The 141,753-nt window shown below is 45.4% G+C and overlaps 5 protein-coding genes, 1 long non-coding RNA gene and 1 other non-coding gene across 9 annotated transcripts; 4 read left to right on the top strand and 3 right to left on the bottom strand.

Moving 5' to 3' along the window:
- The first annotated feature begins 16,666 nt into the window (after positions 1-16,666).
- CALCOCO2 (calcium binding and coiled-coil domain 2) lies at positions 16,667-43,691 on the top strand. Of its 2 annotated transcripts, none has more exons than XM_060080794.1 (11): positions 16,667-16,729; positions 23,266-23,455; positions 27,685-27,787; positions 27,944-28,077; positions 28,887-29,012; positions 30,076-30,164; positions 30,783-30,852; positions 31,359-31,481; positions 36,235-36,361; positions 37,857-37,885; positions 38,396-43,691. In XM_060080794.1, exons 2-11 carry the CDS (start codon positions 23,276-23,278, stop codon positions 38,567-38,569), a joined length of 1,155 nt encoding a protein of 384 aa, XP_059936777.1. In that variant the 5' UTR covers positions 16,667-16,729; positions 23,266-23,275; the 3' UTR covers positions 38,570-43,691. The 2 variants fall into 2 exon arrangements, with proteins under 2 accessions (XP_059936777.1, XP_059936778.1); XM_060080795.1 differs by having other exon boundaries at positions 16,689-16,748.
- Positions 43,692-73,357: 29,666 nt separating this feature from the next.
- LOC132479398 (small nucleolar RNA U89) lies at positions 73,358-73,680 on the top strand. The gene has a single exon (XR_009530517.1). It is a non-coding gene; the product is annotated as a small nucleolar RNA U89 (small nucleolar RNA).
- A 1,756-nt stretch (positions 73,681-75,436) lies between these two features.
- Positions 75,437-78,277, top strand: ATP5MC1 (ATP synthase membrane subunit c locus 1). Of its 2 annotated transcripts, none has more exons than XM_060081158.1 (5): positions 75,437-75,540; positions 76,127-76,174; positions 77,079-77,156; positions 77,561-77,739; positions 78,060-78,277. In XM_060081158.1, exons 2-5 carry the CDS (start codon positions 76,136-76,138, stop codon positions 78,172-78,174), a joined length of 411 nt encoding a protein of 136 aa, XP_059937141.1. In that variant the 5' UTR covers positions 75,437-75,540; positions 76,127-76,135; the 3' UTR covers positions 78,175-78,277. The 2 variants fall into 2 exon arrangements, with proteins under 2 accessions (XP_059937141.1, XP_059937140.1); XM_060081157.1 differs by having other exon boundaries at positions 75,521-75,610.
- A 3,558-nt stretch (positions 78,278-81,835) lies between these two features.
- LOC132479042 (uncharacterized) lies at positions 81,836-87,230 on the bottom strand. The gene is made up of 2 exons (XR_009530447.1): positions 86,513-87,230; positions 81,836-82,555 (listed from the first exon to the last, which is right to left on the bottom strand). It is a non-coding gene; the product is annotated as an uncharacterized LOC132479042 (long non-coding RNA).
- UBE2Z (ubiquitin conjugating enzyme E2 Z) lies at positions 86,818-105,035 on the top strand. Its single transcript, XM_060082574.1, has 7 exons — positions 86,818-87,241; positions 89,222-89,294; positions 91,226-91,413; positions 93,871-93,982; positions 96,353-96,465; positions 97,255-97,345; positions 99,478-105,035. Exons 1-7 carry the CDS (start codon positions 86,928-86,930, stop codon positions 99,646-99,648), a joined length of 1,062 nt encoding a protein of 353 aa, XP_059938557.1. The 5' UTR covers positions 86,818-86,927; the 3' UTR covers positions 99,649-105,035.
- On the bottom strand, positions 102,896-110,424 carry SNF8 (SNF8 subunit of ESCRT-II). Its single transcript, XM_060082575.1, has 8 exons — positions 110,279-110,424; positions 109,868-109,918; positions 108,244-108,382; positions 107,012-107,116; positions 106,303-106,375; positions 105,203-105,344; positions 104,193-104,267; positions 102,896-103,143 (listed from the first exon to the last, which is right to left on the bottom strand). The coding sequence occupies exons 1-8, from the start codon at positions 110,330-110,332 to the stop codon at positions 103,006-103,008; spliced, it is 777 nt and encodes a 258-aa protein (XP_059938558.1). The 5' UTR covers positions 110,333-110,424; the 3' UTR covers positions 102,896-103,005.
- Positions 110,425-115,682: 5,258 nt separating this feature from the next.
- GIP (gastric inhibitory polypeptide) lies at positions 115,683-119,525 on the bottom strand. The gene is made up of 5 exons (XM_060081633.1): positions 119,485-119,525; positions 118,596-118,862; positions 117,211-117,357; positions 116,563-116,652; positions 115,683-115,818 (listed from the first exon to the last, which is right to left on the bottom strand). Exons 1-5 carry the CDS (start codon positions 119,523-119,525, stop codon positions 115,683-115,685), a joined length of 681 nt encoding a protein of 226 aa, XP_059937616.1.
- Positions 119,526-141,753: the final 22,228 nt, after the last annotated feature.

Below are 141,753 nucleotides of genomic sequence, written 5' to 3'. Positions count from 1 at the left end.
GTCTTGAGGATGAGAAAAGGGTGTGAGAAGTGAACTCAGTATGGGGCGTGGAAGACGGCGAGCGATACCTAGAACTGCTGAGAAGCGGTGGGCTATGGAGCCGAGAGGAAGCGGGTGCGGGGCGGGTGGCTTTTGCCACCTGGTGGAACGCCACCAGGGAGGGGGTAGCCCTGGGGAACTGGGCACCGTGGGGGACAAGGGGGACATGTAGAACCTGGTTTTCGGTGGGGAGGCACTAGGAAGCCGCGGCCTGGGGACAGCACCGAGCTTTGGGGCGCTCTTACCCGCGATTTTTACTCTCCCGGCTCGCCCCCGCTCTGCCGCCCGTACTGCTCGCAACCACACTTGTGGGTCCCCTGCTCGAAGGATTAAGGAGACACACTCCCATTGGCTGCCAGACAACCCGTAACCCCAACCCGCGCCCCTCCTAACTTGGGGTCCGCCCGGCCCTCCTATTTGCATATAGGGCTTTCCAGGCCTCCGACTGGCCCCTGCGGTAGGCTGACATGCGCGCCCATCCCGCTCCCCAATTAACCGCTCGGAGAAGGAAGCGTCCGAGGTCGCCCCGGGAGACGCCAAGGACGCGGGGACGCCGGGCCGCGCTCCCAGCGCGCGAGGCGCGGCTACCGCTCACCCTACGCAGGTCCCCGCCCTCCCCGGTCCGCCCCGCCCCCGCGTCCGCGTCAGTCCAGGCCCGCGCCGTCGGGGCGTCGTGCGCAGGCGCGGCTGGAACGTCCGGGCTGTCGCAGATCAGCAAGTCTACCTCCGGAGCTCCGGCGGCGCGGGTGGTGCCGGTCTAGGGGCGCCTTGCCCTTCGGGCCTCTGCGGAGGATAAAAAGCCAAAACCGGGAGCAGGAGGCGCCTTGCGGAGAGCACTGGATTGGGACCTAAGTCAAGATCTCAGGTTGCTTGTGTAACCTCAGGCAGCTGACGTGACCTGAGGCCTCGCCTCTTTAGCAGTAAAATGGGTATCGCAAACCTGTGATGAACAGCTCAGGCTTATTGAATCATGACATCTCCTCAGAGTGTGGGGGGTCCTGGCCCTTGCACTGAACTGGCCAATAAGAGAGGGCCGCCCAGGGCTCAGGGGTCTTGGCTTCTCGAAGCAACACCTTGACTGTCCTCAGGTGGAGAATCAGAGTAGTGATTGGATTTAAATAATTGTGGTTTCCTAACGTTTCCACTTGTCTAACCTCAGAGTCCTGCCTGCAAAGGATTGGCAGCCAGTAGGGCTGTTTCTGCCTGGGTTGATTCAGGATTGGTGAAAGATTGAACAAAGGATAGATGTTAAGGTCTTGAACCATAGTGATTTGGAGAAACTCCCTTATGGATTGAGCCGAGGAGTCATCCCTCTTCATTCTTGAAATTTTTCCAGATGCTTAACTTGATGCCACTGAAATGTAATTGCTCCGGTAAAAAAAAATCATTTAGTCCCAAGGAGTAAGATTTATGTAAGATTTGGATCATTACTTTCTACTGAGGGTAGAGCTCTTTTCCAGCAGTTGAGGGGAGACATGTAAAAAGGAGAAACAAGGCCATCTCAGAAAACCTGTAGTCGAAGCAACTAAGGGAAGAGGCAAAATCCACATCTCTGATGTGAAGCATGTTGGAGTTAGTCCAGGAGTGTTTCTTAGAGTATGTAAGCTTTTAGCAGATCCATTGGGAACATTCTGGTCAGTGACTTTGCCCAGGACTTCATGCTATGCTGTGATAGGATATTGGAGAAACAGCAGGTGAAGGGACTAAAAAAACCCTTCAGAATGGTTTTTACTGTAAGGTGGAAACATTTGAGCTACAGCAGATGCAGAAAGAAATCTTATCTGAACTTCCCTTATCTGAATAATGCAGAAGTTTACTAGAGCCAGCAGTTACAACCCAGCAACACCCCCACCCCTCCAGGGAGACCTCCAGTCAGGGAGGCACCATCCCGGGATACACGGATATTCCAAAAAAACTGTCTAAATAAGTCTCATCAGAGCCTTCCATCCTTTGAAGCCTTGAACACCCCCCCACACACCCTTATTAAACTGGTGTGTAAACCTTAATTCCTAGCTATTGGGAGGTTTACTCACTCTTGACTGCTCTCGTATGCATATAAACTGTTACCTTTCAGACCTAAATTGGTAGAGGAAAAGATTTCCTGCCAACACAGGACACTGCCCCTTTACTTGCTGATCTGCCCAGGCAGGAGGATAGAGGCAAAGGCATAGCTTAACCTGAAGCAGACACTGAAATCCTGCTACGTGGTACTTAAATTCACACTGTAGGGCCCGAGGTGGAACCAGCAGCCCATCTGCTGCTCTTCCAGAGAACTCGCTGCCGTCCTGTCCTCTTCCCTCTTCCCTTTTCCCTCTTCCCTCCAGGTGGCCCTAGGCCATCTTGCCCTTCCCCCTCTCCAGGGCCTTGAGGACCCAGGTGACCATCGTCCACTGGTCACTCAGCACATGCTTCCCTAAGACCAACTGTCCCAGCTTGGTTCCCCTCCCCCATCCTGCCTCTTTCTTTCCCCAGTGTCCTACCAATCTGCTCTGGCAAGCTCACACTTTGGTCTCTGGTTCCTGTGGAGTGATATTGTGATGGAAATGAGGGAGAGGATGCAGGAGGGAGCTGCAAAGATTTACAGCTTCCAGAGGGCTTCCATTAAAATCCCTGACAACGGGTTATTTATGAGAGGGTTGGCTGCAGTGGGAGCTAATAGGCCAGAGCCTGGCACTGCTGTCCTTTCAGGGGTGATGACAAGAACAAACACAGGGTGAATAGTAGAGCTGCCCCCACTGTAGAACAAAGCAGGCTTCGACCCCATTGGGCATCCTCTCCAGGGCCAGAGAGTGACAGCCAGGAAATCAGAGAGCATCAACGATTTGTAGCAGACAAACCAGAAACAGAAAAATACACATGACAAATAACAGGGGTTTTCTGAGCCTGGGTGTGAAGGTTGAAGCAGTGTGTTGGAGGGTCCTTCCAGTCGTTGCAAAATGTGAACTATGTCCCCTCCTCTGAGCTCCAACTCAGAGGGAAGAGTGTGTGAAAAAGTACAGGTCTGAAACTTTTGTTTTCACTTTTTGTTCCTAAGGCACCCACCTGACTAAATAAATAGTAAGACAATAACAAAACCCTCAGAAGGTTGTTTACTCTACAGTTGACACACACTCTGTTTCTCAGTTTGAGATGCTTCCTTTAAGTAATTAATGAAAAAAGAGAGAGTCCTGCTTTTGCTCCCCTGAACCAAGGTTCCCCCAGAAGCCCTCTCTTCCTGTGCCAGTGAAAAGAAAGTCTTGGTATATGTACCAGGGATGAAGTAGGGAGTTGAAATGCTGCAGTGTACTAGGGAATGTTATAGAACTGTGTCCAATCACAGAATCAGAAGTCTCGTTAAGTCAGAAGAGATCTTAAAGACCCTGGTATTTCTCTTGTTTTCAGATGAGGAAAGTGAGGCCCAGAAAAATATGGTGGCTTGGCCAAGGCCTTGCAGGGTTTCCTAGAGAACTGCTCCTTCCTTCACACATTCTTAGTACTGTTATTGGTGAAATAGAAACAGAAGTTGCTGTCCAGCACCTCTTTTGACGTCTCCCATTTTGGTATGTATCTGGTGGGGCTGAGAGAGCCCCTGGGAATGGGGTTACTTGACGAGGGCAATGGAGCTTCCAGGCTCCTGGGTTTTCTTTGGTTTTTTTGTTTTGTTTTTAAATTTATTTATTTTATTTATTTTTGGCTGTGTTGGGCCTTTGTTGCTGCGCGGGCTTTCTCTAGTTGCCGCGAGCAGGAGCTGCTCTTCGTTGCGGTGTGCGGGCTTCTCATTGTGGTGGCTTCTCCTGTCGCAGAGCATGGGCTGTAGTTGCGTGGGCTTCAGTAGTTGTGGCTCGTGGGCTCTAGAGCGCAGGCTCAGTAGTTGTGGTGCTCAGGCTTGCTCCGCGGCATGTGGGATCTTCCTAGACCAGGGCTTGAACCTGTGTCCCCTGCATTGGCAGGCAGATTCTTAACCACTGCACCACCAGGGAAGCTCTCCAGGCTTCTTTTATCTTGTCCTTCTTCATCTTCCCTCTGCCTTCTGGGGAAAACAGCTTTCCTTGAAAGGAGCTACTCATGGTTGTTTTTAGGGCACCCTTTTCTTGGCATAGATGCTCTTAGAAACAAGTTCCATAGAAGGTGCCCTGACTGCAGCTGAAATAACAGGCACATTACTTGAACAATTTCTATGTGCAAGGCAGTTTGCTGGGTGCCATGGGAGACACCCAGACACATGCACTTATAAGTGCACTGCACGTAGCAAAGGATCCTCTGCAAAGTTGCCTTTTTATTTTTCTTCAAAGTGCTTGGAACACTCATTTCCCACCAACACTTCTTTTTGGTGGGCCAAACAATATTTATGTGTGTGACATGGGCATATAGTATGGATGCCTCTCACTTACACGTTGCTATCATTTTATAGGGTAAAAATAGTAATGATAGTTAAATTCAAGAATTACAAAGCAGTTAAATAGATGCAGAATCTTTGCTTTTTAAAAGTTGCTTAGGGAATTCCCTGGCATTCCAGTGGCTAGGACTCTGTGCTTCCACTTGTAGGGGCATGGGTTCAACCCCTGCTCAGGGAACTAAGATCCCACATGCTGCACAGCACAGCCAAAAAAGAATATAAATAAATAAATAAAGTTTGTTTAATGCATAACCTAAATATTCAATGGTTAGAGAATGGGGAAGTAAACTGTGGTAGAATCACTTATGTAACAACAACCAAAAAAAACAAAAAAACAAAACCAATCATTATGAAGTTTTACAACAGTATAAAAGAGTTTTTTACCTAATAGTAGTAAGTGAAAAATAATTTTATAAAGGCTGTGACTATAATTATGTCAAACATGTATTTGTTTGAATTAAAATTTTGAAATACTAAGAGAATGTTCACCAAAAATGGTAAAACCGGGGCTTCCCTGGTGGCACAGTGGTTAAGAATCCACCTGCCAATGCAGGGGACATGGGTTTGAGCCCTGGTCCGGGAGGATCCCACATGCCACGGAGCAACTAAGCCCGTGGGCCACAACTACTGAGCCTGCGCTCTAGAGCCCGCGAGCCACAACTCCTGAAGCCTGGGCGCCTAGAGCCAGCGCTCTGCAACAAGAGAAGCCACTGCAGTGAGAAGCCTGTGCACTGCAATGAAGAGCAGCTGCCACTCACCGCAACTAGAGAAAGCCCATGAGCAGCAACAAAGATCCAATGCAGCCCAAAATAAACAAAATAAAATTAATTAATTAAAAAACAAAAAAAACACGGTAAAACCATGACTCGTACTGGTATAAAAGTGAATGCATGTTAAAGATGTTATTTAACTTATTCACTGAAGATAGTCAGATAGATCGTTCAGCTGGTTCAAAAAAAGCAGCACAATTTGTCTGATAAAAAGAATTGCCAACACAAATAATCAATAACCAAACTATAATAGGAATATAAAAGAGTTGTATTTGAGCCAACCAGGAGACAGCCTCTCAGATAACTCTGAGGCACTGCTCTGGAGAAGCATGGTTTTCAGCACAGTTTTATATCTTGTCAGAACAAAGAACATCAAACAAGTCAGGGATACATTCCTTCAAGGTTTCCAGGAAAAAAAAAAAAACCAGATCAACACGTACACAGCAAGTCAGTATGGCCTTAGCACCTGGGAAGGGAGTCTTATCATCAGAAGAGTACCAGCACTGGTGTCCCAGGAACTTTATTTTTAACATGGATATTCTTTACTTCTGGTCAATGTCCCCTTTTCTTTGACGAGTAAAGCAGATGCATTATGTTTGATAGGCCACAAACAGTCTGTATTACTTAGCATAAAATTCAACTTAAATCATCTATAAGCCAGAATGACTTCCCCATACCTCTATGTGAGAATTTCTTCCATTATTTCCCCCTTTTGATGGTAAATCTTTTGATAGAAAGCACTGATAATCAAAATATTTGTCCCTCAATTCCAGGGCGGTTGCTGCCTGCCCTGGGTCCATCGTGTACCTCAGTGCTAGGCCTCCTTTTTTGTTTGTTTGTTTATATATGTATAGAGATTTCCCTAGTTATCTACATTGGGGAGAAACTAAGCAGACATAGCGACCAAAATAGAGGTAAATGCTGATGGGGAAACATTTTATAGGCTATCCATTTTATCAATTATATCAAATTGTCATACAAACATTGTACATGTGCTTTTAGCAGTAGGCTTAAAGAAAGCAGTGATACATGTCATGAATAGCTTGGTAGCTAGGAAAAGAATAATAATACATACTACGACAGTGATTCAGATAATTGTGTATAAAGCAAAGTGGAAAAATTATCTGTTCCTAAGGGGAGTCAACTAGATAGATCATTTAAAAGGTCAGTTTTTCTTACATCTTATAACCATTTTGCCTTTTGGGAAATCTTTTCTCGGTATGTCTCTACTTCTCCAGAGGTATCAGTATAAGTGCAACAAGTGGTATGAGCAATAAACACAAATACCTCCTTGGTCAGCCAGTAGAAAATCTAAGGCAACTCTGTTATCTCATGCTACGTGGGCTAAGGAGTTTAGGGATGTCTTTTGTGCAGCAGTGCTTTTTGCAGTCTCTGGCTATTTGATCAATGGTGGCTGATAGATTTCTGATTACATATAGTCCTGCACTAGGAATTAAGATTCCCAAAAGATTTTGCCATGTGGTATCTTGGTATCCTGCTAACGTGGATCTCTTGACTCTGTAATGGGAAGAGAAAGGAAGTTCATCTGTTTCCTTGTGTATAGACAGTGGAGTAACATAATGTCTCAATAAGCAAAAACCTCCTATCTGCCAGCTATTAAGACATTTATGTGCCCATCCTTGGGAAGGTGGGTCAATTCCAATACCACATATGAGACAAAACCTGGAGGGGCACAAGTGATCCCTCCTAGAGTGCTCTTATTGATAACCTCATTAACTGGAAGTTTTTGTTAACAGGGTATTAAACCATGGGTCATTTCTCTTGCAGGCTTTCCAAAAGCCATCAATATGGTGTTTGACATAAGGGAGTTACGGGCATAATTTACTTATTTTTTTCTCTTTAAGACATTTGTTTATTAAGTAAGGGATGGAGTGAAGGGGTCCTAGGGCAAGTTGTGTCCAGTCTCTAAGGATTGAGGACAGTATCAGACAAGGGATGGACACATTAATATGTTGAAGAATTTGAACCTGAAAGGTTAGGCCAGAGGGAGGTAGGTCTAGGTAAATGGTAATGTTAGGAACATCTTAAAAGTTGGTGACAGGAATTATGAGGGACCTGTATTGATCTTGTATTGACTGGGGAATTTGATGACAGATCCAGCAATTGGTTAGATTACCCCAGTAGCTATACTCTGGAACAACTTTACTAAAGAATTTTCTTTCCATCCTGAATATTGGGGCAAAAGTATAGCTAGAAGTAAAACAATAATTTTCAATTTTGATAGGGGACAAACATTTGGTAAACAGTACAATTGAATTAGTAGGATGAGTCTTACAAGCCTGGTTCGGATTCTTGGGTCAGCAGTCTACCACCGATGTTGTATTCTTGTCCTGGTGTGGGTGTTGTTTGAGGTCAGCAATCCTTTCTATAGACCAGTCCAGTACAGAAGCCCTTCTTAAGTGGGAAATATGAATTTAAGAGTAAATTCCCTTCATTTTCACTGCATATGAGCTACTTAAGTATACCTGATAAGGGTCCTTCCAAATAAGTTGGAGGGAGACCTTTAAATGATGTCTTTTCCAGTATGCATAACCCCCTGGTTGCAGGACATGGAGCATCTGATCTTCATCCAAAAAAAGTTTACTATGATCAGCTTCAGAAACAATCTTAGGGGCTTCCCTGGTGGTCCAGTGTTAAGAATCCGCCTTCTAGTGCAGGGGACATGGGTTCAATCCATGATCAGGGAACTAAGATCCCACATGCTGCGGGGAAAATAAGCCCTCATGCTGCAACTACTGAGCCCACACACTCTGGACCCTGCACGCCACAACCAGAGAGCCTGTGCACCACAACAACTGAGCCCATGCACTCTGGAGTCCGAATGCCACAACTAGAGAGCCTGCGCACTGCAACTACTGAGCCTGTGTGCTCTGGAGCCTGAATGCCACAACTAGAGAGCCCATGCACCGTAAGTACTGAGCCCCAGCACTATGGAGCCCGCGCCACAACTAGAGAGAAGCTCATGCGCCGCAGTGAAAGATCCCACATACCGCAAGTAAGACCCAAAGCAGCCATAAATAAATAAATAAATAAATAATTTTACAAAAAGAAAAAAAAACAATCTTAGAATATCCTTTTAATAATTTAATTAAACTTTATAATAATGTAACATAGCAACAAAGAGGTTATCTTAGATGTAGGAAGTATATACAAAACCTCAATATCCATAAAGGTATATTATTGAAACATAATTTTTCTTTCTAAATTATCCTCATTTATACCAAATGTAGTCAAGCTAAGATTAATTTGTTTGCAAAATAAGTCTGGTTTCAATAAACTTGGCATGATTATTTACATAAGTGTAATTGATCATATAGCCTCTTTTAAACTTGTCTTTGCTGGAACTTTTTAAAGGCATCTCAAGGCCAGGAAATTCATGCCAAGCACTTGGCCATCAGATTCCACCTGCAATACCTACAGGTTTAAGTGGATTCCTCCCCTCTCGGGGTCCAAAATATCTTGAAGTTCTTGCATCTGCCAGGAAGTGGCCTTCCTTATTCACTTGGAAAGGCTGCTGAGAACCTAAGAGTTTCCAAATTCTGGAGGGATCAGGTAGAAAGGAAAGATAAATGCTTCAATTCTGCTTACAAAGGTATAATTTACCAAACTGCTATAAGCCATACTTAGCTTAAGGGGGAAAGTTCCCTTATATCTAGAAAACAAAGATTAAAAGCCAGTAGTATTTCAGATAAAAAGTCACAAAAATCATAATCATATTTACCAATTAGTCAAATCCCATGTAGTTGATTTTTGTTCTGCTTGAGTTTAGTTTTTCCTTTAGTGTTGTTGACCATGCCTGGTGATTGAGGATGATAGTGACAGTAATAATTTTAAGAAGTTTGTAAGGTTTTTTTTTTTTTTTTTTTTTTTTGCGGTATGCGGGCCTCTCACTGTTGTGGCCTCCCCCGTTGCGGAGCACAGGCTCCGGACGCGCAGGCTCAGCGGCCATGGCTCACGGGCCCAGCCGCTCCGCGGCATATGGGATCCTCCCAGACCGGGGCACGAACCCGTATCCCCTGCATCGGCAGGCGGACTCTCAACCACTTGCGCCACCAGGGAGGCCCGTAAGGTTTTTTTTTAAAGATTCCTATGATTGGGAATTCCCTAGAGGTCCAGTGATTAGGGCTCTGTGCTTCCACTGCAGGGGGCACGGGTTCGATGCCCAGTTGGGGAACTAAGATCCCGCATGCCATGTGGCACGGTCAAAAAATAAAAAATAAAATAAAAAATAAAAATTTTTTATTTTAAAAAATAAAAGGTAAAAAGAAGACTCCTATGATCTGCCCAGTGAAGTGGGTGCCTTGATCACTGGAGACTGTGGAAAGCATACCCCACATGGAAAATACATTTTCTAACAGTTTCTTTGTCCTTGGGAGGATGTCAGCTTTGCAGCAAGGGAAGGCTTTAACCCATCAAACAAAAAGGGGGTTGCCAGGGAGCCAGGAAGAGCCAAGCAGCTGTATTGGGTTTCCCATAGCAGCCCCAACTGTTTAATTTACAGCTACTGTTTACCATCTTAATTTCTCTGATTTGGGAGCAGACTGTTGTCATGTTACAAAGACATCAAGATGGCAAAAGTCTGACAGCAAGGGGTTCATTTTTTCAAAAGCAGAATGGACTTTATCTACACGTGCCATAACCTTTACAGATTCTGTTGTTGTTGCCTTTGTATGAAAGTCAGCTAGAGCATTTCCCTAATACTCCGGTTCAGTCCCTTTAGCGTGAGCCTCAATTTTGATGACAAATGACATTTTTATGTGAGGACATATAAGATTTCCAGGAGGGACTTCCCTGGTGGTCCGGTGGTAAAGAATCCACCTTCCAATGCAGGGGACACAGGTTCGATCCCTGGTCAGTGTACTAAGATCCCACATGCCACAGGGCAACTAAGCCTGCCAGGCTCAACTACTGAGCTTGTGTGCCTCAACAAGAGAGCCCGCGTGCTGCAAACTACAAAGCCAATGCTCCCTGGAGCCCACATGCCACAACTAGAGAGAGAAAACCCACACACCACAACTAGAGAGAAGCCCCCGCACCACAACAAAGACCCCACATGCCACAACTAAGACCTGAAACAGCCAAGAAAAAAAAAAAGACTTCCAGGAATTTCACATAATTTCTGGAACATTTATAATATATATTTATATAGGCATAACATAAAGAAGGCTTAATGTTACCTTTTATTTGACAATGCTTCCCATGTAATTTAACATACCAAATAAGCCCAATTAGTTTAATATCTCCCTTTGAGACACTCTAGGACAAAATTACTTTCTTTTCCCTTAACAAAAGTCATTTCCATTCCTCATACCATTTTTTTCTGGCTGCATTGGGTCTTCGTTGTTGCACGCAGGCTTTCTCTGGTTGCGGCGAGCAAGGGCTACTCTTCATTGCAGTGCGTGGGCTTCTCATTGTGGTGGCTTCTCTTGTTGCAGAGCATGGGCTCTACGCACGCGGGCGTCAGTAGTTGCAGCACGTGGTCTCAGTAATTGTGGCGCACGGGCTTGGTGGCTCCATGGCATGTGGGATCTTCCCGGACCAGGGATCGAACCCATGTCCCCTGCATTGGCAGCTGGATTCTTAACCACTGCGCCACCAGGGAAGTCACTCTTCATACCTTCTTTTACTAAAAACACACACCTATTTTCCTTGTATACTGAAATGTTTCCCATATTATTTCTAGTAGCTTTAATTACATATGTATTATAATTTTTAGCCCTTAAAAAAACCTTAGTTGCTAGATTAAGAAACCAAGAAACAAGCAACTGTAAACTGTTTGTCATACCAACATTTCCTGATTGGCAAACTTATGAATATATTCCCAAACCGCTAGAAACATACATTTTCTCTTCCAATAAACCCAAACATCTAAAAAGACAAAGTAGGTAAACTTAGACTTGCTTAGCAATTAATGTTTTAGTATTTTATCTTAATTGGAAATGATCTGGATATTCAATGTGTTCCATTATTTAAATTAATTTAGCAAAACCCCCAAATCTGGAGAACCTATTTTTAAGTAGACATACCAGGGAGATCCCTGGTGGTCTAGTGGTTAGGATTCTGGGCTTTCACTGCTGTGACCTGATCGGGGAACTGAGATCCTACAGACAGCGTGGTGTGGCCAAAAAAATAAATAGACATACCATAAAACGTAATTATTCTCGGGACTTCCCTGGTGGCACAGTGGTTAAGAATCCGCCTGCCAATGCAAGGGACACGGGTTTGAGCCCTGATCCAAGAAGATCCCACATGCCATGGAGCAACTAAGCCCGTGTGCCACAACTACTGAGCTTGCATGCCACAACTACTGCAGCCTGTGTGCCTAGAGCCTGACCTCTGCAACGAGAGAAGCCACTGCAATGAGAAGCCCATCCACTGCAACAAAGAGTAGCCCCCGCTCGCCACAACTAGAGAAACCCCACGAGCAGCAACAAAGACCCAACGCAGCCAAAAATAAATAAATAAAAATTTAAAATTAATTAATTAATTTTAAAAAATGTAATTATTCTTAATCACCTAAAAACTGTTATCCTATTTGTCTCTATCTTATTACTTATGAAAATATCATCATACCAAGTTAATTTTCTTGTTGACAAGTTTTATAACAGAGATAACATAAGATTATTGACTTTCAGTAAACCCAGGCACATTAAAAGTATTATACTTAATGTTGATGACTCCAAAGACATGCCTGTATTAATAAAACCAATAACTTAAACTCGTTTTCGTTCATTAAAGATTAATCTTAGATCATGTGATCCTTTAAAAATTGGGGTTAGTTTTTCGTTACATGTAGAAATTTGATTTGTAAGTGCTTACTTTTAAGTCAATTAAATAGAGCTCTTTTACAAATTAATTTTGATAATATCATCTGGAGGTAGAAACATCATATTTATAACACAGACACAAGACACACGTATATCCAGATAGACACACACAGAGATCTCATAGTTTTCTTGCTTGGGTTTAAAAGGCCTCTCTCCTCCCTTTCCCCCCACCTGCCCTTTTGTTTTCAATTTTAGTTTCCAGTAATTGAGCCAAGGCTGTAGTCTCAGGCAATGTGGGCTGTGTTTGCATTTCAAGGACATGATAAGAGTTATAACTTCAAGTTTTCTCCTAGGAGTACTTTTGTTCTCTCAGGGTAAGAATTTTGAAAAGATGTTTTATTAAGCCAGATTTCTTTAACTGCACATGCAAAAACCAGTTCTGGAATGTCAAAAGAGCTCCATCCTGGCCATTTTAGGGTTAGATAAGTACTTGCAAGTATTGGCTCCGTAATTGTACATGAAGCCAACAGTTCCAGTGGGTCGCTGTCTGTCTGGGAGCTGATAGGCTTTAGAAGCATAGTTTCCCACTTTTTTTTTTTTTTTTTTTTTTGCGGTACGCAGGCCTCTCACTGTTGTGGCCTCTCCCGTTGTGGAGCACAGGCTCCAGATGCTCAGGCTCAGCGGCCATGGCTCACGGGCCCAGCCACTCCACGGCATGTGGGATAGTTTATTTAATGTAATTTTAAAAAACAAATATATCCCTCCCCAATTTTTTTAACATCTTTATTGCCAAATTTTTAACAGGACATTCCAAAGCACCTTTAAATATTAACACCCCCTGAAGTGCTTAGTAGGTGATTTGATTTGTCAGAACATTTTAGAAACGCATGGTTAATTTGAGGCATACCTGGTTCCTGTTTCTCTCTCTTTTTATTTTTTTAAATTTTATTTATTTATCTGTTTGCGCTGGGTCTTAGTTGCGGCACGTGGGCTCCTTAGTTGTGGCATGCAAACTCTTAGTTGCAGCATGCATGTGGGATCTAGTTCCCTGACCAGGGATCAAACCCAGGCCCCCTGCATTGGGAGCACAGAGTCTTATCCACTGCACCACCAGGGAAGTCCCTGGTTCCTCTTTCTCCTGAAGTTTATAAAATACCATACCTGACCTAATTAATAGTCTCCTTCTTCCCATTGATTGCTCATTCCTTCTCTTTCTCAAACCTGGGCATACAAGCTATCTCTGCTTTGTAAGTCATCAAATTGCAGAGTCTCTAAATGGTTACAGAGACAGCAAGCTTCAGGGATAAAAATTCCTCTCACCTTCCTTTTCCATGGAGTCGAGAGTCCAAAGGCCAGAGGAGCCATTGCTACTGTACAGGACTGGGCAGGGCTGGAGCTGAGGGCAAAGGTGAAAGTAGCAGCAGCTACTTAGGCACCTTCTCCAAGGTTGCCCTTGCTTCTCCTTCCCAAAGTCCACACCCCTGCCACCCAGATGCTGCAGATCTGCACTAGCCAGGACAATGATCACATAGACCTAGTTAAATTTACATTAAAAAAAAATCCAGTTTCCAGTTGTAATAGCCACATTTCAAGTGTTCAATACCCACACGTGGCGAGTGGCTACTGGATCAGATAGTGCAAGTAGCGAACATTTCCATCATCGGGGAGAATTCTACAGGACTGCACCACTGCAGGTGACCACTCCCTCCCTCCATCTCAGATTTCTTTCCCATCACTTTTTCTGCCTGCCACGTTTGTTATTCAAATAATCAAGCATCTGACAAAGACTCTCTCTTTGACCAAACTCCAGTTAGGCGCCTCTGAGCACTTTTCTCAACTAGGTCTCAACCTTTGGCTTCTGTGTCTAATCCTTGCCAAGTCCAGTTTTAGCAAAAATCCTAAGTCAACTTAGAGGGAATCCTCCACCCCTGATATCTGATCCATCCCTAGCTTGCCCTCAGCAAAAATCCTATTTAGTCAGTTTAGCAAGAATCCCCACTACCCTTGGTGTGTCCTCTTGGTAATTTTTCATCTACTGACCCCCTCACTCTGCTTAATGGCTATAAATTCCTACTTGTCCTTATTGTATTTGGAGCTGAGCACAATCTCTCTCCCCTGTTTTAATGTTCCTATTGCAACAGTTCTGAATAAAGTCTTCCTTACCATTTAACAGGCTTCAGAATAATTTTTTCTTTAACACCTCTTCTATGAAACCTTCCTTCTTGCCCCTAGGAAAAATTAATTCTCTTCTATCTTAGCACCATGTCAATTCCTCTTCTAAAGCCAATATCGTGGTATTAAACTCATTTATGTGTTTGTCTTCCCTTATGGATTACTGAACTCTCATGAAAAGTATAGTGAGTATAATGATTAAGAGTACACTTGAGTCAGAATGCTGGGTTCAAAGCCTTCGAATGGCACTTACTAGCTGTGTGAGCTTGGGCAAGTAACTTTATTTCTCTAAGCCTCAATTTTATCATCTGTAAAATGGGGATAATAAAAGTGCTTCTCTTGCAAGAATTAAATGAGATAACCCACCGTGTCAGGCACAGAGTAATTACCCCAATCCCCAGTCTTTGTTCGACTCCATACCTGGAAGTTGAAGATAAAAGTGGAAGGTTTTCTCTGTAGGTCTGAATATAAATTCCCATTTCTTCAATATTCAGTTATAAAGGGTTTTACTTGCAGGCTTCCCTTGACACTTCTATTGGAAATAAGTAAATCAGACTAATTAACCTTTTTTTTTTAATATTCTGTGCTGTCAAATTTAGCTCTCCAAGCTATCAACAAAACAACCTATTGATAAGACAAAAGTGAGTTTATTCTTACTGCAGTAAGGAAGACTAGTATCTTGACAGAGTTGTAATAGTGGCCGACAGGTGGCAGGACAAAGTAGTAGTATTTATTGAGAACTTGAAGATTGGTTGGAGGCGGGGCGGGGGTGGTGGTGGGAATCTTTCAATGCAGGTTGCGGGGGTGCAGGAGTTGATTAGAATTGGGCACGGGTCATGATATAATAGTTTAGGATTGGAGGACACAGCAAGGATTTTAAGGCCAGCAGTTCTAAGAGTCTTGGAGTGTACAGAATTGTCAAGTGATACTTCCTATTGAAAAGCTGATGGTTCTTTTAGGAAGTTCTTAAAATGAACAATGGATTTATTTGCATTTTTAACTTCCAGGCAAGAGTGTTAATAGTTGTCATATTAACATAGACAGTAAGCTGTGTGTGTGTAGGAGGTGTCAGTTCTCAGTGCTTTTAAGAAAGCTAATAAGTAAAATTAATGGAAATATATCCAAGATTCTAAGGTCACCCCTGTAGATAGAGTTTTAAAGGGATGAATATTATTTTGGTAACTCAGAAGGTGATCTGAACTTTCAGTAGAAATCCCACTCCCAGGTTTACTCATCATTTCCCACCATCCTTTCATCTCAATTGAGTGCCACCAGTCTTGTGAGAAGGCAGGATTAAGAATGCTCATTCTCCTGCCTGAAACCTCAAGCGGCTTCAGGAGCATAAATCCCTGGTTAGATGACATGGAAAACTTTTTCTCCAGATTTAGACAGATGCTACTCCTTGGAGAAGGGGCACTTCTGAATTTAACCTTCCATAGACAGCATGTTCAGTGTTAAGAAATAATTATCCTGGGCTTCCCTGGTGGCACAGTGGTTAAGAATACGCCTGCCAATGCAGAGGACAGAGCTTCGAGCCCTGGTCTGGGAAGATCCCACATGCCACGGAACAACTAAGCCCATGCACCACAACTACTGAGCCTGTGCCTAGAGCCCGTGCTCCACAACAAGGGAAGCCACCACAATGAGAAGCCCGCGCACTGCAACAAAGAGTAGTCCCCACTCGCTGCAACTAGAGAAAGCCCATGTGCAGCAACGAAGACCCAATGCAGCCAAAAATAAAAATAAATAAATAATTGTTTAAAAAAGAAATAATTATCCTGACACTTGATAAAACAGTAAAAGAGACTTTAAGCAGGACTACTGCAATAGGGACATTACAATAGGGGAGAGAGGTTGCACTCAACTCCAAGTACAATAAGGACAAGTGGATAGAAAATTACTAAGAGGAGACATCAAGGGTGGGGCAATTGTTGCTAAACCTACTTACAGGATTCTTGCTGAAGGCAGGCCAGGGTTTGATCAGATATCAAGGGTGGGGAATTTTCTCTAAACTGACTTAGCAGGATTCTTGCTGAGTTTATTCTTCCGTTTAGGAAGGGCACTACCTTAACAGAGTTAACACTAAAGAATACTTTCTTTCTAGAGGGGTAATGATGAAACACAAACTGGGCTACCCAGGGAGGTTGCTGGGTCTCCTTTAGGGGCAAGTGGGAGGCATGATTAAATGACAAAGAGATTCTCATCTATAAGACTCTTAGTGAAGTATTACGTGGAGCAGGAGAAAAATGAAGATGACTTCTCAATGGCCCTTCAAATGTATGGAGCTTTCACTCAGGACTAAAAGAAAAAAAATGTTTTTTTAAAGGAAGGTAAATGGCTCTTTCTAGGGAAAGAAGTAGGCTCCTTGGGATGTGATCTTTGCTCCGGACTGGGGAAAACCATACAGGGCTGCGGAGCAACCCTGGGTCCCAGTCACCTAAACACTACAAGTCCCCAAAAGCACCGCGGTGAGGGCGGGGCTTGCTGGCCGTTATGACGTAGTGGGCGGGGTCAGACGGGACCGCTCTGCCCTGGGTTTTCAGCCCCGCCCCTGTCCCGTGCGCCGCCGCTGGCTGCAGCCCCCGGTGAGTCCCTGGAGTGAAGGTGGGCAATTAGGGGCAGTTGGGCCCTCGGGTTCCCCGACTTCACACATCCAGTCCTGAGAAAGGGCCATGGGCGGGCAGTGGTGCGGCTGGTTTCGGTTTTCACCTCCTTCCATCTTTCTAGGGTGACCGTTAAGTGAGAGTGGCGTCATGGGGCCCCTGGAGCCCTTCCGCGGCCTTGGAGGGTTGAGGGCAGTTTTTTCCCCGAGGAGGGCAGGGCTTCAGTGCCCGGGGCCGGGTGGGCGGCTCCTGGGGCAGAAGGAACCCTCTGACCCGAGTGAGGGTCTTGAAGTCACGGCGTCATGCCCCCGCCTCGCCGGCCGAGGTCGTGCTGGTTCCTTAATCCCCGTGCTTGACGTCATTGGTGGCTGTGGCCGAGGGCGGACCTCGCCCTGTCACCCTAGGCAAGTTACTTGCTCTTTGGGCCTCAGTTTCCCAGTCTTGATCCCTCAAGCCCCCTTCCTTCAGTTGAGGCCGTTTGTAATTGGAGGAGATGTTCTAGACGACCGAGAAGAAAGAGCACTTGGGGGGCGGTGACCTGCTTCTTTACCGTTGATCTCCGGTAGCCACTCCCTCCCCACCATCCCCCCCATCTTCCCCCCCGCCCCAATTTAGTTTGGGGCTAATGTTCCCACTCTAATTTGTTATGATTTCAACCCCTCCTGGACATTTAAACTCTTTTCTATCACTTGGATTCTTTGCTTCTGATGTAAGCCAACAAGTGGCCATGGTTGGAGCTGAGTAGAATAATACAAAAGCAATGTATTATAACATCTCCATTACTGCAAAAACTGTTAAAAACAAAAGACTTTTAATACAGTAGGTCTTTGTAGATTATGTAGAGCACATGATTAAGGAATATCCAGGTGAGTCACTTTCACAGATACTTTCAGAGGGCCTCTATTTGAAACTCTCCCCTTTTGCAGAAATGACAGCTGTGGAGTGGAAAGGACCCTAAGAAAGGGAGTAAGAGTTACGTAACACTAACAAGTCATGTGGTCTTTGGGCTCTTTAAAATTTTTGACTGTGCTTATTAATATAATACCATGCTTCCTCATTTTCTTAGATGAAAAGACAGTTAAACTCTTTCATTTCCTTTTTCCTTCACTTGGGATCATCATTAGAGCTGGAAAGTTCCTTAGAGATTTTCTTGCCTGATCCATGTGTTTTACGGATGAGGAAACTGAGGCCTAAAAAGAGGTAGCGTGACTTGGCCAAGATCTCAGAGCTAGTTAGTGGCAGAACTAAGACAGGAACCCAGGTCCCTTGGCTCCTAGCTTGGTCCCCTTTCTACTACACTTCAAACACTGTCACTACCCAGGTCACTTCAAGGGTTAGAAGAATCACCCTTTTCACAGAAAAAGTATAAAATCTCAGTAAAGTAAAATGGAATAAAATGCAGATTTAGTCCACAGCTTGGAGCTTTTCGCAGTTTCTCCTGGTTGTTGCCCAGAACAGTTTTTCTGTTCTTCCCTATTACTGTTGGCACTGTGGTGTTGTGGTATGTGGGTTGAAGGCTGCTTACAATACGCCGGGCAGCTAATCCAAACAGTTGTTACTGAATTAGGTATTAAAAGTCTCCTGGGGGTATAAAATTTACTTAAGGCACTAGAAAGATTTTAGGTAAGGAATTGGAATGAACTCGGAAAATTTGGATTAGAGCAAGGGGCTCTCGTAATTTGAGGACCAGTGACTATGTGTCTGTGCTTTTGCTCCCCATCTCAGGGCCATCTACACATCCATAATATCTATTGTCAGTGTTCTCTAAAGGGTAGTTTTGTGGAAGCATCTATTCCAGGGCCCGGGGGAGTGGAACTCAAATCAGTTCATCCATTTTGCTAATTGCTAGTAGTTTAGAAACTTAAGTAAGCAGAAGGATGAAGGAATTAGGTTGAATGTGTGTTTAGTTTTTACTGATTTTTGTTTTTACTATTCCCAAATGAAGAACTGATTGGCATTTCTCTCTCGGCTGTGGATTCATTTGGTTTCCTTCCGTGAACTGATCCAGAGAAACTTATCTATAGTCTTCACTTCTCTTGAAACATGTGCCCACTGGTATAAAAGGCTAATGTAAAAATGTTGGGCATTCTTTGTGCTAGAATTTTAGTTTCTGTTGCTGTCGTTTTATAAGGTTATTCTTTGTGGTTCAGCATACATGAGGAAAAATCTTTAGGAAAATTGGTGAGTTGATTTGGTTGAATATTTGCACTGTTAGAACCTAAACCAGAAAGCTTAAAAAAAAAAAAAAAGACAGAAAGCCTAACAACATTTTTCAATTTTTCTGCTAAAAAGCGTATCAGCGTAGTTTACAGATTGATTCAGAAAGAGCAGGAGTAGAACTGGCTTTTTGTTCCTTCAGGAGAATAGAAGAGAATCTATGCCCTCATGGAACAGTCCTGGGAGTACTGTTTTACACTTGAGAAGCTCATTAGATGAAAATGTGTCAGGTTTTCTTAGAAGCTAGGAGCCAGTTCAGGAGACTCATTTTAAAATATATTGCCTGTTATTGCCTGCCTCCTCTGAGGACCCTAATCATTTTGGAAACTGAGCTGAAAAAAAAAAGAAAAAGGAACAACTGTGTTAGAGTCCAAGTAAAGTGCCTCTGACAGTTTGTGGAATCTCTGCCTTATTTTCCCACGTTTGATGGTTTGTTTTTAAAATTTTCTATTTGTTTTCCCTGGTCACTCTTTATATGGCCAGTCTTTGATTTGAGGGTAGGAGTAAGGAATTAAGTGGAATACCATTCCATGACTTCTAGGGAGCCTGATTCATCCCACTGCTTTTTAACGACTCCAGGTTTCTAAATTTAACATTTGCTCTTTTTGTATTTCTTCTCTCTTCCTTGTCTGTGTGGATATTGCCAGAATTAGAAGAGGATGGTGGACAGGTTCTATGGTGGGAAGAGTGGTTAAAGGACGGGAGCTGATGCTTAAATCATTCTGATTTTCCTTCCGCATCCTTACTGCCCGCCCGCCGTGAACAGTCATTTCTAGACTGCTTTGTCATAAAGGCAATTCCCCAAGCCGTTGTTGGAGCCCATTTCTCCCAGGGAATTTTATCGCTGGGAGGGAGGACAAGCTTTAAGGATCACTGACCTTAAAATTCAGTAGGTAGCTTCCTTCCAGGAAAAGTTGAATGAGATACCTGCTCACTGACCCAGTTGCGATGGACACGGTTATGCTCTAGGTTTACCCATGGCCGTTTCTAAAAGTTCTCGGCTTTGGTGAGAACCAGAAAAGCCACTATTGTTCTTCACTCTACCTCCTCAAACCCTTCTGCAGTCTTGGCAGCAGAGTTTTTTATTTCAAGAATGATTGAGTTCCGAACACCCAGAGTGCCATTGGGTGCCCCCTGAGTCCTTCTGGGAATGTGATGAGATCTCTGAAACGGGAAACTTCATGGAGTCTCTTACGTTTTTGATAAGCAAGGAGCCAAGGCTGTTGACTTTTCCAGACAGATGTTAGGTTTTCAGATGAATGACAAGAGATAAAGTTTCCACTGGCCTCAGAATATGAGCTCTTTCATGTCATTTTGTGTATGTATGCTGTCCTTTCTTCAGTGAGGTTCTTTCAGGATCTCAGTTCCCCAACCAGAGGTTGAACCCGAACCACAGCAGTGAAAGCCCAGAATCCTAACCACTAGGCCACCAGGGAACTCCCTCCTCACCCTATTGTAGAAAAGAGAAAGCTGAGACACAGCAGCTTCTCCAAAGGTACCCAACAGATTAAGAGCAGGGCTAAAGATAAGAATTAGCCCCACCATCATTCACACCATTGTTTACCTACAAAGCCCCTTCCTTTCACTTTTTGATGAATTGCATATCTATCTTATTCATTCATTTATTCAATGAGTAAGTACTATGAGTACATAGCAATAAGTGATTGCTGTGGGCTAGGTGTTTCGTTGTGTATATAGTGGTGATAGTGTTATGAAGGAAAAGAACAGGGTGTATGATGGTATTTAGGTTAATTGAGAGACAGGCCCTGAATTCACTCTTACCTGAGTGTTCTCATGATCCACAGTAAAGGACAGATTAGGTCACGTGCTCAGCTAAATGGTGCTCCAGGCTTAGGACAGAAGGGCTATGCTGGCCTCAGTGTGACTGAAGACCACTAGGAAAGACAGGGGTCTGCGAGCTGAGAAACCTCCCTGCCCAGCCTCCCACAGCATCCAACAGATCAGTAGTCAAAGGCTTATCATGAGGAACAAGTACTGGCCTAGACTGGAATGTGACCTCTTTCTTCCTTAGAAAAACTGATCTGAGGTTTGAGGTTGAGGATGTGGCCAAACTGTGTCACAGACCAGAAAGCTAGTACATTTCTCAGTTCCTTAGCTCAGTCTCGAGAACAGACAGTTCAGTGCCTCAAAGTCCTCTTACCTTCTCTGTGAAAAAATTGACTTCTGGGGGAGCTGGAAGAGGAGGCCTGTTTTGCTTAGAGCTCAAAATACAACCAGGAAATAAGTGGCGTGGGGCAGAGCTAGAAGAGCTACTGTGGTTTTTTGGTTATTGTGTGTGTGTGTGTGTGTGTGTGTGTGTCTGTGGGTACAATCTTCTAACATGTTCTAACAGCTGAATTTGTAAGATACCACGTAGTAGTGTTTGCAAATGTACAGCTCTTTCTTCATCTGCTGTGTAGAGCTGCAGTATTGTTTTCATTGCCCAGTAGAACTCTGGGTTGAGAAACATAGACTCACTAAATGCATTTAGAAGACAGGGCATGTGGCTTTTGAGGGGCAGGAAGTATCAGGTCCCGACAATTCAAAAGACTTTGTTTCTTTTGTGTATTGTTTTTATCTCCCCAATAGTTCCCATCCTTGATCACATTTTATCTGTACTATGACGTAGAAAGGTGAAATACAGCTTACTATCCCCATTTTATAGATAGGGATCCAAACTTGCTTGCTGTCCTCCAAACATGGGCTGCATTTTTCCATTTCTTTGCTTTTATGCATGCTGCTTCATTCATCTGGAATTTCCTCACCCCCAAACACATTTGTCAGAATTCTAATCTTCCTTGAGGGCTTATCTAGGATTCTGCTCACTCCTGGAAGCTTTTCTTCCTTTTCCTAACCAGTTTCATCTCTCTCTCTTTTGAACCCAAGAGCATTTTGCACTTATTCTTATTTGGCAGTCACTTAGATTCTCATCTAACCTCCATATCGGATTGGGACTCTTTTGAGGGCAAAGACTGACAGAAAAGAAAAAAAACACAAACGTAATAGTCACTAACATCTGTTAAACCCTCTCTTTATCCAGACTTTGTGCAAGTGCTTTATTCTGTCACTCAGCCTTTACTTTGTGTGAATTGCCTACTCTATGGCAGGTACTGATTTAAGGACTAGACACTGTACATTGTAGGCATACCTATCTGCTTCACAGATACTATTTTTTTTTTTACAGAATTGAAAGTTTGTGGCAACCCTACCTTGAGCAAGTCTGTTGGCGCCATTTTTCTAACTGCATTTGCACACTTCATGTCTCTGTGTCACATTTTGATAGTTCTCACAATATTTCAGACTTTTTCATTATTACTATATTTGTTATGGTGCTCTGTGATCAGTGGTCTTTGATGTTACTTTTGGAAATTTTTGGCATTTTTTAGCAATAAAGTATTTTTTAATGTATGTACATTTTTTTAGACATAATGCTACTGCACACTTAATAGACTACAGTATAGTGTAAACATAACTTTCATATGCACTGGGAAACCAAAAAAATTGTGTGACTCGCTTTATTGAGGTATGTGCTTTATTGAGATGGTCTGGAACTGAACTTGCAATGTCTCCGAGGTATGCCTGTGTTTCAATTAATGCTCACAAAAAAAAGAATGAGGTAGATGTTATTAGCCCCATTTTACAGATGAGGAACCATGCGCAGAGTCCAGTTAAGTAAACTACCCAAGGGCATGCGTTTAATAGGTGATGAAGCTGGAATTTGAACTCCCAACATTTTGATTTCTGAACCCATGCTCGTCACCACTGCATGTCAAATAATCTCCTTCTCTCATCCCTATCTTTCTTTCTGCACCCATCCCCAGCTCCTAGCAGAGTGCCTTAATATATAGAAGGACCCGATAATTACAGGATAAATGAAATTGAATAGAGAAGCTGAAATCTAGAGAAATTGACATTCCAAAAGTCACAGGGCTTGTTGGAATGAAAAATCTAGAATCTAAGTCTTAACAGTTCCCAGCTCAGGAACCTCTAGGCTGCCTTACTTAAGGCATTTAGAAGAAGGGGGGCAAACTAGCTGTGAGCAGAGAACAAGGGTATGTGAGCGTGGTGGTGCCTGTGGTGAAGAGGTCACAGAGACTCAGAAAATTCTTATAGCACAGGAGGTTATGAATGCAAAGTGGCTCATAGTGAAACCGAAAGCAAGTTGTGTGATCTCAATACTTGTCAGGCTTTTACTTTAACTGACTTGCCCCGAACTGAGTGTTCCCTGGATGAGAGCCCAGAAATTTCCAGCATTTCAGACAACCTTTCTGAGCCTTATTCTATCCCATATCTCATAACAGGACCCCTACCATGGAAGAGACAGTAGAAGATCCCGCCACATCAGCTGTCTTGCTGGACCCTTGTCATTTCTCTCAGGTCATCTTTAACAGTGTGGAGAAGTTCTACATCCCTGGAGGGGACATCACATGCTATTACACCCTCACCCAGCATTTCACTCCCCGTCGAAAGGATTGGATTGGCATCTTTAGAGTAAGTGGTTAATTTAGTACCAAGTGACTGGGAACTAGAGGTGAATCTTAGTTACCTGAGTGTGCGTCTGTCTCTGTATTATAAGCATTTTGCATATATGTGTGGCCAATGTTAAAATCCTAAAGTAAGCTCCCTAGCACTTCTCCCTACACACACCAGCATGTGCTGTAGGACTCAAATTTTAATTTCAGTCTTAAGCTAAAATAAGATAACAAATCATATAATCCACAAGTTTTATTATACTTTCAAAGACCAAATGTAAATGTTTTTTAAATTATCCTATTTTGAAATATTCACCTATGACTTGACTGGGGTAGGTGGCCCCTTATATAATTTCTGTGAATTTATTTATTTATTTATTTATTTTTTGCGGTACGCGGGCCTCTCACTGTTGTGGCCTCTCCCGTTGCGGAGCACAGGCTCAGCGGCCATGGCTCACGGGCCCAGCCGCTCCGCGGCATGTGGGATCTTCCCGGACTGGGGCACGAACCCGTGTTCCCTGCATCGGCAGGCGGACTCTCAACCACTGCGCCACCAGGGAAGCCCTACTATCTGTGAATTTAAACGTCACTTGCTTAGTTAGTACAGTGTTCAATTTGTTTTAATATAAGTGTTACAAATCTGGAAAGGATGTTGAAGATTTACCTTGTCCTATAGCTTTGCATCCGAGAAGTTTGTTCCTGAATAAGCGTGTCCTGCTTCTTTGTGAAGATTTCCAAGAATGGAAAGTTGATGAGCTCCCTCGGTTTCCTCTTCCAGTGTCGAATGCCCTGTCAGTTCAAGTACAGAAATGGTACTTTTTATTATAGTCAACTCACTCTCTAGCTCTTCTTCTCTCCCGCTCTGTATCTCTGTCTCCGACACCCCCTCACACACAGACACACACAGACATGCACACTCTCACTCATTCACTCACTCACACACCACAATGACAAATCGTCCTATTTACAGAGACAGAGATAAAGGTCAAACGTAAGTAACTTACACTGCTGAGCCCCAACATGAGTGACCTTTGTTTTGACACCTCAGTATGTCATGTGCTTGTTTACCAAGGCTGTTCATCCTAAAATCAGACATTGTTCTTGAGTGCCCTGTGTAGGAGCTGATGCTAATTCACATTTCCTCATCGAATTCCTTTTCCTTAATTGTTTGGAATTCCAAGCTAAGTGATAGCATGATGGAAGCTGGAGGTAACAAGGCTGGTGTTTAGAGGTGGGGGTAGTGGACAGCCGGAGGGACAGCCGGAGCAACTTCCAGTGGGGACTTCACTCTAAACCAGATGAGAGTCTTATGCTTTTTATTTATTTATTTTGTTTTTATAAATTTATTTTTATTTATTTATTCGGCTGCGTCGGGTCTTCGTTGCTGCGTGAGGACTTTCTCTAGTTGTGGCGAGCGGGTGCTACTTCTTGTTGCGGTGCGTGGGCTTCTCGTTGCAGTGGCTTCTCTTGTTGTGGAGCACGGGCTCTAGGCACGCAGGCTTCAGTAGTTGTGGCGCGCGGGCTTCAGTAGTTGTGGCGCACGGGCTTCAGTAGTTGGGGCACGCAGGCTCAGTAGTTGTGGCTCTCGGGCTCTAGAGTGCAGGCTCAGTAGTTGTGGTGCACGGGCTTAGTTGCCCCGCGGCATGTGGGATCTTCCCAGACCAGGGCTTGAACCCATGTGCCCTGCATTGGCAGGTGTATTCTTTTTTTTTTTTTTTTTTTTTTTTTTGCGGTACACGGGCCTCTCACTGTTGTGGCCTCTCCCGTTGCGGAGCACAGGCTCCGGACGCGCAGGCTCAGCGGCCATGGCTCACGGGCCTAGCTGCTCCGTGGCATGTGGGATCTTCCTGGACCGGGGCACGAACCTGTGTCCCCTGCATCGGCAGGTGGACTCTCAACCACTGCGCCACCAGGGAAGCCCAGTCTTATTCTTTTTAAAAACAAATGTTTAAAAGCATTGTTTTTAAATGCATCTATACTTCATTCATTTCAGAGGTATTGCGTACCACAATAAGGAAATTGTCGTTAACCCAAAGAATGGCCTCTGATGTTCATTGTCCACAAAGCTATTGATTTGAACATCTACCCTAAAGTGTGCAAGAAAAGTTTAAGACTAATAAAGAGAGAACACAAACTTTTTGAGAACATATGATGTGCTAGGTCTTTGATGAGGGGTGTGTGTGTGTGTGTGTGTGTGTGTGTGTGTGTTTGTGTTTTCTAATTTAATCCTTACAGCACAGCAGCCCCCTGAGGTAAGTAATAGTATTGCTTGTGCACAGATGAATAAAGTGAATGTACTCAAGATGATGACCTTCCCAAGGTCTCCTAGCGGTGAAGCAAGTTTGTTTGACTCCCAAACCTCTGCTTTTCTTCCTCTTTTCTGCTGAATTCCTTTGAACAGCAGATGGTCAGTTAGAGAATTAAGGGCTGACTGTAAAGCTGTGTACTTCCTAGCTCACTTCTAAAGTGCTCCTGGTGTTCTTGCAGTGTAGTCTTTTTTTTTTTTTTTTTTTTGTGGTACGCGGACCTCTCACTGTTGTGGCCTCTCCCGTTGCAGAGCGCAGGCTCCGGACGCGCAGGCTCAGCGGCCATGGCTCACGGGCCCAGCCGCTCTGCGGCATGTGGGATCTTCCCGGACCGGGGCATGAACCCGTGTCCCCTGCATCGGCAGGCGGACTCTCAACCACTGCGCCTCCAGGGAAGCCCCTTGCAGTGTAGTCTTAATCATACCCCTCAACTCCTCATCTGCCCTAACACCACTGGTTCCCAGCACCAACTAGGCACTCACAAAATGTTTCTGCACGTGCAATATGCTACATCTTCTCCATAGAGTGAAAGCTACCACCAGTGATAAAGCCTAAAGTGGATGAGAGTTAGCTTTTCTTCCTTCGACGTAGAGCCCTGTGCTCCATACTCTCCTTTACCCGGGCATTTATGCGATGTTCCAAGGTTCCAGGGAGGGGAAATGTCATACCACAAGAAGCAGGCTGAGACCAGGACTGCTCGGATGGGAGAGCCAGGGACAGAAATCGCAGGTGACTGGAAGTTGCTTCCTTGTTCCAAGGCAGCAGTAATTCTTCGGCCTTCCTAGATGATATTTTGGTTACAGTGCATTAAGAAACTCCAGGATGTGAAAGAAGACTCCATAAAATTCCTGCTTCCTGCACCTCCGCAGGTTTCAGTGGCTCAGAGGTGCTTACAGCAATGGGGTGGGTGTTAATGAGACACTAAAACATGCCCTAGTGTGTGTGATGCACTTACAGCCTTTCAACCCTGTTCTGATTCCTTAGGATATGAACATGGAATTTATTTTTAGTTCTTTTTCTTCCCACTGGGCTCAGGCAGGGTCACAATATGGCAATAAATGTAATTTTGCTTATTTGCTGAGTATTCTCCCCTTGAAGACACAATGGCTCCTTTTCTATTCTCCGGTATACTCTTATCTTCCAGATAGGATTTGAGCCGTCTTTTACCCCTCTTCACATTTAGTGAGAATATTTTCCACTTAGCCAGCTTTCTGCTCTGAGGCATATTTTACAGTATCCTTATATCTTATGACTTAACTGCGTTCCATACCTAGAAGGGGCCTTTATGACTACCGGATTATTGTTGTTACCTTTATCACCAAAAAGCCTTCATTAAACATGCATTAAGGAAAACACTGAAGAAAGAAAACTCTACAGATTGGACTCAGTTATCTGGTACCTCATAGTCTAAGACCTCTCTTGTCCATCCAACCCCAACACACACATTATTTTTAACATGCACTTTTAAACGCAGTGATATAACCGGGTTGGTATAGGTGACAAGACTGAATTGGACACAGGAGAGGACGAACCAGTGGAGAGGGCAGATCAGAAGTGCTTTCTGATTAAGAAGTTCCAAGAACACTGTTGTAGGAAAATAGCAGGATCAAGGTTCACAACCTCACAACTTTTTTCCCAATCACTCTCAGTTCTGTGTCTGACTTGGAGATACAATATTTGGAACTCTTGTCCTGGGTGTTGAATGGCCAGTTTTTGTTTCCTTCTAAGACAAGTAATTTAGACTGTGTGTGTGCATAGCAGTTTTTAATTGTATATATGGTTATCATAAGTCAAAAAACAAGATTTGATCCATTGTGGGTAGATCTTATCATAATGAACTTACTCTGTTGTAAAATCAACATAACAGAAAGTGCATTTTAAGAAGACGTGGCCCAATCCTGAGCACTTTCAGATGCTGAACAAGAGCCTCTTGTCATTGCAGGTGGGATGGAAGACAACCCGTGAGTACTACACCTTCATGTGGGTTACTCTGCCCATTGACCTAAACAGCAAATCTGCCAAACAGCAGGAGGTCCAATTCAAAGGTGAGAAAAATACTGGATCGAAGGTAGAAGACAGCTAGCAGCCAAGACTAATTAATTCCCTCGAGCCTGAGCTTTCTGGGGTAGATAAAAGACTTCCAGATTTTGAGTTTTCTGAATAGACCTTATTTTGGATTAAAAATCATGTTCTGTTTTCAGCTTATTACCTGCCCAAGGATGATGAGTATTACCAGTTCTGCTATGTGGATCAGGATGGTGTGGTCCGGGGGGCAAGTATCCCTTTCCAGTTACGTCCAGAGAATGAGGAGGACATCCTGGTTGTTACCACTCAGGTCTGTGAGCATCTCATCTCATTCCCTTCCTGCCACTAAGAGTAGCATTTCCAGGATAGGGTAGAATTTTAGTCAGTAAGCCTTTACTGAATGTCTAACAGATAACTGTTGGGAAAGCTTTATACAGTACCCATTCAAACCCGCCATTCCTAAGGGAATGACTTAGGAATGTTAACAAGGATCATAACAATAAGTGATTTCTCCTTTCTCTAAAACTTCTGTAACTCAGTTGACATTCAGTTATTTAACTTTCCCAGTTACTTAATTTTTGTCATCTGCACATCTTATCGCCATAGTAAATTTTATAAGCTCCTTTGAGGAGAGACACACCAGATATTCTTCTTTGTATCTCTCAGATTCATTTGCTTGCTCAGTTATTTAACAGGACACCTACTTCCATCCAGCACTCTGGTAGGCACTAGGGATGTAGTGAAGAATCAGTTAAAACCCCGTCCCGGCCTCAGGGAGCTAAGTCTGAGAGGAGAGACAGACAATACTAAGTGTTTGCAAGAAAAAACTATGTTCTTCTGTCATTCCGCCTTTTAACTTTTTGTGGCCTTAATTTTGTTTATCTTTCTTTCTTGGTTATGGCAGCCTCAATGCTGCAATTATACAGACACACCTCTCTTACCCCCTTCCCTACATACTGAGGGGCTGCTTCCACTTGGGGTACACAGATGTCACTACAGTGAGTGGGAATCAGCTAGACCCTAACCATCCCAGCCTATGGGAATTTTCTGCTAGAGGGACTTGAATATCCATTGAGCTGTAAAGGGCCAAATATGAGTTTATGGAACGTTCTTTCGTAGGGCGAGGTGGAAGAGATCGAGCAGCACAACAAGGAGCTCTGCGAAGAAAACAAGCAGCTGAAGGACAGCTGTGTCAGCCTCCAGAAGCAGAACTCAGACATGCAGGCTAGGCTCCAGAAGAAGCAGGTATGGCTGCGGGTTAAAGGTGAACTTGGGGCTTCCCTGGTGGCGCAGTGGTTGAGAGTCCGCCTGCCGATGCAGGGGATACGGGTTCGTGCCCCGGTCCGGGAAGATCCCACGTGCCGCGAAGCAGCTGGGCCCGTGAGCCATGGCCGCTGAGCCTGCGCATCCGGAGCCTGTGCTCCGCAACGGGAGAGGCCACAACAGTGAGAGGCCCATGTACCGGAAAAAAAAAAAAAATAGGTGAACTTGGAGGATGGAGATCAGAATCACTTTCTGTTTTTCTTGTGATCTCACACCCTTATACTAATATCTGGCACAGATTTTAATATATTAGAGATTTCCTTTTTATTGTTTACATATTGAAATGATATTTTCATTTAATGAATTAAATACATATACTATTAGTAAAATAATTTCATCTGTTTCTTTTTACTTTTGTTAATGTTGCTACTAAAATTTTTAAATTATGTATGTGGCTTTCATGAATTAATTGGACAGCACATTTCTAGGAGAAAAGCACCTTTATTTTGCCCACTGCTGTGTCTGCAGTACCAGAAGAGTGTCTGGTGTGTAATAGGCACTCATTAAATATTTGTTTAATGAATTAATGGACAAATACAAGCTCCACTAGAAGAGAAATTAGGTAGATGTATTTTTTTTCCCTTTTTTAATTGAGTTGTAGTTGATTTACAATGTTGTGTTAGTTTCAGGTGTACAGCAAAGTGATTCCGTTATATATATATATATTAGATACTTTTCCCGTATAGGTTATTACAAAATATTGAGTATAGTTCCCTGTGCTATACAGTAGGTTCATGTTGGTTATTTATATATAGTAGTGTGTATGTGTTAATCCCAAACTCCTAAGGTAGATGTATTTTTAATATGGAAAGAACATACTAAGAACATTTTAGTATAGAAATCCTTTTACTTGGATATTTCATTCACTGCTGTGTCATGCTATACGCCTCACGTATAATAATTGCTCAATAAATATTTGTTGGCTGCCTGAGATACTAAACACTGTCTTAGAAATGTTAAGTCCCTTGGATGTTTCAATCTACAGGAGGAGCTGGAAACCCTAAAGAGCATCAATAAGAAATTGGAGCAGACGATGAAGGAGCAGAAGGACTGCTGGGAGACAGAGCTTCTCCAGTGAGTGTGGCTCTTGAGTGGGAGGAGCTGCTGTGTTATAGACACCCTCAGGCAGGGTCAGATTAGATTGGAGAACAGTCTTCCTGTTATAGCAGTGGTAGGTATGATTCTCCCTCTTGGATTCATGAGCTCTTTGATTCTAGGTTAGAGAATTAGTACCAGAATTGTAAGGACAAGTGACCTGAATTCAAGTATTAATGTTAAGTATCAAACACTTGCAGTTTGAGGTCAGGAAGCCAAAATAGGACTGAAGAAGAGACTAGTGGATTTAAAAATAACTCTGCAGGGGCTTCCCTGGTGGCGCAGTGGTTGAGAGTCCGCCTGCCGATGCAGGGGACACGGGTTCGTGCCCTGGTCCGGGAAGATCCCACATGCCGCAGAGCGGCTGGGCCCGTGAGCCATGGCCACTGAGCCTGCGCGTCCGGAGCCTGTGCTCCGCCATGGGAGAGGCCACAACAGTGAGAGGCCCGCGTACCGCAAAAAATAAATAAATAAATAAATAAATAATAAAAATAACTCTGCAGGCTTAGGGCCAAGGCAGCCTTAAATCGTTTAAGGTCTGGGGGAGCTGACCTAGAATCAGTATTTTTTTTCACTTAGTCATCTCCACTTCCACAGGCTGAAAGAACAAAACCAGAAGATGTCCTCAGAAAATGAGAAGATGGGAGTCAGAGTGGATCAGCTTCAGGTAGGTAGTGCCAAACCTTTGCCAAAGTATATTTTCTTAGCCTTGGCACCGCTCCACTGTGGTGGCCCAGGAAGATGCAGCTCATTGTACTGAGTGCCTAGTGGTGGATCTCTCAGAGTATCACACTACAGTTTCAGGGTGTGTGTTTTCCATTCTTGGCCCTCCACACCCTTTTTAACTTTTCTTTTAGCTACAAAATCTTTTCAAGCAAAATCTTACTAAAAAGCCTGGAATGTAAAGCAGGTAGCAGCAGAACTGCTCTCTTTTTTAGGAAGCTGTGCCTTAAAGAGGGGCTTTAAAGGGTGGTTTGTCAGATTTTACTCAGTTGAGTCTTAGATTCTCAGGTGTAAGGTAGAGCTGAAGAGTGAAGAAGTTCTTAGGGATATTTGGCAGTTGGGAGTTGCTGGGGACGCACATCTCTTTATGTTACTGCACAGTTAAAAGCATTGTTCCTGTTTAGTTTTCCTTCTTTTTTATTTTGGTTATATTCACTATTTTTGCTTTAGGCCCAGCTGTCAATTCAAGAGAAAGAAATGGAGAAGCTTGTTCAGGGAGTTCAAGATAAAACAGAGCATTTGGAGCACCTGAAAAAGGAAAGTGACCAGCTCTTTGTCAGTTTAACTGAACAGGTAAAGTCATGGAACAAAATAGTTTTAGGCATTTGTGAAAAAATATATACATTGTTCTTTCTTTGCTCTGTCATATACCTCGGTGTCACTGGCTGCGGGAAAGGTCTCAGAGGAAGCCACCTGAAATGAGGTATCTAACGGCTTTTCTCAGAAACTAATAAGAGAAGACTTGCTTTTCTCTCTGCACCGTGCTCGCTCATTAGCTTAGCAGGCCTTTCCCCAGTGCATGCGCACATGTGCTTGTGCGTGTGCGTGTGTGTGTGTTTTCCCAGCAGTGGTACTGAAATCTGTTTTTGTGCAGAGGGAACACCAGAAGGAGCTCAGATGGACAGTGGAGGAGATGAAGCAGAAAGAAACTACTGCAGCGAAGAAACAATAGGAGTTAACGGCATGTCTGTCTTTGGATGGCTATGTGGGAGGGAGCCTAAAGAAAGGAAGGGATAGGGCCTATTTTCAGGGGATAGACAGGATAAATGACACAGATGAGAAGAGCATTTACCTCTGGACTTTCTTCTCTCTACCCAAAGGGACAGAGAATCTGCCATATACAGACTGTTTAGGAGAGGTGGGCATTTCTAATATGTGACGAGTGAAAAGGAACATTGGAAGTTAAACTTCATGAGAGGTTGTAATAAGTAGAGCCTTGGGCCAGGAATCACACAGAATAACCCCTACCCCCTTCTTAAAGAGGTTTTGTCGGGGCAGACAAATTAATGATTGTGAAATGAGCTCTACAATTAGAAGATATTATAGTAGTCAAATTTTGTTATAATTAATATAATGTTAGCAATTATCATCATTATAAATTATTCTGAGCTATGTAATATAGTAATGAAAGCCTAATTGACTAATAATTTCCTATAATATATTGTTGGAAATGAGGTCTCATGGTGATCACAGGTGCCTAGAAGCTCCATTTTCTGAACTGTTGTAAGGACATGAGAAATCCTGATGTGTGAAGAATATCCAGCTATTGGGAATGTAACTCATATCCTCTATGCATCATTCATTCATTCAATCATTATCCAATCGATTATTGAGTACCTACTGTATATAAGATACTGCGTAGTTTAGCTTATATAATAAAGAATAGATGCAACAAAGTTTGAAAATCATCAACTCACAGGTTAAGTATAGCCCACAGGAATGTTTTATTTGTTCTAGATGGTGTTTGGTGACCAACACTTAAAAATGGGAACATTTCCCGTTAAAAGAAATTTGTATTTCCAGCTTCTTGAAAAGAAGCAACATATGAGCCAACACTCCCGCCCAGTAGCGGTATCTGGAGCTGAGTAGCTGCTGACCCTTTAGATGGGTCACGCGTTCCCCATGTGGCTGCCGTCCTCACTGTTTCGTTGCATCCCACTCCTTCATTCAGTTCCATTACTTGCCAGGCCCCTATTGGCACTTTTGAATTTGTGACCTCTGATGTGACAAAGAAATCTGCTTTAAATAATCTATAGCCATTCAAAGGTTTGAAGCGCCTTGGTTTTCATGGAATACTTTTCAAGATCCAGGGGCTCCCCCGCTGTCTGCTAGCAATTCTTTATTCCTCATGCATCCAGAAGGCCCCTAACTCTGAGGACTATGTATCTTAGGCTTCAGGAGCCTAGGAACAAGAAAACAGCAGTAGAGGAGCAGTTAGTACAGGAGGTGGAACGCCTAAAGGCAGAGGTAGAGGCCGGGAAAGGCTGTTTCTTAGACAAGTACAAAGGGTGTCAACGGCTCCACAAACAGATCAGGCAACTCAGGGCTGCCGCACGGGTAGGTGACAGAGATGAGGGGCCCAGGAAGCAAAGGGTGTGAAGCTTTGTGGCTCCTGGACCAAGCCCAGAGGATTGTACACTCTCGTTAAGGAGAATACACCCTCTGCTAAAAAGAGGGATGGAGTATGGGGCCAGAAACCAGCCTGGAGGTCCCCAGAAATAGAGGCCCCAGCTCAGCCATGGGTCTCAGGGAAGGTTTTTATAACCATTGAGTGGGTTTCTGTACAGACTCAGATAGTGCTTTCTTATTTCTGCCTTTTGAGGAAGTGAACCAGGACCAGAAGAGCCAGCAGGAGCCAGTGGGGGTGGGGAGCCAGGGGCCTGCAGTCAGCACTGTCATCGGGTAGCCCCCTTTCGCGTTACCACCTCAGGGTCGGCTAGAAGCGCACAGCAGTTTGGGCACCAGCATTCAAATAAAAAATCTTGAAAAACACCCCACAACTAATAGGATTAGCTTAAAGTGTTTCTGTGAGGTATTCGCATGTGTATGTATATAGGCAGGTGTCGGGAAGCGCTGAAGCATGCCTATGAGTTTTGGCTCCATGAAACTAGTCAGGTGAACCCATCATACTGGGAAGCCCAGGACCCCAGTCTGGGTTCCTTGTAGCCTTGGATAAATGCCTTCCAGGCTTCCTTCTTCCTCAGTGTAACTTGAGTCCACATGCCTATCTTCACACTGGGAGGGAGTCACACCAGCCCAACTCAGTGCTTCATGCTGTGTTGGGTGAGATGTTATTCAAGACAAAGATGATGATTGTTTCCATGCTTGTGTGGGGTTAAAAAAAGCTCAATTTATCCCTAATTCTGTTAAGCCAGTCTTGAGGTTTCCCCCAAGCTAACTTTTTCTCTCTTTGGTCACTTACTCCCAGCTAAACCAAAAGAAACTGGCATCTTGATGCCAGCCCAAGCCTTCAGGCATTTTGTTAAGTCATTTTTCTGTAAGTCAGCATCACCTCCATGGTACCACTCCTCCCCACCCCCATTTCCTTCTCCACCACCTCAGTCCCACCACTTTGGAAAGCCAGATCCTCTATGATCTCTCCTTGTTTTACCCCACCTTGGATCCAGGCCGCAATAGGTGGTCCTAATCCTAATTTTTATTTATTTATTTATTTATTTTTGTGTGCGGTACGTGGGCCTCTCACTGCTGTGGCCTCTCCCGTTGTGGAGCACAGGCTCCGGACGCTCAGGCTCAGCGGCCATGGCTCACGGGCCCAGCCGCTCCGAGGCATGTCAGATCTTCCCAGACCGGGGCACGAACCGGTGTCCCCTGCATCGGCAGGCAGACTCTCAACCACTGCGCCACCAGGGAAGCCCCTAATTTTTTTTTTTGACAGGACCAGAACTTTGACCTGTCAAAAAGACTGAGTGAGGACAAGATTATATATAATGTTCTGCAGAAAGAGAAAGAGAATGGAAGAAGAAAATGATGTTAGTGTGTAGAAGACTTCTTAAGGGAAGGAGCAGGGTGCCCCGGAGATGTGGTGATAAATAAAAAGTTAAACAAAGGAGCCCTTTCTGCGACATTGGATGAGAGAGTTGCTCCCAAACAAAGAGTACATTTCATCTGGTTTCCTAATCTACCGCAAAACCCATTCTTTGTTCTGTAACTGAAGCTCGTTTGGCGTGGCAGTAGTGACCTTGAAAGGAACAGCCTTGATGAAGATCTAGCTTATTATTTTGGCTTTTAGCTCCACAGCTGTTGTAAGTATTGTCTTTGGGGAGTAATATCCTACATCACTTTTGTGCTAGCTGAGGGACCCTGTTCCTTCAGCACAACGTTTTTCTTTTTCTCTGCTGCCAAACCAGGAGCAGAAGTGGTGGTCTGTACCAGTGCTGGACCCATGGTAGGCCCCAAATAAATACTATGCATTCATTCATTCATCAGTATTTATTTTCTGCTGTATATGCTAAACACGTCATTATTGATTGATTGAGGATGATGCCAGCAAATAAAAAGGTTGAACCTGAAGTCCTTCTCACGTGCTCTCTGGCATCAAAGAGCAGGTGTCCATGCGTTCTGGCTGCTCCTCCGATCTACACCTCCAGCCATTCTCCATCTCTACCCTCTCCATAACCCTTCTGGGCTCTGCCTTCAAGTGATCATTTCTACCTTTGATCATATCATTTATGCCAGTGTGTTTCCATTTTGCAGAAAGACTTTGGGGTCTGTTTCTGGTCCTGTCATTCTCATCCTCTTGATTTAGTTAGCTGTGCCTCGACTTTGAAATAGTCGATGGTGTGGGCTGGGGGTGGGGGAGGGGTGTGCAGAAGATGGGGAAGGAAGAACGCACACAGCTTTGCAGCAAGAAGAAAAAGACCTGGTATTTGGAAACTTTGTTAAGAACTATAGTAAAACCCTCTTAAGGTGTTAAGAGGAGAGTTCCTGATTTTCTTCTTTCTAAGAACTTTAAGTGTTGCCTGCCCCCCCCCCCCCCCCCCCCGTGGCTTGATCGCTCACATTCTTTCTCTCGCGCTTTCCCTTCCTCTCTCTCTTCTTCCCTCTCACTCTCTGTTGGCACATCCATTTAATGGGATAAAACATGAAGAGGGAAGATTATACCAGATGAATATTCACATTATGTAAGAAAATTGTTCTAGGAAGGAGACTAAAAGAAGCATTCTGCTCTCAATAATGTGTAACAGTTTCAATCTTAATACAGCTCCCACCACCCTCACATATCCATACAACTTCTGTACCCGCTTCAGTTGGTGTTTATTTAAAGATTTAAAATTCCTTTTTGCATTCACTCTAAACAAAGTTCAATACTTATGTAAATTCAGATATTAAGAACTCAGATCTTTGGAATACTGAGGCTGCTGCTTCCCCTTTTGAAGGATTATGGTTTATCATTTCTTGGGCTTCTCCAGTGCCACATTGTTCATTGAGAACTACCTGTAATGGGCATCTCTGGCCAGTTCCTTGTGGCCATTTGTTGTTGTCTTTTAACATGTCTCTGTAAATACTCTATCCTTAACTTTTGAAGATGGAGGACAACCCACAGCTGACTTACACGGGTCTGAATTATGACTCTTCGCCGTATCAAGCGCCTACTTCGAATCAAGAAGGTGCAAGACAAAACCCAGGACTTGTCTATGGAAACCCATATTCTGGTAAGACGACTTTGCCATTCGAGCTGGAGGCCCCTGCTTGCATCCCTTTCCTCCAATAAATTTTTCTTTATCTGAAATGCTAATTAAGACCAGCCTCATTGTTAAGACGTGTTGGGCAGAAGCTGAGTACCCAACAGAAAGACTGCCAGGCAAGAAGTGTTAATTGAGAAATAAATCTGACTCTAGAAGACACAAATAAGATCATCCGCCTAGAGGCAGCAGGCACAAATTGAGTCCCGCGGCCGTATTCCAAATACATACATCAGAGAAACGTCTCTGTGTGGGAGATACATACATCTAAAGCTGAGGAAGCTAATTAAGATTCGGAAATGGAAGCATGAGAGGTGGACTGTGCCACCCAGGATGGGCTGTTAGGCAGCCACCCCCATGGCCTGACCAAGGGTAGCAGGGATGTGCTCAACAGAGACTCCTGAGTGGTTTGGAGGACAGGAAATGGGGTGACAACCAGTCTTGTCATTGAAGGACCCGGGGTCAGATGTCTTTGCCAAACAGGGAACTTTCCTCCTTTTTTGTCTCCAAAAGCGATATGAGACCTCATTTGCTTTTTTGCAACAGTTTAAAGCAGTCCTGTTCTCTTAACAGTCACAATCTGATCTTTGCAACAGGCAGGGGTACAAGTTTATTTTTCCTTAAAATTTTTTTTTTTTTTTTTTTTTTTTTGCGGTACGCGGGCCTCTCACTGTTGTGGCCTCTCCCGTTGCAGAGCACAGGCTCCGGACGTGCAGGCTCAGCGGCCATGGCTCACGGGCCCAGCCGCTCCGCGGCATGTGGGATCTTCCCGGACCGGGGCACGAACCCGTGTCCCTAGTATCGGCAGGCAGAGTCTCAACCACTGCTCCGCCAGGGAAGCCCTGTTTTTCCTTAAAAATATTTTTAAACATTTCATTTAAAAAATAACTGTGGTGGGCTTCCCTGGTTGAGAGTCCGCCTGCCGATGCAGGGGACATGGGTTCGTGCCCCGGTCTGGGAAGATCCCACATGCCGCAGAGCGGCTGGGCCCGTGAGCCATGGCCGCTGAGCCTGCACATCCGGAGCCTGTGCTCCACAACGGGAGAGGCCACAACAGTGAGAGGCCTGCGTACCGCAAAAAAAAAAATAAAATAAAATAAAATTAAATTAAATTAAAAAAAATAAAAAATAACTGTGTGGATTTGGTCTTAAAATCTATTCTCAGACTATTTCCATGTTAAATTGTTACTGTTTTCATTAAAATCTCATTTTCTCCACACTGAAAATAGGTTTATTGTTTTTTTCTGATTATATAATGGCTACTAAAAATGCCACTTCATTATTTTTTCCTCTTTTCCCGTTATCCTTGACCTCGATCCCCTCTATCAAAGTAGATGGTATAGATGAGAGCTAAAGATTCAGAAGGGGAACAATGAGGGTTACAAAAAACAGCTGCTAGAACACAGCTGGAGAATGTATTCTAGGGATGCATTTCATTGAATGGAATCTTTTTTATTACCTTCAGGTATCCAAGAAAGTTCTGCCCCCAGCCTGGTAAGTATTTGATTCATGAGATTGCCCACAGCAAATCTTTGAGAAGATTTCCCTTCCTGCTCCATCCAGTTCACGGGAGAACCGCAGGGAGACTGGTTCACTGTGATAATCCAAGTCAGCAGGGTCAATTTGGACAGTGCCGAAAGCTGAGAGAGCCTGTTAGGGCGGGGAGAAGAAAACACAGTTCATCCATCAGTGTTCCACTGAAGATTTTCACCTGTGAATTGAGTTTGGTAGCAGGACTGGGGAGGAGATATGAACCAGGCAGGTAGCCAAACAAGGTATGTCCAGTGCCCCTTCCAGGCAGTATTACATCCTTTCAATCCTGGGGTTAGAGAACGCCCCAGTGAGTATCTCCAAATGTGAATTTGTTTATTCATCCTCTTATTTCTTGATCACCTACCATCTGCCAAGCATGATGCTAGGTGCTGAGGATATAGTAGAAAGTCAGACACAGTCTCTGCCACGTATAGCTTACGTTCGGACTGACCTCTTTGCTCCTCCTCCCAGCTCTCCATCAAGAACTGCCCCACCTGCAAATCGGACTTTGCTGATGACTTGTTTTATCACACCTTGGAGCAGCACACGCAGACCCTTAGTTTGAATTGTCCAATTTGCGACAAGACCTTCCCAGGAAAAGAGAAGCAGATCTTTGAAGACGATGAGTTCTTCCACGGTCTCTAAGTGTCCCAGCCTCTTGGATCGATAGTGTACATGGATTTTATAGAGTAAAACCTATAGCTTCTACTGTGAGTTATGACCCAAGATCCTGCCTAACCTGCATTGTTAGGGATTTACTTAGTCCTGCTGCCCTATAGGTGGAGTCATGTCGATTCTCTGAAGCATAGTGCTGAGGGCTGTTACGTCCATCCTTGTGGGGTTTAGTACCTTTTAAGTCACATAACTCGAGCTGTGTCAGCCTCTCAACTAAAATGCCCATTCTTCCGAGGGTCTCCAGCATAAAGGCCCTGGGATGGGGCGGACCTGGCTATTCCCAGGAGGCCTGACTCGAGTACTAAGTGAGTAGTTTTCCAGGTTGTCCCACTGCCATTCAAGGTCAGGCCTTGAGTGTGTTTGTACTCAGTCCTCAGTCCTAACCCTGGGACTGGCGACTGATCAGAGGTTGAGAATTTCTTCCTCCTCCTCAGGCCTCCTTCTCCAGCTGATTTAGAATAGTCAAAAAAGGCATGTCAGAGAACCCAGACATCCAATTTGGATCCCAAAGTTTTCTCATCTTGGTTTCCCAGCTCCCAGTGGAAGCATTCCTGAACCATGTACATATTGTTTCACTCACAGAAAGTCTTTCTCTCTGGATACCTCTGGGTGGCATTTTCTACTCTGGTTTTTTCCTGTGCACATAACTATTATTGTTGTAAGTCCTTTCTTAATGGTTAGTGGGACTTGTTAGAAACTGTCTGGGTTTGCAACTTTCTGAGCAGGTGAGTTTGAATATGGATAAGTTAGAATGAGAACTATTGTTAATCGCTTTAGTACTAAAAATAAACTAGTTCTCTACTTCAGGGACTTTGGTAATTTAAAATAAACCTTGAGTTCATGTTTTTTTATTTTTAAGCTTGTGGGGAAAGTATAATCAAAAGGATTGTCAGAATTATAGACCCCACCAAGGATTTCTCCTCACCTGTCTTAACTAGTCAACAAAAGAGTGTCCTGGCCATTATCCTGAGGTGGAGAGGGAGGTGACGAAGCATTAGTTTGAGAAATCTGGAGCCCTGACTCTCTTGTTCTAACTTGCTGTGCATTTTTGAAAGGGTGTGGATTTGGGCACCTTTTGTGAACTAACTTCAATTCCCTCCATCCAGATCTGCCTAACTGAACTATAAGAAAGCAATTCCATTTTCTCCACCCCAGGGACTGAACAAATGGAAATGACTCCCAGGCAGTCAGCCAGCTGGTCACTGTAGAGACTTTTACAGAAACTTTTGAATGATGTGAAACATGATGCTGTGCCTCAGGCTGAGCCAGTTATAGCTCTGCATTCCTTCTGTGGTTGTCCCCGACGTGACTGAAGTTAGGCCTTAGACTAACTGTATTGTCCTAGTCACAGCTCCTCACCTTCATTTCTCCTTTGATAAAATGAAGATGAGACTATACTCCCCCTCCTCCCGTATCACCATTTCGTTATGAGGTCTCTTGGGCTCATAAGCCTTCGCCCCGTAAGAATCAGATGTGACATTAAGACAAAGTCTAGAATAGAAATATAGGACTTCCCTGGTGGCGCAGTGGTTAAGAATCCGCCTGCCAGTGCAGGGGACAAGGGCTGGATCCCTGGTCCGGGGAGTTCCCACATGCCCCGGAGCGACTAAGCCCGTGTGCCGCAACTACTGAAGCCTGCGCGCCTAGAGCCTGTGCTCCGCAACAAGAGAAGCCACCTCAATGAGAAAGAAGCCCGTGCACCTCAATGAAGAGTAGCCCCCGCTCACCACAACTAGAGAAAGCCCACGCGCAGCAAGGAAGACCCAACGCGGCCAAAAAATGAATGAATGAATAGAAATATACTGGGGAGACAGTAACCCAGGTTTCCTGGCAGGTGCCCTTCCTGCAGAATTTCTGTTGCTCCCCAGACAGTTCCAGTGAAGAATTGCAGTTGCATTTATTTTATACTAGCCAGCTCTTAATTAAGCACATGAATGGAGAGGAGCAGTGGTGCACATAACCCAAATCAGTGAATACCATTTTCTGGTGAATTACCCACCCCTTTGCCCCTGCTACCCTGAGGGTTACCGTGATTATCAACAGCAGCAGGAGCCCTTCCACAGGCTTGGTACAAAAAAACAGTTGAGGTGTTAATGAGCCTTTTTGCTGGATGTAAAACAAAGCATCTTTAACCAGCTGCTCTTACCAAGGCTTTAAAGGAGAAATTATGCTCCAGGCATCTACTAGTGGTAAAGGAAACAGTCATTCTTATATAATCCAATCATCACCCCAGCCTTTCCCCTCTACACCTCTTACACCCACAGGTTTTAAAGCTGTAAAATTCCTGCAAGAAATACCAGCTTGTGGGAGCAAAATGGTATCTACATCTAAATTGGGTTTTAGAATCTTTGTACTTATTATGGCAACAAATTTTCCTTCCTAGTTCATTTTCTCTTTTCTAATATTAAAATGTTTTTGCATTACCTTAGCACATTCACTCACTAAGCAGTGGGAAAAAAAGTCACGCTGGCATACATGAGTGTGAGTGGTGAAGGAAAGCTAACCTAAAATCAGAGAAGGGAGAGTTGGCAAGATATTTGGTAAACTTAGGCCCCTAAGAACACCTGTAGCTTCAGCCCTTTTGCCTCGTCTTGCTAAAAATTGGGATGAAATGGAACTGCCTTGATGTTTAAATATGATCCTGTGATTCGAGTGATTTTCTACAGTGGCTGTGGATTGCACTGAGCTAAGCACTCTCTAACCTGGTATCCTAGCAACAAATGCTAATGAGATGGTAGGCTGTGGCTAAAAGATGCCGTCCATTACCTAGGGAAAAAAGCGAAATGGACTCAGCATAACATAGAGATCAAGCCCGAAGAGATAGCACCTAATTCCCCTGAGTTAACCAACAATAAGCCACAAGCTCGGGGAAATCACACTGAGATCTCCTTAACTGATCTCATATAAATATTAAAATAATGGCCTTATAAGCATGTAGTGCTTTATAGTTTAGAATGCATTTCATATCGTCCATGTATACTTCCAGTAACCCTTTGAAACAGCTTTTTTTTTTTTTTTTGAAATTTATTAATTTATTTATTTTTGGCTGCATTAGGTCTTCTTTGCTACATGGACGGGCTTACTCTAGTTGCGGTGAGCGCGGGGTGGGGCTGCTCTTCGTTGCGGTGCGCAGGCTTCTCATTGCGGTGGCTTCTCTCGTTGTGGAGCACGGGCTCTAGGCATGCGGGCTTCAGTAGTTGTGGCACGTGGGCTCAGTAGCTGTGGCTCGCAGGCTTAGTTGCTCCACAACATGTGGGATCTTCCCAGACCAGGAATCAAACCCGTGTCCCCTGCATTGGTGGGCAGATTCTTAAACACTGCGCCACTGGGGAAGTCCCTGAAACAGACAGCTGTTAACTCCCATTTTTATAGATGAATAAGGTGAAACGTGGAGAAATAACCTGCTAAAAGTGGAAACAACCCACATGTCCATCAACTGATGACTGGGTAAATGTGGTTTAGCCATACAACGGGGTATTACTTGGCAATAAAAAGGAGCGAAGTACTGAGGTGTCACAACATGGACGAACCTGGAAAACATGCCGTGAAGGAAGCTAGTCACAGAAGATCACATAGTGTGTGATTCCATTTATATGAAATGTCCAAAATAAGAAAATATTCTATGGAAATAAAATAGATTAGTGTTTTCCTAGGGCTGGGTGTTGGGGGAAATGGAGAATGACTGCTAATGGGTATGGAGATTCTTTCTGGGGTAAAGAAAATGTTCTAAAATTTATTATAGAGATGGTTGCACAACTGTTTGAATATACTAAATGCCACTGGATTGTACACTTAACAGGTGAATTGTATGCTATGTGAGTTATATCTCAAGTTGGTATGTTTTTAAAAGGTTAAAAGGATGTCTTTTTTTTTGGCCATGCCATGTGGCATGCGGGATCTTAATTCCCCAACCAGGGATCAAACCTGTGCCCCCTGCATGGGGAGCATGCAGTCTTCCCCACCAGACCACCAGGGAAGTCCTTAGGATGTCTTAAATACAGATACAGAGCAGGTTCAGCACTGTTGACCTTGGTTAAATCACACTTGTCAGGACAAACCCTGCCTCAGCAGTGTTGGGTTCTCCCCGTCTTGGGCTGGAGGCAGTGCTTCAGTTGTGATTAGTAGGGTCAGGCCAGTTAATGGTAGCCTACCATCTGGCCCGCAGCATTAGTGGTCTCTGGGAATATCTGTTTTGTGGAGATGAATGGACCCAATCAAGTTGAGTCACCAGCCCACAAGTCCCAGGTAATCATATTAAGGGATCCAGCCTGCTCTGCCTTGTGTTATTACTTTCTCCCTGTGGAAAGAAAGAATATCACACTCCCGGGAGCTAAGTCTGTCGTTTACCCAGTCAGTCAGCATTTAGTGAGCACCCACAGTGGGCAGAGCTAATACAGGGCCAGGATTTTTTTTTTTTTTTAATAGGAAAGTTCTTCCCTCGAGGGATCTGCAAGATGAATGAAGACATTCTGTCTGCCCTCTGGGAGCCCTCGAACTGCTGGGGGAGAGATTCTCAGGTTTCAGTGGTCTCCTAATCTGTTGGGGAAATGAGATTAACTGCCCAATTTAAGGACACAAAGATAAGGGACATCATCTCGCAAACTGAAGACATGAGGGCTGTGGGACCTGAGTGTTAATTAAGGTGTGAGCAAAGCCCAAGTTACTGATGTCTTATGAGAGCTGCTGTGGAAGAGGTTGAGGCACAAAAAGAGCAGACCCCAGCGGGAGGGCGGGTGTCCTGAGGGTCTCCGCAAAGGGGGAGAGAGAGGCAGCTTCGGAATGCAAAGGACTTTCAAGCAAAAGTACCAGCAAGTGTCTGTCCTGAAAGACACTCCCGTCGAGTTGAATCACATCTAACAAGCTCACAGGAGCTCAAAAGGGACAGGAGGGAGGGTGGCGGAAGGGTGTCCGTTTTAAGGATGTAGGAGTGTCTCAGAGCCCCAGGCCTAAGATTCCCAGCCCTCAAGGCTAGAGCGCTAGGTGACACAGAGACATCATCCCTTGCCATTTGGCGTCTCTGCCTTTGAGTCAAACCTTCTCTTTCACTCCAGTCTGATTCTCTGCCTCCCAGGCTGCATGATGTAAAATGGTTGCTGCTTATCTGAGTTTTTAGGCTACTCTGCTTTAAAAAAAGAAGTTTTGAAAGGAAAGGATGGGAATCTCAGTCCAACTCTAGATTCCCTGAGGGAGGGACTTGTTTGGCCCCGCTAGGGTGAACCAATGCACTCACTCCTTGTTCAATCAACTGTGGCCAGAATGTGCGGTCACCCTGCACCAACCTGGCAGCTCTGAGTCACTGCAAGGATGGGAAGGGGGGTGCATGGGGAGAGGAGAGAACCAGAGAAGATGGTGTGAGCTGAGCGTGCAACAGATAATTGCAATAATTTACAACAAGTGCTGTGGGTGGGAGGATGGGATTTGAATCTGATTAAAAGATGAGTGGCCTTTAGGTGGAGAAAACCGGGGAGGATGCCATAATAAAGCACAGGATGGGGACTTCCATGGTGGTCCAGTGGTTAAGACTCTGCACTCCCAATGCAGGGGGCCCAGGTTCGATCCCTGGTCAGGGAACTAGATCCTGCATGCTGCAAGTAAAAGAGCCCGCATGCCGCAGCTAAATATCCCGCATGCCACAACGAAGGTCCCGCACACGGCAACGAAGATCCCGCATGCCACAGCTAAGAGCCCGGCACAGCCAAATAAATAAATAAATAAATAAATGTTTTTTAAAAGGCAAAGGATGGAATACTACCAAGCAATAAAAAGGAACAAACCTGGCACATGCAATAACTTGACTGAAATCTCCACAGAATTAAACTAAATTTGAAAGCATTTTAAATTACATACTATATATTCTGTTCATTTAACACTCGTGAAATTTCAAAATTATAGAAATGGAGACTAGGCTACTGACGCTAGGGGTTAGGTAGTAGGGAGGTTGGGGTGTGAGGGCTACGTGAGGAAGAGGTCCTTGTGCTGTATCTTGACTCTGGTGGTGGATCCACAAACCTACACGTGATAAAAATGCACTGAACCAACTATGTAATGAGAACCAGAAAAATGGGAAATTGAATAAGGCAGGTGGATTGCCTCAGTGTTGATATCCTGGTTGTGATATTGTACTTAGGCTTTGCAAGACGTTACCACTGAGGGAAGCTGCATTAAAAGGTGCATGCATGTGATCTCTCTATTATTTCTTACAATTGTCCGTGAATCTACAATTACCACAAAATTAAAGGTTTATTTTCTAAAAAAGAGCAGGAGCTTCAAACAGCAGGTCATGACGAGGAAATTGCAACGATCCGTGTGCGTGGGGCAGAGTGAGAAGGGAGGCTGGAAAGCAGGTCGACTCCAGCCTGGGAAGGGCCTTGTGTACCGTCCCGGGGAATAATCCGGACTTGGTCCTATTAAAGGCAATAGAGAGCCTTTGAGGTCTTTTAATAGGGGAGTGATGTAGGCGAACATATTCTAGAATGATCCCTGTGGTTCTAGGTTGTGGAAGCACTGTGGAGAATGGATGGGGTGTAGGGATAATAAATCAGGGGAAGCCGGGAGGAAGGGAGACCAGTTAGGAGACCACTGCAGTGGTGCAAGAGAGCGCAGGGGGGCCTGGACCAGACAGTGGAGATGCAGAAGGGAGGGAAAACCAGAGCTATTTAGGAGTTGAAATCAACAGGACTTTTGTGATCAATTAGGTGCCAAAGAATGAGGTTATGTTAATTTCCATAACAACGCTAACTGGGTGCCTTAAAGCAACAGAAAGTTACTCTTTCACAGTGGCAGATTCTGGAGGCTCTTAGAAGTTCAAAACCAAGGTGTTGGCAGGACCACACTCCCTCCCGAGGCTGTAGGGGACCGTCTGTTCTTTGAGTGGCTGTTGGCATCCCTTGGCTTGAGTCTCTGCCTCCGTGGTCACAATACCTCCTCTTCTCAGTGTGTCTCCTCCTCCAAGTGTCTCTTAAGGGCACTCCTCATTGGATTTAGTACCCACCTAGATAATCCAAGATAAGCTCCTCTCAGGATCCTTAATCACATCTTTCTTCTTACAAGGCAGTATACTTGATCCATATAAGGTAGTAATTATAAGACATGGACATCTCTTTTCAACCTGCTACAGAGAGGTAGGGAAGAATAGATGATAACTAGGATTCTGACCCAGACCAGCAAGATAGATGATACAGAAGGAAGAGTTGCTCTCAGGCAGAGAGTTTCAGTTTTAAGCATATTGAATCTGAGGAACTTGCAGGGATAGACAGTAGATGATTGGAGAAATGTTTCTGCAAGAAGATGGGTTGGGGGACTTCCCTGGTGGTCCAGTGGTTAAGAATCCGCCTTCCAATGCAGGGGACGTGGGTTCGATCCCTGGTGGGGGAACTAAGATCCCACATGCCACGGGACAACTAAGCTCGTGCGCCACAACTGGAGAAAAGCCCGTGTGCCACAATTAAGACCTGATGCAGCCAAATAAGAAGACGGGTTGGAGCTGCAAGTTGTTGCTGACACAGGGCGGTGTAGCTGCAGCCATGGGAATGAGTGTGCTAACCTGGAGGGTCAGTTGAGGACAGGCCCTGAATAACGTCAACTTCAGGGGCTCGGCCGCCATCCAAGAGGCAAAAGAAAGCTGCCACCTGAAAGCCAAGCGGTGAAACAGCTTCAGAAAATGAGTTCAATAGTCTCAAATACTAGCAGGTAAATTAGGTGCAAAGGAATCATTAACAAAGGAAAAGAAAAACATATGGAAAGAAGACGACGTGCAAGTGAAGTATAAGGTGATGGAGGCCTAACTAATTTAGTCAGTTTTAGCTATATCAGTAGGACTAGAAAGAAACCTTTGATTTCAGGAACTAAACGTTGACAGGCAGATGTGCTTCTTTTTTCTCTTTTTATAAACCAGTATTTGCTCATTAAAGAACATTTGAAATGCATGAAATAGAAACAAAAGAAATATAGTTCCATCAAGCAATCACTATTAACATTTCCATCCAGTTCTTTCTATGCCTAGGTGACCTTAAAAAAAAACCAAAACCATTTAATTATTTATACGTGTGTGCTCATGTGTGTGCATAGCCACCTGCCTTGATTCCAAACATAAGGATCCTTCTCTAAATCCTCCTGGAGGATCTGTCTCCAGGTAGGGAGGCTGAGTTCTGGACCTTGGTGAGGCTCCCCCGGGGCGGAGCTGCAGGAGCCTCGGCCTCCCAACCTGGGCCGCCTTCCTGCACCTCCTCCCGCAGACGCTGCTGCCCTGGTCTGGCCTGGACAAACACCAGGCACTTTTCTCTGGGTCAGTATTTCACATCCGTTGTCAGAGGCGAATCCTTTCTCAACATCTGCTCGCCGGGATGTTGTTCTCGGCCCCGCTACCTCTGATACCACCTGGTCTCTCTACAGGCCCCCAAGGCAGGGGTGCTTCCTCCACCTTTACTGCTGCTTGGTGTTGATCCTCCTCTCCTGTTTGAATCCTATACCCTTTGCCTGAGCCAGTAATCTCCCGCCAATTATAAGAAGAAGCCCCCTCCATCTGGAAGCCTTCTCTGATTACTGAACACACAGGTGCCTGGTAGATGCTTGTTGCCTCCTGTTGAATTCCATGACCCCTGCCTAGTCTTCAGCCAGCACAATCTAGTCCCTGCCATCCCCTCCGTGCTTTTGTAGTGAAATGGTCGATTCCCCAAGTCAATTCCCCAGAATCTGCCAGGGGGCCCAGAACACATTCTGACCAAATCTCCGGCTTGCCACCATGTGCTTCCTGACTGCTGCTTCCTGCTGTCAGTCTGTGGGAGCCTGGAGGACACACTTTTATTTGAACAGCGTCTCGAAATAAACAGTGTGACAAAATATACTGCAGAGAGTAACTAGACATTCTTTCCAATATTTGTGTTTTGCTCTCCACCACTGGCTGGAAAAGGCATTTTCCAATTGCATTTCTTTTGATTTACGCCTGGCTTGTTCCTCTGATCAGCTCCCAAGAAAAGGGACAGACTCTCTGCTCTGTTCCTTCCCCTCAGTGCAAATCTCTGACCTTTAAATCCTAGATACATTGAGTGTTTACTACCGGTTAAGTGCTCTTGTCATCCCCTTTTATAGAGGAGGGAGCCAGGGCTTAGTGAGGATGAGGACTTGCTGAGGGTGGCACAGCTGCAGGAGGCCAAGCTGGACCGGGGTTTAGGTTTGTAACACAGAATCCTGCTGTGGGGGAATGGGCAGGGGTGGGTGTGGCGCCTGAGGCCAGCTTCCTCTCACCCACCCATTCTGCCCTCTGCAATAAAGTTCATAGTCCAGGAAATCCCCTGCAAGTGACAATGACTCTGAAACTTTCCTGAAGATAAAAACTGCTTGGCCAGGGCCCCACTCACCACTTGCCATCCCTTCAGCTGATGCTTAGTAACTCTGCCTTTGCCAGTAGTCAGGCTTTCCAGCTACCTTCAAGTCAGGACAAATTCTCTTAAAGAAGCCCTAGTGACATCCAGGCCCGGATTCAGGCCCATCCCCCATTATGGAGGACCCATCCCTGCCACCCCACCCAACCCACTATCCCTTCCTTCCTTTCTTCCTTCCGGGAGTTTTTGCAGCTCAGCTTTCACTCAGCCAAAGGGAAGCAACTGCTAATGTTAAGCAGGAAGGAGACGTAGTTAGGGGCCCAGGAGGTACTTTTTAAACAGAAATTTACTCAGGTTCAGGAAACAGCTATAAAGGGCATCTTGGCAGTGCAGGCGCTCCATCTCCTGGTTGTAAACCCCAGGCAATGCCATACAGAGTGTCTGTTTATCAGTTGTCATGGATTCAGGAAGCCACACAGACCAGCCCATCACCAGGGCATCCCCAGGCCCTGCCTCCAGAAATGACCATCCCTGAGTTGAAATCCACTCTTGGAAAGAAACTGAGGAGGAACTTTTACAATTTTCTTAGGCTTCACACCCTTTGTTGTCAGGAAATTCTTTCTATAGCCAACTTCAGTCCCTGTTAATATATTCTGAACAATAGAATTGTTTTTGTTGTTGTCCCCCATTTAATTTGAATAAAATAATAGGCATTGAATGTTTGTATGACAAACTTTGTACTTGGTCATTTTAATTCCCACAAAAAGCCATTAATCATTACTGTATAAACAGTTAACGATTAAAGGTATCATTAATATACCCATTTTACAGATGGGGCACCAAGACTTAGGTTGAGTAAATTACCCAACATCATACAATAGCAGAGTAGGGATTTGAATTCAGATAGTCCCAACTTCAGGGCCCATGTGCTTAATTAATTATTAATGCTCTGTATCTCCCTACAATTTTCCTTTCCCCAAATGGGATTGTTCCACCCGCATATACCTGTCCACAATATTTCCCCTTGAGGCAGGCAACCTAGAACTGGTCCCAAAGACCCTGAAGAGAGTCGTATTAGGGACCAGGGCCATGGAAGCTTTCCATTCCATCTCCTAATTCAATTTCTGACCACATCCACACCAGCCTTTCCCCTGTATGACCCCATCTTGTTAATATCCTTCTTAACAAAGTGGTTCCTGAGCCTAACTGGAGGACTGTGTGAGCCATTCAGGAAAGCTCCAACAGACCAATAGCTCTGGTCACAAGTGGAAAATGAACCCCTCTTTGCAAAGCAGCTGTATTTGCTAATTTAAAATTACTTCAACAGGGCTTCCCTCGTGGCGCAGTGGTTAAGAGTCCGCCTGCTGATGCAGGGGACACGGGTTCGTGCCCCGGTCCGGGAGGATCCCACATGCCGTGGAGTGGCTGGGCCCGTGAGCCATGGCCGCCGAGCCTGTGTGTCCGGAGCCTGTGCTCCGCAGCAGGAGAGGCCACAACGGTGAGAGGCCCGTGTACCACAAAAATAATAATAATAATAAAATTAAATGAAAAAAATAAAATTACTTCAACAAAATGCCATAAGGAAAAGATACCTGGGGAGGCATTATGCTCTCAGTAGTTTTGGTAGGAAATCAGCATTGAATTCCAACTGAGGAAACAGCAGAGAAAAACACTGTGATCAGCTCCTGGGGCTGGGTTCTCCCGCACGCATCACATAGACCACTACAGCCCTCCCTCTTATTCTCTACCCCACTGGGCTTCTCACTGCCCCAGCCCCATACCTTATGACCCCATAGAGTAGGCAGGCTTGTGGTAAAGAGCCCAGATTCTGGAACCAGGCAGCCTGGCAGCAACCTCCAGCAAGTTACTTAGCCTCTCTTGGCCTTGGTTTCCCCATTTACAAATGGCAATGATGACCACATCCTCTACTTCAGCTAAGTGAGTTAAAATGTGCAAAGCATTTAGAACAGGGGCTGACACGTTGATTGGAAGCCCTCAATAAATGTTGCACTCTTCCATGTAATTCAGAGCCCTGTAAAACTGGGCAGGCTGCTTTGAAAGAGGGCAGGATGTAGTGGTTAAGAGCACTTGGTTTGAAGTCAGATAACCTTGCCCTTGAATCCTACCTTTCAACAATTTATGTAACCTCTCTGAGCCTCAGTTTCCCTATTTGTAAAATGAACCTAATAACATCTACCTCTCGTTAGGATTGTTGAGAGGATTAAATGAGACAATGTATATAAGGGGCTTAGCACAGGGTCTGGATGGAAGTAAGCATTCAATAATTGGCCTTTGTTACTTTTTTTGTGTGTGTGGTACGCGGGCCTCTCACTGTTGTGGCCTCTCCCGTTGCGGAGCACAGGCTCCGGACGCGCAGGCTCAGCGGCCATGGCTCACGGGCCCAGCCGCTCCGCGGCATGTGGGATCTTCCCGGACCGGGGCACGAACCCGTGTCCCCTGCGTCGGCAGGCGGACTCCCAACCACTGCGCCACCAGGGAAGCCCAGTTACTTTCATTATTAACTCTCTGAACTTTAGCCCCTTCATGTGTGACTTGGAGGCTCCACTACCCTATGGGTTCTGTGAAGCCTGAAGGACATGCCACCTAGTTTCCCCTCCACCCTCTCCTGCTCTTTTAGGATGTTCCAACTACTGCCTGTATGACACTCACCTGTCAAAGCCACCTCAAAATACTGCCTCTTCCCAGAAGCCTTCCTGGATCCCTACCTAGGGCTTCAGAGCCCCTGACTGGTTCTGACTTGACTTCAGAGTCACTTGGTCCCGGTCTTGTCTCCTGCCCATTCTACCTGCTAAGCCGGAAGTCCCAGGGGACAGAACCTCTTCCTATTCAACATCTTCCCAGTGGAGAAGCTTAAACCACCCCTCTGCTATCTTACCTTGAGACCAAGAAAGATGTTGGCTGAGGTCAGCCTTTGTTACTGACCAGGCCCGGGTAGGCATGGCTCCAGAGCCCCCAGCAGGAAGCGGGGAGGCAGATGTGGGTGTGCGGGCCTCCAGCCTCAGACTCACTGGGTAGCTGAGCTAAAGAGCAGGGCCCCGAGCCCTCTGGTGGGGAGTCTGGGCTTCCAAGTAGCATTCCATTCCGCTTACTCCCTCCCAGGGCCTTTTCAAGGGCACCAAGGGCACTCAGTGCTTTAGGACTGCCCACATAATGACAAAAACTAAGATGCACTCACGGGCTTCCCTTGTGGCGCAGTGGTTGAGAGTCTGCCTGCCAGTGCAGGGGACGCGGGTTCGAGCCCTGGCCTGGGAGGATCCCGCATGCTGTGGAGTAACTAGCCCCGTGAGCCACAATTACTGAGCCTGCGCATCTGGAGCCTGTGCTCCGCAACAAGAGAGGCCGCGATAGTGAGAGGCCCGCGCACCGCGATGAGGAGTGGCCCCCACTTGCCGCAACTAGAGAAAGCCCTCGCACAGAAACGAAGACCCAACACAGCCATAAATAAATAAATAAATAAATAAAATAAAAAATTAAAAAATTAAAAAAAAAAAAAGATGCACTCACATGCCACATGAAATGTCATTTATACATAAACTATGTACAAGTGGAGCTGCAGTTAATTGGTTGAAGTTTTTGTCTTATAGCCATTTGTTTAAATATGAATTTTCATTTTGCAATTTTCTTTGTTCATTTTGAAACCAAAAACTTTTTTCCATCTTTCAACCATAGTCCCTAGGCCCTAAGCCTATGTCTAAGGTATGGGCCGGCAGTGCCTGGTTAGAGTCCCAAATCCCAGTGCTTGTCAATTCCTGAGCCCATCTGGACCACCCGACCATATCTATCCACCCACCTATCTATCATCTATGTAGCATCTATCTACCTACCTATCCATCTATCCATCATCATCTATGTAGGCTGCCTAAAGTAGTAAAGGCAACTGGACAGAGGGTAGAAAAGCCGCATGTGGTGTGAGACTGCCCTCTAGAGGTTGCTCCAGGAAGATGCAGGTGGGAAGCCCCCTCTGCCATCAGGAGGAGATCAACCCCACCACTCACTCACTGACGTTTATTGAGCGCCTACCAATACCAGGCGTCCTGTACGCACTTTGGGAACTAAGGGTAATAGACAGGAATAAAGTTCATCCCCGTCATCTGGGAGGTCATCATTTTGTCGCGGTGACTACAAACACAAACACACAATTACAATTCAGTGCAATGACTACTGTAATATATGTGTGTACCAAGTTCCATGGAAGCACAGGGGGGATGTGAATAAGTCTGGGACAGTAGGGGAAGTGTCACCACAGGTTAGGTGACATTTTACTTGGACTTCGAAGGATAAGTAAGCATTTTCCAGACAGTGCTAGAGAGGGAAGACATTCTGGGCGGAGGGAACCGCATGAGCAGAGGCAAAGCACCGCAGAAGTGTGAGCTTGTTGGGGGGCAGTGAGGTGCCGTGCAGCTGGAGTGTGCATAGCACGGAACAGTGCAAGACCCGCCTAGAGAGGCAGGTGGCGCCAGATGGTGACGCAGCTCCCGTCTGAAAAACAGGGACATGCTACTCTGGCCAGGACCCTGTGCCCAACAAGAGGGAGGAATGTCTCTCCATTCCCATGGGTTTGGTTAAGGTCTTGCACTGGCCTCCTTGTTTCTCCTCTGCCCCTCACATCGCTACCTAAGGATGCTTCTAAATCACAGTCAGGTTGCTCCTGATTTCTGCCTGCTTAAACCTCTCCATTGGCACATCAACAGGCACAGGGCAAAGGCCAGACTCCCAGCCTCACATATAAGGGGGTGAGTTTGGGACTCTTTCAAGAAGAAGGTTCTTTACATAATGGGGGTTTATTACAAGGCTGCACGAGGAAGGCAGGAGGACAGGAGTCTCAGCCGCCCAACAACCAGGCCGTGCAGTGACTGGAAGGCGACTGAGCAATCCCGAAGGCTGCAATACAGCTGTGAGGAAGACAGTCCTTTACTGGCAAACGTGACGCATTCCTACAAAAGTGTATGAGAGTGATATGTCTGAAAGCGGAACAATAGATTCGTGTGTTAGAGGAAAGAAAGTTCTGGCCCCAGGGAGCAAAACAAAAAAATATCTCAAAATACCTAAACATGGTCCAGAAGCAGAATAAAATAGTGACTAAGAGTATTGGTCCTGGCACCAGGCTGCCTGGCTGCATCACTTATTACCTATGAGATTCTGGGGAAATTAATTAATTGACTGCTCTCTGCCTCAGTTTCCTTTCTATACTAGTGCCCATTTCATACATTTTTGTGCAGATTACAAGTTTCACACATGTCCTGTGTTTGAAATAGAGTGTCCACATAGGAGCCACTCAATAAACATTCTCTATTATGATTCATGCAGGTCTTGGGGCAGAGAGGCCTAATTACCCCCTGAAGTACTACTCTCCACTACCTAGTCTCCCTTTCTTCTGGTTGGTAATGGAAACCCCACCCTCAAGGATAAGTGGTGGTCCAGCCAGAGACCAGATTTCATCACCCTCCTTGCAGCCCGCTGTGGCCATGTGACCGAGTCCTGGCCAATAGGAGGCAAGCAGTACTGAGGTGCCCAACTTCTGGATCCCGTCCTTAGAAGGAGAAAAGGTGCTTGCCCTTCACGTCTCGCCTTCCTGCTGATGAGAAGTGGCTTAGACACAGAGATGGAAGCCCAGGTTGAAGATGGCAGAGGCACTCCAAAAGCCCCAGGCTGCTCCCTTCTTACTGCTACATGAGAAAGAATTGATCTTGTGTCCTACCTAAGCCACTGTATTAGGGGCCTCTTAGGTACGCAATTTAGTGCGTACCTTTAATGAATGCAGTATCTTTTTCTAAAGTAATCCTTCCCTGTTAGAATAGTGGGCAAGAGGCACAAAGAGATAGTTTACTCACATACATCAGAAAAACACATCTAAAAATGGCCTTTAAATAGATGAAAGTATGCTCAGTTTTACTCATGAAGAAGAGAAATGCAAATCAGAAGTACACTGTCACGCTATTTCTCATTTATCAGATTGACAGAAATTCAAAGGCTTGACCACATACTCCGTTGGCAAGACTGTATGGGAAACACACTTTCATAGTTTGCTGCTGTGACATAAGAAAAATATATTCGGTCTCTGCCACTGTTGCCTGACACTGAGCCCATAAAACCCTAGGAATTTCCTGAGTGTAGGGGTGATAAGCCCCTTTCAACTTTACCTGAATTTATGCTAGTGAGGTGACTCTTGGAGGATAGGGGCTGGTTCCCAGAGGAATCAACCACAGGATCAGAGGGTTGGAACTTTCAGTTCCTTCCCACGCCCACCTCTGGGGAGGGGAGAAGTTCTGAGGATCAAATTAATCACCAATGGCCAATGATTAAATTAATCATGCCTGTGTAATGGAACCTCCATTAAAATCCTAAATGAATGGGTTCACGGAGCCGCACATAGAGGTGCTGCATGGGTGGTGCACCTGGAGAGGGTGGGGGAGCTTCGCACCCCTCCCCCCATACCTTGCCCTGTGAACCTCTTCCATCTGGCTGTTCCTGAGTTACATCCTTTATAATACACCAGTAAGAGTATGCAAAGTGTTTCCCTGAGTTCTGTGAGCCATTCTAGGAAATTATTGAACCTGAGAGGGCTTCCCTGGTGGCGCAGTGGTTGGGAGTCTGCCTGCCAGTGCAGGGGACACAGGTTCGATCCCTGGCCTGGGAGGATCCCACATGCTGCAGAGCGACTAAGCCTGTGCGCCACAACTGCTGAGCCTGCGCTCTGGAGCCTGCAAGCCACAACTACTGAGCCCGCCAGCCACAACTACTGAAGCCTGCGTGCCTGGAGCCCGTGCTCTGCAACAGGAGAGACCACGACAATGAGAAGCCCGCACACAGCAGCAAAGACACAACACAGCCAAAAATAAAAACAAATAAATGTGGGAAGCCCTGATTTACAGCTGGTCGGTCAGAAGTATGTGAGGTCTGGACTTACGACTGGTGTCTGAAGTGAGGAGTAGCCTTGTGGGCCTGAGCTCTTAACCTGTGGGGTCTGCTCTGACTCTGGGTAGTTAGTGTGTGAATTGAATTCTAGGACACCCAGTTGGTGTCTGCAGAGAATTGGAGAATTGGTTGGTATAGGGAAAAAACCCACACATTTGGTGTCAGAAGTATTGTTGGTGTTTAGAGAAAAGAGTTTTCCTTTAGCTGGTGGGAGTGCAAAATGGTACAACCCCTCTGGAGGAGGATCTGGCAATATCTAACAAAATAGGCATTGACCCTTTGACCTGGCAATCCCACGTCTAGAATTTACCCTGAATATAACCCTCCAACACTATTTAAAAAAAAATACACACAGGTTTTTCAGCATTATTTGTATTAGCAAAGTATGAGAAACAAATGCCCAAACATAGGAGATTTTGGCTAAAGAAATTCTAGTACATCCCTGCAGTGGAGTACTAAGCAGCTATACAAAAGGAACAAGAGGGGGTTCCCTGGTGGTGCAGTGGTTGGGAGTCCGCCTGCCAATGCAGGGGACGAGGGTTCGTGTCCCAGTCAGGGAGGATCCCACATGCCGCGGAGCGGCTGGGTCCGTGAGCCATGGCCGCTGAGCCTGCGCGTCCGGAGCCTGTGCTCCGCAACGGGAGAGGCCACAACAGTGAGAGGCCTGTGTACCGCAAAAAAAAAAAAAAAAAAAAAAAAAAAAAGGAACAAGAAAGCTTGCTTTGACCTGATATAGAGTCACGGTCAGGATGTATCATTAAGTGGAAAAAGCAAGATGCAAAAAAGTATGCAGATATCCCCTGCTTCTCAAAAGTTCACTTCACACCACTTTGCTTTTACAGAAGACCTACATTAGTACCTGTTTTGGCTAACCAAAAGAAATCTGAAGAGGATTTTTACTTTAAGAAAAAAGTGAAAGGGGGGGACTTCCCTAGTGGTCCAGTGGTTAAGAATCCACCTTCCAATGCAGGGGACGGGGGTTCGATCCCTGGTCTGGGAACTAAGATCCCACATGGCGCAGGGCAATTAAGCCCGCGAGCTGCAACTAGAGAGAAGCCCACCCACCGCGACGAAGATCCCACATGCTGCAACTAAGACCCGAAGCAGTCAAATAAATAAAAAAATAAATATTAAAAAAAAAAAAAAGTGAAAGGGACTTCCCTGGCGATCCAGTGGTTAGTGCTCTCACTGTCAAGGGTCTGGATTCATCCCTGGTCAGGGAAATAAAATCTCACAAGCCGCCTGGAGCGGCCAGAAAAAAAGAAAGAAAGAAAAGCGCTCAGCTTTGCAGCTAGCTGGGCAGCAGGAGTGGCGCCACCAGGCTCCTTCCCTGGGAACTACACTCAGCATCTCAGCATCAAGCCACTGTAGCTTTGAACGTGTCTGGGAGCATCTGTGATTTATCTCAGTTTATTTTGTGCATCCCATTAGCAAGATGTGTCCGAAGGTAATTGTTTCTTCACTTTACGCCATTTTATTTTATGCAAGATTTCATAGGAACACTCTACTTTCAGATAGCAAGGGAAACCTGCATATGGATAGAAGACTACGTTTCGTATAAAAGAAATATTCCCAGTCACAAATGGGATTAAGGAAGGCGGAGGGAAGAATTAGTAGTAGCTACAAAGAAAACTAAACAAATGAAAGAATGAGAAAATTATTTCCAGGCAAACCAAAAAACTGCATAAAAAAGGAAATGTAATTATAGTATAATATATGGCTTAGCTGGGAGTCATAGTTATTTAGTCATAAAATGTAAACGTTGAATTAACCAAAACTTATGATATGTGAAGTGTGGAGGTGTACAAGAGGAGAAATCAGGAATTGAAGGGAGTTCTATGCTCATCTACCATAATAATAAGTAAAATGGGTAATGTCTAATGTTGAGAAGTTAGGAGTTAACGGTATAAGCATATTACTTAGAAATATGGAGGTAATACCAGAGGAAACAGCTAGAAATGTTAGATAAAAATAGTGGCCTCAGAGGAGCAGGACTGGGAGGTAGGGAGGGGTCAGGCAGGGAATTGATATTTTCCATTATAAGCCTTTTAGTACCATTTGCTTTTAAATGGTGTAAATACATTATGTTGACTTCAAAAACATGTTTTTCACTTTAAAAAAAATAAATGAAAAATTAAGAACAGGAGACTCCATACTAGCAGTAAAAGCTAGTAGAGCGTGAAGGGAACTGGGGAGCCCACTTCTGTTCTCACTTGGTCAAACCACATTCTATCCCTCTGATGTCAGCAAAGACTGCACACAGGGGAATATTACTGGCAATTATCTGACCCAATCCTGAGATGTTTGGGTTTTTAAAACAGAACAAAGGACTTAACTTGGGTTCCCCCGGAAGCAGACCCTGAGTCTGTTTTTGAGGACAAATAGTGTTATTGGGTGGTGATCCCAGGAAGCATGGGCAGAGAGGGGTGTGGGGGAGTGAGGGGAGGAATGCAACACAAGATGTGCTCCGCAGCGGATGACTGCTGTGGGAAGCTGGGGCTCAGTCCTTACAGAACCCACCTCAGAGCCGTCCCAACCACGAGTGAGAAAGCTGGGGTATTTATCCACCAACTCCTACCCACCACTGGTTGAGGGCCACCCCCAGAGCTGTTAACTCCCACCAGCTGCCCCGTTTCCGGCCTGCCCCAAGGAGGCCACCTCGCTTCAACAGCAGAGCGTGCCTCAAGTGGGAAGTTGCAGGTGCGTGATGTTGAGAATCATGTGTGTGGAAGGGAAGGTACATGAGGGGAGAGTGGACGTGGAAGGGATACGGGAGGGACACTGACGTCTGCCACAGGACTGAAAGGAACGGAACATGCTTTTCTTTTGGCCAGGGGTGAAGCTTCTCAAGAAGGGGCTGGGATGCACTGTACTGTGCGTCCTATAAGAGGGGAAAGGGGGGAGAACTGAGGGGACAGAGAAAGCTGAGCGAGAGGGACCGTCCACATTAAACACCTTCCTTTCTAAGGCTTAGGATTGGAAGACCCTTCCCTTTTATGGTACGAGGGAACACGTAACAAAGTTACCGCTTTTTTTTTTTTTTTTTTTTTGCTGTACGCGGGCCTCTCACTGCTGTGGCCTCTCCCGTTGCGGAGCACAGGCTCCGGACACACAGGCCCCGCGGCCATGGCTCGCGGGCCCAGCCGCTCCGCGGCATGTGGGATCCTCCGGGATCGGGGCACGAACCCGTGTCCCCTGCATCGGCAGGCGGACTCTCAACCACTGCGCCACCAGGGAGGCCCAAAGTTACCGCTTTTTCCCCCCATACTCTACTGGTCTTTTCAGCTCCTTTAGTCATTGTCGCCTGGTGTGTGTTTCATGAAGGGAAGACAGGACATGACTTTACAGGGGTCTTCTGTCGAGCTAGCCCAGATTTCTAGGTGGAGTAACTACTAGTCACCCCCGACGGTGTCAGCTTTGCCTAAAGACTCTTCTGTCACAGCCGGCAGGCAAGTACAGCAGTTCCAGGCATAAATCCAGACGACAACGTCCCGAGTAAGAAAAACGATTATTTATCCTTCTTGTATCTCTTTCTTAGAAATCCCCTGGCAGACTTCCCCTCATATATCATTGGCCAAACTTGGGTTTGATGTAGAGGAACCAACCGTCCTGGTTTGCCTGGGACTGAGGGTTTTCTGGGATGTGGGTCTTTCATGCTAAAACCAAGACAGTACCCTCAATATAAAAACAAAAGGAAACAAACAAACAAAAAAAAGGTTAAAAAATGGGCAGAGGACCTATTGAAAAATAGATATTTTTTCAAAAAAAGACATACAGATGACCTACAGACACATGAAAAGACATTCAACGTTGCTAATCATCAGGGAAATGCAAATTAAAACCACAATGAGAGATCACCTCACACATGTCAGAATGGCTATCATTCAAAAGACATCAAATAACAAGAGTTGGCGAGATAGAGGACAAACGTATGGACACCAAGGGGGGAAAGCGGCGGGTGTGTGTGTGTGTGTGTGTGATGAATTGGGAGATTGGAATTGACATGTATACACTGATGTGTATAAAATGGATGACTAATAAGAACCTGCTGTATAAAAAATAAAATTAAAAAAATTTTTTAAAACCCCAAACAAACAACAAAAAAAGAGTTGGCGAGGATGTGGAGAAAAGGGACCCCTCATGCACTGTTGATGAGAATGTAAATTGGTGCAATCACTATGGAAAACAATATGGCGGTTCTCCAAAAAGTTAAAAATATAATTGCCATATGATCCAGAAATTTCACTTCCAGGCATTTACCTAAAGAATACAAAACCTCTAATTTGAAAAGATATATGCACCCCTATGTTCAACCTAAGTGTCCATTGATAAATGAATGGACAAAGAAGATGTAGTATACATATATATATACACATATACATACATATATACATATATGTAATGGAATATTATTCAGCCATAAAAAATGAAATCTTGCCATTTGTGACAACATGGATGGATCTAGAGACTATTGTGCTAAGTGAAATAAATCAGACAGAGAAAGATAAATAATGTACAATCTCACTTATATGTGCAATCTAAAAAACAAAATGAAAACAGACTCATAGATACAAAGAACAAGTGGGTGGTTGCCAGAGGGGAGGGAGTGGGGGTTGAGTGAAGTAGGTGCAGGGGATTAAGAGGTATGAAATAAATAAGCCACAGGAATGTAATATGCAGTATAAGGAATATAGTCAATAATATTCCAATAACTTTGTATGGGGATATACGGTTACTAGACTAACCATGGTGATTGTTTCATAATGTCAAATCACTACGTACTACACCTGGAAACTAACATAATATTGCTTGTCAACCACATTAAAAAAAAAAAAAAAGGAAAAGAAAAAAACCCAAGACAGTCCCATGCAAACTGGGACAGTGGATCACCCTAGCTCCATGCTAGAATACATGCCTTTGGTGTCCTGCTCAAATTCCCTTTGCTGGGCTGGGGGTTCCTCTGAGGGTTGACTACTAATGACCCACAGATTGTCTCCAACTCCAAAGGATTGCCTTCAGCTGAACCAGAGCCACCTTGCTATGGAGGTTACACCATCACCACCACAGTCCCTCCTCAGGGGAGCCTGTAGCCAGTGACTAACTGACGGGGGTTACAAAAGGTTGGCCCCTGGTTCCAAGATGGGAGGAAATGTGTGGTGCAATTGACACTCCAGAACTCCCCATGGACTCAGATTGAAGCTAATCTCCAAATGAGACCATGTCCTTGCTTCCCAGATTCCCTCATTTCCCTTCTCCCGAGGGCAGTCCATCTAACAATCAAGCATCCCTGTCTTAGGCTGTGCTTTAGTGAACCCAACAGAAGACACTCAACCATTGCTAAACCAGTCAACGACAAGGGCAATGGAATTGCCATGATTCACTTCAGGTTCTGCCACTGGAGTTGGGATAGGGTCCCCTTCCACTGACACATATAACACCGTGGAGAAAAAACACCAGCACAAACTGCCCTTCAGAGGAAGGAAAGGAAGACATGGTTATTAGTCAGGCAGTCAAGCCAACAGAGGCGCCCTAGCCAGTAAAACTCTTGGGAAAGAATGGAAGTAATCTGATTACATCCGGGCTACACATTGTATAAGGAGCAAAGTTTGGAGTTTTATGAAATTTAAGTGTTTACTCCCTGTGAAACACCTCTGTATCTTTATAATAAGTCCTCTTATTTTAAAAACAAACTAACTTGCAACCAAAGAGTCCTAGGTGACATAGAAAGGAGCATCCAGAGTAGGGTTCATTTCACAAAACTTGAGAGATATTGTGGACTTGGCTGAGTTGGGCAGAGGGGTGCGAGAAAGAATATGTGACCACAGAAAGGGAAGCTGGCAGTCCTTGCTATGTGGTAGTGAAGTGGTTGGTTAAGCTCTTCCCTGGTGTCTTTTTTTTTTTTTTTTGGTAGTTTCTCTTTTTTTTATTGAAGTATAGTTAATTTACAATGCTGTGTTAATTTCAAGTGTACAGCAAAATGATTCAGATATATATATATATATATATATATATGAATATATATATATATTCTTTTTCAGATTCTTTTCCATTATAGGTTATTACAAGATATTGAGTAGTTCCCTGTGCTATACTGTAGGTCCTTGTTGGTTAACTATTTTATATATAGTAGTGTGTATACGTTAATCCCAAACTCCTAATTTATCTCCCCCACCCCTTCCCTGGTGTCTTTTGGTGCTCAGTCCATGTGTCCACTAAGACCAAGGCTTCAGATGACCTTATAGCAAGACAGTGTGTTGGCCATTGTTGGTGGACTTCAGTAAGGTGCAGCCAGAGACAAGCTGTTATCCAGCAATGGCACAGCTGACCAAAGATGGTAAAACCCCGGGCGACCTGACGTTGTTGCAGTCATGATCAAGAATTAGCCTTGGAGAATGTAAAACAGATAGCTAGTGGGAAGCAGCCACATAGCACTTGGTGCTTTGTGTCCACCTAGAGGGGTGGGATGGGGGGGGAGGGAGACGCAAGAGGGAGGGGATATGGGGATGTATGTATGCATATAGCTGATTCACTTTGTTATACAGCAGAAACTAACACAACATTGTAAAGCAATTACACTCCAATCAAGATGTTAAAAACAAACAAACAAACAAACGAATTAGCCTTGGGGGAATTCTCTGGCGGCACAGTAGTTAGGACTCTGTGCTTTCAGTGCTGAGAGCCCTGGTTTGATCCCTGGTCAGGGAACTAAGATCCCACAAGCTCCATGGCATGGCCAAAAAAAAAAAAAAAAAAAAGAATTAGCCTTGGAATGGGAGTTTGGGATTAGCAGAGGCAAACTATTATATATAGAATGGATAAACAGAAAGGTCATACTCTATAACACAGGGAACTATATTCAATATTCTGTGACAAACCATAATGGAAAAGAATATGAAAAAGAATATATATATATGTATAACTGAGTCACTTTGCTGTACAGAAGAAATTAACACAACTTTGTAAATCAACTATACTTCAATAAAAATTTTTTAAGAAATTAGCCTTGGGCTTCCCTGGTGGCGCAGTGGTTAAGAATCTGCCTGCCAATGCAGGCAACACGGGTTCGAGCCCTGGAAGATCCCACATGCCGCGGAGCAGCTAAGCCCGTGCGCCACAACTACTGGGCCTGCGCTCTAGAGCCTGCAAGCCACAACTACTGAGCCCGCGCGCCACAACTAATGAAGCCCGCACATCTAGAGCCCGTGCTCCGCAACAAGAGAAGCCACCACAATGCGAAGCCCACACACTGCAACGAAGAGCAGCCCCCGCCCCCCGCCACTTGCCGCAACTAGAGAAAGCTCGCGCACAGCAAAGAGAAGACCCAACACAGCCAAAAAAAAAAATTAAAGAAAATAAATACAGAAAATTAAAAACAAACAAACAAATTAGTCTTGAATCTTGCTGAATTGCTGTGTCAGATTTTCTGATTCTCTATACCTCCCCACACCCAGGAATGAAGTTAGAGCATTGATTAGAGAAACTGTAAGATCTTAGCTGTTGGAATGAAGGTGTTGATTGATTCATTCAGTCAACAGATATTTGTTGAGCACCTACTCTGGGCCAGGTACTATTCTAAGCACAGTGAATGAACATCCCTGCCTTCAAGGAGCTCATGTAGGAGGGAGAAAGATGATAAATAGTAAACATAACAAATACATTTGTTTGTAACAGTCAGTACAGAACAGTATGTTAGAAGGTGCTGAGTACCGTGGAGGAAATAGAGCAGGCTAAGAAATTTGGAGCGCGAATAGGGAAAATGGTGGTTGCCATTTTAAATAGAGAGGTCAGGGCAAGCCTCGCTGAAAAGGCAAGATTTGAGTGAAGACATGAAAGAAACTAGGGAGTGAGTTACCTGGACGTAAAAGGGGAAGAGCAAGAATATGCCTGGGAGTTCAAGCAACAGTCAAAAGGCTAAGGGGGCTGGAGCGCGGTATGGGGTGGGGGGACTTGTAGGACAGGTCAGACAGGTAGTGGAGGACCCAGTGGGATGGAGTTTGGGCTTTTACTCTGAGAGAAATGAGAAAGCCATTGCCGGATTTTGAGCAGAGGAGTGACACAGTACACTTATATCTTAAAGGATCTCTCTGGCTGCTGGGTCGGATGAGGATAGATGATAAGGAAGCAAGTAAAAGCAGGGCAAGTGTTCGGAGGTCTCTGCAGTAACCCAGATGAGAGAATGAAGGCGGTTCGGGCTAGAGCGGTACCATTGGAGGTGTGATTAAGTGGTCAGATCCTGGACGAATTTTGAAAGCAGAACCAGCATGGTTTCCTGGGATCGAATGTAGGGTGTAAGAGAAAACAGCTTTGTTGAAAAAAAAAAACACGAAAAACCCACCACCAAACCTCAGATCTCTCCAAACCATCTTTCACTGAGCCCCCTCTGCTGGACAAATGTGAAATTGCCTCCCTTCTTAAGAGAACTTGCCCATGGTTGTGGAACGCGCGGTTGCAGGGATGACTGACCTTCGAAGGCAGATTAGAGGAGCACGTCAGACACCTCCACCCTCATTATTCACCATCCATACCCTGAAGCTAAAGCATGAATTGGAGAATTGGTATAGCTGAGCAGAAACCCCTAGGCAGGCCCAGCTCTGAATCTTCACCGGGCCTGGATATTATCAAAGAAAGACAAGATTCTTAGTTTGGACTTTTTAGCAGAGAACTCCCAAAGGAAATGCTCAGGTCACCAAAATTTTATGGGAATTGTAGTACCAGAAAAAAAAAAAAGTAATGCTGGCAAACAGAGGCCTGAAATTTTCTTAAACCAATGTTACAGGAAGACTCGGTCCCAAACCTCATAAAAAGGATACCAGCAATAATAGGAAGCAGATGGCTCCCTAGAGGAGACCCTAACCCCTGGTCCTCTGTGAAGCAGTCCTGAAGGATGCTGGTTATATCAATATAAAGGAAGTCCTCCAAGCAGGTAGATCATAGGGACCAAGGAAGTCACTCCACTGCTCAAGAAGTGAGTTATACCATGATGCCCATGAGATTTGCTGTTGCATCATTTACCTATACAGACTTGTCCAGCAAGATACAGCACAGCCCCTGGACCAGTGGCCAAGTATGGTGCTTTCATAGAGGCTTCCCATTAAACCCTTTTCTTTTTCTTTTTTTTTTTTTTTTTTTGCTGTACGCGGGCCTCTCACTGCTGTGGCCTCTCCCGCCGCGGAGCACAGGCTCCGGACACACAGGCTCCGCGGCCATGGCTCGCGGGCCCAGCCGCTCCGCGGCACGTGGGATCCTCCGGGATCGGGGCACGAACCCGTGTCCCCTGCATCGGCAGGCGGACTCCCAACCACTGCGCCACCAGGGAAGCCCTAAACCCTTTTCTTAAGAATAACAAATGTGACTGTCCTTTTTTTTTTCCTTTCCCACTATTGCATATGAGTAGTCGTTACTGGTAGGTACTACTAATCAGAATTAAAATTGGGATTTTGTATGGTCAGTAATATGTAGGGAAATGTACCTTATAATTGATGCTAATGTGAGCATAGATGTGTAGGAATACTTTGTGTTAGAAAAAATTCAGTAAATTTAGATGAACACGTCTTGGTCAGCAAAATGCTGGGAGATGCAAAACTGATTTAAAAAATAAATTGTACCATTTGACTTTTTTTTCAATCATAAGAGAGAGGGAGGCATTGAGCTAGAAAGTGGAAGAATTTTGTGCAAAGATAATGACTGAGATCCTTAAACTGAAGGTCTAAGTTATGGACAAAATGGAATGCAATCAGTCTAGTGCTCAAAAAGGTCTTGGCACTGCACCTGCATAAATGAACCAAGTGTCCGTGAATCTGTCCTGATCCTTGCACCATCTGAGACCTCTGCTGCATGGAAGGAAGCCCAAGTGTGCACAAGGTGGGGCTCTATCTATTGTTTAGTCCGTAAATAACAGGACGATGTGGAGCCACACCAAGGTAAGATGAACCTGAACTAGAAGATTAGATAGCCCTCAGTGGGAGGTAACACACTTGGAGAATAGCTGCCTCATTATGGTGCCTCTGGCTACTAACTAGACACAGATGATTTTAGCTTTGGGAAGAAGGTGAGTAGTGGTTATTCTTGAAGTGGTTGGGTCATGCTTAGAGGGCTCATCTTAGGCTGTACTGGGAGAAGGGTGGGGGGGGATGGGGCTTAGAATGTAGTGGAGACTTTTCAAGGTATCTGCCTGGCTCATGGGGGTCTTCACTTCCTCTTCTCTAGTTACTGGCCTTCAATTCTTGATATGGACCCCAACGGTCACATTTGAAAGGTCTCTTTATGTCTAAATGCATGTTTTGTAATGTTTTGATTTCTCATTTAATTACATTGTGGTCAGAGAATGTGGTCTGTGTGACATTGATTCTTTGGTATTTATTGAAGCTTGTTTTGTTATTTAGTAAGTGGTCAATAAGTGTTCCATGTGTGCTTGAAAAGAATGTGTACTCTTTAATTGCTGAGTGCAGAGTTCTATATACGTTCACTTAACGAAGGGAGTTAATTGTGTCATTCAAATCTTCTATATCCTGGTTCATTATTCGTCTGTAGGTCTGTCAGTTACTGACAGAGATGCATTATCTCCCAACATGATGCTGAATTTCTGAATTTCCCCTTATAATTATGTCAATGTTCACTTTATATGCATGTTATTAGATGCATACACTTTATTTAATTTATTTATTTATTTTGTTTATTTTGTTTTGGCTGTGTCTTCGTTGCTGCACATGGTCTTTCTCTGGTTGCGGCACGTGGGAGCTACTCTTTGTTGTTGAGAAGTATTGCGCCAGCTTCTCACTGCGGTGGCTTCTCTTGTTAAGGAGCACAGGCTCTAGGCATGCGGGCTTCAGTAGTTGTGGCACGTGGGCTCAGTAGTTGTGGCACACAGGCTTAGGTGCTCCGCGGCATGTGGGATCTTCCTGGAGGACCAGGGCTCGAACCCGTGTCCCCTGCATTGGCAGGTGGACTCTTTTTTTTTTTTTTTTGCGTTATGCGGGCCTCTCACTGTTGTGGCCTCCCCCGTTGCGGACCACAGGCTCCGGACGCGCAGGCTCCGGACGCGCAGGCTCAGCGGCCATGGTTCACAGGCCCAGCCGCTCCGCGGCACATGGGATCCTCCCAGACCGGGGCACGAACCCGTATCCCCCGCATCGGCAGGCGGACTCTCAACCACTTGTGCCACCAGGGAGGCCCGGCAGGTGGACTCTTAACCACTGCACCACCAGGGAAGCCCTAGATGCATACACTTTAGAATTATTATGTTCTCTTCATGAACTGAACCCTTTATTTGTGTGTGTGATACGCGGGCCTCTCACTGTTGTGGCCTCTCCCATTGAGGACGGAGCACAGGCTCTGGATGCGCAGGCTCAGCGACCATGGCTCACGGGCCCAGCCACTCCGTGGCACGGGGGATCTTCCCGGACCGGGGTACGAACCTGTGTCCCCTGCATCGGCAGGCGGACTCTCGACCACTGCGTCACCAGGGAAGCCCTGAACCCTTTATTAATGTACATATGATCCTCTTTTCTGCAGTAGTGCTTTTTGCTTTAAAGGATATTGTGCTTGACATCAATATATAGTTATCTAAGGCCAGCTCCTTTTGGCTACTTAAGAGCATTGTTTCAGAAGTCCTCACTTTTCTCTCTTTTATCATCAGTTTTTTCCATCTTTGTTGGTTTGTTCCAATCAGCATAAAATTATATTACTATTTTTTCTATTTAAAAAAAAATTCACAGGACTTCCCTGGCGGTCCAGTGGTTAAGACTCCACACTTCCAGTGCAAGGGACATGGGTTCGATCCTTGATCAGGGAACTAAGCTCCCACGTGCTGTGTGGCCAGAAAAAAAAAGAGTAAGATTAAAAAAAAAAATTCACTTGATCCCACTTCCTCCTCTAGCTACAGCCTGATTTCTCTGTTTTCCTTTACAGCAAAATTCCTCAAAAGAATGATATTTAGTCCTCTCCTCCCATTCTCTTATTTTTTCTCATTTTCAGTTTTTTCTATTATGTTTTAAAATAACCTATCATTTTAGAAGAAATACACAAACATTGTAGAAAATTAGAAAATGTAGATATGCAAAAATAATAAAATGAAAACATTATATCAACCACTGCACCACCAGGGAAGCCCTCTTCTATGGTTTTTGAAGGATATTTTTGCTATATATAGAATTCCTGGCTAACAGGGTTTGTTTGTTTGTTTGTTTTGGCCATGCCACGCAGCTTGTGAGATCTTAGTTCCCCGACCAGGGACTGAATCTACACCTTGGCAATGAAAGCACAGAATCCTAACCACTGGATCTCTCTTTCAGCACTTTGAAAATGTCATCCCACTACCTTCTGGTCTCCATACTTTATGGTAAGAAATCAGCTGTTGATCTCATTGAGGAGTCCTTGTCCATGATCAGTCATTTTTCTCTTGCTGCTTTGAAGTTTCTCTGTCTTTGTCTTTTTTTTTTTTTTTTTTTTTTTTTTTTTTTTTTTTTTTTTTTGCGGTATGCGGGCCTCTCACTGTTGTGGCCTCCCCCGTTGCGGAGCACAGGCTCCGGACGCGCAGGCTCCGGACGCGCAGGCTCAGCGGCCATGGCTCACGGGCCCAGCCGCTCCGCGGCATATGGGATCCTCCCAGACCGGGGCACGAACCCGTATCCCCTGCATCGGCAGGCGGACTCTCAACCACTTGCGCCACCAGGGAGGCCCTGTCTTTGTCTTTTGACAGTTTGGCTCTGATGTGTCTAGGTGTGATAAATTCTAACTACATACTGATGACTTCCAAATACATATTTCAAGCCCAGACTTCTCCTGGACCCCAGACTCATATATTCAAATGCCTACTTTTTGTCCTCCCTTGAATGTATAACAGTCACCTCAAACTTAATATGGTAAAATTGAAATCCTAATCCCACTTTCCCAAAACAATCCTGCTCTAAACATAGTCAAACCTTATCTCAGTTAATGCCAACTCCATTATTCCAGCTCTTCAAGGTACAGACCATGGAGTCATTCTTAATTGCTCTCATTCTCTCATTCTCATCATCCATTCATAGCAATTGTTGTCTCTACTTTTAAAATAAAACCAGAATCCTACCATTTCTTACCACTTCCACTGCTACCGTCTTGGTCCAAGCCACATCATCTCTCATCTAGATTATTACAATAACCTCCAACTGGAGTCCCTGCCTATCCTGGTCAGTACTATTTTCTCAGAATTACCCTTTTAAAACAGAAGTCAGACTATGTCACTCCTGTACTCAAAACCCTCTAATGAGTCACCATTTCATTCAGAGTAAAAGTCAAAATTCTTATAAAGCTAACATTTACAAGCCCTCCTCTCCCACCACCAGTATCTCTCTGATTACATCTCCAGTGATACTCCTTCTTGCTCCCTCCTCTCTATTCAAACGTGTCTATTCCTAGAATGTGTTTATCATTCTTCTTCCACAGCACTTGCTGTTCTTTCTGCCTGGAACATGTTTCCCCCAGATAGCCTCATACCTTATTGCCCCTCCTTCAATACTTTTTCAAATATTACCTTCTCAGTGAAACTTTCTATTGTAGACAAATTGTTTTTCTTTGTGGTAACTTTTAATATCTTCTCTTTGTAGAGTGGTCTGTAGTTTGACTAAAACGGAAAATGGGATTTTTCTTTTTTTATAGCTATCCTACTTGGGATTTGTTGAGACTTCTAAACTATAGGATTCATGTTTTTTATCAGTCTGTAAACGTCTCAACCATTATATTTCAATACTTATTATTTCCCATTCTCTCTGTTCTCTCCTTCTAATATTCTAATTAGGTGGATGTTAGCTCTCATTTTACCCTCCATGGCCCTTAACCTCCTTTTCATATTTTTGATCTTTTATTTCTTTGTGCTTCAATATGAATAATTTTCTCAAACCTGTTTTCCAGTTTGCTAACTTTTCCTTCAGCTCTCATTAATCTTTTGTTTAACCTATCCATTAAGTTTTTTCTTAACTTCAAGTACTATATATATATTTTTTTTTTGGTACACGGGCCTCTCACTGTTGTGGCCTCTCCCGTTGCGGAGCACAGGCTCCGGACGCGCAGGTTCAGCAGCCATGGCTCACGGGCCCAGCCGCTCCGCAGCATGTGGGATCTTCCTGGACAGGGACACAAACCCATGTCCCCTGCATCGGCAGGCGGACTCTCAACCACTGCACCACCAGGGAAGCCCTATTTTTCATTTTTTGTTTCATTTATTTCTTTTTCTTTGTTCATTTCTTTTTTATTATTTATTTATTCATTTATTATTTACTTATTTTTTCTTTTTACTGAAGTATAGTTGATTTACAGTGTTATGTTAGTTTCAGGTGTACAGCACAGTGATTCAGTCATATGTATATATATATTCTTTTCCCTTATAGGTTATTATAAAATATTGAGTATAGCTCCCTATGCTATACAGTAGTAGATCTTTGTTGGTTACCTATTTTATATATATTGTAGTGTGTATATGTTTTTGATCACTTAACAGCACTTAATATGTTTTTGATCACTCCTAATTTATCCCTCTCACCTCCCATTTATTTCTTTTTCAAATCTGCAAGTTCTTTTTTATACCATCTTGATTTTTTCTTATGCTCCTAATCATTGTAAGCATACTTAGTTTTAAATAATGACAAATGCATCTGTGACACTATTTGCCAAGCACCGTTCTAGGTGCTTTATAAATATTAATTCATTTAATCCTCATAACAACCCTGTATAAGGAAATGGAGGCACAGAGAACTTAGTCACCTTGCCCGAGATCACCTGGATAGTAAGTAGAATACCTTGACTGGAATGCCTGGCAGTCTGGGTTTATTCTTAATCACTACACTTTACTGCCTCTTTTATAGTTGAGTTGCAATCTGAATATTGTGTTATCTGAAATTCTTGCTGTTTGTTATGTTTGCTGGTCCTCGCTCATTGTGGATTGTTTCTTTATGGAGATTACGTTTCAGTTATGGTGAGAATTCTGCATGGGTCCAGAGGAGTTTTACATTGTTTCATTCCAGGGACATCCCCTGTCTAGAACGGCTTTCAATATCAGTTCCTTAGCCTGGACATTCCTGGACCCAGGGTATAGATTTGAATCCAAAACCCAAGATATAGTCCTGTCACTATAAATTCTCAGGAAAGTTTTTGTGTGTTTGTTTGTTTTTCTTTTCCCACTGAGAGCCAGGAATAGGCACACAAGCTTCACTGTTACCTCCCTGTGGATAATAGTCCACATTTGAAGTCCACCCTTCAAAGGGTGTAGCCTTTTGAGGATCTTAGGTTTATCTGGAAATTTCAATTTTAATTCCTTATTTTATACAGACCCCAAATCCTTCTGTCCCCATGGGCGATTAAAAGTCAAGCCACTTAATTGCTGCCACTGATACCCCTTTCCCTATCCCACTATATTCCCAGTCATGGCAGCTTCAGTTTAATATTACATGTTTACTGCTCTAATTTTATGTTCTCTCTTTCTTTTGGGTCCTTAGGGACTCTTGTTACTTTCTTGTGAGCTCAGCTATGCATTTAAAAGCTAGGATTTATCACCATGAATAATCTATGCCCAAAGCTACCCCCACCCAAAAAAAAAAACCTTCCTTTATATTTGTTACTACTGTTGTTACAGAATATATCATCACCACCTGGGTCATTTGGCAGAGGAGGTATTTTTTTCAGATTGTGGGAAATTGGTAATTTGGGTATAATATAGAATATATTTTCTTTTAGCTGTCAGAAACAAGGCTATGCATTTTAAAATATGTGTGCTATATTTATATAGCATTTTTAGGTGTTGTGGCAGGATGTGGCAGGAGGATTTTCAGAATACTTAGTCTGGCCATATTGCCGGAAATGGCGTATAGCCGTCATATTTCTGCTGTCCCATGGCCATGACTGATCAGTCTAAAATTGGCCACACCAACTCTCCTGGGTTTCTACATCTCATTCACTCTGCCTGGAATATCTTCATGCATTCTCACTCTCTCCCTTGATATATCTAGCTAACATATGTTTATCCTCAAAGCTCAGCCCAGAATTTTTTTCCAAAAAGTTCTTCCTTGGTTCTCTCCACCTCCCTTCTCTGTACTTTGCAGGAAGTTTTCTTGTAGTGCTCATTAAGATACTAGTTCTTAGTATTTATTTGCCTATTTATTTTCTTGTTAACTGAGTTTCCTTAGTGTGGAAACTGGTTCTATTCATCTGTGTACCCCCAGCACCAAGTGCACTGCTTGGAGCTGTTAGGTGATCAAAAATGTTTGTTGAACTGAATTCCTAAAGGAAGAGTGAAACTGAATTCCTAAAGGAAGAGTGAAAAGGAAGAGGAAAAGCGAGACGATCTGAGATACGACTCTGGGTGGAAGAGGTAGATTTGAGGAGTCAGAAATGCCTTTGGAAAGAGGGACCTGCTGGTATTATTATCCACAAGTTTGCCCTTTGCCACCTTCATCAAAAGGTTTTTTGCCATACAAATGAACTTATTTACAAAGCATAAAGAGACCCACAGATAGAAAACAAACTTATGGTTACCAAAGGGTAAAGTAGGGAGGAGGGATAACTAGGAGTTTGGGATTAACATATACAAACCAAAATAGATAACCAACAAAGACCTACTGTATACCCAATATTTTGTAGTAATCTATAGGAGAAAAGAATCTGAAAAAGAATATATATATATATATATATATATATATATATATATATGACCAAATCACTGTGCTGTACACCTGAAACTAACACAACATTATAAGTCAACTATACCTCAATAAGAAAATATATCTCTAAGAAATCATTTTGTAACCATAAGAAAAAAGCTTTTTTGCCTACTCAGGAATCCTCTCAGAGTTCCCACAGAAGTTTTTGGGTCTCCTCCAAGCCAGCTAGTACAACCCCCAAGGTGTCAGGTCTGGGTTTGAGGTTTCCTAACCTCCTTCCACCTCCCACAGCCTCTCCTGGTTTGCCAGTACTTTGTACTTCAGTACTTAAAGGAGCACCTCTACATGTACTATCTCATTTACTCATAACAATTCTGTTGAAAAGGGGGTACCTCCTTTTTATAGGTGATGACGGAGCACTAGAGAGGTTAAGAGCCTTGCCCCAAACCACACAGCAGTAAGTGGCATTGGCAGGATGTGAATCCTGCTTACTTAACTCCAAAATTCATGTCCTAAACATGGCACTGAAACACCTGAGTTCCAGCAGGTCACAGGATAAACTTGACGATGTTGAAGTTAAGCTAGGAGAAGAGCTATGTGACAAATCTGGATGTGAAAAAGAAAATTAAAACACGTAGACAAAGTGAGGGATTTCCACACGAAAACATAACGTGTCCTAGAGTAGTAACAGACAGGGACTACTCACCAAACACCAACCTATGCCTGGCATGTAGTTTGTCTCATATTTCTATAAGGTAAGTAGTATTAACTCTGTTTTACAGGTTCCCCAGTTTTAGGGAGACTCAAGAGCTGATGGTTAAGCACTTTGGACCCAGACCGACCTGGGTCCACATACTGACTTTACCTCTTACCAAATATGCCAAACTGGAAAAAAGATGCTCTGTAACATGGGGGTAATCTGTAAAATGGGGATAATAATATCCACTTAAAAGGCTGTTGTCAAGCTTAAATCATATAACAGGTGAATGCACCTAATCCAATGTTTGCCGTATGGTGAGGCCTCAGTAAATGGTAGCTTATTACACTAAAGCCAAAAGAGATGTGGTAATCTGCTCAGAGACAGACATATCTAGTTATATGATAGAGCCATGATAGGAACTCAAGTCTGTGTGATTTCAAAACTCCACATTCTTTCCATTGTACCATTCCAGCAGGATACCTTAAACCTCGATCTTAAAATATTTTTTCTAAGAGTCCAAAGTTCAGACTTTCCAGATTAGCATAATTGTTACTATATTGCTATTATAAATATTATACAGGGACTTCCCTGGGGGCACAGTGGTTAAGAATCTGCCTGCCAGGGGACTTCCCTGGTGGCGCAGTGGTTAAGAAACTGCCTGCTAATGCAGGGGACACGGGTTCGAGCTCTGGTCCAGGAAGATCCTACATGCCACAGAGCAACTAAGCCCATGCACCACAACTACTGAGCCTGTGCTCTAGAGCCTGCGAGCCACAACTACTGAGCCTGCATGCCACAACTACTGAATCCCGCACGCCTAGAGCCCATGCTCTGCAACAAGAGAAGCCACCACAATGAGAAACCTGTGCACTGCAACAAAGAGTAGCCCCTGCTCACCGCAACTAGAGGAAGCCCACCCGTGCAGCAACGAACACCCAACACAACCAAAAAAAAAAAAAAAACTAATACATACTCATAAAAATATAAATCCTTATTATACCATACTGAATTAACTATTAATATTGTTTTATTTTCTTTTTAATCTTTTTTCCATTTTTTTCACAATGCTATACAGCTCTGCATTTAAATCTTCAAAATTTGTCTTACATCATGAAAATTTTCTCAATATAAAACATAAAACCAGGGCTTCCCTGGTGGCGCAGTGGTTGAGAGTCCGCCTGCCAATGCAGGGGATACGGGTTCCTGCCCCAGTCCGGGAAGATCCCACGTGCCGCGGAGTGGCTGGGCCCGTGAGCCATGGCCGCCAAGCCTGCGCGTCCGGAGCCTGTGCTCCGCAGCGGGAGAGGCCACAACAGTGAGGGGCCCGCGTACCGCAAAAAAAAAAACAACATAAAACCAGAAACATGGTTTTACTGGCCTTGCCTCAGTTTCTCATGCTACCTCCTGTTCCTGGCAGCTGCCTACAGGGAGGGTTCACAGGTAGGGACCAAAGTAGGGCTAAGCACGAGCCACCTTAATGCAACCTTGGATCTGAGAGCCCAGAGGATGGCTGGCGTGAGGGGGGTAGTAAGGGTGGGATCAGGGGTTGAGACTTGGTCTTGTTGAACCCACCATGCTCACCTCGAAGAAGCACTGAGCAAGAACCCAGGCTACATTAAAACTGCACAAGATCTGGGCAGCACAGAACATCTCCAAGACAATTGCCACATCACAGAATCGTATCTATCTCACTGCTGATAGCCTTGTGCTGAACCTACAGCATGAAGTGTAGGTCACTTCCCTACACCCAGGGAAGTGACAACCTCATCAAGGGTAAGAAATAAGCCTGGTGACCCAGAACTCGGCTCCCAGAGAAGAAGTGGATCTGTTTCTCCCCTGGTTTTTGAGGAGCGAGTTCGGGGTCCAGCACACACCCACCCTGCCCCCAGCAACATGTGATGGTCTCCTCAGCATCTGTCCTCCCAACACTTCTTGGAATAATGAGAACTGACCCATTTTCAGGGGAATGACTTTCCTCCCTATGTTGGCCAGGGGTGTGGGGACTCTGTGATTTCTCAGTGATTTCCTAGTGTTGGTTGTTCCTCTCTTTAGGTTGGGAAGCCACAACCACCACCCCAGGAATTCTTAATAAATTTTTATTACTTAAGCTGAAAAAAAAAGAAAGAAAGGGGAGGAAGGAAGGAAATTTACAATATCTGCTTATTTCATCAAGTGAAAATATCACAATTTATTTAACCGTTTACCATTTACTTGTTTCCAATTTCAACAAATTCTGCAATGTACATCCTTTGAAGAGAATCTTTGCATTTCTGTTTTTTTTCTTCAAGACCGATTTCTATGAGTGACATTCTGGGTCAAAGAGGATAGAGAGTTTAAAGGCTCTCAATTCCTCGAGAATTTCTGAGTCAGAGAGGATGGACCATTCAAAACCTTTCAACAAACGTTACCAAATCACTTTCAAGAAATGTTCTAATTCATACTTCTCAGCAGCAGTACCTAAGTGCCTGGCTCACATTAGTAAAAAGAACTCTGCTTTTTGATTTAGTGAGAAAAGTTGAGTTTAAACTTCTATTTCTTTGTATAATTTAGTTTAAGATTCTTCCCTTCAATTTATATTTCTTCTGCCTGTTTCCCATCCTTTGCTTGTTTCTGTATCAGGGTGTTACGTGTTTTGTCCTTGGAATGTTGTTTTTAACAATACAAGAATACTTTAAAAAAACAAGCAAACAAACTACTGGTTGCTAGCTCATGGCTGCTCAACACTGGCAGAGGCCCACAACGTTGCGCTCGCCCACTAGCGAGCTTACATGGAGGCAGGTAGCCTTTACGCTTCTTGGCGGAAGCAAACCTCCCACAAAACACTAGGGCGGGAGTTGCTGCAAAGGCATTGGCTCTCCCAGCCAGGGGAGAAACGTCTCGCGGGATCTCAGCCTCCCTTAGGGCCTCTGACCCGACTACAAATCCCAACATGCAACGCGCCTCAGGGCCCGAGCGCTCGAATGAAGGCTAAGGTCCAAGGTCATGTGTCTGTCTGCGTAAGGCGACCGGTCATCTCTCCCACGCCTTTTTCTGCTGCTTTCCACCTTGGCCGCCATTTTGTGCGGGAGGTTATAGAACCTCTGAGTCAAGCCGACTCTGTGATCGAGCCCTTCAGGGATCGGCCAATCGGAAGCCAGATCTCGGAGGAAAACCCCGCCTTTGCCCGTACGGAGGCGGGAACTGCCACGAAGCTCCTGTGGAGAGAGAGGAAGAAGCTGCGGAAGACCAATAAGAAAGGAGGACTCGAGGATGTTAACCAATGAGGGCGCGGGGGGATTGCGGCCAATGAGAGTGGGGGGACCCCCGGACACGTGGGCCAGGGAGCTGAGCGCTGAGTCCTAGAGCTAAAGCCCGGAGGTGAGTCAGTCACCTTGAGCCGGGCGAGCGCTGTGTTCCGAGCAGGGGCAGCAGGGCAGTGAGAGTGCAGGTGACCTGGGGCCGAAAGCCAGCAATCGGCAGGGATGTGGCTGGGTTGTGTGGTGGGGCATTTGCCCCTAGGGCCGGGAAAGGCAATGGCCGTCTGTAACCTTAACAATTAATGTTAACTACCAACGGTAATGAGCAATCTACTGTCCCGGCTGAGGCAGGCCGTGGACTGCTGTGTGAAATGGGCAGGACCCTAAACGGCACCTGCCTACTTTCTGCCTCCCCAGTCTTCCCGGCAGATCATCCTCTTTGGGTATCATTTCCCTGCTGGGGCTCGGGCCTCCTTCCTTTACTTCCGATCTCCGTGACCTTCCTTTGCAGACCTGTCGCGCTGAAAGTGGTGGAGAGGGAATTTGCGCTGTCCCTCTGACCTCTAATGGTCTCCTCAGCTGGGGCATGGTTCGAGGAAGAGCGTGGTCCAGGGAGGACGGGCGGGGTGAAGGGGACGCGACCGAGGGTCGCGACTGTAAGCAAACAACCAGGCTGTCAGTGGATTTTTTTTTTTTTTCCTCTGCAGACCGAAAAAATGCAGACCACCGGGGCACTACTCATTCCTCCTGCTCTGGTAAGCTGCGGCTCCCGGGTGCTCTAGCGCCAGGTGTGGGAACCATCAGTGTTTAATGAATGAACTGAGAGGAGCTTGGCATTCTGATGATGTTGCCCCTTTAGCGAAGCAGTAGGATGGATGCAGTTAACCCCTGTAAACCAAGCGATCTTGGCTTTGGAATGTGGTCAGAGTCTGGGTCTGACCTTTACCCCCAGTCTGACTTGGCCATAGTTAGCCCATTGAAACAGTGATTTTCAACATTGGCTGTACATTGGAATCATCTGGGGAGCTTTTAAAAATCCTGATGCCCAGGCTGCACCCTATGGGAGTGGAATCCATGCATTTGTATTTTGTTTTAGAACTCCCCAGGTGATTCTGATGTTCGACCAAGTTTCACAACTGCTACGTTATATTTCTTGAAATAAATAGTTCAAGAGAGCCTTGTTACAGGAGTCTCTGCTGAGGTGACTGTTTCAGGAGCCTCACCAGGCTTACTGGGTGTGTAACAGTGACTTACAGTTTTAGCAAAATAAGATTTTCCCCTTCTGATTCCTTTGGTGGTCTGGGTACAAAGCCTTCCTGTACTTGGTGTGATGTTAGTGTGTGGTGTTTTTTTTTTTTTTTTTTTTTCCCATTCTGGGATATTGATTAAGGGCTGTGCTCATAGAAGTGAACTTTGTCACCCAGTTTTAAATGGAAGGGTTGCCACTGCTGATTACACCAGGGTCTCAGGACAGCTGTCTCTGGTGTGGGCATACGTGGTAGCAACCGTAATACATTAATTGACCTTGAACCGCCTTGGACTTGTTTTATTTATAATATTTGTAGTCATTTTTGACTGAAGCTCAGCAGTTAGGGGGATTTTTTGTTTTGTTTTGATTTCTTGCCTGATTTGGAGAAGTGTGTCTTTCTGATTTTATAGATCCGCTCTTGTACCAGGGGTCTGAGCAGGCCTGTGTCTGCCTGCTTCCTGAGTAGGCCAGAGATCCCATCTGAACAGGTAAAGGAGATTGGGCCCTCTTAAGCATTTCCCCAGACTACGTTCCTTTAAGTTTGTTCAGTTGCCTTTAGGCCATAGTGGGAGGAGAGTCCGAGAATCTGTGGTGCTTTAACAGTTCTAAGTACCTCAAGGTGAGCATTGTAGGTGACAGACTTGCGAAAGTGAAATTGGGTTTTCATGAAGCCCACGAAAGTTCCCTAGTCCTGTCTGGAAACGGACCCTAAGACTCATTCCAAGCACGCTCTGCAGTCTGAGCGTTCTGTACTGGCCCAGAGCTTGCCAACCATTTCCGAGCTCAGGTGGGCGGGGTGAGGGGTGGAGTCGGCCGCCTGTCCTTGAGCCTCACTACCTCCCTTCTTCCTCTCTTTCCTTCTCTGCTTCCCTCTCTCTCCCGCCCCTTCCAGCCTTCCTGCAGCAGCGTCCCACTCCCGGTGGCCAGGCGGCAGTTCCGGACCACTGTTGTCTTCCGGGACATTGACACGGCGGCCAAGTTTATCGGTGCTGGGGCCGCTACAGTTGGTGTGGCTGGTTCAGGGGCCGGCATTGGAACAGTGTTTGGCAGTCTGATTATTGGCTATGCCAGGTAAGTGGTGGGGTGGCCTAGAGCATCTTCTACTATAAATTCCATCTTATTTGGAGGAAACCTCAGGAGGAGATCCTTCTAGCTTTGTGTTGATGTCATCTACCTCCTGTTGGCTCAGACTTTAAATATAAGTTTCCAACCTGGCTCACTTCAACTTACCGTGTTGGTACTCTGCTTGCCTGTCCAATCCCCAGGGTATATGCAAGCGAGGCCCTCTCCCAGTTTCAGCACTCTCCGTTCACCTAACCTACTCGAGTCCTCCGCCACCACCCATGACCCACACCCTCACCCCTTCCTTTCCCTGTCTCTGTCCCCGGCAGGAACCCGTCTCTGAAGCAGCAGCTCTTCTCCTACGCCATTCTGGGCTTTGCCCTGTCTGAGGCTATGGGGCTCTTCTGTTTGATGGTCGCCTTCCTCATCCTCTTTGCCATGTGAGGCTCCATGGAGGTCACCTATCCACCCCTGCTGCTTCGACTCCAGGCCGTGCCCGGTGCTAGAGTATGCTGAGCTTTACCATTAAACACAATGTTTCTCTAAACTCATAGGCCTGCGCCTCTGTCCTTTGCCCTTGGGGAGGGCCTTCATAGAAAGGTGGGACGAGGAAGTGGGATTGGGTCAGCCACTGGTGATCAGGAACTCCTCAGGGCTGAGAAGTAGCACTGCCATGACTGTAATAACATCTCCCACGGGAGGGAACATGGATTTGACTAATGATAACTGGTGCTTTTTTCCCTTCAAATTGACTGTAATAATATGTAACATTTTTGAGGGGCTTACTTTGCACCAAGCTCTTTACCAAGTGTTTTGCATTTTTTATCTCAGCAACGCTATGAATTGTAAGTGCAGTTATTATACCTGTTCTGCAAATGAGGGAACTGAGGCTTAGGGAAGCAAAATAACTTGTCCATCATCACAGAGCTGGAAAGTGGCAGCGTTGGAGATTCCCCCCCCACACACACCTCGGGCCAGCCTAAACCTTCACCTGCTGTGCTGTGCCATCTGTTTTCATTTTGGCCACACAATTAAGGTGGCACAGATAGGGAAACTTCGTCCCAAAGAAGTTGCATAGCATGTTAGAGTTGGAGGTGGGCCTCCACCTCCCTGCACTTAGCTACACCTGTAAGTTTCATTTCCTTTCTTAGAGTGCCTAAATGTTCTTGAATAAAGCAGATGAGGGACATGGTCTGTGTTCTTGGAGAATTTACAATCTTAGCTTTGCTAGGGATGAAAAGGGTGTCTGGGGGGGTACGGGGTGGTGAACCAACTACTGAATTGCTTAGAGAGCTCCTCACGGTATCATCCTGTGCTCTCAGTCTGTGCCCAGCGGGTGCCCCCCACTTGGCCTGACGTGGGACTGATAACCCAGGTAAGAGAAAGCTAAGCTGATACATCCACAGAACGAACTCGGGGGTGCTAGTAGGCATGGTCTGTCTCAAATATGGGACCCATTTTTTGAAAACCCGATACTTCAACTTTTTGCAAAACTCTGAGCTAGTGAAACCAAAACAAAATTTCTAATAATTTTTGACACCTTCCAACAGAAGGGCAGCTAGTAGGGTTAAAACCCCAAAAGATGTGAGTCAATAAGGATGGATTCAATTTAGTGCAACTTAAAGACAGTTATGGGACTTCCCTGGTGGCGTAGTGGTTAAGAATCCGCCTGCCAATGCAGGGGACACCGGTGCAAGCCCTGGTCCGGGAAGATTCCACATGCCACGGAGCTGCTAAGCCCGTGTGCCACAACTACTGAGCCTGCGCTCTAGAGCCCGCGAGCAGCAACTACTGAGCCCGCGTGCTGCAACGACTGAAGCCCGCACGCCTAGAGCCCATATTCCGCAACAAGAGAAGCCACCACAATGGGGAGCCCGCACACTACAACAGAGTAGCCCCCACTCGCCGCAACTAGAGAAAGCCCGCACGCAGCAATGAAGATCCACCGCAGCCAAAAATAAACAAATAAAGATAGTTATGCGGGTATTTAGGTGTTAAGCATCCTCCTAGGAGTCTTGGGGAATGCTGAAAAATCAAGAGTGGAAACAATACTGAACAATGCCATACGTTATTGAATATGTGGGTAGAGAAGCTATGTGCTATAGAAGAGGAAAAGCAAGGAGGCTAGTGTTGGTTGTAATAACATGAGCTAACACTTGAGCACTTGTATGTCAGGCATGGTGGTAAGCATTTTCAAGGAATAACTTCAACCTCCCTATGAAATAAGTCATTCTATAAGGAAGGAAAATGAGGGAGATTCAGAGAGGTGAGGAATCCTGTGAAGGCCATACGGCTGGTTAGTGAAGCTGGGATTCAAACTCCAGAACCTGTGTTCTAATCACTGTGTGACTCATCCAAGATTCAGTGACATGCTCAAGATCATACAGCAGGGCAACGATTTCAATCCGAGACCACCTGACATTCAACAATCATGGTGGTCTTCTTCCACAGGATCGCTCACCCTTGGCACATTCCCGGCCAGATAAATCATTGTCTGATAATGTTTAGCAACTTCCTAGTCTCTACCCACTAGATGCCAGTGGCAACCTCCCCTCCCCCAGTTGTGACAACCAATTGCCAAATGTAAGATATTGACAAATGTCTCCTAGTTCTGGGGCAAAATCACTCCCAGTTGAGGACTGTTGGTCTACTGTAACCTGCTACTTGTCCTCTTAGTCTGTTCACCTTAAGTAACTCTCAAGATTGTCCACAGCAACCCAGTGATAGAACCTGAAGCAGAGCCCAGGAATCTTGGGGCCAAAGAGAAGGAATCAGACTGAGGTTGAAGTGGCAGCTGAGGTATCACCAAGGGAGCAATGGATTAACTGGTTATGTTATATTATACAGTTATATTACAGTTACATTAACTGTTATGCAAATGGACTGCAGTGACCTTTTGGGATGTCAGGCTGGCATCCTTGCCAGGTCACTACCCTTTGGTGGTAATCAAGGAGCAGCTCCCAGGGAAGATGGTTACCTTTTCCTTCCTGTGAAGCTCCAGGAACCTATTTTTTTCCCAAGGGGCTGGTAAGAATTTCCCTTCATCATGGGTTCCAAACAGCTTTGGAATTGCTGGGCTTTCAAATCCAAATCAGCAGGGTTGGCAATGTGGTTGGTGGGCCCATGGAACTCTAGAGTCAAGAGAGAATGTGCGGGACTTCCCTGGTGGTCCAGTGGCTAAGACTCCGCACTCCCAATGCAGGGGGCCCAGGTTCGATCCCTGGTCAGGGAACTAGGTCCCGCATGCTGCAACTAAAAGATCCCAAGTGCCACAACTAGGAGCAGCCAAATAAATAAACAAATATCAGGAAAAAAAAAGAGAAAGAGAATGTGCTCCCACCCCCAAGCAGGCAGTTAGTCCATTACCATTGAGATTCTTTTTTTTTTTTTTTTTTAGATGTTGGGGGTAGGAGTTTATTAATTTTATTTTTATTTATTTTTGCTGTGTTGGGTCTTCGTTTCTGTGGGAGGGCTATCTCTAGTTGTGGCAAGTGGGGGCCACTCTTCATCGCGGTACGCGGGCCTCTCACTATTGCGGCCTCCCTTGTTGCGGAGCACAGGCTCCGGACGCGCAGGCTCAGTAGTTGTGGCTCACGGGCCTAGTTGCTCCGCGGCGTGTGGGATCTTCCCAGACCAGGGCACGAACCTGACCATTGAGATTCTTATCTAAGCTCTACGGCCCATGGATGGGACCATTTTGCTTACCGCAAAATATTTGTGAGTGCATACAGAGGTGCACTGTTCTTGGGAGAGGGGTAATGACCAAAAAAACACTGAGTAACCACTGCCTTAAGAGTTCAGCAAGGTGGCAAAGACCATGAACTTGGGAGTTAGAGGGGAGTGCAAATCTCAGCCCTGCCATTTCCTAACTATGAAGTTAATTATCTCCCTTGAGCCTTGATTTCCCCATCTCTAAAATGGGGATGAGAACAATTCATAGTGATTGTGACAACAAAGTAAGATAATACAGGTAAGTGTATGCAAATAATGATAATATATGTAATATATATATGTACAGTATTTTTTAATATACATGTACAGTATTAATGATATATGTAATATAAAGATGTATTGAGATATGTAATGAGATAACACATAATACATGTATTATTAAAAATTTTAATATAGCTATTATTACTTATAATCAGAAGCCTCCAACACCCAGTCCAAGTTCTGATTTTTCCTTTTAGCCCCCAATTTGTGACCTGGGTGGGAACTCTTCATCTATTCCTGGCACTGAGCCCAAGACGAAAGGCTAGGCCCTGGAGGGGAAGGACTGCTCCAGAGAGCAGGGGGACACAGGACCTTGGGGAAGGGGAGAAGGATCTTCACGATGTATCTGTTTAGAGGGTTGAAGCACAGCAGTGACCTGAACTCCAGGATACTTGCTGGTCTCTGTCTTGGGGGAGAGTGCTTTCCAGGTTGCCATGAGCAAGGTGCTACCAAACTTTGCTGCACTAAGAGATGGCTCAATGCAGTCCAGCGTGCTGGGGAGGAGAGAGAGGGTTGGATCCAGTTTCCTGTCGGAAGACAGCTTGGTTGTATCATCCATCCCCAGAGGCCATGGGAGTGGCTCCAGAAGGCACACTCTTGCCCTCTGGCCAAGTTGCCAGGGAAAAGCAGCCAGGTGTTGCCTTGAAAAAGTCAGTGAGCACTGGACTAAGCAATGCCAGTTCACAAAGTTCTGCCAGCCTCTCCCTGGTCCTTCCTCTTCCCAGTTTAGAGGCCTTCTGGAGTTCCCTTGGGGGTTGGTGAGCTGGTCCTTCAAGCAGCTGCAGCCCTTTAGACCTTGAGTTGAAGATTCTTTGTACAAGCTTGGCCAGCCCTTTGGAAAGAAAACAGGCATTTCTGAGGAAGAGGAGGTGAAATCTTAAAGATCCGTGGCCAGGGGAAGGGCAACTGGCTACAATGTCTTCACTTCCATTGTGTTTACCATTTCTGCAATACTCACTGAATGTCAGGTCCTGGAGATACAAGATAGGTGCTCCATGCTTACTGCCCTAGAGGATGTCATATGTAGTAGCTAGACAGATGAGTAACCAAACCACTAAAATAAAAAGTAGGGCTTCCCCAGTGGCACAGTGGTTAAGAATCTGCCTGCCAAGGCAGAGGACACGGGTTTGAGCCCTGGTCCGGGAAGATCCCACATGCCACGGAGCAACTAAGCCCATGTGCCACAACTACTGAGCCCACACACCCAGAGCCCATGCCCCACAATAAGAGAAGCCACCCAATGCAGCCAAAAATAAATAAATAAAATGTAAGATAATAATAATAATTATTATTATCAAACACTTACTTTGGCCAGGTATTGTGCACATTCATCATCACATTATCTCTTCTTTATAGCTACTATTATTTTATCAATATTACTGATGAAGAATAGAAGCTTAGAGAGTTTAAATAACTAGGATTTTCCCTAATAAAGGGAAAGCGTATTCCAGGTAGAGAAAATATGAGCACAGGCCCAGAGGAGAGAAGGCACATGGGCAAGTGAGGTGCCAATTATTTGGACAGTGCTTACCACTTTGCAAAACACTTCTAAAAATGCCACACTTAATCCTCAGAAAAACCCTGAGAGGTAGTAATTATCACCATTCTATGGATGCAGAAATAAGCTCAAAGAGGATATTTGCAGAGTGGTACATATCAAAGGTTGAACCTCTTTTTTCTGGATCTGAGGTAAGTGTTTTTCTGTTCATTGTCCCATCTCTAATGGACCTTGTACCTGAAAACAATGGTCCAATAATAAGTAAGGGACCCATTGAGGAGTTCTCTCACCCCATGGGCCCCCTATGGGCCTCTGCAGTCTGTAGCCATGGAGAAGCTATGGAGTAGTGTTTTTCTTTGTGTGAGGTTACCCAACGGGTTGACTTTTGACCATCTTACTAAGTAAATAATACCCAAGAAAAATTCCAGAATCCTTAAAAAATGAATGAAATATATAGTTTGAACAGGCAATAGATGTACAGCACAACGTTTAAAAAGTACAAGTGTGTTTGTGTGTGTGTATGTATGTGTATATATATGCCCTTTGCCCCATCTTGTCTGCAATCAAGAGGCAACCGCTGTTACCAGTTTCTTGCATATCCTTTCAGAGATATTTAGGCATCTTTATAATAGAGTGGTGAAACGCTATACCAATAAAACATGAAATCTGTATAAAATATTGTATCAATTCATTCTGCTTCATGTTAAGTACCTAAGCTGTGACAGGCCCCATGCTGGATTCATAGATAATACACGATCTAGAGTCCGAAGAACGGGGAGCAGGGGGTAGTAGGGGGTGGAAGCAACAGGTACCAAAGGACCCTAATTAGTACAAGGCACAACGTGATAAGTGTGGGAGAGAGTTCCAAGCTGTGACAGTTTCACACAGTGGTCAGAACGTTTCTTCTGGAGACAGATTCGGCTTGCTCTCACTGTGACCCATGTAAATGACGGAACCTCTGTGAGCCTCTCTTTTTCCATCTATCAGAATGGACTAATAACAGTACTTACTTCATAGGTTTGTTGAAAGGAATAAATAAGACATACAAAGCACTTGGCACGGGACTTGCCTGGTGGTGTAGTGGTTAAGTGGTTAAGAATCCACCTGCCAGGGACTTCCCTGGTGGCACAGTGGTTGGAAATCTGCCTGCCAGTGCAGGGGACACGGGTTCAAGCCCTGGTCCGGGAGGATTCCACATGCCGCGGACCAGCTAGGCCCTTGCACCACAACTACTGAAGCCCACGTGCTCTAGGGCCCGCGTGCTGCAACTACTGAGCCTGTGTGCTGCAACTGCTGAAGCCCGCACGTCTAGAGCCCATGCTCCGCAACAAGAGAAGTCACCGTAATGAGAAGCCCGCGCACCGCAATAAAGAGTGGCCCCTGCTGGCCGCAACTAGAGAAAGCCTGTGCACAGCAACGAAGACCCAGCACAGCCAAAAATAATTTTAAAAATAGGATAAAATTTTAAAAATAATAATAAAAAAAGGATCCGCCTGCCAATGCAGGGGACACGGGTTCAAGCCCTGGTCCGGGAAGATCCACATGCCGCGGAGCAACTAAGCCCATGCACCACAACTACTGAGCCTGCGCTGTAGAGCCTGCGACCCACAACTACCGAGCCTGTGTGCCACAACTACTGAAGGCCGCGCGCCTAGAGCCCGTAGTCCGCAACAAGAAAAGCCACCACAAAGAGAAGCCCGCGCACCGTAACGAAGAGTAGCCCCCGCCCGCCGCAACTGGAGAAAGCCCGCGCGCAGCAACGAAGACCCAACGTAGCCAAAAATTTAAAAAAACCCAAAAACCCATTTGTGTTAAAAAAAAAAAAAAAAGCGTTTGGCACCTATTAGGCACTCAATAAATGTTAACTAAAAAAACAGTATTTTAGCTCTCAATAAATGCTGGCTATTATCACTCAACTCCACAGTCCCTGGTTGGAAAATTCACAAAGCTGTGAAAACAGGACTTCTCTTTTAAAAAACAAATTTGGCGGCAAAACGTAATCTAAAGTGAGGCTAGGGGCTTCCCGGGTGGCGCAGTGGTTGGGAATCCGCCTGCCAATTCAGGGGACACGGGTTCGAGCCCTGTTCCAGGAAGATCCCACATGCTGCGGAGCAACTAAGCCCGTGAGCCACAACTACTGAGCCTGCGCTCTAGAGCCCACGTGCCACAACTACTGAGCCCTTGTGCCACCACTACTGAAGCCCGTGCGCCTAGAGCCTGCACTCGGCAACAAGAGAAGCCATCGCAATGAGAAGCCCGCGCACCGCAATGAAGAGTGGCCCCCGCTCGCTGCGACTAGACAAAGCCCGCGAGCAGCAGCGAAGACCCAATGCAGCCAAAAATAAAAATATAGATACATTAAAGAAATTAAAAGTTTAAAAATAAAAAACAAAGTGAGGCTATTCGTCTGATTTAATATGAATATTCATAAGTGTACCCAAATTAATATGAATATTCATATGCTTTGCTACAGAAGTATCAGTATGTTTGGTTACTGAGTGCTGCCCGAGGTCTTGCTGGGAGTGTTAGATTATGATCCTGTACTCTTTTTTTTTTTTTTTTTTTTTTTGGCGGTACTCGGGCCTCTCACTGTTGTGGCCTTTCCCGTTGCGGAGCACAGGCTCTGGATGCGCAGGCTCAGCGGCCGTGGCTCACGGGCCCAGCCGCTCTGCAGCATGTGGGATCTTCCCGGACCCAGGCACGAACCTGTGTCCCCTGCATCGGCAGGCGGACTCTCAACCACTGCGCCACCAGGGAAGCCCGATCCTGTACTCTTGATAGGGAGAAAAGGGAAAGCTTTTTTTTTTTTTGATGGCTTGTTTTTATTTCTTGATGGCTTGTATTTTTTCAGCTTAATCTCAGTAAAGTCCTGAGGAATCCTCCCAGGATTTAAACTCACAGCCCCTTGATTCCTGCATATTCAAGGCCTTGTGGAAAGAAATGTTGAGCTTGCAGTCGGGAGGCCTGATTTTCTTCTTTTTACCAAGCTTCTCTAGGTTTGTTTTATTATCCCTATGGCAACGCCTAGCAAAAGTGCCTGGCATTTAGCAAGCCCTTCATAAATATATATCGAATACACTCTAAAACGAGGTAGTTTTTCACTCGTAGTTCCTGATTCCTTCCTTCCTTCCTCTTGGTCCTGTTGCAGGCAGGGGGCAATGGCAGCCTGCCCTCCGTGGGTGAGGGTGCAGGAAGGATAAATCACAGAGACTTTCGGACAGGAAGAGCCCTAAGCGAGTCAACTCCTCTACTCAGCACCTCCCCACAAGGAAGCTGGATCCCCAATCCTACCCCTTGGGCACGTCTGAGGGTCGCTTTCCTAGATGTGGTAAATGGTCCTCCTCTCCTCCCCTTTCAACGCTTGAAACTAAAATATTCCTTGGAATTGGGTCCTCAATTGCACCTAGGAGTCCGGATCCGCCTCAGAACTTCCTCCCGCAAAGCGCGGGACCCGCGCAGGCCCAGTACCCTCGCTTGGCCGGCGAGCTCCGACCCCCGCCCGCCCTGGAGGACTGTGGGTGGACGCTCTTGCAGAGTGCCTCTCGCTGGTCGGGGCGGGGGTGGGCGGAGCCAACGCCGCCCAGGCCGGGGAAGCGGAGGGTGGGGACACTCTGGCCCGGCTCTCGGTGGTGCGGGGAGGGGGAGGGAGCAGCGGCCGCTCTGGTCGGCGGACGTGCTGCCGAGCAGTCCCGGAAGCGAAGGAGCGATGGCGGAGAGTCCGACTGAAGAGGCGGCGACGGCAGGCGCCGGGGCGGCGGGCCCCGGGGCGAGCGGCGTCGCTGGTGTTGTTGGCGTTAGCGGCGGCGGCGGGTTCGGGCCGCCTTTCCTGCCGGATGTGTGGGCGGCGGCGGCGGCAGCGGGCGGGGCCGGGGGGCCAGGGAGCGGCCTGGCTCCGCTGCCCGGGCTCCCGCCCTCGGCCGCTGCCCACGGGGCCGCGCTGCTTAGCCACTGGGACCCCACACTCAGCTCCGACTGGGACGGCGAGCGAACCGCACCGCAGTGTCTACTCCGGATCAAGCGGTGAGCCGGGGTTTTTCCTCCCCCAGCCCCGAGCTCCGGGGCTCGACCTTCCCCGCCGCCCCCACCCTGTCCCACTACCACCCCCGCTGCCCTCGCGGCGGCCCAGCTCCCAAGCCCACGTCTTGCCAGCCCGGAGCGTCGGGATCCAAGTCCCCTTTCCCCCCGCCCCCAGCCCCACACGCACCAAGCCCCTCCTCGCGTATCCAGGTCCGACCCCGCCCCTCGGTAACCTCCCTTGAGCCCTCGGTCTCCAGTCCGGACACCCTCCCCCACACCTCCCGACCTCCCGCCCGAAACCCGACCCTTCGGCGCTTCAGTAACACCCCCTCCCGCCCTCCGCACCGCCCCTCTCCCCCCTTCTCCACCCCAGCCTTGTTAGATGCAGCCCGGAGGCCCCACCCAGCGGTCCCCTGCGTCGTCTCCTCCCGAGCCCCATTTGTAAGACACACACACAGCTTGCTTTGCCCGGCCTGAGACGTCAGGCCATCCTGGCTTTATTCCCGGCCTCCTCAACCCCCTCCACAGAGTCCCCTCCCCAAGTCTAGGTCGCTTCCCACGCATGCCCGCAGCCTTCTCTTGAACCACTTTTCCAGAACCCCAAAGCTCTCTACTCTCACACCTGTTCCAGGAACTCAAGCTTCCATCCCCCCGCCGCCCCCCCCCCAGTCTCACATTGGCTTGTAATATCCCACTCAAGACTTTCTTTTCTGTATTCTTTCCTCTGAGTCATGTGATTTACTTTCTGAAGCAAATGTACCCAATTGAAATATAGGAACAAAGGCCCAAGTCCCTTCTGTGCTTATTTCTTGGGTGATTGATCTCAGATCATATCATTTAACAGATAATGTTTTTGTGAAATTGCTTAGCATAGTACCTATCTCATAGGAAAAGGGAATGCTTTTTAGCTGCTGTTAATCCTGAAACCTGTTTGCTGATAGCCAGACTCTCTCTCCCTATGCCACCATCACATTCTCATCTAGGTAATCACATTCCCCACATTCCAAGTTCTTTCAGATGTTTCTGCCTACTTTCAAGGTTGTACTAAAAATTAAACAGCATACTGTGTGTAAAGTACCTGCCCAGTGCCTGACACAGTTTGCCAACTCCATCAAGGTTGCCACCTCTAACTTAAGAAACTCAGCACTCCTCAACTCTTGTACTCCTTCAGCCATTTCAGTCTTCCAATCCTAACATATCTCTGAGTTCTGCCAATACTTTTCCTCCACTCTGTCGCTTGTTTGCACTTTTTTATGTCCCTCTGTACCGTAGCAAGTCCCTAGATTTCCCACATATAGGCCCTTGCGCACAACTGATCCATTCTAGTTTATGAGCTATGACCTAGAAGTCCTCTCATCTTCTATAGTAATGACTTCATGTCATCCTCCACCTGTGAGATTCTCAGCAATTTCAGAGGGTCCCCATCCCAACCCGAAGAGGTCTGTACACTATTAGTCTCCTGGGCAAGAAGGCCATTATTGCTCCTTGCTAGCTCACGTGCTTCATATAATCCCCGTGCTAACAGCGGTCCACTGTGTGGTTTATGGAATTAGTTTTTTAGTGGAGTTGATTATGCCTTCCCAGTTACGGAGACATCTTCATTTAGCATTCAGCCGTAGTACCTGGGAATCTCGGAGGTGGGGAGTGAATGAAGTGCCATGTGGGAGGAAGTGAGAGTAAATGGGATGTGGCTTTTCCAGGGTGACATCGGATACCATTGGGATCTCTGATTTTTTTTCCCCCTCTCCCTTCCCTCCCCCTGAGGAAACAATGCCCCTTTGATGATAATTTGCTCTCTGCTTGCCTGACAAATACTCAGCTGATATTTCTCAGCCAACGAGACGGTGCAAACATTTGTGGTACCAAGCACCACTTTCTCGAACCCTGGCCTCACTGAGGTGATAACAACTGTCCTGCTCAAGGGATTCCCCTTTTTTCTCCTCTCCCTCACTCCCTCCCCCACTTCCTCTTGGTGTTATACAGGGATATCATGTCCATTTATAAGGAGCCTCCTCCAGGAATGTTCGTTGTACCTGATACTGTTGACATGACTAAGGTATGTACCTTGGTGGGGTTTGGGGGTTATTGGGAAATTGGGCCCATGAAGTTGAAAGAGCCTAAAAGAGATTATCCAGCTCACATCTCTGATTACATAGATGAATAAATCAAAACCCCAAGAGAGTAAGTGGCTTGCCCAAGGTCACACAGTTAGGTGCAGCGGAGCCTTGAACAGGTATCTGTTTTGGGGTGCCCAAAGGTCCTGGTTGGCTTGGAAAAGCCCAGTTCATGCCTGTTGTCCAAGCTTAGTTATTAATAGAGCACACTCTTTCCCTCTCAGAAATGCTCCGGTTTGGATGATAAATTATATGGTCACCCTATTGTACTAGCCAACTCTTCCCCCATCCTGCCTCTCTTGACCTTTAAGTGTGGTGCTGTAAGTCAGATGCCAAGAAGGGTGGGGATGGGACAAGCTCGAGTGAACCGTGTTTGTAGTTACAGGGCCTTGTTTAGGCTCCTGTCCTTACTGATTGCTTTTGAATATCCTTTCCACCCCAAAGACCGTTCCTGTCTTGTCCACACACAGACACAGAGAAAGCTTAAATTCCTCTGGCATAGATACCTAGACTTCTCTGTCACTGATTGCTCTACCCTGAGAAGTGAATTTTTACTTAAACTGAAATCGGGAAGAAATGAGATTACCTAAGTCTAGTGTTGTTTAAATGAAAACTCCTTGTAGGGTCAAATTTCTTAGAGTAAAAATTCAGATTTGGTATTATTTGTGTGTCTGTTTTGTTTTGAATAGGTTTCCCTTTAAATTGATTTTTTTCTTTTTATGTGGTTGGAAATGTTTTCCCTGGGACATCTTGTTCTTAGTCAAGTATTAGTGTTAATATGCTAGTCCCTGGGGTCCCAGAATTGATGTCATGTTGATACCATTTGAGCTTGCTATTCCAGTTGACAGGAAGGCTAAAAGATAACATAGGAGCCACCAGGGCGAGGCGGGGACTGTAGCCAGAGGCACTGGATTGCAGGTCCTTTTTCCTCTTGCTGTTTAAATTCTGAGCAGACTTAAGTGCCTAGGAGCCTTTGTAGATGAAGAAATATAACTGAGTCAGTTAGGTTTTCTTCCCTTCAAGAAGGGAAGTCTTGTTCAATAAATCACAGCTGGAGGAAGAGAATTTAGCATTTTGTTTCTCAAGTGCTGCTGATTTTTTTATATGATTATTAAGCTACAGTGTTGGGGAAAGTTCTGGGTATAGTCTATGGCTCCGAGTGGACCCTGAGTTTCCCCATTTTTCTTTGTATCTTTCACACAGCTGGATGCTGCCTGAGCCACATCCTCCACAGTAGGTTTGACCCTCTGCGGAGGAGACAGATACCGTAGGCCCCCATCACAACCCTCAGCTCTGCCCTGTGATTGGCACTGGTGCTGTGGCCTCCAATCCCTTTCTTCTTTTCCATTCATCCCCTCCCCTTGGTGCCACATAAATGGAGGGTGGAGTTCATCATACGCATGTTTAACCTAGGCAAATCCAAACATACGTACTCAGTAAAAATAGGTATTGACTTCTTAAAATTAAACATGCTAGGACAGTATTTTACAGATGTATATTATGTTTTGCACGTTGGTGTTCTATCCATTTGTTATATAAAATACTGATCAGGGAAGTCCGAACAAAAAACATGCTTTAAGCGAGTTTTAAGGGACACTCAAGGGTGATTTTGGCTAGATTCAATTTTCACCTTGGGCTCTAACTTTAGAATGTAACCCCTGAGAAAGATGCCACTACACTGTAATGGGGTTTCTTAAAATTCCAAAAATATTTATTAGTGTGAGTGAGCACAGGCTATTCATTTTTCATGGTGAGGATATGGACTATGGATTCAGATGAAGGTCCTGCTTCTGGCGTGGGTAGCAAGTGGAAGTCAGGAGGGTTTGGGATGGGACATCACCTCACAATTTTGAGATGGGGTTTTATTTTGCAGATTCATGCATTGATCACAGGCCCATTTGACACTCCTTATGAAGGGGGTTTCTTCCTGTTCGTGTTTCGGTGTCCGCCCGACTATCCCATCCACCCACCTCGGGTCAAACTGATGACAACGGGCAATAACACAGTGAGGTTTAACCCCAACTTCTACCGCAATGGGAAAGTCTGCTTGAGTATTCTAGGGTAAGAGGAGACTTCTAAGTGGCCAAGTTGGTTGTTAGCAAATATGACTCTAGGCCAGCCTTCATCAACCAGGGTTTCTCATCTGAATCACAGGACACAGAAAATGATTGGAGTGACTGTTTCCTCACTTCTCCCCCGGATGGTACTTGATTACTGTCATTCTAGATGCAGAAAAAGAAGTTAATTCATGACGTACAATGGATGCCTTAGTGAAGTGGTTCACCCCGAGCAGCAGTAGCATCTGGAAATTCATAGCCATGTAGAGTCTGGGCCCCCGCCCCCAGACTTGTTATACCAAGAACTCTGGGGGTAGGGCCAGCAGTCTGTGTCTTACGGGCTCTCCAGGTGATTCTGGCGCAAACTGTTGGAGAACCACTCCCTTAGGGCATCAGGGCTTAATTCTCTCCTGAGCAGGTTGAGAAAGGCTGCAGATCCTGTCCCATTCAAGGCTGTGAATGTCTTATTTCTGAGTCTCTCGTGAGTGGCTTTGGAGGCAGTGGTGATGATGATGATTATATTTTAGCAACTGAATGAAAAATGTCTGAGGTTGGAAGTCACATCAGATATGAAATAGATGTTTCAAGTACATTTTTGTTTCTGGGTGCTACCAAGATTTTGCTTCATGTAGTTCTCATCCATTCCCTTTTAATCTCCTTTGGGGGTTAAAAATTCAGAATAGAAATATCTTCTAGCATATTCTGGATTGGTCTTTTTAGTGTGGTCTGAATTTCCCTGGGGCATAGAACAAGTAAAAGTTGAAGTTAAGAAAGTTGCCCAGACTGGTGAGACTGTTTTCTTTCTTCCTGTCCAATCCAATATATTTTTAGGTTTGTGTAGGGAAAAGGCAGCTTAAACAAACTTCTCCCTCTGCCCAATTCTCTCAGATCGAAGAATATGTTCTGTGATTGCGGCAGTGAGACAGTCCTTTGAAGGAGGTTGTCCTTAAAGAAGTCCTTTATCTCGTTAGGGTGTAGGCTTGTCGGTGCTGGAAGGACAGGGAGTGGTATATGTAAACCACAGTGGTAAGGAAACTTAGTTGTTGTTTCTGTATGAAAGTTGTTCTTGAAAGTGTTTTTGTATTAGGTTTTCCTTCATTAGGCCAATATAAAACTATTTCGAGCAAACATCAGTTCACGGTAGAAACGGGGGAAGTAAGATGGTGGGGTAAAAGTGGCAGAAGTATTGGGTGGAAAAGGAGAAGCTACTCTGAATTTGAAAATCTGCCGTCAAGAATCAGAGTAGAGGGCTTCCCTGGTGGCGCAGTGGTTGAGAGTCCGCCTGCCGATGGAGGGGACACGGGTTCGTGCCCTGGTCTGGGAAGACCCCCCCCCCAAAAAAAAAAAAAAAGAATCAGAGTTGAAAATTCCCATGTGTACTTAGTTGACTATTCACCTTAACAGCTGCATTCCTTTCCTCCCTACCTAGAAAAAAATATTGGGCTGACTTACAAAAGAAATTGAATGAGCTTACCCTGTTGACTTCAATCCCCAAATACTAGACGCGTCGGAGAGCACAAGGTCTAGGGTTCCTGGGGGACCGAAGCTGAGAAGAGAGGTTGAGAGGCACTGAAGAGCGAGCCCTGAGGAAGTTACTGTTCCCCATTACTTAGTGGCCTTCCCTCAAGGCCATCAGGGAAAGGGAAGTGGCAAGTTAACTTGAACAAGCCAGTCCTGGTTCAGGTTGTGTTCAGCTTCCAGCTCAGGTGCCATCTCTTCAATTAATTGAGTTAAAAATAAATGTCCTTAATGTCCAAGCTTCCCTCCTTCTCCCAACATTCCATCAGGCATATGAAAGAGAGGAGCAATTTTGGTGTTTCTCTGTTGTTGAAGATGACGTTCATGTATTATTTTCAAGCCCTCCACACTCTAGAAGTGCCCCTTATTCCCTTTCCGTCCTTTGGCAGAGTTCTGTAGTTTTCAGAGGATTTGACACTCTGTGGGGTTTGATAGAGAGCTGGATCCCCGATCACCAACCCCACCACACGGCCTCTAACCAGGCAGCTTCAGTCCCTTCTCTGCCTCTGTGCTCAACTTCTCTCTCCTCTCTGTGACTCCCATCACCACCCATAAATAAATAAGCTCTTTAAGATCCATAGAGGTTAACATTTAGATTGCCTTTGGAGCTGTTTTCTTACCTTATTTCTTTCATTTTGATGAAGGGAACCTTCCCTGGCTACTGTTTCTCTCCTAGCCCAAAGAAAATCCCTTCAAAGTTACTTTGCTTGCTTTGCCCTCTTTTGTGACACTTGATAAGAGGATTAGGCAGTTGAGTGATTTCTGGTGAATGAGGGTGAGATGGAGGCTGGGAAATTCCAGAGTGTTTAATAGTGAAAGAGAAAGTGAGTCACTTGTGATGGTGCTGCCAGGCCCCGGGGTGCTCGTACACTGGTCTTCCTGTATGGCCTCTCCCGTCTCTCTCTGCCTCACCCTCTTCCCTTGCCTCTGATGTGTTTTGCAGTACGTGGACTGGCCCTGCCTGGAGCCCAGCCCAGAGCATCTCTTCCGTGCTCATCTCCATCCAGTCCCTGATGACTGAGAACCCCTATCACAATGAACCTGGCTTTGAGCAGGTAAGGCCAGGCGGGCCCAGCTTTGGGGTGTGGAGTATTGGGTTTTAAGGGATCTGAAAGATCTACTTGAGGGTTTTTGTTTTGTTTTTGACCTGGCTCAGCCCCATGTATTAAACTCGTCACTGTGGGAGAAAAAAGGAGCTGGCATGTGTGTGCCTTAATAATGAATTTTTTTCCCTATCAAATTACAATAACACTGTCAAATTATTTCCATTTGACTTGGATTAACTTCAGTGGAGTCATTTGGAAATTGATTCTGCATCTGTTTTGGGGGCTCTTGGAGCCAGTGTGTTCTTCTGTATGCCTCCATTCCCCAGTATTCCCTTAAGGTGCCCCCCAGTGACTACTGCTGAGCCACACTTCCTTTTGGAGTTACGAAGTCCTGTTACCTGCAGAGCCGCAGGAACAGTCACTGGCTAGGGCAAGATTATTTTCGTCCGTGCTGCCAGCTAGAAGGTGGAGAAGACTCATCATTTCCAAGGGTGCACTGTACGCCAGCCACTTCCAGACTTTTATATGTATCTTCTCACTTAATCCTCATACTGACTCTGCAAGATAAATGTTATCCCCATTTTCAGCTGAGGTAATGGTGACCTGGAGAGGTTAGTTAACTTTCACAAGGACACACAGATCAGGATGTAGTCCCAGGAGCCCAAAGTCTTCCATTGTTTCAAAGCCCCTTCCAGATGACTCATGAGCACAGGAAAAGCGTTCCAGTGATATTATCAAAAGATATAATCATTCAGTTTAAATGATTAAAGGGGCTTAATTCATTTTGAAACTCCTTGAGATGACACTAACTTTGGTGACTCTTCTGTAGTCCGAAACGAATGGACATACCTTCTAAGAATGACCTAAAATTATTCCCTAAGCCATCCTTTCAAACACATAGTGAATGTGATTTCAGGAGTAGGTGGAAATGGAAACGGACCTCATTGGCTAACCAAGGAGCTGAGTTTTACGTCTTGTTTGGAAATTCAAGAGATGGGACTTTTATTCTTAAAACTACCAAACATTCTTGGCTCACAGAACCCCCTTGTCTTGGTAGTTTTTTTCACAGTTCCCCAGGCAGAAAGAAATGCCACACTGTTCCATTTGTTAAGTAGTTAGGTCCAAACAACTTACTTCCTTCTCAGATGACTACACTGACTTAATAATAGGATGTGTACACCTGTTCAGTGCCCCACAACTTTTAAAATCTTGGAATCAGATCAGAGCCACCACCCTCATTTCTGTTTCCTCCTGTTTTCATATGCTACTTGCTATTTATCCAAGTAGTGACTGAAAATCCAGCTTCGTGAAAACAATATGTCATCAAAAGGAATGTAGGGCTTCCCTGGTGGTGCAGTGGTTGAGAGTCCGCCTGCTGATTCAGGGGACGCGGGTTCGTGCCCCGGTCCGGGAAGATCCCACATGCTGCGGAGCGGCTGGGCCCGTGAGCCATGGCCGCTGAGCCTGCGCGTCCGGAGCCTGTGCTCTGCGACGGGGGAGCCCACGGCAGTGAGAGGCCGGCGTACGGCAAAAAAAAAAAAAAAGGAATGTAATACAGTTCAACATTAAAACTGAACTACCTGTCTCAAGGTAGTAGTTTGCATGGAGTTTCACAGGTGTTGAATACTGTGGTTTTCCTCAAAAAGTTTACAGTATCCCACAGTGCCCTTGTGATTTCGCTATGGTGCACATTGGGAACCGTGGTGGTAGGCTGAAGGCATGTGTGTATTTCCTGTTCATTACATGTTTTGATCAGAGCCAAGGCTCTGACTGACTAGAGTTGGTGGTGGGAGGGGGGAACAAGGGAGGAGTCAAAGGGTGGAACGCCATGCTCCCGTCTGTTCACGCCCACATGTTCCTGTCAGCTCTCCAGACCAGTTTCGGAGTTTTTTCTTTTGAAAACTTCAGGTTCTACTTCTGATAGACAATAGTTGAATTCAGTGATGGTGGAATCCACAGATGTGTAAAGGAGTTAATCAGGAAGCATCCCGATATCTATAGGTTTTTCAGGCTAAGACTCCTAGCATCATTTATACCTTTTTGTCCCACCATTATTCTTATACATGGTTATTTCCCACTTAATCCTTCCTGCGAGGCCTTTCATTTCAGGCTTAGGGAAATTTGATGCATGTGGTTTGCTGCTTATAGGTCAAATGACCCATAACAGAGGATGGGTACTGGTATGTGTGGCGGGGGTGGGCGGGGTGAGTGGTTTCAGGGACTTAGTTGCTCTTCATGGACCTGCCATATAGTGGGAAAGGTATCCTCTTAGTTCATTTGCTTGGGTCACGTACATACTAATCCTAAAATCTCTTCCCATTGGCTTTTCTTTTTACCTAAATTTTGTACTTGGATACTGTGGTGTCTGTCACATTATAGGAGAGACATCCAGGAGACAGCAAAAATTACAATGAATGTATTCGGCATGAGACCATCAGAGTGGCGGTCTGTGACATGATGGAAGGAAAGTGTCCCTGCCCTGAACCCCTACGGTATGTGTAAAGAGAGCCCACTTGGTACTTGGTATTCCTTTTGGATATTTAGCTTGTTCGTACATTTGAGAACCTTTGGGGCAAAGTCCAGTGTTGGACACCAGAGAAAGACAGAAAAAGGCAAGATGTGGTTCATGCTTTTAAAGAGCAAGTGACCGAGGGGTTTCCCAGAAGGAAGTTCAGAGAGCTTTTTGGTCCTTGGAGATGCCGAGCCTGATGGGAAAGACACAAGTCCATGCCTTCAGGGAGCCCCTGTTTGACTAGAGACACTTAACTGTTGTACAGCCAAGTGAGGTGCAGAGTGCTTCATAATAAACCCATTTCTTAGGGTTCAAGTTTATTCTAGGTGTGAAAAGCTAGATGAGCAAAGAGTTAATGAAACAAACTTTTCTAGGAAATGGGTGGGGCCACGGTTTTTTCTTTCTTTTTTTTTAATTGACATATAGTTGATTACAATGTTTCAGGTGTATCTAGGAGAATTTTGAGTAAGGTTTGGGATTAGGGATGGCCTATGGAAAATGAATGAGAATGAGCAAGTCATGAGTTGAAGTTGGAGTTCAAATGGTCCGTATTAACAGTCACTCTCATTTGATAATCCTTAGGGTATAAGGGAAATCAACCATGGGCAGTCAGCTGTTTCTTTTTCCATTTTCCATTGAAACATCTTTGTAGGAAACCACATCTGGTCTTGGGAACTCTAGCTGCTGAATTTGGCATTAAGGTTACATGGTGAAGGGGTGGTGCCTTCCCCTCTTGTTCCTGAGTGAAGCTTCTCTGCTTGTCTTCCAGGGGGGTGATGGAGAAGTCCTTCCTGGAGTATTACGACTTCTACGAGGTGGCCTGCAAAGATCGTTTGCACCTTCAAGGCCAGACCATGCAGGTAACAGAGCCCCTGCTGCTGACTCCAGAGGCCTTACAGCAGACCATGTAAACCCCCCTCACAAGGGTGACATCCACATCTCTCATAGAGTTCAGAGCCAAAAGGAACCGGGTGCATTGAGTAGCTGAGGCCCAGAGAGAGACTGAAGTCATATGGAGTTGGTTCTAGGTTCCTGGCATAAAGTAGGTACTCAAGAGTAGAATCTGAATCATCCTGCTTTCTAGCCTGGAACTCCTTCCCTTCTCGGTCAGTAGTCGTTTCAAACCAAGAACATTCAGCCCTCTCAGAACTTAGGGATGATGAGAGTCATCTGTTGGAATTCCATCCCTAGCTCAGGGGGGTGCTAAGGGAAGGAATGCTTAGGGAAACATTGGGTGTGCAATTACTGTTGAAAGAACCTCATACAAGGATGGTAACCAGTTGTTCATTCTCTGCCTCTACTGGGGAAATGTGCTTCTGCTTCCAATAAGAATGCAGAATTTAGGCTTGCTTAAAAGGAGAGGTTCTGGGACTTCCTTGGTGGCGCAGTGGATAAGACTCTGTGCTCCCCAGTGCAGGGGGCCTGGGTTCAATCCCTGGTCAGGGGACTAGATCCCACATGCATGCCGCAATTAAGACCCGGCACAACGAAATAAACAAATATTTTTTTTAAAAAAAAGAGGTTCTTATTAAACCGCATTGTAAATAGGATCAAATATAAGTGACTGGTTGAGAACCTTCCTGTCCTGAAGGGCCAGTCCTGTGTCTCTTGGATCATTTACTTGCTTAGAAAAGTGGTGACTTGGATAAGTGGCTAAAGCCTCTTCAGGTTCTTTCCAGTTCTGTTTGGTCTATGTTCCCACCCACCCAGCACCACCAGCAGCAGGAGTAACTGTTCTGTTTCCTCAGGTGCTGCTCAGAGATGGCAGCTTCCCTACCCTCCCTTCAAGGACTTCCGTCCTACGTGCCGCATTTAAACTCAAAAGGCAGGACCAGCTCAAGGCTGACTTGCTTCCTGAACCTTCTTTGAGACTATGTCGGGGATGATGCATGCTGTAGCTTGTTCCCCATCAGGAATGATCATGGCTGGTATCTAGCAGCATTTCTAATGTTCAGTCTGTGAAGGAAAAACGACTCGTGACGAAGGAAGGGCAGGGAGGAGCAGCACCTGGGGAGGCGGAGAACGGGTGGACACGGAGCCAGTGAGGACAGGAGGAAGATCTGGGAAATTGGCGGCTCCGGAGTAAGTGTGGAGCTCAGCGTTGGGGGAACATAACCCTCAGATGTGAGAAGTATGGGCTGTAGTCACAAGAGACTGACTGACATCCACTGGCCCTTGATCGTGAGGGTAATGCGTGGGCAGAAGCGTGGAAGGAGTTTAGGTGGGAGAAGCAGACGTTCTGTGAGAGGGAAGATCGTGGACTTTCTTGGAACTGCCGAGGAAGGAGGTCTCCACTTGTTTGAGCCCTGGGCGAGCCACTTTGCTGCCGTAATCCTTATTTAGCATTTTAAATTTCTTTTTTTATACCCTCCGCCCCACCCATAGTTATTTTTGAGACTTTAAGGACAGTTAACCCCTTTCCACGTAATGTTTGGTTATCTTTGATCTCGAATGACAAGGACTGGAGTGATGCCCAGAAACCTGGACAGGAATGTGATGACTGGTCCATGGGGAGGAGGGCAGGTACTTATCCGAAGTCAGAACTCCTTCATTCTAGACCTGCCTGTGATCTCAGAAAAGCAAATTGCCCTTTTTGAGTAGAGGGAATGAAGGATAATTTCCCCCTTATATAGTTCGTATGAGGTTTATTGAAAACACCAGCAAACTGAATGATCCCAGTCCTGGTCTTGAACTTCTCTTCCCTGTCGATGTCGCCATTACTGTGTCCCCCTCCTGCACGGTGGCTTGCTTTGGGGGAACGCAAACACGTTGTAATGTTGGCCCAAGCCAGATCTGTCTGGGGTGGTGAACGTGCCACAGTATTCCTAAACAAAGATGGTGTCGTCTGCTGTTGGGAACTCTGTGCTGTGCCCGCTTCCGTCCCCAGGCTCAGAAGTTGAGCGTGTGTTTCACGTGGGCCTAAAGCTGCTCTGTCTAGGGTGAGCCACCCAGACTTGAATCTTCCTTCCCGCTTGTCTCCTTTCCCCCACAGGACCCTTTTGGAGAGAAGCGGGGCCACTTTGACTACCAGTCCCTCTTGATGCGCCTGGGACTGATTCGTCAGAAAGTGCTGGAGAGGCTCCATAATGAGAACGCCGAAATGGACTCTGATAGCAGCTCGTCTGGGACAGAGACAGACCTGCATGGGAGCCTGAGGGTTTAGACCCTGCTCCCCTCTCCCCTCCCCTCACTCGAGAGTCCCAGCAAAGTCCCTTCCCCCACCCCAGGGATGGAGAGGCACTTGTGTATCTCCCTCCAAATGTGACATCATCCCGCAAGATGGCAAGAACCAAGCAAGCTTGGATCCCAGGGTGTGGAAGTGGGGAGGCTGTTCCCGCTCTGACCTCCTTGGCTCTCGAGCATCTGGGGCTGTGTTCATCCCATATCAGGGGCCAAGGTACCTATGCAGGAGCACCTAGGGCGAGGGCCTCTGGCAAAAACAAAACAACCAACACACCTCTCCACAGGGCCAGCTCCTTAGGGACAGGTGGAGACAGAAATTGCAATTCCTAGAGGGAGTGTGCCCAAATGATTTATGGGGATATCTGGAAGGTAGCTTGGGGTGGGGGGCTGTCCGTGACACTTAAGCAGTCTGGGTGGTTGTCTGTCTGTCTTCAGTTTTGAAGCAGGGCTTCCCAATGCCCTTTTCCTCCCTGCCTCTTTACCCCCATTATTTCCCACAGGCCAGCATAATTTTGTTTTTCCTAATTTATAGTCACTGTTCTAGACAGACCAAAGAGAAGGAACAGTGGTGGAGTCTAGGCTGCTGATGAGTAAGCTTTACCTAGCACCTGAGCACCTTTCTCCTCCGCCCCCCACTCCCTCACCCATTCTAGAGTTAAGACAGGTGGTGAATGTGACTGGGCCTGAACCAAGGTCTTGGTGAAGCCTCTGCACAGGCACCGTAAGAAGCTGAAAATGCCGTTTGTTCCCGCAGTCACTTATTTGAAAATTTCCCAGTGCAGACAGCTGTTGTGTGTATGGGATTAGAGCCACTACATAGAACAGTCTCTTACAGATTTTTTCATAAATACTAGTCACAATGAGGGTTTTACTCCTGGGGGTGGGGTACAGGGGGGAGGCTGATGCTAGTCCTGTTGTATTTTGTTTGGCTGTCCTTGTGTGTTTTCACCTCAGCCTGTAGTCCCCCTCCTCACTTCAGAGCCCAGGGAGTTGTGGGGAGCAAGGGTGGCCAGTGGCAGAGGGGATTGGGGCTGGGACTCTGAAGACTCCTCTCCTCCCCCTCCCACCGCCAACTGCTCTTTGTCACCGACTCTGATGGGTGTTTGCCTGGCTGTGTCGCTTCTCTATTTAGCTGCAGTGATCCTTTATCTGGTTGGCTCAGAAAAAAATGTGCTTTAGGTGCCCTGTGACACGGGGCATCAAGGGAACCCATCCTTCCCCTTTTTGATGTGTCCTCCTGTACTTTCCAGATTCTTACTGATAGGTCTCCCAGTGGGGTATTGGTGATCCACATGACACAGGGCCTCAGTCAGTATCCAGCCACATGTAAGGGAGAGGCTAACTTGTACCTGCTCTGCCCGCTGCTAGAGAGGCCTCTGCCTTGTGGGTCATGAGACTCCCTGGGGAAGTTGGGAAGGGGGTTGGGCACAAAGGAGCATGTCCTACTTGGGACGGCAGGAAGCAAAGGGACTGGACGGGAAGTGGGCTCGGGGGACCGAAGTGTAGCTTTGATACCTGAAGGCTGGGTCTCTTCACAAGGAGACTCAAGAAGGGGCCCTGCTTCCAATTTCCCTCTTCCATTCCCAGAGCTAGTACAGGGCTTGGAAGAATGCCCTTGGTCTGTTGGTCCAGTGTTACCTGTCATCCATTTAAGTGTTCCCACTTTCAAGTGACAATCCTCTCCTTGGTCCTGCCATGGGCAGAGCATGTCTGGCGTACTAGCCTGACTTTTACGTCCTAATCTTGAGTTGAGGAAATATATGCACAGGAGTCAAAGAGATGTCTTTATATCTGACTGTACATAAATGAAGTTTTTTTTTTTTTTTTTCTTTTTGGTGCAATAAAGTTTGTTTTGGCAGAAGGAGGAAGCGCCTATGGGTGTGGGAGGGTTTGTGTAAAAGGAAGAACGGGATTGTTCTGACAGTCACACCTCTCACCTAGGCCTGAAACTGTCAGGGATAAAGATCGTGCTCAGTGGAAGCCAACCACTTGGGTTCCGTGGTGTGGGTGGAAGCAGGACTACTGGTGGCGAAAGTTCCCATCGTTAAGAAATAGGGTCCTTTTTTTGAGGCTGTAACTTTGGCAGTCAAGGAGAGGAATGCTACCTTGGCCTTGGCTGCTTCGAAAGAAATACCTGCTCAGGAAGTGAGCTTGTCCTCGAGGACAGGCAGAGGTAGAGATGGGCTCAGGCTATATATCCCCTTGCTAAGGGAAAGGTGTCTTCGTATGGATAGTCCAAACCATTGGGTTTTCAGTTTTCTGATACCAAACTACCCCTTGTTAGGAATTCAGAATTCAGACCGTGAAGACGGGGCTTAATGCTGGCCTCCCAGCTCACCACCACCTTCTCTACTTGCTGTAGAAGGCTCTTGCTTTCTGGTACAGAGGCTTTTCCTCTTGGCCGACCATGTGTGTCGGAAGAAATTATACACAAAATGTCCTGCCAACCTGTGCCACGCAAAGCTGCGTACAGGAAGGCGTGGGCCCGGGGGGGCTAGTGGGCCTAGGCTCTAGCTTTGGCTCTGCTTAACGTGGTGGCCTCTGGTCAATAGATTCCTCACCTGCCAAAGTTAAGGACACCTATTTAACTTTTAAGGTTGTGAGGACTATACGAGGTGTATATAAAACTGGGTGTCTGGTAGGTGTTCAATAAATGATTCCCTTTCCCACCCCTAAGGTTAGAGGGATGACCTGGTGATCACTGTAGGAGGAAACGGTAGTAAGGAACCTGAGAAATACTGCATCCACCATTGGTTAATTCCCCTCAAATTAAACTTTCTTTTCTGTAACCACCATTTAACACTGACCTCTATTTCCTTCATACTCATAGCTGGGTTTGCTGCCATAACCTGGAACCTCTACAAAGGAAGCTGGAAGAGACTGAAAGCGTGACTATTTACTGGTCCGTCATGGTCTCTGCTCGTTTGAGATAAAGAACATTTTATGAGGAAGGGGTTTGAATTAACAGAGGCTATAATTTATGTCTCGGGGCCACAGAAACCAGACTGTCTAGCCAGGAGACAGAAGGCCTTCATTCTAGGCCCAGCTCTACCATGAACTTGTAGATGACCTGTGCAAGTCATTTTATACATGTTCACTGTTATCTGTGTAACTCAGGTTATCCTTAGCGGATAAAAAAGGTTTTCTCCAATAAAGATGCAATGTGAAGGCACTTTTTTAAAAAAGTAATGGGTGAAGAATACTGGGGGAAGAAAAAAATTGGAAAATTTTTGGGTTTTTTTGGCTCTTTTTTACAACAAAGTTGTCGAGGTTTTATTCACCACCAGCTCCTCCCTCTTCTCCCTGCCTGCCGCTGTGCCCCCTTCCGCATTCCCAGTCAGGGGAGGGCTTCTCTGGCCTCCTCAGCTGTAATCTCCTGGGAGTAGAGGTCAGTGAAGAGAGCCGGCAGCCAGTAGTGGGCCTCCCCTGGGGCCTGCAGGTCCAGCCAAGCCAGCCCTTCCTTCAGCAGGTGTTCCTGGCAGAAAAAGGAAAAGTCAATTAAGAAAGGGGAGTTTACATCACGTAGGGTAGATAATCCTCAAACCTATCTTGGCTTCAGTGGGGTTTTCAAACTAAATCTACAAGAGTGCCTTCACATAGTTACACAGCCAAACTAGAATGATTTGTTTAGCCCAGGCCTTCGCCTGAGGGGTGAGAAATGCCACCAAGTTGCTTAATCTGTGCTGCTGGAAAAGAGGATGATGACAAAGTGGGACGTTGTGGAAGGAAAGGCTACAGAAATATGTGCTATATGTCTCTGAGCAAATCACCAACTCCGTTCCCTAAAACAGAATGGAGGTCAGTACCTTCCAGTTAACTTACGGAGTAACACACAGCTAGGGGGAAACCTTTTCGGAAAAGTTAATGGAGAAACCATATTAGGATTAGAATGGACTCAGAGTTCCTATAGCTGGAAGTGTGCTCCAGATGGGCTGGTTCTACCCAATGTCATTAAACGTTTGTTATCCCCACTTCACAGATGAAGTCAGGTCTGTAGTTCAACTGCCTGGGTAAGGAGGAAGGTACTGAAAGCCAGGGTTCCTTCGTGTTCCTGCCACTCCCTCTTCACAACATCAGTCTTTCATTAGTACCATGAAATGTGTATATATAAAACTATATGTAAAATGCACTATAATAGTATATAATTATAGCAATGTAGTTACCATCAGTAGTTAATAATTCCCTTCACTCTGTACTAACAGTGTTACTTCCAGTACAAGCCACGTTATCCATCTGACCAGGCTTTACAGGTCAGCAGAGAGAGGCGTTGGTGACTCCCCTGTGGCAGTGGCAGCCTGGCTGTACCCACGTGCCAGGGCTGGAAGCCTGCCTTTGTGAGTTCTACCTCTCAGTGCCATCTTCAGAGAAATGCTGGGGTTGCTTCTGGTGTGGCGGCAGCAGCCTTCCAGGCAAGAAGTCAGCAGAGAGAGAGGGAGGCCAAAGCTCTTGCCTGTGTGGTACCTGTCCACCCACCTCCTCCCATCTGGGGCCCATCTTTTCTGGGCCATTCCAAAAGTCACATACCAGCACTTGCCGCGCTCGCTCCGTCTCCCATTTGAGACTGGCTTTGATGTCACTGACAGTCACATAGCCATTTTTCTGAAGGAAGGAGGAATGGGGACTGCGTCAGTGAAGAGTGTGCTTTCCCTCAGAATCCAGCATCTGCCCAGGGACGATTAATGTACCCAGGCAGGAGGGGGAACTGCCCTTGGGTGAAGCCTAAGAGAGCACCGAAGACTGTTTAGAGGGCCCAGTAGAGAGCAAGAGAGGAGTGACCTTCAGGATGACAGAGGCTTAGGTTGAGGGGTCCAGTCTTACAAAGTAGAGTCGAGTCCCTGGTACTAAAATAGTAATGTAGACTTTATCAGAGAACTCTAAAGTATGACAAGGAGAGATTCAGAATGATGGAACTGATAGGAAGGAAAGGTGGTCATCATAAACTGTTCATGATCTAAACTATGTAAGTATTCAGCCCTTGTCCCGCCTCACCCTAACCATTCCCCAATCCGGAAAAGCCCCCTCCCTCGCTTAGTTCTGTTCTACATTACAGAATTGAGAAAACTGAACATGTCTTCCCTAAATACATGAGAAGGATTTCGAGGAAGATGATATAGCTTAAGGCATTGCTGACGAACAGGAGGATGGCAAACCAGATTAAACATTTTTTCAAAGAATCCATAAAGTAGTTTTATGAAGACATCAAAAAATCTGTCCACCAAGGAAATTCAGTTAGTTGTCTGCATGTCTGTCTACACTAGACTGTACGCTCCTTGAGAGCAGGAACTATATGGTACCCATCTTTATATGCTCCTACAGCCTGGCCCAGTGCTTTGCACTGTAGCTGCTCAATAAACGTCTGCTAAATAAGCACAGGTCTGAGTAGTGCATCCATCAGACAGTTTCAGCAAAAGACCTGAGTGATGGAGGGGAGATCAGAAAATCCCCTCCCAGACTGCCCCTACACGCACATGCGCGCGTGCACGCACGCACACACACACTCCCCCCTCCCCCTCTCTCAGAAGGCCCACCAGTACCTCCGCCAGCTGCAGCACCACAGTGTGATCCATATTAAGCTCAGCTGGAACAGACTGAATGAGGTAAGTGCCGCCCACAGGGATGATGCCGAAGCCAGTGCCCAGTGCCTTTAGCTTCTTGATGGCCCTGATCAGGTCGTCTCTGAGGTGAGGAAGAGCTGCTTAAAGACCCTTGGCAGACCAGACCTAGCAACAATGCAGTTTCAGCTCTGCCCTGGGCAGGATACCCTGACTGAAGACTCAAAAGGCTGCACAACATTTAACTACATCAGTAGAAAGGCAGGGTCAAAGTGCACCAAATGGTGCTTGGACGTTCCAGGGAAATGGTATAGGAGTCAGGGTCTCCACTTAGCAACCCATTCCAATACCAGACAGAGGTAAAAAATATGCTTCCAGGAGCCCATCAGGAAATGTGAATAAGTGAGCTGAACTTAAGAGACAATAGGGAGTAGTGTAAAACTATGGCAAAATAGAGAATGCTTATCCATTTTGAAAGGGGCAACCCAGCTGATTACTGCCATTTGGAAATTCAGGCCCAGTAGTGCCAGATTTTGATTTCTTAGTTGACAACTAACTGAAATTAAAGAAAACCCACAAGATAATGTGTAGACCACACATCCAGCCCACATACTGAGAGTCTTTTTTACCTTTTCTCAAATTGGAGTCACACAAAGGCTAGTGAACCAGGTCAATTTACACCCCATCTTCTGAGCCCAACTCCTTTCCCCAGCCTTTCTCAGTGCCTGCCCTAGTCTCCTTGACCACAAATAATGTCAACAGTATATACAGCCCCAAGTATGTTTAAAAAGAAGAAGAAGAAAAAAGTGTATATACACACCCACATTATTTTTATGCATGAAAAAACCGCTTAGAAGGAAATCTACCAAAACTTTTAACAGTTGTAATATCTCAGTTGAGAAATAATGGGTTGTTTTTTGTTTTTTTATATAGATTTCTAAAATAAAAACATTTCTTCTGATCATGAAGAGGAATAAAAATGATTCCTAAACTAGCCTAGATGAACGAGTGGTAAGGAGAAAAGATTTCCACCTTTTTTAAAGACCTTTCTATACTCCAAGGGGTTGGAAGGCAAAACCTACTGGCTGACATCCTGGGCGAATTTGCCCCTTCCTTTTAACACCTGTTGATGTAGTTCCTCCAGAGTTATCAGACCTATTGGAGAGGGGGACAGAAAGCAGTTGAAGGATTATCTTTATGACTTTAAAAAAAAAAAAAGGTGGTATCTCTGAAAAACTGTAAATGCTCTCTTGACACCAAGGCTGTGTCTACAGCCAATGATTTCTGTCTATAGCCAATGATTTCTAACTAGGTTTAAGTTTTATTTCTTAACTTCAACACAGACCATTCAGTGTGCTTATTAAGATGATACCACTGGATGATCGTTTTAAAGGTAACATTCTGGGGAGCACAGAGACTCCGCTGGCATCACCACACCTTGGAGAAGCAGGGCAGGCCTACAGTCACTAATGAGAAAATCATAACCCAGACACATCATCTATCAGGGAAAAAGGCCTATTTCCTACCTGCCTATATGTTCTGTAACAACTAGGAGCCAAGCCTTCCTGGCCAAAGACCTTTGGAGAATAGAGATAATCATTCAGGTTTACCCTTGGCCATGGAGACCGGTCGTGGATTCACATCATGAAGCACTAAGATACTTCTCAGGACCTAACAGCTTCTCAAGACCTTACTGGCCTGCAGACTGCAGGATAGGAAAGATCACCTCTCATGATTTCTTCCCTCTCAGAGAAGCCCAAAGCCCAGTCCACAGGACCCAGCCCCCCTCACCTCCATTCCGGTGTTTCAGGGCCAGGCACACTTCGATAATCTGGACACCCAGCTCGTAATAGAAGTCTCCCACGCCTAGCATCTCAGACCAAAATCCTTTTCCAGCTAAAAGACAGAAAAACAAAAGCTAGGTTATTCAATAGTTACATCTTTTCTTTCAAAGCTGGATTAAAACATCTATTCTAGTGCTTGCTTCGGCAGCCCATATACTTAACAAAATACACCTATTCTATGGGGCGTCTTCTCTGCCCAGCCGTACGTCCTTCTGCTCCACTTACAACTCAGGATCCTCAACACAACCTGACTCTTGGTAATTCCTATGAAACAACTGGTTCAGACAGTTCTAAAGGTGGGCAATCTATTTGGCTGCTAACTCTGGCTCAGGATACTATAAAAGTGAGTTTCCTTTCCCAAAGCATGCAGTGAAATATAATGGGACATATGGTCTAGACAGGCTAAGAAAAAGAATATGCAGACCTGGCATTCAGAAATCCACTGAAGCTATTTTATTGAGTAAAAAATGCAAGTTACAGAGTAATAATTACAGCATAACCCCATATATTTTTTAAAAATAGTTTATAAATATGATGAAGGTGTCTAGAAAGATATACCTTAAACTGTTAACAGTACTTTATCTCTGCAATTACGGGCAGGGTCAGAAGACTTCCACTTTCTCATTTTCTTTTTTCTCCTTTGTTGACTGACTGCCTGAATACATGCTACTTTTATCTTTTTTTTTTTTTTTTTTTTTTTTTGCAGTACGCAGGCCTCTCGCTGTTGTGGCCTCTCCCGTTGCGGAGCACAGCCTCCGGACGCGCAGGCTCAGCAGCCGTGGCTCACGGGCCCAGCCGCTTTGCGGCATGTAGGATCTTCCCAGACCGGGGCACGAACCCGCATCCCCTGCATCGCAGGCGGACTCTCAACCACTGCACCACCAGGGAAGCCCAAAACATATTTTTTTTAACAAAGGGAAAAACAGTCATAAAAAATTCCACAGCAGAGCATTCCAGGGAAGATCACGTACACTGGCTACTCAGCCTGCACTCCAACTTCTCCATCTTTCCCATCAAACTGGATATTCAGCCATCCTGCTAGGGATTCCCTGAAGACAACATCCTCTGGATCTCCCTGTAGGCCCTTATAGAAGACGCCCCAACAGTAATGACAACTAGGTGAGCTTTGTCCCTTAGCAACCCTAGAAGAACACTGGACCCCTACAGACAACTCCTTACAGGCCAGAGGATCCACCCCAATGGTAGCACACATGTCCTGGAACTGCACCCGGAACTCAGGGTTCTTCCGGATCTCCTGCTTGTGCTTGCTGGCAAATTCTTCCAGGTTGGTCTTGAACATGTCCAACTGCTTCGACATCTGCAGGATGGATCACAGTTAAGTTTAGCGAACTTCCTTCATCACAAAATACAAAATTAAAGTAATAGAAAAAAAATTTTTTTCCTTGTGCTGAGAACTCTCAGGGTTTACTCTCTTAACAACTCTCATTATATAACATACAACAGCATTAATTATATTTCGCTAGTTGTAAGTGCTTTTCTTTTTCCCAGAAGAAAAAAATGTTATTAAATTGAAGGTGCAATCAACAAGGACCTATTGCATAGCACAGGGAACTCTACTCAATATTCTGTAATAACCTATATGGGAAAAGAATCTGAAAAAGAACAGACATATGTATATGTATAACTGAATCACTGTGCTGTACACCTGAAACTAACAAAACATTGTAAATCAACTATACTCAAATATAAAATAAAATTTTTTTAATCTAATGAAATTAATTAATTGAAGATACACCTAATAATTTTGTAGCATTCACATGGTGGGAAATCTTCAGCCACTGACAGAAAGGCTAGATAGGAGAGAAAGGAAGCCTGGCATGAATTAGGTGTGTTGTTTTAATCTCTGAGTCAAGGACCTCCTTGGGGATAACCGTAGATAAAGAATCTCCGAAGAAGGGATGTGGCTCTACCAGAGTACATTCTAAAGCTAAATACTTTTGGTTTGGGGATATTCTGACTTCCCATTTGCATTACTCCTTCTCTTTCCCTAATTAACAACCTATCTTCAACCTACCAAGAATAACCACTCCTGGCCCTGCATCTCCTCATTTCCAACATATTAGAAATTTACACATTATTATAATCACCATTTCCAGTTGATTCCTGCATGTTCTCTCCCCTGAGTGGGAGCTTTTGAACAGCACACCCTGTGTCTACTTATTTTCCTCAGTTCAAGGGCCCATTTCCCTGCCTCACTGCCTCCTTCTCTTCTTCACCAGGCAAAATAACTGAGTAAACAACAGGGCATGTACAGAAAAGGGAAGTGTTAGAGAAGGAAACTGCAGGAGCCACACCCACCCCCATCACTGACACACACTTCTGGTATGCACCTAGATGTGATGGTGGTGGGTGCCACAGGTTAGGCAATATTTTCATGTTATTCTTAGGCATTTAAAGTAAAAACCCAAAAGACCTAAATCAAACAACTTCACCACTTACTACCCATGTAATCTTGGATAAAGCGCTTAACACCTCAGTGCCCTCAATTCGAAAGTGCGAAGAACAGAGTTCCTTCCTGATAGGATCGTCAGGAGGAATGAACAAGACAGTGTATGTAAAGAAAATGGACATGTGCCTGGGACGCTACAAGTAGGTAATCACTCAAAGATGTTAGTTATCATTGTTGTCAGCAAGTCACCTAAATGATCTGAGCAGCCCAGAAATTGGTATTCGCCAAATGCCCTATTTTTAGTTCGATCCAAATAGTCTGGTTTATATCAAAGGTGTCCTGCCCAGCCTTGTCGGATCTCCCTTGCTGCCTGGAGCCCTCCATCCCACTCACCTGGGCCAGCTGGTCCTCAGCCAAGACAGTCCCTCGTTCCTTATACTTGGCCTGTCAGACAAATAGACCAGGATGAGTTGAGCGAGTGGGTGCTGGGGGCTCCCACTTGTACTGCCTCCGCAGAAGTATTAAGAGGGTCTCGCAAATGGTTTTCCTTAGGGAGAGGAGGTGAGGAAGTAGAATAGACGACTCGTCTGTAGTCAAATTGGGGGAAGTGGGGGAAAGGACTGATGGATCTAGGGATGCTGACATTCCAATCCACCGGAAGCTGGAGAAACTCAATTCCCCGGGACCGAGAAACCCGCGTCAGATTCTGTTGGGCGGCGATTTGAGGGTACAGAGCTCTGCGCGGAGAGACTTCTGTCTCTCGCGGGTCTGGAGTGACCGTAGGGCCCGCCTCCTTCCCCTCACCTCCGCAAGCTTCTTCTTGGCGATGGCGCCGGCTCCCACTCCGCGGCGGTGCATCCCCACCGTGGCCCGCGGGCCGCCCCGCTACCGGGACCCCGGGTCTCCGCGTCCCGGGATCCTCCACCAGCTCCCCCACGCGGATGCGCAAGCTGTACGTCATCTCCGCGCGCCGGAAGCTACGCCCAGACTTCCGGCTGCGGGGCTAGACTTCCGGCCGCGGGGCCGAACTCCCCCACCGCCAGGGGCCCGGCGGCCCCGCCTCGTGCTCCAGCCAGGATCCGCAAAACTGTTTGCGGCCCAGTGCTCCCCACCCAGGTGGACGCCTCGGACCCTCTCGATTTCATGCGACTTCCCCCACCGCCACCTCAGCCTGCAAGTGAAGGTCCGCCGCTGCTCACTGGCCGTCTGTTGCGTGCTACGCGTTGAGTTGGGCTCCGAGCTCCCCGTTCCATATTAAACATAAAACGATCCGTTCTCCGCTAATGGAGCTTGCCTTTTTTAATCACACGTAGAGCTTCTGACTGGGGAGGGCCTTACAGTTAAGAAGTTGGACTCTGGAATTAGTTTACCTGGTTCCATAGCTCACTTCCACTACGTATGGTCCAGTAACTTAAGGCAAATTCCTTAATCTCTTTGTGTTTCATTTTCCACAGTTGAGAAAGAGTAATACCTACTCATGAAGTCATTGTGAGAATTAAGCCAGAAAATATATAACAAAGCATTTAGTGCAATGCCTGGCACATAAATAAGTATCAGCTATGTTTGTTATTCATCAGATCTGGGGTGGAATCAGTTATCTGTGTGTTTAGGAAGTTCCATAGGTGATTTCCACAGCATTATTGAGTCTTACAAAAAAGGAGCCAAGGGAGGTTTAAGTCAGGGAGTAATAATATCAAAATTTTGTTATAGGAAAATTAGTGGCAACCTAGATTTAATTTTAAGTCAGTTGCAGCAATCCGAAGTAGAAGTGATGAGGGCCAGGGCTTCCCTGGTGGCAGTAAGAATAGAGAGAATGCGACAGATTCCGGACAACGTAAGAAGGTGGGATGGTAAAACTGATGCGATGGGGCAGAGTGGGTGGGGAAAGTTCGCAGGGTGTTCAGTGTCCTGGCTTGGGCAACTGCGTGGTGCCATTCAGAGAGAGGGGTAGGAAGAGACCACAGGATGAAGCTGAGGAAATAAGAGTGGTTTTGAAAATGTTGAAATTGAGGTCTGTGGGACGTCCCAGGAGAGATGGCCAGTTGTCATTCAGATGTACCGGTATGAAGTTCTGCGGAAAGAACTGGGCTACAGATCAAGGCAAAACCATGGATGTGAATAATGTTACCAGAGAGGTTTCAAGTAAAAGGATAAAAAGAGGATGGGAGCAGGGACTTCCCTCGCAGTCCAGTGGTTAAGACCCCATGCTCCCAATGTGGCAGGGGGCAGGGGGGTGTAAGATCCATCATGCTGCACCATGCAACGTAAAAAATTAAAATAAAAAGGATAGGAGCAGAGAGATCGGTGGCAGGATATTTAGTTGCCATTTTGGGCCTTGAGGGATGGTGGGGCTATGAGCCAATGAGTCTGGGTCCCTGAGGATTTCATGGAGCAAGCTGTCACACCAGCTCTAGGCTGCCTGCTTCTGGATGTTTACGAGAAAGAGAAATAATGCTCTTATCTTCCTAAAAATATTTAGCACTGTTATTTGTGTTTTTCTGTATTTTGAAAGAACGACCAAGGCTGAAACAATTATTTAGGCTATTGTAGTCCTACCTTCAGATTCACTCCGATACATACCCTCAGACACTAAACTCAGATAACATAAGCCCCCTTAAACACAAACTTACTTTCTGAGACACCGATTTGTCCCCTCCCAACACATACATTTGACACCCTCTCATACACACTGACTTCCTCCATTATACCCTATGAAAAACACATTAGCCTCATGTATGCACACACTGACCTCATATTTTCATATTCTTACTACACCACTCCCTAACACAAAAACTCCATCCCTTAGGTGCCCACTGACACCATCTAGACACACCTGCCTCGTTTCTCACTCTTTGACTCACACTGTATGACTCTTTAAGGTATACACACTGATCCCGCACTCACACTCATGACTTCAGATTTAACTATTCAGACCCTCAAATGCACACATACATACTCCCTGATGTACACATTGACCCTTGATAAACTTTGTTGCCACCCTCAAGCAGACATGTTCATTCCCTTCTTCAGACACATTTGTTCTCCTCTATAATTTAAGAGAAAGTATGCTGACCAGTAATGTGCTGATAAATGTTTAACAATCACCTCTCCAGGTTGGGAGGGCGGTGCTCTGGTTTATATCATTTGCCAATTTCCATAGTGTAAATACTCTGACCACAGCCTTTGGAGCTATTGTTTCAAGCTATGGATGGTTTTACAGTCTGTTCACAGAATTCCTGACAATCTCACAATGGCTCTCAGAAGCACTCTGCCCCAGTGCACCACTGAATGTGACCGTCACAGATGCTCTCAGTTGCTTTAAGTGACTAGTGAGTCATTGGCCTTATGGCAGAGTGGCTAAGAGCATGGGCTTTAATTCTCTGCCTCAGGGAGGCAGTGTAGTGCACAGTTGACAGCTATGATGCTCTCATTACCTCGAAGGACTGTGAGGAGGCTTTAAATGAGAGCACCACGACTTTTTTAAAATGATGTTTATAAATCCGAATAAAAGCCAAAAAATAAAAATAAAAAACCAGAAGTTGGGAAAAAAAGTGGCGTCTCGAATGTACTGAGCTCTAATGCCTGGCCCATAGTAAGACAGTTGTACAACATTTTTTTTAATAACACTTTCAGATTCACTGATTCACAGAGACACCCAAGACTACAGAAATACAGATCTGAACTCGTCCCCAATACAATCAGTTCTATCACGGAGAATCACTAAAATATAACCTCTGAGCAAAGGCATGCTCTAAATTGTGTGGTACACACTCTTAGAACTCTAGGAGTTTAGAGGAGAGGAAGCCCAAAATGTTAAGAACTGGAAGAGATTGCAAACTGGCAGCCCTCAGGCAAATTCAGTTCTCCAAAGAGTTTTGTTTGGTCATCAGAATACCTTTAGGGGCACATTTCTTTTCCATTTTCACAGTCCCAATCCTTCCCCTTATTTTACACACTCCCCACTTTACTTATTTAGGTTACTGGCCCAGCTATTCAGCCAATCCAGTTTGCCACTCCCTGATTTTAAACTAATACCCCAGTGTTTTTAAACTGAGGTTTAAGTGTGTGAATAATAAAAGTTAACTTTTATTGACCACTTACTTTGTGCCAGGCATTATTTTAAAATACTTCAACCCTATGAAGTGAGTACTTTTTAATCTTTTTCAGACAGCAAACTGAGCTTCAGAGAGAGAGGAACTAACTTGCCAAGTCACACACCTAGAGAGTGATTTGCATCTAGGTGTGCTTGACTCTACTATGCTAAACTATGACTAGATCAAGGGGAGAAGAGGGGACAGTAGGCAAAGGTAACCTAAACTAAGCGGGAAAGAGAGACAGCCTTGCCTTCTGTGGATGCAGGGCACTGGGAGAAGGCGGCATGCCGAGGTGGAAACACATTTAAACACCGGAAGAAAGAGGTGTTGACTTTCGGACAAACTGAGTTCTCCCACTTCCCTCCACCTTCACTGGCAACTCCCTCGTGTGAAATCTGGAATCCCGTACGAGCCTCTTCCACATTCATCCCTCTTCACCTCAATCTAATCCTCACCATCATCAGTGTGATTGTTCGGGGATGCAAATAGATCTTCTCTGACCTGCCCCTGCTTAAAATCCTTCACGTACTTGTCCTTGCGCTGAGGATAAACTCTCAAAGCTTTAACATGGCCTTTGAGGCCCCGCCTCTGCCCACCTGCCCACTCTACTTGTGCCGTTCTCACTGTTGCCCATTTTGCTGTGCAACAATAGCACTGGCTAATATTTATTAAGGCTCCCGTCACCCTTTGGCCATTTGATCCTTCAAATCTCCCTCAGCTTAAATGTCATTTTCTCAGAGAGGCCCTCCTGACCGCCCGCTCCATCTAGATGAGGCTTTGTGTCCTCTCACACTCCCTAGTGTTTCTTCACGTAACTCTGCATGTTATGTAATTATTAATGTGTTTGTGTGTTTAAAGATTAAAGTCTGTCTCCACCACTAGACTGTAAACCCCTTGGGGACAAGGACTGTGTCTGTTTCCATGATTGCTGTATACCCAGTGTTCAGCACAGTCTCTGCCTGTGTTAAGTTTCCAATAAGTGTTCGTGGAAACAATAGATGAATTAGCAGATGGGTAAGAGCCATATCTCCTTTTCACTGGGTGGTGCACACATGAAGACAAATGTACAGTTAGTGCTCAGTAGACACGTGAATGTGTTTTGACATGGCCACAAAGATTTATTTCAGCTTGAACTCAGTTTGGTTTCTTTGGGGTATCCTGGGGTGGAGCTGAGGCAGGAGCTGAGTAAGTGAAGGACAAAGTCCAGTTCTGAGCTGGGTTCGGTCAGAGTCACTGGAACCTGTGCAGCGTGGAGAGAGGAGTGGAGCGGTGGAGAGGAGGCTCAGTATCGGCTTAAAGGCAGCAAAGTCAACGTATCCTGGCACCCAGCCATAGTTCAACTCCTACCTCCAAATTACCTCTCTAATTATAAGTAATCAAAACGATTCCAAAAAGCACAGAGACTGTTACCCACTTTCCCGTGGAGATTTTCTCATACTCTCTTCTCCATTGTTCAGGTCACATGCCTCTCTTCCTTCTAACCCTCTTACAGGAAGCCATCCCAGATGTGTTCCCTCAGTCCCTCAGCTGCCCAGCACCGACGTCTGGATTTGTTTTGGTGTCTGTGCCTCGGTGTCTGCGTCTTAAATGAGTGTCCTGTCTCACCATTCGGGTGGGTGGATCTCTCCGTGGTATTGAGCCATCCCTTGCTTCTGAGACATAATAGATTGAAAGACTTCCTAGCTTAGGAGGAGGATTTGAGGACTATTGAGACCAGCAGCAGCTACAGAGAAGGGCAACATGCCTCCAACTCTAGGGGTTCCATCACTGAGAAGGTGCCATGGTACAACGGTACCAAGGAAAAGCTAAGGTTAGGATGGGCTCGGGTGGGTAGGGCAGGTGAGAGCAGCATCTCACCTGGAGGAAATTGAGGAAGAAGTGCAAGTGGTACTAATAACTGTCAAGGTTACCAAACTCTTAGTACTCTGCAGATGTTGATTTCAGCCTTTTCCTTGCATTATCTTATTTAAACCCCACCGAATCCCAGGAAGTGTTTTAAGTAGCCCCAATTTTCACAAAAACCCCAAGGTTCAGAGAGTCTAAGTAATTTGTCAGCATGTGTTGAGGTGAAGATCTGAACCCATGTCTGACCCCAGAGTGCAAGCTCACAACCACTACTCAGGATGCCCAAAGCTACCAAACTCCCACCTGAGCCTGCAGAGCTCCATCTGATCCACTATCCAGGACAGCAGCTCTCGAATCAGTAAATCCTTTAGCAAACCGTCATCACTGGGGTTCTTGGGTAGGGAGCTACAAAGGAGAAAGCCTCAGGCAGGCGCCTTTAGCCTGGGCACCACCCAGAGAGAGTAAATACCGGACCTGGGACTCCAACGTGGTGGGACAAGGTGGGGTGGGGGTGGGGTGTACGAGTCCACACAGCTGCCTCTCAGTTGTCTCAGCTTTCAAAGCTCCACCCAGACCTGTCGGCCAGGGAATATAGGCTCTTCCATACAAGCAAAGACAAACAATTCTGGTGGGAGACATCCCACCCATCCACCTCTCCACGTGTCCCAGAGTGCATTCGAAAACCCCCAGAGATTACTTTGGGAAGATTCACTCTTTAGACGGATCTGCGTCATCAATTCCTCAGCTTCCTACAGAGGCGGGGTAACTGATTTCAGGGGACTGGCGCTCAGAGGGTCCCAGTTTCACAAAAGCCTTCCTGAAGTTTGGCAGGCAGAAGAGGAGAAGCCAGTTTCCGAGGTCTCTTTTGTGCCCCACTCCTGGACTTGGTGACTCTGCACACTAAGTCATCAGCCTTAGAAACTCTGGCCCCAGATTCCCTCCCAGGACCCCCACCCCCATTCCTCCCAGGCTTTCCCTTAGGCTTGGGCTGTCCTCCAGGAGTTCTGTGAAGACCCCTCTTTGAACTCTGAGTGGAAGGGGATGCTTATCTGGGGCCTAGCCCTGCTCTGGAGTCCGGGAGAGGGAACAATGAGGTGGGGTCAAGAGGCCCCCCCCCCCCCCGACCCCTTCCCCTGTGGGCTGACTCACCCCTGCTGCTCCCTTGCCTCCTCCTTCCTGTTAGATTGATGGGTCAGCTCTGGGGCCCGGGCCTCCCTCTGGGTGATGTTGTGTTTCCAGCTGGTAAAATAAAGATTAGGGAGTGGGTGGGGCCAGGGGGGACTCCAGATGTTCTCCAGCCCAAAGAAGCTCCCATCTTTTGGTACCTCAACCCCAGGAGCAGAGGGTACCTCCTTCTCTCCTCAGCCTCCCCACTGCTTGTCTTCAGCGATCAGTGACAAGCTTTTCAGAAGCTACCACGCTGGCCAAACAGTGAGGGCAGGGGAGACGATGTTGCATAGAGAAGAGAGATGAAAGCAGTTTATCCTGTTTCCAGAGTCTGAAGCTGCCACCACCGAGCAGAGTCATTGGCAGCAATTCAGCTCCCCTGGTTCGTCCAGCCCCCCGGGGATCCTCTGTGAGTCCCATACATCTTCCCGACCCCTCCTCTTAGAAGAAAAGGATTGGAAAATTGCTCAAATCCTGCCCCACCCTCTGACCAGACTGCTGCCTGAGCCAGGGTCCCAGGCAGGGCCGCCATGCGGTCCAGCTCCCCAGCAGCAGCTAAGCGAAAGGTGCCACGTGGCCTTGTGCATCACACGGGGGCACAGGGGGCAGGGAGGGGCACGCGGGACTCACTCGCTCTTCTTCCCTTTCTGCGCCAGCAGCCAGTTCACAAAGTCTTGTTGGCGGATCTTGTCCATGGCGATGCTATAGTCACTGATGAAAGTGCCTTCGGCGTACCTGGGGCCTCGTGGTTGGGAGCCGCTGGCCTTAGTGTGGAACCTGAGGGGCGGGGAGGGGAGAGAGAGGGAAACCAGGATGCCACAGAAGAAGAAGAGTGTGCGAAGGTACATGATGGTCACCAGCAGGAGGCCGATACTTGGAAAGGAAGCAGCCTGTTTCTAGGGAGTCAGTTTTCATGGAGACACCCTCCTGTCCATGCATCAAGCCCCTGGGGCTTTATCCTCAGCTCAAGCACCCACTTCCAGCATCCTCAGTGTTTGAGGCTCTGCTTCTGGGCAAAGATCAGGGGTCCCCCTCATCCCTAAGGGCTGAGCCACAGTTTTCTCCTTTGCTCCTCTTGCCCTGGCCCCACCAGATTCAGTTCTTTGGTTCTCAGTTTCCTAACAATAGTGAGCTCTCATATAACAGCGCTTCCTATGAGTCAGGTCCTCTACAAGCCCTTTAATACAGACACTTACTAAGTCCTCACACCACCCCAAGGAGGTAGACACTATGTATATCTCCCTTTGGTAAGTGAGGAAACCACCGTGCAGAGAGATCAACTTAGCACACAGTGTAGGTATGATCCAGGGTTTACTCCCAGGTAGTCTGGGTCCAGGTCTCTGGTCTTTAACTTCTGCATGATGTTGTCTGTCCTTGTATACGTGTGACAGCTGCGTCTCAAACTTAGCCAAGTGGACAGGGGCATATGGCTTGTCCTTGCATATGAGAAGCCCTAACTCTACTCAGACACGTCTCTCTTGGTCTCCCCAACACACAAACAGAACCCCCTGCTATATTCATTCATAATCTTCTCTGCCTTTTCCTCACAGCGCTCATGACAGTTTGAAGCTTGCCTAGATGGTTCTTCGCCTGCTTTCCCCTTGGGCCTATATGCTCCACAAGGGCAGGTGGCATTTGTGGACCACTCTTCAGGTATATCCCTTGTGCCTGGCACACAGGAAGCCTGCTGTAAAATTTGATCAAATGCACACATAAATGACTGGTTAAGGCTTTCATGTGGAAGGGAGATGCTATCATCTACCTCAGACACTTAACCACTGAGAAGTCCTTCCAGAGATCCAAGCACAATCTCTCCAGCTACAGCAGTAGCTCGTGAAAAAGACTCCCTGGTTCTAGCCTCACTCTGCACTCAGACGGCTGAAAGGTTTTTTTCCGTCGAGCATCTTTCCTCTTGGCCTGGGATTCCTCCCTTTCTCACCTCCCCCTTGAAAATAGAACCCAGTCATCCCCCCAGCCTCCTCCCCGGCACCTGACCCCTTCCTTCTCACCCCAACCTGGAGTGACCTTCTTCCTTCTCTCCCAGCACCAATGCCAGGAGCAGGGACACCAGCAGCAGAGAGAAGGTCTTCATGGCCACCGCCTTCCAATGGTTATTTCCTGAGCTAAGAGAGAAAAGGACCAGCTTGAGGTGGAAGCCCTGTGCTGAGGAAGCAGGCAATATGGCCGCGCACTCCTGGTGCCGCAGAGCCTGTGGGGAGTCTGAAAGCTGGGGGACCCTGGGCCCTGGGAGTTGGAGCTTTTCTAAGAGGCTAGAGCAACACCTTGGGGGTGGTGGGAGGAGCTGGCATTAGAGTCAGAAGGGACATTAGAAGGGATATGGAGCCTGGATGAGAGTGGACCTGCTTCTTGTCTTTTAGGTGGAGTCTGAGTGGGGTGGGAGGAGGGCAGAAGGGGGGCGATCCTGGCAGGAGAAAGCAGTGAAGGCCCGTGTGCCTGGACAGCCCCCTTCCGGCCCCTGTGGCTAGACATCACAGGCATGTGGACTGGCAAGATTCTCCCTTCAGAGCCTCCAAAGTTCATACCAGCCAGCCTTCCAGCTCTCAGATTGGCTGTCACCTAAATCGTCGCAGCCCTCTTGGCCTGAGTGAAAACCATGAGTAGAATCCCTACCCCCCAGTCTTCACTATCCCCACTCAGGGATGTCCGACACTTCTACCGAGGGCAAGCCCCGTTTCATCAGGGCATCTTCAGCAGAGACGAAGAACAGCAAGGAACCTTCCTCCCATGCCCTGAACACCAAAGCTAGCTCTAGAGATGTGTGGATCTTCCTGCGTCCTCACCTGGGTGTTAAAGGAACCCTCAGCCCCACCTTTTCTTTCTTTCACGGAGGAAAAGAAAGGGAGGGGCTAGGGTGCCGAACACCTCAGGGGTGCCAAGACCCACCTCCTCTCCAGTGTCCTGTCCACGTCCACGTCCACCCCCATCCCGGCTGCTCTCTTACCAGCCTTCCTTTCCAGCTCTCCCAGAAGAAGGATAGCGCAGGGGTCTCCTCCTCCCTTCTGGCTCTTTGGAACCTGTCTCAAGAAAGTCTGCCCCGGCTCCTTTATATCCAGACATCACAGACCTACTGATTAGCCTAAAAGCATCTTATCTCAAGAAATTAATCCCACAGCTCCTGCCACATTAAGTCCATTTTACACGTAATAGAGTTGCCCTTTCCCCCTGAACTGCGCTAATTGGTAATTAACATTTGGGTATCTCCAGCTGCTCTCTGGGCCGGGCCTGTGGGCAGGGGGCACCTCAAGTGCCCTTTTTCTGCTTCCCCCTCCTCCCTTCTGGGAAGGGGAGCCCAGTATCCCCCCACTTCCTTTATAGGTGCCCTCGGTTAGAAAGGATGGGTGCCCTTGGTGAGGGCAGGCTTGGGTAAGGTGGCACTAACTGGAGTGGGGGGCACTGCCCTAGACATTAGGCTGCTCCTGGGTCAGAGAGGGAGGGGTCCCAGTGGCCCGCGGCTTTGTCAGTGTGGTAGTGTCTCCAGCTCGGTATCTAGGGGGCGTCCAGCTGCCTGGGGAAAGGGCGGGAGAGTGACGGAGCAGAGGGTTGAGGGAACACGAAGGATGGGAGTTTCCAGGTGGTGGCTGGCGAACTGAGAACTTCTCCTCAAGCTGCCTTCCTGCTGAGGGGCAGGCAGAGTGGGGGGAAAGAGGCACGTGTACACCGTGGGGACGCAGAGGACGGCGGACCAGCTACAGCTCTAACTGTAAAGATTTACGAGGTCCAAGCCTCTCTCCTCCAATGCTCTCCTCTCCTGTAAGAGAGACGTATGTGCCCCTGTGTTTTGCCATCAGAGTGGGGCCTCTGAGGCTGCGCTGTGCCTTGATCAGACCCGGGGCCCTCAGGTCAGGACTGGGAACCAGGGCTGTCTGCCCCATTGCACGGAGGCTTCCTGAGGCTGAGGGCCATGTCTGACCCGCAGACTGGAGACTCCTTGAGGTGCACCCTTTGCCTTTCTCCAAGCACTTAGTGCATGGCTCTGTCCCCAGGGGCTCTCAGTCCGGAAGCTGCGGGGCACAGCCTGCACGTTTGGCCGACCCCCAAGGCCTCCTTCCCAGGCTCTTCCCTCTCCACTCTCTGTGGGTACTTTGAACCCTAAACAGCCCTGCTCCTGCCCTGCCTGTTAGCTGCAGGGCTGAGTAAAGGCCACTTTCCTTTCCAGGTCAACTCCCCAGCCTGGGAGCCGGTCCAGCATGAAATTAAGTGCTTGTGTGGGATGAGAGGTAGCTGACTAGGACGGCCACTCACCTCTGCTTCCTGGAAACCTCACTGACCCACCACCCATTTTCCACCGTCTTGAAAAACTTCTCTCTGGGCAAGCTCTCCAGATTCCATCTCCTAGCTATCAATGGGCAGAGATTAGACATCAATTCAGATTTGGCCTCCAAAGAGGGTTCGGAGGCTGCTTGTGATCCCGCTTCCTGCTGAGCAGCACAGTAAACGGGCTCAAAAGGGTTGGTGCGGGGCTTCCCTGGTGGCGCAGTGGTTGAGAGTCCGCCTGCCGATGCAGGGCACACGGGTTCGTGCCCCGGTCCGGGACCACATGCCGCGGAGCGGCTGGGCCCGTGAGCCATGGCCGCTGAGCCTGCGCGTCCGGAGCCTGTGCTCCGCAACGGGGGAGACCACAACAGTGAGAGGCCCACGTACCGCAAAAAAAAAAAAAAAAAAAAAAGGGTTGGTGCGAAACCTGAGCCCCACTGCCGGAGGCACAGCATATCCAAAAAGTGTGGACATTGTTCCCTGGGACCCCTAAGTCTCATGCCAAACCAGAGTCAAGGGAGGTTCTGGGATGGGTCCCAGCAGCCCTGAACCCCTGCCTGGTGCTCTGGGGAGTTGTTTGGGGGTGAGATGCGCTGAAGCCCAGCTGCACTTTTGGGCCCTAGCCCACTTCCTCTTGGAAGTGACCTCTGTGCAGCCCCCTTCCCTGTTTCCCTTTGATTTGGGGCTCTCATGCCCAACAGTGGACAGAGTAGGGAGAAATGTGGCCTGGGTCCTGGGGGAGGGACAGGTGTGGGGAGGACCAGGCAAGGAGATCAGAGAAGACGCCAGACTCCCAGGGGAACCTACAGCCCCGACCCCCCACGGCGTATTGGGAGGCCAGGGAATGGGAAAGATGGCCTTGGGACGTTCCTGGGGATCAGAAGGGCCTGCTGGACTTAAAATAGTTCAATAAACCCAACTGGCGACCCAACCAGCCTGTCGATGCCTCGATGGGCAGTGCCCTGGTGTGCGGAGCCCAGTGCAGTGCAGGGGTGGGGGCAGGGCAGCCTCAGTCCACTGAGGAGAATTTCTAGAATGTGAGGGATCCGATGGACACAGGGGATGGGGAAGCAGGAAATGCCTCCCACGGGTTGGAAGCCCAGATACAAAGGCTGATGGACCAGGGAAGTGGAGAAAGTCTGTGGGGTTGGGGTGTCTGCGGAGCCAGGGAAGCCAGGGAGCCAGCCCAGGAGCGGGTGGTGGCAGTTCTGTTGCAGGAGAACCCAGGGTGCTGCTTCCCAGACCCTCCCGGCATCTGGACGGAGACGCCCCGGGAGCTGGAGTAGCAGAAGAGCTTTGGGGGCTTGCTGGCTCTTCCAGCTCACAGAGGTGACTCACCATCCCCCCAAGGCCCACAGGGCCACCACGGACATTCCAGGCCAGTCTCCGAAGCCAAGCCAAGGTGATCCAGAGGGCTGGCTTCAGCCTCCCTGCCGTGGACTCTGCTTTAGAAGTTCACTTGTTCTTCAAGCTCACCGGCTGACTCAGAAAGCAGACCTCCCCCTCAGAGCTCACTTACACCAGGTGGCAGATTTTATTCTTCTCCTGAAGAGGAGACAAGAGGTGACTGGAACCCTGACAAACTCTGCTGAGTCATCTGGTCTCTCCTGATTCCTAGAAGGACCACCTCCATCTTTCCTCCCCAGTCACATCTCAAACACAGTCCCAGACATTTTTACCCACTCAGCCTCCAGTACCACTCCGGTCAAGAGAGATACTTTCCAGAAGGATCTTAAAGAAAGTATGTATTGGGTGGGCCAAAAGTTTCATTCAGTTTTTTCCATAAGATGGCTCTAGTAGTGCTTAGTGGTCTTTAACTTCATTCAAAACAATGTTGTTAGATTTTATGTGACAGCTGTCGTATCAGCGTGCTTTTAAAAAAAGACTGATCAAAATTGGTGAATTTTTGTGTAGGCATTTTTGTGTGAAGAAAAAAGCAACGTTTGGGGCATATTGTGCTTTATTATTTCAAGAAAGGTAAAAATGCAACTGAAATGCAAAAAAAGATTTCTGCAGTGTATGGAGAAGGTGCCGTGAGTGATCGAAGGTGTCAAAGGTGGTTTGTGAAGTTTCATGCTGGAGATTTTCGGGTGGATGAGGCTCCATGGTCAGGTAGACCAGTTGAAGTTGACAGCAATCAAATCGACACATTAATTGAGAACAATCAACACTATACCACGTGGCAGATGGCCGACATATTCAAAATATCCAAATCAAGTGTTGAAAATCATTTGCACCACCTTGGTTAGGTTAATCACTTTGATGTTTGGGTTCCACATAAGTTAAGTGAAAAGAAACCTTCTTGACCCTATTTCCGCATGCAATTCTTTACTTAAACGTAAGGAAAACGTTCCGGTTTTAAAACAAATTGTGACGGGCGATGAAAAGTGGATACTGTACAACAATGTGGAATGGAAGAAATGGTGGGGCAAGCGAAATGAACCACCACCAACCACACCAAAGGCCGGTCTTCATCCAAAGAAGGTGATGTTGTGTACATGGTGGGATTGGAAGGGAGTCCTCTATTATGAGCTCTTTCTGGAAAACCAAGCAATTAATTCCAACAAGTACTGCTCCCAATTAGACCAACTGAAAGCAGCACTCGACGAAAAACATCCGGAATTAGTCAACAGAAAACGCATAATCTTCTATCAGGATAACGCAAACTGCATGTTTTTTGATGATTAGGCAAAAACTGTTACAGCTTGGCTGGGAAGTTCTGATTCATCCGCCATATACACCAGACATTGCGTCTTCAGATTTCCATTTATTTAGGTCTTTACAAATTTCTCTTAATGAAAAAACATTCAGTTCCCTGGAAGACTGTAAAAGGCACCTGGAAAAGTTCTTTGCTCAAAAAGATAAAAAGTTTTGGGAAGATGGAATTATGAAGTTGCCTGAAAAATGGCAGAAGGTAGTGGAACAAAAGGGTGAATACATTGTTCAAAAAGTTCTTGGTGAAAATGAAAAATGTGCCTTTTATTTTTACTTAAAAACCAAAGGCACTTTTTGACCAACCTAATACTACCTACAGCCTCTCTTGACCATCTGCTACAGGGGATCGGTTTGGAAGTCCCCTCTTAGTTCTAACCCCAATCCCTCTTGCTGTTTTCAAAGAGTTGTTTTTTGTTTGTTTGTTTTATCTTTTGTTTTGTTTTGGTTTTGGTCTGCTTTTGTTTGTGGAGAAAAGAGCTCAGTCCTTAGTAATTGCAGCCTAATCCACAGGAGAACAGCAGTGAAGAGTTAGAATTGGGAGGGGGTGGCCACAGGTTCTCAGTTCCAGGGAGGGAAAGGATTGGCATTTAGGTAAAAGGCCAAAGGGCTGGCCCTCCCAGAGAGAGCAGCATTCCCTCTCTCTCCCAGGTGGGAGCACACCCCTGGGAGAGGAAGAGAGGGGTGAAAAATGAAGAGAGGGGTGAAAAGTAAAGAGAGGGGTGAAAAGTGAGAGCTTTCCCTTCCTTTTCCTTGAATGGGGACATGAAGGATGAAGTCGTTTCCAGGGTCCCCCGTGAGCCCCCCCCTCCCATCAACACAACACACACACATTCCTGCAGTGTGTATGGGGAGGGCCTTCTGCAACTTCAGAAAACATACCCCTCATTAGTTAGATTAGGGAAGTAGCCTGGTAGGATGGAGAGAGGAGTAGAAGTATTCAAGCCCAGCTCTACCTGCTCACCACTCCCAGGGTTGTTTGGCTTTGTCTGGGCGAAGGCCTTACCCACTCAGAGCCTTAGCTTACTTGTCTCTAAACTGGGGTTAAGAAAACAAAATCTGCTCTGCCTAGCTTATAGGTAAGTGTCCTGTTAACTTGAGGGCTTCCTGCCAGTGTTGGCTGGTGGTTTTCTCTGGAATTACCTTCCCTATCTCAGTCTATGGTGAGAATTAAATAAGATGAAATAATAAGGCCAGGCTGATTCAGCCCAGCATCAGAAACATGGAAGGCTCTGAAATTCCTGAGTAGGGGTGAGGGCTTTGGAGACAGATCCATCTATACTTCCTGGTAGGGTGATTTGGAGCAACGTGCCCTTTCTGTGCTTTAGTTTACCTTCCTGCAAAATGGGGAATGTAATAGTTCCTGCTTCAAAGAATTACTTTGGGGAGCATGTATACTTAGATGATACATTATGTTACATTATATCTTGATACCTTAGTTGTCTTTTGCTGTGTAACAAATTACTCCAAATTTTAGCAGTTTAAAACAAAGAACATTTATTTCTCACAATTCTGAGGGTCAGGAATCTGGGAGCGGCTTAGCTGGGTGGTTCTAGCTCAGGGTCTCTCATGTCAGCTGAGCTGAAGTCTCAATGGAAGACTCATCTGGGGCTGTAGATCACCTTCCAAGCTCACTCCCATGACTGTAGGCTGAAGGCTTCAGTTCCTCACCATGTGGATTTCTTCATAAGGCTGCTCACCGCATGGCTTCTTTCCCCCAGAGGCAGGGCATGCACCTAAGATGAAAGCCTAAATGTCTTTTAAAACCTAAATCCAGAAGCAACATACCATCGCTTCATCTGTATGCTATTGGTCACACAGACCAACCCTGGCACAATGTGGGAGGGATTACACAAGGCTGTGAATACCAGGAGGAGGGGTCATTGGGGGCCACCTTAGAGGTTGGCTACCATATGCATAATCAGTGCTAAAAAATGTTGACCATCATTATCAATAGTATAGAAGATGCTAGATTCACTAAGTGTTTCTTTTCATCATCATAAACTCTGGCCATTTAATATCTATTTATATTTATCTCAGTCCCTATCTCGCTGCAAGAGTAGAAACGGAGATGATGTTAGATATTGAAGGAGGATAATGCAGAGGACAGGTATCAGAATGAATTTCAGGGACTTCCCTGGGGGCCCAGTGGTTAAGACTCCGCGCTCCCAATGCAGGGGGCCCGGGTTCCATCCCTGGTCAGGGAACTAGATCCTGCATGCCTCAACTAAAAGCCCGCATGCCACAACTAAAAAAGATCCCGCATGCCAGCAATGAAGATCCTACTTGCCACAACTAAGACCTGGCGCAGCCAGATAAAACAAATAAAATAAAATAAAAAAAGAATTGCATTCCAAGAGGGTACTTCCTTGGGTAGGCAGCAATACTGCATGGGAGGTACTTATACTAAAAAATGTTCAGATCGTTGTTTATCTGAAATTCAGATTTAAGTGAGCATCCTGTACTGTTATTTGCCAAATGTGGCAACCCTACCTGGAAAGATTTTTTAAATCCTAGTTCCTCAGTGTCATTCCCAGAGACTCTGTTGTGTCATTTGTCTGGAGATTTTTAAAACCTTCTATTTTGAAATAAGTTAAAACTTACAGGGAAGTTGCAAAAATAATATGGAGAACTCCAATATACCCACAGTTTCACCAACTTTCAACATTTTGCTACTTTTCTTCTATCATTCTATTACGTATCTTTTAAACATTTGAGAGTAGGTGATGTACATCATGCTCCTTTACCAGTTAATATTTTCACCCATATTTCCTACAAGCAAGGATATTCACTTATCTAACCACAATAAGTACAGTTATGAAATTCGAGACATTTAACATTGATATAAACCACAGAGTCCATATTACAATTTTTTCAGTTATCCCAATAACATCCTTTCAGGTATTTCTCCTCCATTCTTAGATCAGGTCCAGGTTTATGTATTGCATTTAATTATGTCTCTTTATTCTCCTTTAATCAGTTTCTCAGCCTTTCTTTCTTTCATGATACTGACTTTTTTTAAAAAATAAATTTATTTTATTTATTTTTATTTTTGGCTGTGTTGGGTCTTCATTGTTGCGCGTGGACTTTCTCTAGTTGCAGCGAGTGGGGGCTACTCTTCGTTGCAGTGCGTGGGCTTCTCATTGCGGTGGCTTCTCTTGTTGTGGAGCACGGGCTCTAGGGGCCCAGGCTTCAGTAGTTGTGGCTCGTGGGCTCTAGAGCACAGGCTCAGTAGTTGTGGCGCATGGGCTTAGTTGCTCTGCGGCATGTGGGATCTTCCCGGACCAGGGTTCGAACCCGTGTCCCCTGTATTGGCAGGCAGATTCTTAACCACTGCGCCACCAGGGAAACCCCCCATGATACTGACATTTTTAGGAGTATAGACCAGTTATGTTATAGAATGTTTCTCCATTTGGTTTTGTCTGAGATTCAGTTTATGCATCCTGACCAGAACGCTAGAAAATGAAAGTGTGTCCTTTTTGAGGTATTGCACCTGGAGGAACAATGTTTCTGCCTTCCGCCTTCCCATAACTGATGATAATTTTGATCACCCAAAGTTTTGTTGGATTTTCCCACTGTACAGTTACTATTTTTCTCCTTATAACTAATAAGCAATGTACACGGAGACATGTTAGGACAATGCACATACCCTCTTCCTCATCAGACTTCCCCCACCCTCAGACTTATTTAACATCTTTGATGATTCTTGTGTGAAGTTAGTTATCTTTACTATGGTGATGGAAAATCCACAGTGCTGGGATTTTTTAAATGGCATTGTTGAGGTAAAACTGACACATAATTAACTGCACATATTTAATTTAAAGTGTACAAATTGTTGTTTTGACATGGGTCTTCTCCCATGAAACCATCAGTCCAGCTAAGGTAAGGAACACATCTGTTGTCTTCAGAAGTTTCCTTGAGCCTCTCTCTCTTACTATTTACTCTGTCCAGTCGCTGATCTGCTTTCTGTCACTGTAGATTTGTCTGTATTTTCTTGAATTTTATATAAATGGAATCATACCGTATGTACTCTTTTTGTCTGGCTTCTTTCATTTAGCATACTTATTTTTTTAAAGCAAATTTTTTTAAAATTAATTTATTATTTATTTTGGCTGTGTTGGGTCTTCGTTTCTGCGCGAGGGCTTTCTCCAGTCGTGGCAGCGGGGGCCACTCTTCATCGCAGTGCGCGGGCCTCTCACTATTGCGGCCTCTCTTGTTGCGGAGCACAGGCTTTAGACGCACAGGCTCAGTAGTTGTGGCTCACGGGCCCAGTTGCTCCGCGGCATGTGGGATCCCCCCAGACCAGGGCTCGAACCTGTGTCCCCTGCATTAGCAGGCAGACTCTCAACCACTGCGCCACCAGGGAAGCCCGCTAGCATACTTATTTTGAGGTTCAATTACATTGTGGCATGGTGTTCATTCTTTTTTATTGCTGAGTAATATTCTTCGATCGTACGGCTATATTAGCTTGTTTATCCATTTACCTGTTGTTAGACATTTAGGTTATTTCCAGCTTTTGGCTATTACAAATAAAACTGATATGAACACTTGTGGACAAGTCTTTGTACGGACATAATGCTTTTATTTTTCTTGGGTAAATACCTAGGATTAGGGTATATTTAACTTTTTAAGAAACTGCCAAACTGTTTTTGAAGTGGTTGTAATGTTTTATATTCCCAACAGCTGTATGAAATTTCCAGTTCTTCCACCATCTTGCCAAAACTGGATAAGGTCAGTCTTTTAAATTTTAGCCATTCTAATAAGTATGTAGTGGTACCTCACTGTGATTTTAATTTACATTTCTCTGATGGCTAATGATGTTGAGTATCTTTTCATGGGTTTATTAGCCATCTGTATATCTTCTTTGGTGAAATGTCTGCTCAAATCTTTTACCAATTTTTGCGGGGAGGGGTGTTTGTTTTCTTGTTATTGAGTTTGAGAGTTCCTTTGAGAGTTCTTTGGATACAAGTCCTTTGACAGATATATGATTTACAAAAATTTTCTCCCAGTCTGTGGTGTGTCTTTTTTTTTTTTTGCATTTTTATTTTTTATTTTTCTCTTCCAGTTTTAGAGGTGTAGTGACATACAGCACTGGATAAATTCAAGGTGTCCAGCATAATGATTTGACTTACATACATCATGAAATGATTACCACAGTAAGTTCAGTGAGCATCCATCATCTCATAAAGATAGAAAATTTTAAAAAAAGAAAAAAATTTTTTCATTATGTTGAGACTCTTAGGGTTTACCCTTTTAACCACTTTTGTATATAACACACAAAAGTGTTAGTTATATTAATCACATTGTACGTTACATCCCTAGCACTTCTTTCTCTTATAACTGGAAGTTTGTAACTTTTGACCACCTTCCTCCAATTCACCCTCCTCTCACCCTCCATCTCTAGTAACCACAAATCTGATCTTTTTCTATGAATTTGTTTGTTTGTTGGAAGTATAATTGACCTACAACACTATATTAGCTCCTGGTACACAACATAGTGTTTCAATATTTCTGTACATTGCAAGATGATCACCACTGTGGCTTGTGTTTTCATTCTCTTAACAGTATCTTTTGAGAAGCAGTTTTTAAACATTTTGATAAAGTCCACTTTATCAGTTTGGCATTTCGTGAATTTTGCTTTTGGTGTTGTACCAAAGCTTTGCCTTACCCAAAGTCACAAGGATTTTCTCTTAGAATTCTTATAGGTTTTGGTTTTACAGTTAATTACATGACCTAAGCGGTTTCATGTAGGTATATGATTGAGTTAACTTTTGTATATAGGTTGGGGTATGGAAGGATATTTATTTTTTTGCATATGGATATTCAATTGTTCCAGCACCATTTGTTGAAAAGATTATCGTTTCCCCACTGAGTTGTCTTTTTTTTAAATTAATTAATTAATTAATTAATTAACTAACTTATTTATTTTTGGCTATGTTGGGTCTTCGTTGCTGTGTGAGGACTTTCTCTAGTTCCCGTGAGTGGAGGCTACTCTTTGTTGCGGTGCGTGAGCGTCTCATTGTCGTGGCTTCTCCTGTTGCGGAGTGCAGGCTCTAGGTGCGCAGGCTTCAGTAGTTGTGGCACATGGCTCAGTAGTTGTGGTTTGTGGGCTTTAGAGTTCAGGCTCAGTGGTTGTGGCTACAGCCTTAGGTGCTCCACGGCCTATGGGATGTTCCCAGGCCAGGGCTCGAACCCGTGTCCCTTGCATTGGCAGGCAGATTCTTAACCACTGCGCCACCAGGGAAGCCCCACTGAGTTGTCTTTACACCTTTCTATAAAATAAGTTGTGGTATACGTGTAGGTTGCATTGGGATTTTTTTTTTTTTTCAGTTTATTTTTGGCTGCGTTGGGTCTTCGTTGGTGCGCTCGGGCTTTCTCTAGTCGCGGTGAGCAGGGGCTACTCTTCATTGCGGTGCGCGGGCTTCTCATTGTCGTGGCTTCTCTTATTGAGAAGCACGGGCTCTAGGTGCGCGGGCTTTAGTAGTTATGGCACGTGGGCTTCAGTAGTTGTGGCGCACGGGCTTAGTTGCTCCACAGCATGGGGGATCTTCCCGGACCAGGGCTCGAACCCCTATCCCCTGCATTAACAGGCGGATTCTTAACCACTGCACCACCTGGGAAGCCCTGCATTGAGATTTTTAAATGCTCCACTGGTATAATGGCAAGTGCAAGGACTTGGGTCCAGGCATATTTGGGTTAGACTCCTGGTCTTGCTACCTATCTGTGGCCTAGCTGAGCTATAGAATAGAAACAATGATACAACCACCTCAGGGTATTTACCACATTTTACAATGTTCTCTCTGCATTTCTTCTTTCCTCTTCTGCTCTCCTCCCAGGCAAAGTGCTGGAATTAGGAAACCTCGTCCTGACTAATGTTTCTCAAACCCTAGGGTCCTCAGATCCAGGGCTGTAAGAAGGAAGGAAGGAAGGTATAATGGGTACAGTATATCCAGTTAAGACATCAAACCAATCAGACATTATTCCAGGCAAGGCTGTATGGGTAAATTCCAATGCCAAGTCCCTTTGCTTTTGGTGGAAATAGTATAACCGCTTGCCACTTGTGTGGAAGCTCTGCTTAGCCACTCAATATTTTATATTCCTTGATCAATGGAATTTTTTGATAGGCAACGTTTTTCAAAATATTGGGCTCATGAGGGAATAATAAAGGAGATCTTAGGTGGTAAAAATAATGAAGCCACTCACTTAGAGACAGGAAGCGACATGGATCCTGCCATGTGGTTTCCAGTGTATTGAAGGACATGAGATCCCTCAGCAAGAAACTCCGAGAATAATGAGGAAGAAATAAGCTTCAGCCTTATGGGTTTCCAGTGAATGCAGATGAAAACGAAAATGACTCAAGCCTGGGAGCTGAAAGGAGCGATGTGTCTGCAAGATCCAGGACAGACTGGGCAGGTGTGAATCTGTGTGCTTGCTTCCTGTTGTTCACCAGCTGGTCCTAAGTTTTAGCACATACCACCTCAGTTTATTATGAATACATGTATAATTAATCAGACCTTTAGCTAAAGTCAAGCCACATCCATGATGGATCAGGGTGAGTTGCAGTTAACCCTCAACCCTGACTGCTAATGGAAAAAGAACTTCTGGCTGCATCAAATCTTGGAAGATCGGATGAGCCAAAGCTATTCCATATTTGTCTTTTAAAGGTATTTGGGGATGATTAACTTGAATATCCCTTTTACCTTTTTTAAAATCTTGTTGTAAAAATGTAATAGACAGTCTAGAAATCTTGAAAATATAGCAGAGTCAAGAGACAGCAAAACAGACAGGGGGGAGAGAAAGAGAGAGAGAGGGAGGAAACAGAAAGAAATCCACTCATATTCTCAAAACCAAAGAGTTATTGTTAATGGTGATAATTTTGAAATGTATAGAAATATTGAAACACTATGTTCTGCACCAGGAACTAACATACTGTTGTATGTCATTACTTCAAACAAACAAGCAAACTCATAGAAAAAGAGATCAGATTTGTCGTTACTAGAGGTGGGGGGTGAGAGGAGGGTGAACTGGAGGAAGGTGGTCAAAAGTTACAAACTTCAAGTTATAAGAGAAAGAAGTGTTAGGGATGTCACGTACAATGTGATTAAAATAACTGACACTTCTGTGTGTTATATACGACAGTGGTTAAGAGAGTAAATCCTAAGAGTTCTTATCACTAGGAAAACCAATTTTTTTCTATTTCTTTAATTTTGTACCATATGAGATGATGAATGTTCACTGAACTTGTAATCATTTCATGATGTACGTTAAGTCATTACGCTGTACACAAACTTATACAGTGCTGTATACCAACTACATCTTAATAAAGCTGGAAGAAAAAAAGTATTGTTAACAATTTTTCCAAACTTTATTATTTCCATTAATTTTTATTATGAAATATTTATACTTAATGAAAATAATGCAAACTACATACGTACGGTTTCAAGAATAATAAAACAAACACTTGCGTAGCCATGACTCAGATTAAGAACCAGGACATCCATTCCCAATATCTTTGAAGTGCCCTATGAGCCTCGCTACAATCATCCCTGTGCTACTTCCCCAAATTCACCACATTCTGGAAGTTTGCTTATCATTCTTTCTTTTCTTTAAAGTTTAACCTCTTCTGGATGCACCTCTGAACAATATATTGTTTAGTTTCGCATATTTTTTTGGACTTATATAAATGGAACCATAATGTGTATATTACTCAGTCTCTGTTTTTTTTCTTTTTTCCAATCGACATTATGAAATTCACCCGTGCTGATACACATTGCTAAAATTCATTCACTGTTACTGCTCACTAGTATTCCATTGCATAGCTAGCTATACCTGGCTTTACTTACCCACTCTCCTATTGATGAATATTTGTAGCGTTTCTAGGGTTTGTTATTATAAACAACGCTGATGTAAAATATTCTTGCACATGTCTCTGGGTACCCATGTGCAAGAGTTGCTGTAAGGTAATTTCTAGTCTTTTATGCACATGTAGTTTTTTTTTTTCAATCACATAGACTATATGAGCACAAATACGCAATTTTGTGACATGTCTTTTTTGTAAACTTCCCCCAAGTTTTTCTAAATTCTGTTTGAACATAATTTTTTTTGATGTTTTAACACAAATGTAGTTTTATTTTATTAAAGATTTATGCTAGTAACTGAGTTAAGAATTTGCATACTCAGGTAAAATAAGATAAAGGAGAAAATTCAAAATAATAAGACATGTATTCAAGGAATTTTATACAAAATACTGAGTCCAAGTCCAAACAATACCCCCAAATTTAACTCTATAACAAATGCTAAATTATCTATTTTGGGGACTTCCCTGGTGGTTCACTGGATAAGACTCCACACTTCCAAGGCAAGGGGCACGGGTTAGATCCCTGGTCGGGGACTAGGATCCCACATGCTGTGTGGTGCAGCCCAAAAAAATAAAATTAAATAAATAATCTATTTTGTCAGTAAAACTAATATTACTGAGGTTACACTTTGAAATGATATTACCTCTGTTGTATTTAATTAAGGAAACAACATACAGACATACATCCATTACTGTATTCATGTGGCCAGTTTGTAAACTAAGCAGAGTGTAACATGAGATAGTTTTATGCCTCCCTAATCACAATCATCAGCGATGATCTATGGAATCTCATTTTCACACCACTTAATGAAAAACTGATCAAATTTAATAATTTCACATTTTTTTATTTTAAAATTTAGTCTAGTTTAAAACTTTAATTTTAAACTCAGTGTAAATCACACTTCTTCCTCTGCATTATATATGTTCCGGCTTGATCTGGAACTCTTGACAGTTTATTGTGAAGGATGGTAGGAAATATAAAATATAGGTCAAGTGTACAATTTGATAAGTTTTGACACATGTATACACCTAGGAAATCACAACCCCGTTCAAGAATGTGACTCAGAGAGTGTGGAATTTTGTGTATGTCCTTCAGGAGCAGAGTTTCTGTTTCTAACAACCCCCCAGCTCTCCCAAACACAAGCCCCACTGGCCTTGTTTGAACATAATTTTTAATGGCTACATAATATTTTACTAAGCGGCTATGTTAAAGTTATTTGAAGATTCCACTACTTTTAAGCATTTATATTGCCAACATTTTTTTTCTTGACACGCACATAACACATCCATGTTTATTGTTGTTTTTTTTTAAATTTCAAAAAAGATTTTTTTGCCTTCTTTAATCATGGTAAAATATATATAACATACAATTTATAACTGTAACCATTTTAAGTGTAAGATTCAGTGGCATTAAGTACATTTACATTGTTGTGCAACCATCACACTATCTCAAGAACTTTCTTATCCTCTTAAGTTGAAACTCTGTACCCACAAAACATTAACTACCCACCCTACCTGCTCCTCCCAAATCCTGGCACTTTCTGTCTCTGTGAATTTAACTATTCTAGGTATCTCATGTAAGTGGAATCATATATTTGTCCTTTTGTATCTGGCTTATTTTATTTAGTGTAATGTTTTTAAGGTTCATCTATATTGTAGCAGGTATCAGAATTTCATTTAATTTCTTTTTAAGGCTGAATAAAAAGTTTTATATACTGGACTTTTGGTAGAAGTGTTACTCAAAAGTGCAATTTCTTAGTCAAATGGTATGAATTTTGAAAGTCTTCTGTTGCTTTAAACTTGCTTTCCTCCACAGTTATATGGAATGTTTTATTTCACTATATTCTTGCTAGTAATGAGTATTATAAATTAAAAACAAAACAAATCACTTTGCTATTTTCATGACCGGCTTAATTTTTTCTTTAATTTAACCTGCTATAAAAATTGGTTTGCTTTCTCCTTGAGGGTTCATAGCTGTATTGATAGCTAGGATAGTCAATAAACATCTACTATGGGTGGGTGACTGTACCAGACATTCTGGGAGATAGTCACCAAGATGGAAGGCTGTCCTGGAGTGACATTTTTGCTTTGGATGACATACAAAATAACAAATCATTACATGGTTAATGGGGTGCTAGCTGCATTCCCAGAGGAAGACCCTAAGAGGGCTCTTGGCAGGAGGTGCATGTAGACTGTCCCTTGAGATGATCATGCTGGCTGTGTGGCATCAAGGGAGATCAGGATGACAAAGAGATGTGCCAACTAAGTCTGATGGTTGCCAATGAGTGCCTGAAACCCTGAGCTGAGAGTAATTCCGAGGCTATTCCTTTGACCAGACATGGAGAGAGGATGTTCCTCAGTGGGCAATGGGTACTGTCATGGGCACAAGACTAGGGAGTGACAAGCCCAGAGATACCCCTTGGTTGCTATTTTTGATGTAGACCAATCAGTTTTTTGGATGGCTGCATTTACTTGTAGTTCATCTGATGATGGTTGAGTATTGTATTTAAAAAAGAAAAGAAGAGGAGGGGAGGGGAGGGGAAATGAAAGGAAAGAAAAGAAGGAAGGAAGGAGGGAGGGGGGAGGGAAGGAAGGAAGGAAGGAAAGAAGTAAAGAAAAAGCACTTACAGGCTGAGCACAGCATTTTATCTCATCACACTGACCTCATCTTCTTCTCAGGTAGTATCAAAAGATACTTATTTTTTATATATACACACATATACATATATATATACATACATATATATATATACACACATATATATACACATACATATACATATATATATATATCAGACACCTGTGTCTGACTCCCTGGGTGACAGCCTTTACCCCCAAGGATTTGAAACATAAAATGCTAATAACCAAATTAGTTATAAGCAACACAAGACACAGGAAAATGATGCAAAGAAGTACAAGTGTCTAGTGAATGTTCAGACAGCACATGCTGGGAGTATAGGATGGAGGAGCTCTGGGGTCTGAATTACCCTGGAGTTCTCCTCAAAGATGTAACAAGTTTCCCGTTTTGGTGTATAAAATACTTCAAGCATCTCTGTATCCTTCCACTTCACCGGAAATAACAGTTTGAATGACAACAAGTCAGTGATAGTGGGAGAAGAAGGAAGAGGGAAGGAGTGAAGAAAAGCACAGAAAGTTTGAATAGGTACACCGAGTAAAACGAGGAAAGAAATGGGTTGAGGGGCAGAAGAGTCAGAGGATAATAAAAGGGGGAAGAGAAGTAACAAAGAAAGAAGAAAAATTGAAAAGAGGGTAAAGGTAAAGGGGGAGGAGGAAAGGAATTGACAGTGTCGGGAGTAGGAAGAAAAATGGAGGAACAAAAGGAGAGGAGGGGGGAAGAAAAAGGGGAGGGGCGGGGGGAGGGGCGGGGAGGAAGAGGAAGATAGGGAAAGAGATCCTGAACCTCATTTCAAAGCAATTTAGAAATAACTCTAATATTGCTTCCTACACACTCTGTAAGCACATTTTAGAAATGAAAAGAAATTCATAAAAATTATTCAATCATTTATCATACACATGCTAATCAAATACTTCCCAGTTATGTTTAAGAATGGAAGTTGTATTAATAATAATTCTTAAAAAGTTTTCAGCATTTATGGGAGAAGTGTGTGGACCAAAACTCTTTCTAGATTGTTAACCCATGAAAATTGAAATCACTTTTAGAATTGTATCTCAATTTAGTTAAGCAAAGTTTTTTAAAAATAATATACTGTTAGGCTGGGTCCTTTTCCTTTTACAAAGGAAAGGTTTGTTTTACAAAGACAGATTGAAGTGTTTTTAATGAGTATTTTGCTGATGAAATATTAGTGAAATAATATATGTATTACTTTTTTCAACTTAAAAAAAAAATAGTAGCATCCCCTTTTAAGCAGAAACATTTAAGACACCTCGTGAAAAAAAAAGTCCTAACTAGAAACAGGAGTAAAATCAATTAATTTTATCATCAGAAGTAAATTTTTAATGAAGCGAACAAAAATATTTTGCTTTCCAGATAGAAAAATTCTTTCAGTCTTAAAAAACATAGAAGTTATGCAGCTAAAGTCAAATTAACTCCATGCAGTTTGATGTTGTAACTGATTCATTTTGAATTAAAATCATTTAAATACCTAGAAGATATGTAGCTTTCAAGTACAAAATTGTCTTTCTACTATTCTCACTTAAATAATATTCAGGTATGTATTCCCTCACTTTTGTTGCTTTCTACAATTTGTTTTATTTTGAAAAATAACATTTATTTCCTTGTCTTTTCTTCAATTGTACAATTTCCCCCCAAACAAACCAATAATCTATTTTACATTTTGTGCAAAATAGGGACTAAAGAAAGTTGTTCATTATCTTTTAACCAAATGATTTAGGAGTGAAATGCAGTACTTGTAATCTGAGGAATGTTATCGACCATCTCTTTTACATGTGTCAATAGGGGCTAGTGTGGTGCAGTTTAATTGACTAACAAATTGAATTTGGAAATATCCATTTTTTTAAAGTTTATAAAATAAATGATTCCCTGCTTGATCCAAGTTTCTACATTGCAAACCTGAGCCAAAACCAAAAATTGAGCAGTTTTGTCACACACATTGTGTGACCCATACAAAAACAAATGATTGTTCTTAAAGTTCTTTTTCCTCCTTGAATTTCTTCTATCTCTGGAATAAATACATTTCTATTTAAGGCTTTAAACATTGAACACCTTTAAATAATAATTTGAAGGATGAAATTTCCTTTTCTGCTTATAATTCTCTTACATTTTAGGAGTTATCTTAAACACATAGTTATCTTTATTTGACAGGAGAAAATGCTGAATGTGCTTTAAAACTGGGACAAATTTACACTTTCTCAAAGTTTATAGGCATTTAAAAGAACCACACTAAGACTTTAAGTTGCAGGAAGAAATAAAATATCTGAAGACAATAACAATGAAAAACAAGCAAACAACAACAGAATAAACAAAAACCAAGGCAAACAAAAGACAAATTCTTTCAAACACTTTGAAGTCAAAGTGGCCATATGTCAGTAAATGTGAAATTTTCTTTTTCTATATTTCATAGAAACCATAAGTTTATTTCAATATTGATTATGATTCATTAGAAAACAAAAAATGGAAAAATTCTATTTTAATGTATTTTCCTCCTAACTGCTTTCCAGTTTGTGCGTGGGTCCTCTTTTTTGTAAAACATGCGAAGCTTTTAAAATAGAAAGTCATTGATAACTGTTAGATTTAAAATGCAATATATATTTTGGGGATTTATCCAAAGGAGCTAATCTAAAAGAGGAAAAAGTTATATGCCCTCAAATACCTATTCAGCACTACTAACAAAAGTAAAAAAAATCTGATGTAACATATATCTAAGAATAATGATTAACTTACATCTATTGGGCTGATGAGAACATGCTGGCTAAAAATGATCATTATCAAAACTTGGAGGCAGCATGGGAAAATACTTATGGCACAACAGCAAGTAAAAAATCAAGATATGCAAATAAGATGACAAAATATAAAACGATTACAAATGGAAAACAACTGAAAAGAAATACTAAAATTAATTTTGTATGACAATGGTAGACATTGATTTTTTTTTACTTTATATTTAAAATTTTTAAGTTGTTTTATTCTCTTTATTTTTTTTCTCTGCATGTATTTGTATGTGCACACTGAAGGAAAATGGATCAGAATCCCATCTTTAAAATGGAGTCAAGTTTCAGTGTTTCTGAATTCAGAAAATTGAATTATGTAACTAGACCAAACACTTCTCCAGGAAAAAATAGAGAAGAAGGAGGAAGGGGGGGAGGAGAACAACAAGAAGTATAATGATAATACTTTTTAAAAATCATTATTCTTAAAGAAAACAATTTATCCTGCGGCTATATTTTTAACTCTCACAAACTAAACTGAACTCTGCACTGAAGATTAAATTTTCCCAAAGAAGTTGTGTAGAAAAAAAATTATTAACAAATAAATGTCGACTAGTTGTCTTTAATTTTTAAGAAGCCAAAGAAAATAATGATGATAAATTATGGAATCCCAAGTCATCCCATTCCTATCCCTAACCTGGGAATGTGAGTCTTGACAAGAAATAACCCTTCTCTCAGGTTAATTTTAGAGCTGGACTCACTCAGAGGGGAGAGATGAAGCACCAATCAACATCATTCAGTCTCCCCAACCTCAGCCTAAAATAGCCAGGTCACTGAGGCAAAACTGATTTGGGGGCTAAAAGGGTCTGCATCTCAGCCCCAGCTACCTCCTCTCTCTTGTGTTCTTGCAGCTTCTGACTATACACAGAAGCTCTTGGTGGGGGTGGGGGGAGGATTAGAATTCAGTGAACAGCTGATTTTTAAAAAGAACTAATCAGTTTCAATTTATCAGTAGTTGGTACATTTTTAATTTAATACATCTATATTTTTTCCTCTGTCATTTTAAAACATTAAAGAAACTGAGTAATTTCAGCTAACATTTAGACTTCTATTTTTAAATGGAAAAAATCAACATAAAAGTGAACCGAATTCAATTATTAACTTAAATTTGTTTCCCTTTGAATTTAGGATAAGAAAAGGTGGACTGCATTTTACAGGCGTCTAGAGATCTGAATGAAGATTTTTGTGGGGTGTAACTTGCTTTTGTTTCAGGAATAAAGAGAGAGTAGTGGACATGCTCCCCAGGGAGAAAACCTGAGAGGTGCTTCTATTAATTCCTGAAGATTTAAATTAAATGAAGCAAACAGCACTTAAAGTTTCTGGGAACTGGAATGCCCTCCCAAGTACCCTCTTCCTTGTTCCCAGATATAACAGAAAAGGTTTCAGGAGATCGGGGTTCCCATATAGGGAAAGGCCAAGGAACACAACAGCGTTTCTGAGACCATCTTTTAGCCCTTTCAAAAGTACACACACAGCACCAAGAAGAGTCCCCGGGCAACAGACCCACACATTCTCGCCAAGATAATTTTTTTTCCCCTGGCCTCTTAATTTTCCTCCAAATGTTCTTTGCTCTCGTACAAAGAACATTTGTATTAGCTTGCTTTTCACTTAAGAAACTACTTACTGAATACCTACTATGTGGCAGGCAGTCTCCAGCTCGTTGGTTTGTTTAAAATTGTTTATGGTCAAGAGCTGACTGAATATTAAGTCAGAAACAGGGAGTAGAGGTGGAGGAGGTGTGGGGGGTGGAATAGAGATATCGCCCACCTTCTTGGAGAGAAAACATTTTTTGTCTGCTCAGCAACTGATGGCTTATAGTATTTTAATTTCTGCAGACCCATGGAAAGAAAAAATATCACAAAAGTAAAAATCCGACAAACACGTGGCTGGCAAGAACAAAACGCGGATTTGGAGGGTGGGTTTTTAAGGTGGTGGAGATGGAGAAACCGAGTTGGAAGCCCTCCCCCACCCCCACCCCCAAGCCCCATTTCTTTTCAGCGCGCGGGGAAAACGGGGAGGGGGACAAAGGTGGAGCGTGCAGTTCTTTAACTCCTGACTTTTGAACGGTAGAAAATCTTCTGCCAGAAGGGCGGTGCGCCGAAGTCGGAATCGGCTCACTGCCTCTGCAAACACAAAATAATAACAAGAAAAAAAAAATCTAAGGCATTCATATCGGTGCAGCCAACACGTGTTGCGGAGTCGGCCCGGGCCGCAGGCGACTGAGACAATGGGGTCGGGGACCGGGAAAGGGAGAGTGACCCCCTTCCTCACCTGCCCTCGCAGCACGCGTGCCCGCGACAGAATTATTTCTCCCTCCCGCAGAACCCAGAGCAAAACCCCAGCTTCCGCCCAGTTCGAGGAGACTCTGGTATGACTGGGGGTCCACCCCCGCCCCTTTCCCTGGTTCGCTGGGTAAGGGGGCTCCAGGGTCCCCTGGCCGCGCTCTACACCACCCGCTGGCGCCATCCCAGCCCCCGCCGCTAGAAACTCGTTGGCCTCGCTCGCCCCTCGGCCTGGGATCCCGGGTGCTCGTGGACCGCACGCCCGGCTCTGCGTAGCGTAGCCGGGACTCCGAAACGCGCGGCCAACTGCCCCCTCCCCCACCGCCGAGACGGGGTGCGACCGCCCACGTGTCGCCCCTTGCCCAGTCGGGTCCGTCCCTCGGGTTCCCGGGACTAGAAGATCCGGAACGAGTTGGTCAAAGGCGAAGGAAGGGACCAGGGCGGATCCGCTTCCCCCTCCCCAGGCGGGCGGGGGAGGGGCCGCCGCCCCCTCCTCCGAGCACAGCTCCCGCCCCTCGCTTCCCCGAGCGCCGAGCGGAAATTACCCCCTCCCCCTGCGGGTCTGACCTGGGGACGTGGGCGGGGCTTAAAGCTCGGCCCCCGGCCCTCGGCGCCTCTCCCGCCTTCCCGCCGGGATCCAAATCCCGCACCCCAAACAAAGTTCCGAGACCCGAACCCAGCGCTGGGAAAGCTGCCGTCGCTGTCGCGGGTGGGACGGGGGGAGGGTACTCCACCTGTCTGCCCCCGCGTCAGGGAGGGAGAAAGGGATCATTTAGATCTCCACCCTGTCACTCCCTGCCTGAGACCTCCCCCTTTGGTTAGCCCGGGTCCGCTCACGCGACCACTCCTCTTCCTTCTCTCCACCCCTCCCTCTCTCTCGGGGTCATCTTGGGCCGGATCCGCGCTTTCCCCCAGGACCACGAGACGTTATAGTTCAACAGCCGAACCCCCGGTATGAACCCCGGGGGAATCCCGAAACATGATTTCCTGTGGATCCCTGGTTTCCAGCCACGATCCCCCGTGTTTCCAGCTTCCCAGTCCCGCGCTCGCAGGGTCCCTCGATCCTGTATCCCCCGAGGCGAGGGAGTCTCCTAGCGCTGGGGCTGGGAAGGCCGAGACCCCCCCCCCCCACTTAAAGATCTAGGGGAATAGCGCTTTTCTTTTGAAATCACCGGCTCGCGCGACCCCCTCTTGAAGACCCCAGAGTCCTCGGCTTCTCTTTGTCTCTCTCGGCCGTCCCCCGCCTGTCAGTCGCTAGCAGTTAGCTGGGGTAGGGTGGGCAAACTCCCCCCACTCCCGACCACTCGAATAAAAAATAACCGCACATTTTATCCAACCCATTAAGAGGTGGGAGATTCTGGGCCGGACCACTCTCCCCCCAGCTAGGGCCCGGGTAGGGGGATGGGTGGGGGGCGGGGCGCCTCCCTAGGGGCCAGATTCTTGCAAGGGGGAGGGGGCAAGTAGAGCTTCGGGAAAACAGCCCCCACCCGCCCAACTTACCCGGGGGGTGAGTTGAGAGGCACCCTCCCACCCCCCCGGCCGGGAGTTTGGTGGGCTGGGCTGGGTTGGAGGGCCCAAGGGCCCGGAGGCGTCGGGGGTCTTCCCCTGCAGGGTGGGTGG

Source organism: Mesoplodon densirostris, chromosome 18 (genome assembly GCF_025265405.1).
Source record: "Mesoplodon densirostris isolate mMesDen1 chromosome 18, mMesDen1 primary haplotype, whole genome shotgun sequence".
In the NCBI taxonomy this organism is placed as follows: Eukaryota; Metazoa; Chordata; class Mammalia; order Artiodactyla; family Ziphiidae; genus Mesoplodon; species Mesoplodon densirostris.
This window is presented reverse-complemented; position numbering and strand designations above follow the sequence as displayed.

Bases quoted from the DNA above. Each gene is read 5' to 3' on its own strand.
- CALCOCO2 (XM_060080794.1), top strand. From the start codon at position 23,276: ATGGAAGAGACAGTAGAAGATCCCGCCACATCAGCTGTCTTGCTGGAC. The intron at 23,456-27,684 runs GTAAGTGGTTAA...TTGTCATTGCAG, and splicing joins ATTGGATTGGCATCTTTAGA to GTGGGATGGAAGACAACCCG. The intron at 31,482-36,234 runs GTAAAGTCATGG...TAACTTTTGAAG, and splicing joins TTGTCAGTTTAACTGAACAG to ATGGAGGACAACCCACAGCT.
- ATP5MC1 (XM_060081158.1), top strand. From the start codon at position 76,136: ATGCAGACCACCGGGGCACTACTCATTCCTCCTGCTCTG. The intron at 76,175-77,078 runs GTAAGCTGCGGC...CTGATTTTATAG, and splicing joins TACTCATTCCTCCTGCTCTG to ATCCGCTCTTGTACCAGGGG. The intron at 77,740-78,059 runs GTAAGTGGTGGG...TGTCCCCGGCAG, and splicing joins CTGATTATTGGCTATGCCAG to GAACCCGTCTCTGAAGCAGC.
- UBE2Z (XM_060082574.1), top strand. From the start codon at position 86,928: ATGGCGGAGAGTCCGACTGAAGAGGCGGCGACGGCAGGCGCCGGGGCG. The intron at 87,242-89,221 runs GTGAGCCGGGGT...GGTGTTATACAG, and splicing joins TGTCTACTCCGGATCAAGCG to GGATATCATGTCCATTTATA. The intron at 97,346-99,477 runs GTAACAGAGCCC...TTTCCCCCACAG, and splicing joins TTCAAGGCCAGACCATGCAG to GACCCTTTTGGAGAGAAGCG.
- SNF8 (XM_060082575.1), bottom strand. From the start codon at position 110,332: ATGCACCGCCGCGGAGTGGGAGCCGGCGCCATCGCCAAGAAGAAGCTT. The intron at 106,376-107,011 runs GTGAGGGGGGCT...CCTCTCCAATAG, and splicing joins CCTGAAACACCGGAATGGAG to GTCTGATAACTCTGGAGGAA. The intron at 104,268-105,202 runs GTACTGGTGGGC...TCCTTCCTTCAG, and splicing joins TGGTGCTGCAGCTGGCGGAG to AAAAATGGCTATGTGACTGT.
- GIP (XM_060081633.1), bottom strand. From the start codon at position 119,525: ATGGGGGTGGACGTGGACGTGGACAGGACACTGGAGAGGAG. The intron at 118,863-119,484 runs GTGGGTCTTGGC...ACCACCCCCAAG, and splicing joins GACAGGACACTGGAGAGGAG to GTGTTGCTCTAGCCTCTTAG. The intron at 116,653-117,210 runs GTGAGTCCCGCG...TTATTTTACCAG, and splicing joins CAGAAAGGGAAGAAGAGCGA to CTGGAAACACAACATCACCC.